The sequence below is a fragment of the Diospyros lotus genome, unplaced genomic scaffold, assembly GCF_014633365.1.
Source record: "Diospyros lotus cultivar Yz01 unplaced genomic scaffold, ASM1463336v1 superscaf1, whole genome shotgun sequence".
In the NCBI taxonomy this organism is placed as follows: domain Eukaryota; kingdom Viridiplantae; phylum Streptophyta; class Magnoliopsida; order Ericales; family Ebenaceae; genus Diospyros; species Diospyros lotus.
This window is the reverse complement of record NW_026267104.1, coordinates 1,177,098-1,321,276: the sequence shown is the minus strand read 5'-3', so window position 1 is coordinate 1,321,276 and position 144,179 is coordinate 1,177,098. Positions and strand designations below refer to the sequence as shown.

Below are 144,179 nucleotides of genomic sequence, written 5' to 3'. Positions count from 1 at the left end.
GGGTCAAACCCAGTTTTCCTCTATCATTGAGCAAAACTATCTCAGTTTTATCAAGTATCCATAGCTACTCAAGATGGGTTGAAATCAAAAGCATTTCAATTTTTATTTATTTTTTATTTCTTATATCTGAGCAAGAGGTGGAGGATGCAAGGATGCGAGTTGCCAAAAAGTCAAGGGCACATGGAGGTTGGTATTTGGAAGTGACAGAAAGTAACCAACAGCTGGAGAAAAACCAATGTGGATAAATCAGATGCATTTGGGATAGTATGACGTTGAAGTAGATCATAATTAGGGGAAAAAAAGACTTGATGGTTACACCCTAAAAATGGGTATGTGGTGGATCAAATAGCATTGCAAGAGATGTGACGAGTTTGTAAAAGTGAGAAGTGGCTGCTGGATCAACATCTCTGATCCTGGTGTAGCAATTTTCCAATTAGCTTTCCTTCAATAGAAGGCAGGGACTCAAAGGTTTTTCTATCACATCTTTGAAATGAGACTATATTTAAAGTGATCACTGATATCTGTGGTGGTTCATCAGGGAAGATGCTTATGAGAAGAACATCAAAGCAGATTCTCTCTTTTGGGAAGCATCCACATATATGCATTGCAGCTATTTTACCTGCAAATAATTTAATAAACTAGAAAAGAAAAGTCTGTCTAGATGCCATCTTCCCTCTATGTTCTGACTTATTTCCTGAAAGTTATGCCAGATGATTGATCTATAACATCAAGGAAACACTATTATCCAATTAAATTTTAGTTCAGCCCTTCCAACTCTTCAAGATGGTATCCATTGCCTACCATAAGCAGTTCCTCTTTTGTAATTTCTCTTCCAGCTATTGGAAAGCATTGTCCTGGAAATAGACCTGCATGGTCAAAATTGATTGTCAATATTTTTGGGAACATAATGAAAAACTATAATTTGCTGTAACCAGTAATAGATAAGGTACAAACAAACTCACAAACCAGACATGGGAAACAATTATGGGGGAAAAAAAAAAAGTAAAGCAACAAAAGTAACCAGCAGTTGCAAGGCTAGCAGCTATAGCTCGAAGACGATCTGGTCTTTCTGGATGTGGATGTGACTTCATTTGAACCTACTCAAACAAAAACAAGAAAGGAAGTATCAGTTTTAATCACCATAAGAGATTGCTCTAGAGAGGATTATAACTAGCATTACCACATATATCAGTTCCATTAGCTGCAATAAATTAATAAATTTGCACCACAAAAGTTAACATGTGGCAGTTAACATCTGTCTGGCATTTCTATAATCACTACAGTAACTGCAAGTTATCTGCATTATTCTTAGGGAATTATGCCCATTGTTCTCGAACACATTTAATTGTAAAAGGCTAAATAAAGACTAATGACAAAAATAAAGCATAGCACGTATGCCCCTAGCTCTGTTAACTTGCTGGCCAATTATAAAAATATGTTATAAATACATATTCAAAACATATAATAGGCGAGAAACCAATAATACACCATAGTATCATGAGCTTTAACTGTATGTTCCACAGTGCTTAAGTATCTTCACCCCACATCCTACCCTGCTCCCCAAATTGATTTTCCATTTTTAGGCTATGCTGGAACTAAAGTCGAGGACCATAAACCAACCAGGATGAAGATGACACCATTTCCATTGCCTTCATATCCAATTGATAGTGAATTATAACAAGACTGGTGGTATAGTAACTCTTCCACATTTTTCAAAGTTTCTGACAATGCTAAAATTGCAATATTAAAATTGTAGTATTCTTAATCTGTGTCAAAGCCATGCTACAATGTCATCATTATATACCAAACTCAAACAAAATATTAAGATTTAGTGCCTTTCTATCAAAAATTTGAAGCTTTGACTATGGACAACATGATTCACACCACAAAAGCGTGAAGGCATCAGAAGCTTCACAGGTCATGCCCACACACACTCAGTGAGAAGGTCAAAAGGTCAATCAAGGTAACTTTCCAATGATTGGAGGGTCATGGGTTCAAGTTTTGGAAATAGACCAGCCTCTTCGCAAAGCAATGGTAAGGTTGCATACAAGATGGCTTTCCCCCAATCCCCACAAAGTGAAGAGCCTCATATACCGGGGATGCCCTTTGTGAAACTCCAACAAAATAGCAAAGCACAACACAAATTGATTTTGGAGCATATCAGGAAAGCAAACTTGCAAGCTTTACGATCATGTATTTTTAACAGTATGTTCCTGAAAGGGTCCAATGCCAAGTAGAGAAGGCTAATCTTAGATCATAATTTCTAAATTATACATTATCCAGCAAAATATTTGCCCATGCCTATTTAGATGCACCTCAAAGCCATTGTAAGTGGAGGGATCCTCCATTCCCCTTGTGTTTGGCGAATATCTTGGGCCTTCTCATTTATGGAGATAGTAGTAAATCTTGTCCAAAGCTTTCAGCTCAGTTATTACATCTTTCCACCTAACTAGAACACATATAGGTAAGACAACACACAACAAATAGGGCAGACTTGATGAGGAAATGACATATTAAGATACATAAATTATGAATATACTATTCTAAGTAAGCACACATGCATAACTTTATTGTGTGAAGCAAATAAATAAATATGGAACTTCTGTTAGTACACATGTTATTCTAAAAAGATGTCAGTATAAATTGATTGCATAAGGCGTGCCAACAGGACTGAAGATGCCTAATCACTGTAATGATGCCCAAACTTGGGACTTTAAAGTGAGCTTCTATGAAGAAAAACAAAGAAATTGAAACTGAAACTGAAATTTGCTGAAAATGATTCTGAGCTCAACTGATTCTGTTAGAGATACAACTAACCTTGACAGCTGTACAAAGACAAGCGGACAAATCCTAACTAACAAACTTAACTAAACTGTAACTATATTTAACAAAACTGCATGTAGAGGACGAATAGAACTACTTCTCTCAACATTCGGTCAAATTAGACTCTGGAACTTGTGCAGATCTGAGAGTCTTTTGTTGAGTGCACAAGAGTATTATTCTTGAATCATCCTTCTTAGAAGTCCACTGTAGTTTATCTTGAACAGCACAATTAGGAGACAATGTTAGGCAAAGCCTATTACATAAAAAGAGAAACCTGTCTCTAGGCAAACCTTTGGTGAGAATATCAGCTATTTGATATTGTGCGGGAATATATTGTCATGACCAGCTTGTTATGTTTATTTCTATTTTTACTTATTTTGTAGAAATAGTTAGTTATTGCTTTTATTATCTGATTATTCTCAGTTATGGAGTGATTTAGGAGGTTACGTAGTAATTAAGGAGCAGTTACTAGCAGTGGAGTAGTGGTAACTGCTCTATAGAATTGTGGGCTGCTTATATATACAGCCATAACCCACATGGCTGAGGATATCAATGTATGACTTATCAAGATTATTGAATTCTCTCTGTTCTCCCTCAACTTCTGTCTATTTCCCTATCTCTCTCTCTATTTTCCTGTCTAATTCTCCATCTCTCTCTATTATTCTCCCTCATTTTGTCTGATCCTTCCCCATTTCTCCCTATTTCTCCTATTCTCTCGGTTCTATCTTCAAGATAATCACAAGTCAAGCTCTGGTTCCTGACATATATCTAATCTCCACCTCACCATTTTCAATTTTCTCTCTAACAAAATGAACATCAATTACAATATGTTTGGAGCATGAGTGAAAGACAGGATTTTCAGCAATACTTTTAACTGCCATATTGTCAGTCTTGCATACTAGCCTTTTTCAACAAATCAACAATATATTTGGACTGAGTAAGATAGAGACCTTTGCCATCCCTATAGGCTTCAAAACCCAAAAAATAATTCACAGAGAACCCAAAGTTTTGAGAGCAAAATGAGTGTCCAAATCATGAATAAAGGACTAAAGAGTCTTAGAATCTTAATAGGTGATAAGAATATCATCAACATACACAACTTGTTGATTATCCCAACGAAAAGTCACAACTAATAAAAGGAGAACATGTATACTAGATGTCTTAACCACTGGATTGAATGTTTCAGCATAGTCTATACCAGAATTTTGATGAAAACCCTTAGCCACTAACCAAGCTTTAAACTTCAAAACTGACCCATCTGGGTTATACTTAACATGAAACACCCACTGATAGCCAACCAAATTCATATCAAGAGAAAAAGGATCAAACTCCCATGTACCATTATGCTGCAAAGCATTCAACTCTTCTTGCATAGCCTTAACCCACCTAGCATCCAAGAGAGCATCACTAACTAAGCTAGGTTCTATAGTACTCACCAGAGCATGAGGTGAAGAGGCCAGAAGTTGCTTAGATTTGGAATGAGTGATCATAGGATAAACAAAAGGAAGAGGATGTTGCTGAGGTTGTGACCTGGATAATGTAGGTAACGAAGGAGAACTTTATGATTGCACAGTAGATATCTAGACTATTGTCCTACTTGAGGATTGGAAGAAGAAAAGGAATGGTGTTTAAATAAGCACAACCTAGTACACAAAGCCTTACAGAAGTTGCTTATATATACACCTCTTATATATATATATATTCACAGTTAGGCCTTTTGGGTAGGTTTTTTCATTAATACATTTGAATAATTGAGCTTGTCATCTGTCTTTGAAACAAGTCGTCCAAACAACAAATAAAAGATAATTGTGGCAAATCCATAATTGTTAAATCGAGATTCGAATTGAGAATCGAAATCTTTATTTTATGAATCGTGAATCGAGAATCGAATCCAATCGTAAGATTCGGTACACATTTTTAATTTCAACTATAAATAATATATATCCATAGAAAATAAATAATGTGCCCATCATGATCAATTCTTTTAAATATAAATAGATAAATAAACTTCTAAATATATTTGCTAAGTTTAAAATTATATCAAAAGGAAAAGGTATATTCATGTTGCCTTTAAATTGAAATTGCACCAAACCAAACCACTTTCAAAATAACAAGTTAGAAAAAAAAAAAAAAGCCTACAACTATAAGATTACTAATAAACTCCATTGTCCATAATTTTCACTAGTTATCAATCATCTTCATCTTCAAGTTCAAGAGCATCATCATCTTCTTTGTTTTCAAAGATAACCAAATCGAACGAATATTTGATTAAAGCGCACATGCAGATGAAGTCGCACAAATTGGACGAATCGTGCTATTCATGTGATTCACGGTCGATTTGTCCGATTCATAGTTGATTCTAAGAGATTTTCGATTCACCTTATAAATTCGACTCAATTTCTATATGAATCGAGTCGAATCGTACGATTCGAATGAATCGTATGATTCTAAGGAATTTTAGATTCACCCTATAAATTCGACTCGATTTCTATATGAATCGAGTTGAATCGTAAATCGTAAGATTCTAACAACAATGGGCAAATCTATGTCCAATGCTAGGAGGGAAAAAAATGAAACTATGAACACCTGAACAATTGCATATTGCAAGATTCTTATAAAGAGTACGCTCAACCTTCTGTCTACATTCAAAAAAGCAGAATAAGAAAATGAAGTGTCACCCAAATCCAAGATATTGGCCATTATTTTTCACCTCACATTATATCCAAATTTTGGCCATCCATGTAAAATATATATAAATATACATATATAATACATTGAAGTGATCCTTTTGACTCTTTTCATAAATAAATTATGTATTTTGGTTAAGCATCTAAGGAGACCATATTTAAATATCAATATCTTTTCTTCATAAGCTTTAAATATCAATATCTTGTGCACCACTGCTAGACCTCTATCCACAACAAATGGCACATATAGACAAGCCCACTCATTGCATAAAACAAAAATGTTTTATCAATTATAAAACAAAGTAACCAAAATACATGTGCACGTGTAAATCACTATACACTAAAAGAAAGTTCAATTCAAAAGAAATTCCAAAAATTACACATGGGAAACAACACATACTTCTGAGTGAAGCAACATTCTCTCGTCAAATCCCACTGCAGTAGAATTTTCTGACACCAAATTTCGTGAGGATGAATCTACAAAATAAGATCAAACATGGTACGATGGCTATGAAAAAATGGTGTCATTTGATTACCATATTCAAAAAGTTAACAGATAATATGTATTCATACATTATTATTTAAAAAAGAGAAATAAAACCACATCTTGTAAAAACAAAAGTATAAGCAAGACTACTTGGTGCTTTAACGTTATGCATTTTATCTATAAAGGCAAAATAAAAAGGTCTCAAATATATAAGGCCAACTTATCCAACCTTATAGAGGTTTTATGATCGTGTACAATTTGGAAAAATTTAAAAGCAGATTCTAATTATTTATTGATGTAATTACGATGAGTATCATCACATAGGAACAAATTTCTTAAAATCATTTTATTTTCAAACCCGTTTAGTAGGCTTTGAGTGCTTCGACAAGAGATTCTCCTAGCCTACAATTCCTTTTTGTTTCAAGATCTCATTTGCCCCATCAAACCATGTATGATGCTTACTCATAAAATTGGTAATGCTAGATTCTTTAACTGTTTTTAGGGAAGTGCTAATTAGCAGAGAGGCATTCTTCAATGTTTAATGAATATAAAATTGCTACAAATGCCTAAAAATTCAACCAAATGATGTGTGTAACCAATCAATTATTGGCAAGAATGATACCCTGCATTTTTTTTTTTTTTCAAAATGTGATCCTTGTCAAAGCTACAAAAATGGGTATTTCAGTAAATTATTATTGCTTTCTAAGTTCTGCAGTTAGAAATTAATGAAAATCCAATTTCATGAGAAATTTTTCCAAGGAAAGGAATGATGAAATATGTTTAACACAATTAAATCAAGCTTAAGCCATTATTTATCAAACAAGAGGAAAAAATAATAATAAGATGCAATGCCAATTTTGTTGCAAACATAAATTACCCTGATTTCATCCATTACATAAACAACTACTCAACGAAACAACATTGGTAGCTTCATTTACAGAAAGGAACCTACACATTAGCCAAGCGAACAAGATTATCCTCTAGATATTTTCCAACAAAAGTTTTTGCACATTAGTCTCAGTGAAGGAGTCGTACGAACAAATAAAACAGCCAACTACAAGCGACTACCTTTACATCTTTCTATTTTTTCAGACTCATCCTCCGTACGGCCCGATTCTTTTAGGAAAGGAGGTGCAAAATATCCGTGCCTAAGTATTCCAGATTCTTTATGTTCTCCACAAATCTGCATACAGGAGATGGCCTCGTATTAACTGTGGACTGTCACATATGTCCATTAACAAACAGAAAATTGAGTTGAGAATTGACAACTCATAAATGAAGATATATTATTCAGCCAAATGAGGAAAGACAAAAAGCAAAGGAAAAATTTGAAATATTAAGAACAGAGCAGGGAGAAGAAGTTAAATGTGACCGTACATCGCAATGGACACAATCGTCTAGGTTAACCATTGTACAATTGACACAAAACCATTTTACAACTGTTGTAGGTTTTTCTAAGGGTTCCCAGTCACTATCATCATCATCATCATCATCATCAAAATCATATTCCTGATTGTACATAGCTTGGAAGGTCATTTCGGTATGCTCTCTAGCTTTTTTCTGCAATAAATATAGAATGCAAAGTTAACAGTGTCAAGTACTAAGGACGCAGCCAGAGCTAGAAGTTTTGAATTAGTATTATGCCAACATACTGGTGCACAATATATTTCTCTGTTCACATTAATATTGTCTGGTGTATCTCTGACAGATCCTGGAAGTCTTTCCTCCCCATGAGTTACACCGTGACAAGTAGTATCACTGGTTCCAGCAGAAGCCATGTTTCCATTTCTACCATCATATCCTTGCCATGGACTTTTCTCTCCTGAATTGTGAAGATTGTATTCAGCGTCTCCATTTGTAAAACGACTCATTGGAACTGTTTCTGAGACCATGATGCATTCAGGGCATGGAGCAATTATCTGCAAGAATCATTCCTCAATTATGACCAGTCATCAGACACAAATATGGGAAGCCTTAAAAACTAAGTCAAAAGACAAAAAGCAAGCACATTGAAAGGGATGAAAAAACAATCTACAAGCATAAAAGAGACAGAAACAAATGAATAGACATCCAGCCAAGCAGTAAACTCAATTCATCCATAACGCAACATGGAAAGATTGTGCACAAACCACCTCAGCCAAAATGAAAGTGAAAAGACTTCTATTGTAGTTTAATCAACTAGAAATTATGATAATATAGAACAGGAATATCAATGAATATATCCTCTCTACATGGACATATAACTGGTTAGATATCACCACATAAGTATCTATTGCAGGTGAATTCTATCAGGAGGTGTTTGATCTATTCTTGGGCGCTAAGGGTTGTGCACCAAAGCATGGCAATTTGGGAGGGAGCAACAGAAAAACATGCACTGTATACGGTCAATATCAGTAGCACAAACCCACTGACAATAGAATATGCATGGGCTAGGAAGAGAGCACAAAAAAACCTTGGACAAGCATACCGAAACAGGGATGCAAACACACGTCCTATACAAGACAGGTAATTTAAAAGAATGAAATATAACATACAGCAAGGCCATCTATAAATCCATGTGTGTCAGAAAATTAAGAGTGCTATCATTTTCCTTAAGTTTGTAACTCTCCATCAAATGCCAGACTAACCAAACCCATATTTTTATGAGTAACTTTGTATGCATAACAACTTGTTAAGGAAAGTACTAAATAAACAAGTGGCAGTTATAAGTAATAAAGGACAAGTCATAGAATTGTGGCAGGCATAGATCTTACGGGTACAAATAAACAATCACCTATATAGTAACAGACAAGTATTCCACAAGTAAACACCCAAGAATGTTATGGTTTCATGTTATTAAATCCCCTTTTGTTGCTAAGAATACGGAACAGGATAAAAAGAATTGGAATCTCAAAATGTGGTAAATCTGGAATATTGCTGCAATATTTCAAGCTTCTGTCCACTCATTTTGCAATTCCAAAATCGACCAGAAGAAAAAAAACATTACACATTATTTTATTTGGGAAAACAGATAAGACCGAAAGAAACCACATAACAAATATTAAGCAAAATGAATGGTTTAATCTCAGAACAAGTTTTGCTCATCTGGGTGTATCAACTGTCAACATATGACGGGGATTCAAAATAGAATTCGAAGTAAATCCTAACCCCAATAAACCGCGATTACATCCCAATAACCTTTCAACTCAGAATCAAATTGTAGGGTTTGGTGAAAGACTCCGTCGAGTGATTAATAGCAAATTCGAACTCCACCAGTACACTCAAGACGCATAACAATCACCTACATCATTCGAATCGACGGTAGAACACCCATACAGACACGCACCCCATAGACAAGCAGAATTTACGAGCTCGAACATTACACAGCATACACATTGTATAAGCCCTAGGAAACAGTGATAATGAAGGAGATGGAAACGGGAATGGGGATCGAAGGACGACGATAACAATGAAGCGTGAATAGAGAATCAAGAATGAAGCGTGACTGGAGAATCAAGAATCTCACCCGATTGGATCGAATGGGGCCGACCTCGAACTAGATTTGGGCGACACTGAGATTGCTGTAATGTATGTGACGTCGATGCGACCAGGAAGCCACCTGGGCAACGGATTGAAAGTAGACGGGTTATTTTCTCCGGTGCCCCTCGATTTCCCCAATATTCACAATTTCACCCAAAGTCTTGGTGTTATTTTCTTTCTTTCACCCTTCTTAATTATGGTTGCGCCCTTTCTTTTTCTCCGTTGTCCCACGTCTTTTTGTGTGGTATCCATATATTATATTTTTTATTATTAATTATAAATATATAATATATTAATACACGAGTCTCATTACAAATATTATGAGTAACCAAATAGTATTTTCATTACCTTAAACCCAGTCCATGATCGTTAATAATTAAAATAATTTATAATATATATTTTTTACAAAAAAAATAATTTAAAATAAATTTAACCTCAAAATTCTCGAATTATCAAATAAAAACAAAAAAAATAAAAAAATTTCAAATTTATGTTTGCTGGTGTAAATAGCCTTCATGCTTGATATTGTAACATAAAATAAGTATAATTTAAATATTACACATAAAAATTAAGGAAAAGATTAAAAACAATATATATAAATTTTATTTCTATCTCTTTTAACTCTAACAAAATTCTTAGAAATAATGCAAATAATCCATCACACGTATTCAAGAGTTTGAAATACTACGAAATTATAAATTCGATTCTATCCCCATACAAAACTATATAATCGTCTATATCTATAGGTTAAGATTGAAACTTTTAACTTATAATAAATTTGTCATTATTTTTAAATAAGATCATGACAAATTATAAATTTTTTAAAAAAATGAGACGGTTTGAATTAAATGTTATCTATAATCGAGGACCTCTCAAGTTTTTTACTTTATGAAGAGAAAAAAAAATTATAACAAAAAAATCATATTGCCATTTTAGGGTAAAAAATTACAACAAAAAAGCCTTTATTTAGAAGCCGGTAAAAAAATTATTTTTGGGGGGATGAATAAAAAAAGAATATGCAAAGGCTGAGGAGAAGGAGGGAAGGCATTTTGCCAATTTAGGGTGATGGTCTCAAGCGAGTCAAAGTCCCGTTCAAACATGGGCCGAAAAAACAGACGAACGTGGGCCCCGCTTTCATTCAAAGACAGGCCCAATGGGCCATCACGCAGCAGGCAATAAGCCAACAGAATTCCTACATCCCCAAAAATACCAAACAGAGCTGCCAGCCGGATTGCCGTCTAGCCTACGCGACCCTGCAAATTTTGTCTTTATTTAGCAAGTACTGATGGACTAAACACCATTTCAAATTCATTAACACGTCCAACTCTCAAGGTCACATAACATTGGTTAAATAAATTTTATGGGCAAAACTCCTAATTTTGTACTTATATTTTAATATTTTTTTGTGTGTAATTATTAAATTTTTATTATTATTTCAATTACATTCTTAAATTAATATTTTTTAGTCAATCTGATCCCTATATTTTTTTGTTAAAAGCTTAAAATTATAAGGAAAAAAAATATAAATTTACCCAAATTCTGTATGACTAATTATTCTTGCTCTTACCATATTTTTAACAAAATCATTGTAATTTATATCACATCGAAAAAATGTCTTCCATTTCATTTTCTTTCCTCAATCTATGATTTTTCCCCACAACCAAATCTTCTTAAATCACATTCCACCAAAGAATTGCTCAAACCTTATCACATCTATCTAACATTCTTGTCTTCGTAGCGCTCGTCTTCCACGTGTTAGATACAATCTCAGGCCCCCATCACCAAAAGTATTGTCTGAGTTCATTGATCTTCGAGAAGAACTTGCTTGGCATCTTCTGCAGAGAGAATTCTGAGCCTAGGAAAGAAAATACTCTGGGATGGAATGCAGAATGAAAAGGGTTATGACCTCTAAGAAATGGCAAAGCACAACCTCAGAAACTTGACATGTAATGTACAACTGATTTGGGAATAGAAACGGCAGAAAAATTCAATCATGCCAGCAGAGAAGCATGACAATACATCTTCTGATGATGTAAACCTTGACTCTCTGCTCTTTGAGGTGCTCTCCCAGGCCTTTGCATGTGAGCCTTCCCTTAGAGCCTTCCATGGAAGCACTGGTCTTTATCCCCCCCATTCTGTTCATTTCTGCTGCCTTTTCTCCCCCCGGAAAGAAGCTGTGTTGCGTGATCAAAGAAAAGTGTGGCAACCTTTTTGGGTTTTGTTTGGGGAGTGCATAGAAATGTGGCAATGATTTTGATGGGATAAGTGAGTATTCTTATAAGGAAAGCAATAGGTCGTGTGGCCCAGGGTGGGCGAAGTGAAGAGCCAGATAGGGCAAATCAAAGGAGATACACAAGTTTCCCTGCCTCACTTTGGGCCCACCACTTGCCCTCCAAATTTTCTGATTGCCTTAGAATAAACAGTTACTAAACATGATATGAGAACCCAAAACAATTTAGAAAAAAAAATATCAAGAATAAATTTTCAAGACTGGAAAATTGCTGATGAACGTTGTAGAAATGTAACTTAAAAGAAAGGAAAATTGAATGAACAAAAAGGAAACTAACCAATTATGTAAGAGTGTAGTCTTACAAGTTTAGTAGTTCGCAGTGACTGCTTCAGGAGAACCACAAAGGAGCCTTGGCTGGATTTTCTTTTCTTTTCTTTTTTCTGCCACAAGCTAGCACATTCACATATGAATTGATGCTTGCTATCAACCACACAAAAAAAATAAATAAATAAATAAATAGAAAAGAGAGAGTCGGTGCCTGACCTAGTCTAATCAGGATCATTTCATACTCGTGATAATAAATTATCTTATCCTTTTTTTTAAGTTGATAAAGAGAATTATCTCATTCTATTATGAGCTGGAGGCCCCATTCTGAGTGCACTTCAATGGACGATTAGAAAAGTCCGAGCTGTGGGGTACAAAGGTGGTCTAGGTACACGTGAAATTCGTAAGACATACATGAGCACTGTCCTTGACATGGAAGACAACCAAACCTAGTCCATGGTTTGCTTCTCAGCCACATTCTTTTATTTGCTAAAGTTACTCATCTCTACTTGTGTTTCCTCTTCACTGCTGCGAGGTAGCTTTCCATCCTTTCACTTGCCTAATTTTTGCCCTACAGAATCAACATATTAGAATACCAAAAAGAAGTGACAACACTACTTTTCCTTATCCGAAATTAACTGGAACCACAGTTCTTGTCTCAAACATAATGCCAAAAGTCCAAGTTAACTATTCCTCTATCCCCTTCTGATACTTCTTGAAAAGTGATTTTGAAACTTCAGGACTCAATCAAAGCTAGGATTATCACAAGTATTGACCAGTCATGATTTTGGTCTCAAATAGCCAAATATGCAAATCCTGTAGATTTTGTGCCTATTATTTCTATGCTAATTGCAAACTAAAGGGACTATATGAGGGACAATAAGAGGAACACACTTTCAGGAATGGAAGGTTCCTTTTCTCACTACGTAAGTCCAAAAATTTTCAATATGGGACATACAATTCTACGTACGCTTGACAGCACAAGAGATGAACTTCCAGATGCACATCACACAGCATACTTAATGATAAAACCAATGTTGGAAGTATTCTAGCTCCTTACTAGCCAATCATCTAGCAAAAACGAGTAGCTGGTCTCATAATAAATTCATGAATTATTCCAAATTTGGTAGGATGACCACATGGGTTGATGAAGGCATGATATAGGAATAAGAGAAGATTAAGAAAGATGAAGATAAAGAGGAGAGGAAAATAAAATTAACCCTACCAACCTACGAATTCAAATTAAAGAGAGAAAGAGAGACATAACTTTCATATTCCTGTAAGTTCCTAAATCAATAAAACTCTTAACTGAAAACCCTTCATCTTCATCATGGCACTTATATAATCTTTCTGCTATTTTATGTTAGATTTAGGGTGTCAAAATCTCACCTTCCATTTGAATAAAGCACCCATAGTTTGCTGATCTGAAATATTCAAAACTCAGCTCAGATCAAATTTTCAGATCCGCTCGTGCACATAGTGGCACGTTCATGCATCAGTTAATTCTTGTTTTTCCCTACAAGAAGCAACCTTAAGGAAATAGTAAACAGAAAAGTTCTTCGAGAATTGTGCTGATCAAATCAAAACAGGAGGAACAAATCCAGTGCAGGGTTCCACATACTCTATCATTGACAAAAGGCCCTATGATAATTGTGCTGAGCTTCTTCGAGAATTGTGCTGAATGTACCTTCAATGTATAACTGGAGAAAGTCTTAGCTGTACCGCCTTTGTAGGTCAAAGTGCACATGATAATCACAAAACTTATACGGTCACTCTGTGATTGGAACACAACTTAGCTCACAATTTGGTACAGAGCCACGTCCTTTTATTTGTTAAATCATAACCTTTTTCATGTCTATGGTCTCTGCATTACTGCTACGGAGCTTTCCAGCCCTTCAATTGTCTAAAATTGTTGCCCCATCAAGTCAATCATACATCTGAATGCAAAAAGAAAAAGAAAACTGATAAGATGGGTTCACTTTTCAGCCAAGTTAACTGGAACCATATATTTCTCTCGCATAATTCAAGAACTTTTCATCCCTTCACTTGTCTAGTTGTCCTCCTGTCAAGTCAGGCATATCTGAACAAAAAAAGAGAGAAGAAAAAGTGTTAAGCTGCCTCCTTTAATTTTATCGCCAATTAATTGGAACCCTTATGTCAAACGTGTATACAAGAAAAATAACTTAAGGTATTTCAACAATTTTCTGATCTTGTATGGACCCATGTTACATTTATGTTAAATTTTCTTATCAGTCACAATTATATATAGCATTGCCTGGTGTAGTGGTAAAAGCTTGAGAAGCAAGCATGAATTTCTATGGTTTCTCAGAAATGAAAAAACTGACTAAAATTTGAAATTACTCTTTAGGTAAAAGTCTAACCATCGAAACTTGGGGGTTTTTAACCACCTCTTATTGTAGAATTGAAATTGTTGAAAGCAGTGTGGTCTTCAACTCATCAATGTCCTTGAGCAATTTCTCATTCTCGATCTTTTTGTTTTCTAACAAAACATGCAAAGCTGTGTTTCACAACAATGCAAGAGATCAAATGATTAGTATAGAATTTTAACACTGATAATTGTTGAATTGAATAGTTGAACGCATTTTGGTCTTTAACTCATTAATGTCCAGCAATTTCTCATTCTCAATCTGTCTGATCTCTAACTGAAGATACAAAGCTGTGACTCACAACAAAAGGCAAGAGATCACAAAATTGTTGAAATATTTCCTGAGAACCACTAAATTGAGCAAATATAGGGCAACATCAATATCTTTCAAAATGTAATTTACAATAATAAAAATAAATGAGCAAACTAGCATGATAGATACAGGGTCATGTCTTATGACGACAACGACGACAATCACAAGCCTTAATCTTGCTGGGTGAGTTGGCGACATGAATTCAAGGCCTCTAGTCATCTCCATTTGTGGCCATATCCTCTGTAAGGTTATCATCACTTTATGCTATGATTGTAGAGCTGGTGCAAGTCACAAACATATGTAAATATGAAGTTGCAGCACCCTACGTGAACAAGATTTTCTTCTGTGCTACCCCCTCCCCCCCTCCAAAAAAAAAAAATAAATAAATAAATAAATAATAAAAATAGTAAATAAATAAATAGAAGAAATGTAACTCTAGATAGTGATAATATCCCTTCCATGCCTAATATGTATGCCATTAAATTTTATCCAAGGAACTTTGCCTACGCAAATCATTCAAGTAGTTTATTTGGATAAGGCCATAGATAGAAATGGTTGGCAAGTTAGAATTCATGTGGCCCGTATAGTGAGATTAAGGCTCTATATTTATCTATTTGAAAGTTCAATACACGAATCTTATGATTTGTGAACATTTAAGCACCCAAAACTAAAAATGCATGAGTAAACATATCAACACAAGTCAAGCTTCAATTAGGTTAGCAAAGATAAACTACATTAACTACAGTAGGGATAGTAATAGGCTAAACTTTGTGACAAATTCCCTAGGGTTTAATATTTGAACAGGAGAAATGGTAGATCTGCACAGTGTTAAACATTAGAAAAGGAAAACTAATTATTTGCAAGATCCACCGTCACTTCTCTTTAACTAACCTTAGTTTAGTGTCAAAATCTTCAAAGACCTTGAAAATTTGAGACTACACTTAATAGACAGAAAATGAAAGAAAATTCTTTTGCTTATCAGTCAAGTCACCCGTGAATTATACAAGTCCAGTAATTTAACAACTAATCTGAGCAACTCTCTGCTCTCGTTGCTCATAAAGTTTTTTTCCATTAGCACTAGCTTTTTGCTTGCTTATGTCAAACAACTTCACTGAGAAACTATTTCAAAGCATAGTCTCTCCAGGATTTTGCCCAAATAGGTGGATAGAATTCACATAGTCTTCATACATTTTAAACTATATCCATATATATTTAAATACAAATAAAAGAAATTGTCAAAGGAAAATTCAAATGTTTCTTTCAACAAAAAGGAAATGGTACAACTAGATGATATAAATTTTATAAATAGAAATTGAGTCCTTGTGAAATGGAACAAGATAAGTGATTAGCACTAGAAAGAGGAGGCAATGGCTTTATGAAAAATTGCATGCAATTGCAGGGAAGGAATTGTCAGACATGTTAATATGAGCAACATGAAATTAGAAAATTAGGTTGTGGTCACTGATTTTTACTCATAAGTCCCCAATTGTATGATAAGCAAATCAACATTACCAGAATTGGAACCATGAAGTTCTTCAAGAATCTCCTCTATGAATGCCAACATTGAGTTCTGCAGCACATTATTTTTCTCATTCAAAAGATGAAGTTCCTTCTCAAGAAACTCCTTTTCTGACAATAAATCCTCAAGTTCATCAGTTCGCGTGTTTTCCATGGTCCTCTGGAAATCTAGGCATGATGTGGTAAAATCATCCCTGTGATGAAACAGTTCCGTAAGTTACACACAGATATCAGCTAAACAATTTACAGAACAAAGTGTTGGTATTACTTCTATGAGAAACATCACAAATTTGAGAAAATATCACACGTTATGGAGATTATATTTGAAACAGATTATTAAATTCCAGTGAAGGGAATAGTATTAGATGTTTTGATGGCTGCTAAATACTTTTCTGTAGATTCTTTGAACAATTTGCTATGACGACTTGCTAATTTGCTAAGTGTATGGATGGGTTAGATGTATGAGCCATAACCATGTGTCTTGCCTAATCTACTGCATTATAAACGTTTGCAGGCAATGAAACAGGTAGGAGAGAATTTCCCATATCAACAATATAGCTCTGCTGACAACATACTGGCATGTGGAAAAAAAAAAAAAGAAGAAGAATTTATTACATCTAAAATTATAAGGGTAAGGTTTTAATAAGACCAGACCAAGTATAGTGGTAGCTTTGAAAATTATTAAAGATGAGAAATCTTATGTTTTAAAGTACAAAGTGCAGAAAATATTTATTATACAGCGGATAAATGAAAGTGAAAATCTAGATCTGAATTTCCAGTTGAACAACTTAATCATGTACAGAAGTGTAATATAAGCCACCAGTCTACCCACAATAAATGTGTCTATATAGAGGGAGACAGAGAAGGATGAGGTGATATCATCTCTGTTTTATCAAGTTAAAATAATAGAGTTTCGTGTGGATTTGCAGCAGTACCTCATGTTGTTCATTCTTTTGATGATCTCGTTGTGTTTCATTTTTAAAAAAGACACCTCCTTCTCCAAGAGCTTCACTGAGGTTCTTGAATGAGCTGCAGAAAATGGGAAAAAAAGAGAATTAGAAGAAGATCAGGGAAAAAGAATAACTGATATTCAAAACCAACCATGGGAAGAATATTCATTGAGATTATTTTACTCGCCATCACAGAACCATCATGGGCATTAAGGTAAGCTTTCATAAGCAGCTCGCTAACATTCTACTTCTAAGTCCAACTTGCAGAGTATTACCAGGGCAGTGGACTGTCATATGATTGCATACCTCAAATAAAATGCAGTCAGCACAATTGCTCTTCAATTGGTAGGATTCAATTTGGTGTAAAAGTGAGCAGGATTTCAATTGCTAATAGGAGTGAGTACACGCGAAATAGCTATAACAACTACAATTGAATTTTTTATCTCGTTTACCACCTAGCAGGGCTAACCAATTCAAATCATTTACTTCATTTGAATATGAACTTTCTAGAAAATTGTACAATGTCTCAAGCTAAAAAGCTTTTAAGTGTAAGAACCAAACGCATCGAAAAAGGTAACAAGAAGAGCCTAAAATCATCAGAGCTGAATTTTCAAACCCTTGATGATACAATGAATTAATGGAAGCATGCTTTTACCAGCCACTGCAATCAATCCGGCGAGCTCAAAGTCCAACTCGTAAACCAACTTCGTCAGCTCTGATTCTCTGGCTTTCAAAGTGGTCTCGGCCTCAGAACACTTGACGATTTCGGATTCTATCTCTCTGGTAACCTGAATACTCGCTTCGATTTCTTCGTTCACCTGCAAAAGACCAAACGAACCCGGAATTGACGGGAATAACATCGCAAAAACCCTAGATTTTGTATAGGCATGGAGGAGGAGATGGAACCTGATCAAGCATGTCCTTCAGAGAAGAAATCTGACAAAGAATCGCTCCTGAATTGTCCATTTTCTCTGCCCCAATTTTCCCGCGCTCTGTTTCGAATCAAGAAAGCAATAAACATGATAAATGAAAGCGTGGAGAATGGAACTGTTTTAATAAATTTCAAAATTAAGGGGGCGAATTGTGAAATAAGTTATTATAATTTGGTCCATACTCAAATTAATTATTATATTTTTAAATTTGATGTTAAATTTGTCATTTTACTTTGAAAATGGTTAAATCAAGTGTTTATAATTTTTCAAATCTATATTTTTGCGCTTGCGACTGTGTAATTTTTTTTTATTAAGTATAAAGTATTAATTATTGAAAAATATTAATATAACATATTAACATCTATCATAATAATTAATGTGATTATGAATTTAAAAATAAGATAATTTATTTGACTATTTTAATTTGGCATCCAGTTTGAAAGGACAACAACTTATGTGAATTTTCATAAAATATAATAATTAATTTAATTCTCAAGTCAAAATATAATAATTTATTTAACACTCCATCTAAAATAATAATAATTAAGATTATACTTACATGAGACGTTAAAGAAAAATTATTAAAAATTTTAAACATAGTACAAGTTATCAAAATAAGTCAAGGGTTAATTTTAAAAATAATCAAATTATTTTTATAAATTTATAATTTTATTTAATAATTTTAATTTTAATAATTATGTTTAAATTAACTTAATTGAATGTAATTTTATTTAATATGTAAAATCAATTTAAATATAACGTGTTTATATTGATTTAACATATCAAATTTTATATAATAATAATATCTATAAAATTTACATATATATACAAAAAATATATAATTTATTATATATTTTTATAAGTTTTATTTATTTATTTATATATATATGTGAGTTTTATAAATTATTATTATTATTATTATTATTATTATTATTATTATATGACACACGATATATTAAATTAATATGAATATATTTATTTTAAATTAATTTTAGATAATGAATAAATACTAAAAATAAGAAACAATTAATAATTATATTTTATCTAAAAACAAGAAATATATTTGGGTGTGTGGTTTGGAATATTTATTTAGTTAATTTATGTTTCAACCATAGCCCATAGGATTGGCGCCACGCAGATCCACAAAAATCCACACCACTCAAAATAAGTAAAATAATAATTTATAGAGCTCATTGTTTGATATTTTATAGGTTTGGCCTAAACCAGAAAAATCAGAGGACCGACGGCTGTTCTTCTCTTCCCTTCAGAGAGAGAGAGCAGCGAGACGAGGGAGCATGGAGACTGCCATCTGCGGTCGAGTCGCTCTTTCTCCAAATCACGTCTTCCAACCCAAGCCAGGTTTCGTCGTTATCTATCTTACAAGCACTCGCGCGCTGCGCACACATGTATCTACGGGATATTTGAATCCTACTTGTTTGATCGAGATTGTGAGTTGTGTTTTGCGCTTGTGTGTTGTGTTGGATTATGGCGTCATGATCGGAATTTGCTTGCTAAACTGGTGTTTTTCGGCAATTCCGGTTTGAATTTGGTAGGTTTAGCTTCTGAACGTGAGATTGGAAGTGTTTTTGGTTATACTGCTAAATGCCAATTCGAAAATAGATTGGGGATAGAGAGTTGAAAATAGAGATTGGTTGCTGCCAGCCTTCACAGCCCCAGTCTATTACCGCGTCTCTCTGTCTCTCTCTCTCTCTGGCGGAGGATAAAAAGGCGCTTTGTACGTTTGGGACAGAATAGTAATGGAACTAAGAATGGAAAATGTTTCTATCTATTTTCCATCCAAGGCCCTATTTTTTTGTCTCCCCTGAATTGGGGGAGAATGAATAGAATGAAAGTGGATGAAAAACCTATTTTTGTGTTTTGACAGCATTAACAACTTTAAAGTGCAAACTGGTTCTAGGACTTCATGAATGACAAACAAAATCCCCTCTGCCAACAAATAGCTTACTGACCAGATTGGCCAATCGAGGACACTCTGGCACAGAGGAAGCTCGAGAACAAAAAAGGCGGGGTCTATAAATAGCAATGGAGAGCTTTTGTTCTAGCTTTTTGAGGGTGAGGAGAGATTAATGGTGACTTTAAAGGAGGGAGTAGATGCACTTACATGGGTTTGTCATGCCTTAGAGACCATGCTTGCTAGATGGCAACTTGACAATTAGTTCTTGGTTGACAACATTGAGCATTGGTCATAGTGCCTACAATGCCTGCTGAGCTGACTGTCAGGTTCCTAGACCTGACCTAGGGTTTCTTTAGGAAGAGATATAGAAAGAGAGAGAAAAGAGAGAACAGAAAGAAAGAGGGAGCAGTGAGAAATTTTGGAGGGAAAGAATTATGTTATTTCACAACATAATAATCTCCATCCTCAAAGTAGTGGCCTATTTATAGGCCTTCTAGCTTTCAGCTGTAACTGTTAACTGAAAGATACAAGTTGCTTTCAGTCAATTACAACTGTTAACTGAAAGATACAAATTGTAACAGCAGCAAACAAGGTACAATACAGTAACTGCAACAAGCTGCAATTACTGTTTTAACCCTAGGACTGTGACAATCCCCTCTACTTAAAAGATTTCTTGTCCCCATGAAATCACAGTAACTGAGCCACTATTCTTCCTTCCCAATATTCCTTCCTTGATAATTTCTGTATCTTCTGCAATGTTCTCCTCTTCTTCTACTATTTCTTCATCCAGTTCGTCCTTTTGCAATAATTGCCTATTGCACTGATGATCTGGACTGTACTTCTCTCCACATCTGAAACACAGTCCTAGCTGCCTTCTTTGCTCCATAGTGAGTGGCTTAACCGGATTTGAAATTGATAAAGCCTTAAGATTCAAATTTCCTCAATACATCCCTGGATTGGCAGTCCTAAGATTTTCTCCGGACTGTTGGCCGATCAAAGGATAGCTTTCAGATTGAACATTATGCTTCCTAAAGATCGCTTCCAATGCCAACTCTTCTAATCTAGTTTTCTCAGCAGCTTGCTTAACAGTTGCAGGCTGCGTCATTTTCACCATTGGCCTCAGCCACTGATAAAACTTGATACAAAGTAAGGTTCAATTAAACTAGGACGTTAATTAAGCAATAAGGACCTTAATTCTTCAAATCATATCTGATATTCCATCACCAATCCTTCCTGTTTCAATTTATTAAACTCCTCAATTACATTGGCCGTAGACCTCTCACCAAACCTATCACATAAATCCCCCACAAATTCAGTCCAGTTTGTCTCAACTCTCATTTTGCTCCATCCTTGATACCAAGCATCAGCCATATCATTGAGATAGGCTGCTGCCAGATTTATTTTCTGGCACTCAGCTACATTGTAGTACTGGCAAAATCGCTCACATCTTCTAATCCACCACCTCGGTTGAACTCTTTCAAAAACTGGTATGTCTAGCCTTGGCATCGGAGTATAATGAGAAGTTTGAGAGGAACCTCTAACCTGAATTGCCTGATCCAATACAGGTAATTCCTCAGCTTCTTGCAAACCAGAAGTCTGAGGAAGGATTCCAGCACCAGCTAAAATTGGATCTGCAGTGGTTCTTGGTGGAAAATTCACTGGTAAACCGGCCAAAGGCATCTTCGAAAACATATTCAAAAATTCGTCCAGCCTTTGGCCAAAATTAGCAAAATCACCCTCAACTCCTTTCTCTAATGTCTATACAATCTCCCTGGTTACAACATTTTCTGCCCTGCCACGACTCACCTCCTCCTGAGTCTGGCGTAAACCTAATTCCAGCTTATCCAATCTCGCTTCTAATTGTTTCATATGAATTCCTTCTGCCATCTCCATTGCTCGCCCTTCGAAATTCAATTCTGAATGCAGCAACCGAGGATTGGCTGCTTTGATACCAAAATGTCAAGTTCCTAGACTTAACCTAGGGTTTCTTTAGGAAGAGATCGAGAAAGAGAGAGTAATCAAGAGAGAGAGAGAGAGAGAAAAGAGAGAATATAAAGAACAGAGAGAGACAGAGAGAGGAAGAAGTGAGAAATTTTAGAGGGAAAGAATTCTGTTATTTCAAAACATAATTCCCATCCTCCAAGTAGTAGCCTATTTATAGGCCTTCTAGCTTTCAGTTGTAACTGTTAACTGAAAGATACAAGTTGCTTTCAGTCAGTTACAACTGTTAACTGAAAGATACAAATTGTAGCAGAAGCAAACAAGGTACACTACATTAACTGCAACAAACTGCCATTACTGTTTTAACCCTAGGACCGTGACAATGACCTTTTGAAGTTGGCTGGGTGGCAACTTTAAGGTTTTCTTGGTTCTGCTCAGTTGCATGAGCAACAAAGATGTGTAGAGTGTGCCAATTTGTTTTCTTCTATCTATCACTGTGGTCTTTTTCTATGATCAATCAAAACAAAGCCTCCTTATAGAGATGATGGGAAGCACCTTGATAAAAATCTTTGTTTCTAGCCAAAGGTTCACTAATCCTTGAGGGTCTTGTGAAATGTCTAGGTCTTGCCTCTAATGTAGGGTTTCAACACATGCATGGCTAAGCATCTTCAGGGAGGGAAGGATAACACTTGGGAGTACGGGCTCTTTATCTGAGGTAGCGTAGCTGAGCCAGCTGCCTATCTGGGGTTGAAAAGTGTGCAGTTGAATGGTCACTTTGCTGTTGTGCCTAGGATGCTCCAAATGCCTTTCTATAAGCAAGTGAAAAGTTCTCTTCCAAGGTTTCATCATAGAGATGGGCATCTTACTTATTGTGTTTGCCTAGTTAAGCTTTCCCTAAAAGAAGAGACTCATTGGAGGGCACCCTAAAAATCTGAGATGTGGAGCCATGTGCAGCCTCAAGCACCAAAATTTGATGAAGGTGGTGCTTCAAGAGTAATAGTCCTAGATTTTCACTGTTCCACCTTCCCTCCTCCAAGCATAAATAGAACTTCTTACCATATGGTTTTCAGGATTGTTCCTACGTCCCCTCTCCATGTGAAATCTCTTGATTAGCAAATATAGGTTCTTGGACACAAAGGTTAAAATTGAATGTTGAATGACCAGACCTACTAGCTTCTTTCTTCAGCTTTTTGTTAAGCCTTGAAGTATACTGTATTTTTTAACGTTTTGTAAAATCTTCATGGAGTTCATTCCTTCTTGTTAATTTGGGGGAACTTCTATTCAGTGTATAATTCAATCCTTGGAAAGGAAGGTTAGGAGAATATTTGGAGTTTACACAGATTTGCTTCATTGCTAGAAAGCTTAAGATCAAACTATTCAATCGTGATCCACAAATTAATGTGTTCTAGTCATACCCATTTGAAAGGGAAATCAAATCAACTAATCAATTAACACAATAATGTGTCTCTATGCTGTGTGATGTCATAAATTAGATAGAGATAGTCTAGGATTGCTTTCTTTCTGATTCTATGTTGTCCACTCTGCTCTCTGCGACTATGCATGTGTTATCTACATGCATGGTTGTACCTGCTACAGTATGTGATTGCTGTATATGAGTTTATTCCATAGAACATATTATGTAAATATTTCCTCGAGGACAGCACCTTTGCATTAGGAGAAAGCTCTGTTCCATGAAAATCACAATTGGAGGAAAATGCACTTCTGACAACTAGCATTCTGGGTCTTCCTGGCAAGGATACCCTGTTGCCCATTTGTATGCCTGAGTCCATCCTACTAGCATCTCATGTCTTCTTTCCTATTGATTTCTTGACTCAAGGAGGTCAACCAAGTTCTTTTTCAGTTTATGATATAGGATGGGCAGAATTTTTTGAAGTTTGTGGTGATTACTTATTTATAAGCTATGGGGAAAGAATATATTTGTTGTCAGTTGTTACATTCCAATAGAATTTATAGGCTGCTTGCATAGATTAGCAATTTTTCTTCTGAACAATAAAACTTTCACCTTTCTCTCTTCATTAATTAATTATATCTGTAGTTAGTGTTGATTTCTTGGACTGATTTTTTTGTGGTGAATTAGCCTTGCTTCTTCAGAATGCATTAAGAGTATCTTCTGATTTTCATTTCCATAATGATATGCACCACAGGGGATAAATATTCTATTCAAAGGCAATGCACCAATCGGAGTGTATTGATGTCAAGATCAACTATGGGATCAGGGAAAGGTGGCGGGTTATTGGAAAAACCAACCATTGAGAAAACAACACCTGGTCGTGAGTCTGAATTTGATTTGAGGTAGTGCATGGCAAAATCTAAAGGCTTACTGTGCGTGTGTGGAATATATGAATGTACAATGTGCCTTCTTGTAGTTGAGAATTTGTCTCTAATTTTTTTTTTCTTGCTTTGTTTATTCTTCTGCTGTCTCTCTTCTTTCATACACACATTTGAATGATCAGGTGAGTCATGAGTGAAAATGAAAAACACTAGCGAAGGCTTTTTATGATTAGATATATCATCTTACCAGGCCTCATGTCAACTCCGGCAATACCAACAAAGATGTTCTTCTAATTAGAGGCATGGGAACTCCTTTTGGATGAATGAATGTTTTTATTCAATCCTTCTTCTGCCTTTCTTGTGCTCTTTACTTTTCAAATTTATATTCAGCTGTTTTTTTTTTTTTGGGGGGTTGGATGGCTGGGTGTGCACTCAACGTGCATTTTTTTGGGGAGGTCGGTGGTTGATTTGCTCAAAGAAAGCAGGATAAGGATGCCCATATCCTGCTTATCATTGGGTTACTAGCTTATGTCAGATTGTCTTATATCCCTGGAGGAAGTTCTGGGTTCAGAACCTGATTGGGCTTACCTTTTGGGGTGTACCATCAACCCTAATGAGTTGGTATATCTTGACACTATAGTTCGCCTTATGAAAATTTTACCATAGAAAATTTGTGTTGCTATTTTATCTTTTGCTTCTAGTTCTAGGAATGTTTTCTTAGTCTATTTATTTAAACCTCGTAACTATATATCAAACCTTAATCTCATGGGGTCAGCTATATGAATTCTGGCTTCCTAGTCATTGAACAATGTTGGTTTGACTTTGTGTCATTTCATTGAAGTTTTTAATTTTTCATGGGAGATGATATGGAGATTCAACTGCCTACTTTTCGTTTTGTTTGGTTTCCAGGAAATCAAGGAAAATGGCCCCTCCTTATCGTGTCTTGCTACACAATGACAACTACAATAAGAGGGAGTATGTTGTCCAAGTACTGATGAAGGTCATACCCGGGATGACTCTTGACAATGCCGTTAATATCATGCAAGAGGCTCATTACAACGGCCTGTCTGTGGTGATTATATGCGCACAAGCAGATGCAGAAGATCATTGCATGCAGCTTAGGGGCAATGGTCTTCTGAGCTCGATAGAGCCTGCAAGTGGAGGCTGTTAGACAATATCTGCATGGCTCTAGTAAGTTCACCCTTTTCAATTTTCAACACCAGTATTGTGTCTCAATGTACATAGGTGGAGGAAATATGGGTGGATTGTATGTCCATGTCTGTGATTAAGATAAAAACATAGATAGGAAAAACATCTATTCTACTAGAACATGGTTCTCTCTATCCCAATAATGTGGCAGTTTTTCCCTTACTTCTCTACCAAGAGGCTGTTTTCACAGCTTAGCCTGTGACCTTACTAGACCTTATTATTACCATTGAAGTTTGCCTCGGTAACAAGCCAAAAAAAAGAAAAAGAAAAAGTCCCTAGTTGTGTTATCCAGCCTTAAATATTGACTCCACCATAACTAAGTTCAAGCATTGGATTTTCATTCAATTCCTATGTTTGAAGGGACTGAGGATACTTTCTTCTTTTTTTTTATTTATTCAAGATAAAATGATGCTTAAAAGATCATCATCTATTTTATTTATGGAGGCAATGTCTTAACCTAATCATGTTAGACATTTCATATTAAGTGTCAGGCAGCTACCCCCAAGTACTACACATTTTGGGGAAGTCCATGCCACACCTCCACTCCACTCCACTCTTTTATTTATTAGTCATGAATAGCAACACCATGTGGTACATATATGTAATGGAGAAGCTAAATGACAAAAATAGAAAATTAAATTTATCTGAAGAACTTAGAGATGGAGCTTTGACATTAATGAACAAAATTATTTCTCTGTGATTAGAAAATTATGAATTTAAATTGTGAAAACATTAGTAGAAGAAGATGAAGACCTTGTTGTTTATTAGTATCCTTGTATGGCATAATCATTCTTCTACTACGGGGGCCCATGGCAATGTGTTTGGTGCCTCTTGACAGTGTGACATAATAATGTTTACCCGCCTCTCTCGTACTTCTTTAAAACAAAACTTAGATGATTATATATTAATTTTTGTTATAATTAAATGATTTCTTTTTTTTTTTATCAAATACTGTTTAACAAATATTGATATAATATAGGTTAATAAAAATTATTTAATATTAAAATTAACATATATCATATAAATTTTTATTAATTAAATGAAACTCAAAAATAAAAGAAGAAATAAAATGCACCAATTAATTTAGAGTTATGCTACTCATAGAGAAAGATCCAGAGAAGGGTTTATCGATTTTTAAATTATTTTTTTCTCATTTTCTTTTTCTGAGGCTCGCCCAACCGCCCAACATCATTTTCACTCACACTCTCTCTCTCCTCTTTGTCCCTCTCTCTTCCTCTTCCACTGTCTCTCATACAGTCATACTCTCTCTTTCTCTCACTTACCCACAGTCTCCAAACTTCACCTATTTTCTCTCTCTCTCTCTCTCTTGCACACACCCTCGGCCTTGAGGGACGAACGTGCCACCGCCATCGTCGTCACTCTCGCCATCGTTGCTTGCACGGTCGTCCCCCACACTCGGCCAACCTTGTCCTTGAGAGAGAATGGCGCCATCGTCGTCTCCCCTGCTGACACCACCCGCCGTCGCCCCCTCCCCCCATTCACATTGCCGTTGTCCCTCCCTCAAATCACCCCCCCAGCCGGCCAAAGAAACGCAACACTGCCAGCCTCCCCATAGTCGTCAGTCATAGAAACCCACCAACCCCTTACCCGTTTCTACAACTCTATTTTGATCAAAGGGATTAAAATTTTCTATTTTTTGTTATTTTGTTATACAACGTTTGCTTGATCCAACATGAAATATTGCTATGTATATTTGTCTTGAAGACTATTTAGAACACACAAGATTAAAGGGGATCGAGCATCGGGCTCATGGGTTTTAAATCACCTTTTTTTTTGTTTGTTTATCCGGACACAAGGCATGAGATAAAGCTAAATCCATGCTAATAAAAGCATCTCGAAATGCCTAGTTGAAGTAGCCAATACATAAGGTGAACTTCGAGCAACTCAATACGCCTGTAAGCTTAAGACAATTAAAAGTAATAAACAGAGCTCGGGTGTTTAAAGTTGAATATAATGAAGAAATTGGAAGATCATGGGCAGGTTGCAAAATTTCAAGACATTTGTATATTTATATTTGGTGTCTATAACAAGAATATAACAAGAATCCAGTAGTAGAGAGATTCAAAAAAATCTTATCTTTCACATAAACAAGTTCTATGCCTAGTTAAGGCATAGAACTTAAAGGTAATAAGTGCCCAAATGCAAATTTCATTCTTTAAATATTGTACCAATTCTGTAATTTCATCCCTCTTATCTTTCTTAAATTTTGAATGCACACAACTAAAACCAAAAAGACACATATATTCAAAAGGTATAAACAGAGACAAATAAAACGAAACGTTCGAAATTTTACAACAATAGTCAAAAAATACACTTGAATGCAAATGCACCCAATACCTAATACTCCCAACTACTAATAAATTTTAGGTTCATCTACCTACATTTCATTGGCAAATCTACAACAGAAAATGAAAAAAAAAATGAGATCGCCCAAATTGACGTGCAAGGCTATAGTTTAATCAAAATATATAGTGGCCAGCAAAGAGTGGATGGCGGATCAAGCAATGGTGGCAGGAGCGACAGCCAATCTAGCGGCAATGGCAAAGGCGGAGGCGACGGTGGAACGAGTGGCGGTGGAGGGAGCGACGGCAGATCGAGCGGTGGCAGCGGGTGCGACTACTAATTTCTGTGCAATCTTGTTGGAGGGGGCGATGGCGGTATAAGCGGCAATGGAGGGCGACGGCAGCATCAGAGTTGTTGGCCGATGACTATGGCGCGGACTGCTGTGGCAGGAGAGAGGTTGAAAGAGAGTGAAAGTGAAGGTGGCAGGCGGGGGTGGGGGGGCGTGGAATTCAGAAAATGATGAAAAAAATAAAATAAAAAACTTTCGATAAATCTTTCTTTAATACTTTCTATACAAGTAGCATTTTTCATTAATTTATAATTCAAAAGAACCCTCTGCTTGGGAAACAAGCAGCCCCTATTTATCCTCCTCGGGATTGTAGAAATATTTGTCCCCAAGTCCCAGTCCCAGTCCCAGTCAAACTCATGGTACGATATATCATATAATATATTTTCTAGTTTCTGTTACGCGCATTATATAGATTCTTTCTCAATTTCAAAGACAATCCAGGGCCAATACTTTTTCACCGTGATTGCCCCCGCACTAGCGAGGGCAGGGCAGCCTGGCTGGGCCCAGCATCAGCAGTCCCACCAATGAAAATGACTCATCTTATCAAATTTATACACATCTCTTAAACCAACAATAGAAAACTTAATATTTTTTTTTTTCAAAATTTATTCTATAATTAAGAGGAAAAAAATCTGTATGTTCGTGATCCCACGAACATACAGATTTTTCTTTTAATTTTATGATATTATTAAGAAATTATGTATCCAAAATTTTATTCATAAGCGATGGATGTATACAAGCGTACATTTTTTAAACAATTGATGTATTTTTATTTTTTAAATAATAATTTAATTAATACATACTTATTGGCTTCATCTGAATTCATTATCTAAATTATCATTGATCTTAACGTACTAACTAACTACTCTCAACCTCGTTGTCCTTTTTGGACCTAACTTGGTTCAAAAGAGTTTTAACAAACTTGATGACAAATGAATTGCATTTGGGTTGGATTATCTAATTCGGTTAAGACTCTTGTTAAAATCAATAAATTAGTTTTCATAGTTTAATAGTTTATTTCAATGTCGATAAATTTATTTTCTAAATTTTACGAAGACTATTTTAGGAAATAGAGCTAATCTCCTTAAAATTATTTAAGATAACTAATCGTAAACATTATTTAAAAAAAAAAATTAATCCTAAAAGAAGAATTTCATCTAAACTAAACATTAAGTCTAAATCACCATCTTAAATTTGTTTACTTTATTGCTCCATGTCTAATGTAGGTATAAAAGTGATTTGATCTACCAATAATATTTGAAAATTTCTTATCATTTGATAAGTCTCTCTCCCTAAATATATTGACTTATGAATCATGACCTTATCTTTCACACTTAAGAATATTTTCTCCGAACTTATTGTCTAAAATTAGAGGGAAAGTATTTTTGTAACGATCAATAATGTTATTTGTACACATTTTTTTATAATATTTATGTATTAATATATTAACAAAATGGAGGATTCACTCGTAGTCACACCTTTTAGGGAATAATACTAAACAATTGAAAGAGAGAGACACTGACATATACGATTGTGTATACAGCCAAAGAGGGAATAAATTAAAGAAATATTATATTACAAGGAATACAAGTAAAAAAAGAGGAAAGATCACATAATATTCTTAAATGTTATATATAAGGATTGTCATTTACTAGAATATATATATATGTATATTGTAGATATTGTACTACTTAAATGATGACAACTAGAGCCTTATATTTTAATATATTTAATAATTATTTTTAGTAATTAATTATTAATAAATTAATAAAATAAATAATGGGTCACCTAAATTTAAAACATCCACTAAATAGGGTTATTATGAAGAAAAAAAAGAAAGCCCTTTTTCGCCTCTCTCCTTTAAATGCCCTCTCAATAAATAAATAAACAGACAGACAGACAGAGAGACAGACAGTGGTTTGCTTAAAAAACTTTAAAGCTGATGTAATCCATATATCTGCCACAGCCACCACCACCACCATAAAACGCGTCCCTCGCATTCACTTCTATCTTCCATCAGACCAAGCACCCCCACTCTCTCTCTCTCAACCATCGGAAATGGCGGAAAACGCCGCCTTCTCCTTCTTGCTTACTCACATTCTCCTCGTTTCCGCCCTCTTTTTCCGGCATAGCTTTGCTGCTTCGCGTAGCGTCGACTGGCCGTTCACCACCACCGTCTTCGATGTCTCCGCTTCCATCCAGGGAACTCGCCAAGTCCTCTCCTTCGACCCACAATCCTTCCAAGAAGTTCCCACCATTACCCAAACTACTACTACTACTACTTCTTCCTTCTCGGTGTCGGTGCATCCCCGTTCAGCTCTGCACAGGCCTACACACAAGGACTACAAGGCCTTGACGCTTTCCCGACTCGCCCGCGACTCGGCCCGACTCAATTTCATCCGGCTGAACATCGAGTTCGCCATCAATGGGTTTAACACTTCTCATCTCCGGCCCGAAAAAACGACCACGGTTTTCCGGCCGGAGGACTTCCAGTCGCCGCTCACCTCTGGCGTCAGGATGGGCAGTGGCGAGTACTTCTCCCGGCTGGGGGTCGGCCGGCCGGCCAAGGATTACTACATGGTCGTCGACACCGGCAGCGACGTCAGCTGGCTCCAGTGCCTCGCCTGCACGGATTGCTACCAACAGTCCGACCCGATATTCGACCCGTCCAAATCCTCCAGCTACCGGTCTCTCCCCTGCGGGTCGCCCGAGTGCCAGGCGCTCCAGGACAAGGCCTGCCGCGCCGGCCAGTGCCTCTACGAGGTGTCCTACGGCGACGGCTCCTTCACTGTCGGCAACTTCGCCACCGAAACCCTGACGTTCGGGAGCTCCGGGTCGGCCAACAACGTCGCGATCGGGTGCGGGCATGACAACGAAGGGCTCTTCGTCGCCTCGGCCGGGTTACTCGGACTCGGCGGCGGCCCGCTCTCGCTGACGTCCCAGCTCAAGGCGACGTCCTTCTCGTACTGCCTCGTCGACCGGGACTCCTCCGCGTCGTCCACTCTGGAGTTCAACGCCGCCCTACCCGGAGGCTCTGTTACCGCCCAGCTGCTCCGGAACCCTCGGGTCCGGACCTACCGCTACGTGGACTTCACCGGAATCAGCGTCGGCGGCCACTCCCTAAACCTCCCCGAATCCCTCTTCGCGGTGGACGAGGCTGGCCACGGCGGCGTGATCGTGGACTCGGGAACCGCAGTGACTCGACTGAACTCACAAGCCTACGACTCGCTGCGCGACGCGTTCCGGTCGATGACTCAGCACCTGCCGCGCTCCGGAGGCATCTCGATCTTCGACACGTGCTACGACCTGTCGGCCTACAGAAAGGTGGCCATCCCGGAGGTGGCGTTCTTATTTCCCGGCGGGAAGAAGCTGGCATTGCCGGCGAAGAACACGATTGTGCCGGTGGACGAGAGTGGGACGGTGTGTTTGGCGTTCGCGGCGACGGATTTTCCGATTTCGATTATCGGAAACGTGCAGCAGCAGGGGACACGTGTCAGCTACGATATGGCCAACTCAGTGATCGGGTTCGCTCCCCATAATTGCTGAAAAAGTGGATGTCTGAAAATCTAAATAATAGGATTTGTGGGTGTGTGTAATTTTACTCTTTTTGCCCTCTTTATAAAATTGTGAAATCAAATGAAGCAATAGCAGCAGCAGGACAGGACAGGACAGATAGGGGGTTTGCGTTGTAATACTTGATATTTATGAGGGGTATAGTTGGAAATGAATGAAAGGTGGGGCCTATCTATTAATAACAAGGAGTCAACCGGGTCATGGTCCTGCCTTTGGGCAGGTTTGAACTCATAAATGGGTGGGTTGAAATTGAATGTGAACCCCCCCACCCCCACTAACGGTACCACCTATTACATTAGCAACTTCTTATCATCAGTATACATTTAGTACTGTCACAAGTAATTGCTTCGGAAATGTAAACTCCACCACAAATATTACTCCTTTTCTTTGCTTGGCTTTTAAAACTTAAATTCCATATAATCTTTTAACAAAAAAAAATAATAATAATAATTTTAACATTATTAATATTTTTCTTCATATAATTTTACATTTAAAGAATAATTTATTATAAATAGAAAATATGGATAACATACGAAATAAAAAATAAAAATAATAATATTTTTTTAAAAAAATAAAAAATGAAAAGGTATGGAAAAATCATGCAAGTAAAAAAATATTAATATAAAGATTATAAAAATAATTATTTAATTAAATATAAATATAAATATAAATTTCATTTTCATTCTAACCAACTAAAGGCTAATTGTTTGGGAAAAGGAGGTGGGGATAGGGATGGAGATGGAGAAGTTAATTATTCATTCTAACCAACAGAGTTCACGTGCATGAATGAAGCCAGTGGCTGTGGGAAAGCAACAGCAAGCAAGTAGGAATCTAGTCTAGTCTAGAGAAGAAAAACAATAATATCATAAGATTTTAAATACAACTAAAAATATACTTTAATGTATATAAATATTTATTTAGAATAACATAATTATTATATTTTATAGTCATATTTTTTTATAAATAAAATACATATATGTATTTATTTCAAAATAATTTTATTTATTAATTTTAAAAATATTAAATAATATAATTTTTTAAATATTAAATCCATAATTTGTTATCATTCATCCATAATTAAAATTTTAAATATTAATTTATATTATAATGTGAATTTCAAATTTACAATTGAGGTTATAGTATTAAATCACAAGTCAATTTCAATTTTATAAAACTCTAAATCCAACTTGTACGTTCGGTGGATTGAGTTCCCATCCTTTCCCAATTCTCATCCACATGTCTTGGATGAATCCAATCCAACCACAGCATCAACATATATATATGACTCCAATCAAGTCATCTTCTTCCTTCTTCATGGCTAGCAGCAGCACCTATATATTGCTCTCCCAAATTATGGCTTTAATATATAAATTATCAATTTTGTTATATTACTCGCATCGAATAACATTAACATATGTTTGATACGGACAAACTAGAAAGGGATATATGGACCCATAGAAAGTGGGACCCACTCCCGGCTATCTCGCGTCGGGCGAGTGCTGTATAAACCAAATTGGTCAATTAGTGCCAACAAAAGGTTAAAAGGTTGTCTTTTAGGCCATCTTCAACCTATCTTCCTATTTCACTCTCTATAATATTATAAATAAATCACTTTCTATTTTTAACTTATCTTGAAGGCCATTTTCAACCTACCTTCCTATTTCACTCTGTAATATTATAAATAAATCATTTTCTATTTTTAACTTATCTAAAAAACTGTGAGTGCTCTAACTCAAACTCTCTATTTTATTTATTTATTTTATAAACTTCAATTTTATTTATTTTATTTTATTTATAATTTTAACACATACACAAAATTAATAATTAAATACACAAATTAATAACTAAATATACAAAATAATTGGATACACACATAAATAAAATTAATAATTAATTAAATACACAAAATAATCAAAGATCCATATATACAAAATCAATAATTAAATACACAAACCAATAAATAAATACACAAAAAAATTTCCTTCCACATAAATTCTCCAAACAATTTCTGATACTCGTTCAAATATATACATACACAAATCGATCTAGTTCTTGTTCAGGTTGGAGAAGACGACCTGCTTCTCGTCACTAAAACTAGATCTGGCCGTCGTTCTGCTCGTCGTCGTTGCTAGTCGTCGCCAGTAACTGCTATTGTTCCTCGCCACTGTAATTGGTAGCCATTGCTACTCCTCATTGCTATCGTCACTGCCATTCATCATTGGTGTATTCTTCAAATTTCAGAGTTACAAGAGAGAGCCGATGGATAAATAGAGTTGAGGAGCAAATTTTTACTCCTCAACTGTAGAGAGTCATTTGAAGCTCCATAAAAATTTGAAGAGAAAATTGCTAAATAGGGAGGTCCGTTGAAAATGATTTTCAACGATTTTCTCTTCAAATTTTGGTTTAGCTAGGATTTGGCCATTGCATTGGAGATGGCCTTATATATATATATATATAATAGTTACGCAGGATATTTCTAGGTTGGAGTAAACATGAGATCCAATTAATAAACTATCATGATTGAGCGTAGTTATTTTTAGTTTTACTTTTATGTTTTAGAACTCATTCATATCCGATGGTCTACAAATATCATCATCCAACCAAACTAATAGAAAGTGCATTTCCTAAGAATTGTCTTTCTTTTCTAACTTTTGTTTGGTCAAGTTTAATAGAATTTTATAAACTTTAGAACTAAAACTTAAATGGTTAAATTTATATTTTTATTTATATACTTTTATTTTTTTTATAACTACTCAAATTTTTCGTTATTTCAATTACATTTTTATATTTATATTTTTAACTCAATATAATCCCTACATTTTAATATTTTTTTTTCACGTAATCACTTAAATTTTTTATTATTTCAATTACACTAGTGTACCTATATTTTCAAATTAATTTAATCTCTATACTTTAATTTTTTTTTTTCATGTGATAATTCAAACTTTTAGTTGTTTCGATTATATTCTTATATTTGTATTTTCGAGTCAATTTGATCTCGGTATTTTGACGTGTAAAAAAAAAAGTTAAATTGATTCATTTAAAAAATACAAGTACAAGAATGTAATTAAAATAACAAAAAAATTAAATTATCACACAAAAAAAAGTCAAAACACAAGAATTAAATTGACTCGAAAATATAAATTTATAAATATAATTAAAATAATTAAAAGTTCTAGTGAATACAAAAAAAAAAAATATAAGAACAAAAATACGATTTAGTCAAAACTTAATCTGATACAACTTGACTTTAATTGGGATGGGCTAATTCAGATTTTCTTAATAAGGTAATCAATATTTTTAACCCAGAATTCTAATGATTATTAATTCAAGTTGAAATTTATATAAAACTCAAAAAGTAACCTAACCCGTGATTGCTTCAATTATTTGAGTGAGTTAAATTCATCTCTCCTTAAACAAAAATTTCATTCCATTACCAACTCTTAGTTGGCAAGAAAAGGAAGATAATTGGTCCATTGACTTAAGATTAAAGTTAGTTAAATAAACTTAGGTTCCTGAGTACAGATCAAATAAAAGTTCTGATATGATTGTCAGCATTAACATTTTGCCAAAAAAGCTAGACAAGATGTTGGAACCAAACGAGTCTCTCAAAAATCCATTTTAAAAGAGAGGTCTCCTCACATCCAAAATCGGGGTGTAACCAAAATAAGGGGTAGAAGAAGACTGAAGGGCAACTGTTGAGGATTCGGAAGCCTTTAGCCATTGTTGTTATGAATTCTGAAGAAATTTTGTAAGAGGCATACCCAAAATGAGTCTTTAATGCTTTAAGTTGATTACATTGATATTGAAAGAGAGAATATGTGGGTGAAAAGAGGATACAGAAGAGAGAAGGTTAAGGTTGCCAAACTGTCTGGCTTCTGGGTATGTATCTTGATGCCTACTTGGTTTCTGATATTCGAGGCAAATAAATGATGTTTCGCCTATAATCCGTTGTGTATCATAGATTACACGAGATGATTTTTCCTTGGTCATGGCCGTTGTCATTTTTGGCCCTTGACTTGGGTCTTTGGGTCTCTTCTTGCACATTAGTGCTACAGTGCCTTACCACTTGAAAAGAAATCTTAAGTGTCAACAATCAAATTACATGAACATCCAATAAATAATTTAATGAAAGGAAAGCAGTTTACTGTTATCAATCATGTCATGATTCATGACGAGTTCATTTTCAAACAGTCACGGAGTCTTATCTACAATTGATTTGTTATATAGTAGAACCGTCGCATTTTTTGATGTTATCTTCGTGGGGAACTACTGTTGTCGCACGTCACGAAATAACAATCGAGTGTTCCGAGCCACTATCATTGTCACTTGCTGATCCCACTGAAGAGAAGCTAACACATGCCTCTAGGCCAATCAGTTATACAATGAAAACGAATCAAATAAGACAACTAGTATTATTTCTTCTTGAACCCTTCTATTATCTCTGTGTCATAGAAGACATTGAGTCTCCCATTGTACCTCTATAATAGTGGCTTCCATCTCTCATCTCTCCTATTTAATGGCTGTTTATTTTGGTTTGGAGGGTCGTTAGAACAGTTGACATGATAGGTAAATCTCTGGTTATAGCAACATCTCCCTCTGGACTTCACCATCCCGGGCAAAGTTAGACCCACAATCATATAATTAGACTTTTCAAAATGAGCATACTTAGAAAACTGTAGGAAGCAGTGTCTTTTGGGGTGGGTCCAAGCTCCTCGTATCTTTTTGTCACCCACAATCTTCAACCCGTGTTATGTATACAGTTCAGTAAAATAAATAAGTACAGCGGCTATTGGTATTGGGCATTGATTCTGAACAATACTATAAACAAGGAATCTAGAAAAAGCACGAAACAAGACAATTCCATCTCTATCTTCATACAGCTCCTTGACAAGGGAAAAATAAAAGGAGGAAGATGACAATCCAATCCATCTAACTGGGTCCTAATATAATTAAGGTCACCCATCGTCATTTTGCAATAATCTCACGGGGCTGGTTTAATGGAGGGCATGTTTGGTAGCTTGGATAATCAGCTAATTAATAGCACCTTCGCTGTCAAAATACCATTTGGCTTGTGTTACATCACTCACTATCTTGTCTCAGCTTCAAAAAACAAATAAATAAAAAGGAGCAAACTTAGATTGCTTTAACATAAGTTATTTCCTTTAATCTGTTGAGTAAGTTACCTGATTTTTCCTAAAATCCTACTCTGAATTTTTCTTACTTTCTTTTCCATTTTTTTTTTAGCTTGGCTTCTCCTCCTCCCAGTGGCCGTCATGCCCTCTCATTATCACTGGGCATTCTCACACCTAATTTAGAATCTATATCATTATATACATATATACATATATGTATATATAAAAAATATATACCACAACAATGGCACTCCCCTCTTCACCTCTATAACTAATAATTCATTAACAATGTTAGCATGCCACATCCACACCCATTTTGCAATATGAATACACACATATATTGCAGATTTAATGTTTTGGATTGCATTTTTATGTTTTAGGCAGTCATCATAGCTAATTTAATTGGTTTGATTTTTTTACTGTTACAAAAACTTAAAAAAGTAAGGAAGGCCAAACTAATTTTTAAAAGGCAAAAGATTTTCTTCCACTTTTTAAAAGATCCATAAAATGTTGGCATAGTATATATATATAGAGAGAGAGACAGAGAGAGACAGAGAGACAGAGACAGAGAGAGAGAGAGTTTATTTCTCTGATATGTTGCTATCACCTAGTTGTTGTACAGTTTTGTGTGTTATCAACCTTTTTTCGTATTAAGTATAGAGTTTTATATGAGCTGAGCTATTAAGCTTTTCATCCAAAGGAAAAGGATTGAGACCCCCTACTTGATTACTCCAGCTTACAAGTTACAACTAATGTGCATAAATGGCTGGGGGGCCTTCTATAGGTTAAACAAATACCTTCTTTCTCCATAGACAAATTATAAAGCAATAACAAAAGAGGGAAGCAAATATAAGGGTCCTCTTATGGTATGTGTTGTGTGGTTTTATTTTTATACTCAATAAGAAAAAATAAGAAAGAACCCATGGCTAAACGACACATTCTATATAATTTTTTCTAAAAACAACATCAACGATTCAAGAAATTACTAATAATAATTAAATGTTGACCAGATCCAATGGAGAGATTCAGCGAGTGCTTTGAAGTTTCAATAGCTTGCGATTACAACAAAAAGTGTTTTTGAGTTTATCTACGAGGGCTTTTGATGCTTAAATCAGACCAGACTAAAGAGAGGAGAACCAGACTAATACTTGCAAAATAGTTATGGGACAAAATATTCAGATGAAAATTAATCGAGAGTTGGCTACATCCTGTCTCTTTATCCTAGTAAAGGTTTGCTTCTGATAGGAGTTTGTACCTCCAAGAGTTCTGTCATTATATGATAAATTTTGGTTCTCCCATCTTATATGGATTGGTCCATACTTCCAGTTATAATTCATTTTTATATTTCCCGAGCAAGTTTGAACCTGGGTTCCCTATTTTAATCACCACCCTTTGGGGATGCTTAAAGAATGTATGCCACATGGAGGCGTCCGACCTACAATTTTTGCCATTCATGTGTAAGTAATACGCCAATGTAATTTTTATCGTATCAATCATATTCCTATAAAGAACTCACATAATCAAACCAATTTGCTTATCAACAAAAATGATACACTAAACTGTACAAGAACACACAAACTTACACACGCATGTTTCAAGATTTAGTTACTCTAAGAAGAGATTCGGTTATTTTCTTCACACAATCCCAATTCATACTAAAATCTAACGAAGAACAGAAGCTATGGATTTGTCAGGTCAGGAGCAGGATGGCATACCGCGACGAGTAATTTCGATTTCTAATTCAAAATCAATGCACAAAAAATGAACTCGAATTGAAAAGCAAAAACATAAATAATAACAAGACAAGAAGAGGGGGCACCGAACATTGCGGCGCGAGGCATTGCCCTTTCTTTGACGGAAGACTGGAAGTCGTCTTGCCGCGATCAATGGAGGTAGGGCTTTGAGAATTATAGGGGTAGGGAAAGCGAGTAGTTTTCTAGAGAGAGAGAGAGACGAAGAAGAAGAAGACGATTGATTGATTATATGGAAATGAAAAGAAATCAAATCCCCAATCATCCACCAAAATTTCCGACAAGAATGGTCTTGCCGCCATAATACATCTAAAAAATACAAAATTCGCCGTTGCCGGGGATCGAACCCGGGTCACCCGCGTGACAGGCGGGAATACTCACCACTATACTACAACGACATTGACACCACAATTCTTAGGAAAAGTTCAATAATTTTAATTTCAATGTGACATGCACATGCATAGGATTTCATCTGTGAAATACTGAAGATTCTATCGTATGATGCGAGCAGCCAAGCCGATAGAGAAGAGGATAATTCGAATTTCTATTTTTTATTTAAAAAGTTATTATTTTTTAAACAAATTTTCTAATTTTTTGTTTTATGTTAGAGAAATTTTTATAAAAATTAAAATTATTTTTTAGAACCTAAAAGACCTGTATAGTTTAAGTTTTGTCTAAAGAAGTCACATTTTACAAAATTACTGATAAAAAAATGATAACATTTTTTAATCATATCTTACTATAATAATTTTTATTTTTAATTAGATAAAAATAATTATTATTGTTATACTCTATTCTCTGGAAAGACGGTGTTCTTCTTCTAGAAAAAGTTCAAATTTGTTGATTTCTCCCCTAAATAGTTGTACAAACTCTCCTCCCAAGTGAACAATAGTTTAAGTTCTTCCTCAGACCCTCCACTCTCTTCTAATATGCAAATCACCTTGATTTTATCTAATTTTCCTACATTATAAATTTAATTATTATATTTTAACAACATTTATCATATAATTCAATCACGAGTCTAAACCTTGACCCTTAATCTCTGACCGAGGTAAAACTTTGACATTTTACCTCCCCCAATCATGTTACTTCTCTTGCACGCTAATTCCCACTTCCACAAGGACTAGAGAGGCCCGCTCCTACTCCTGAGCCTTGGAGCTTATGTCGATGCTAGTTAGTGGTCTCCATAAGCCATAGCAATAGCATAGAAACATCGCAATTCGTTCGGGCTTTAACACCATTTTGTTATAAACTCCCAAAATCTTATATACTCGTGAAGTATTCCATTTCCAACTTATGTAAGATGTCACAAAAATACGTTAAAAATGCACCAACATATATTTGACAAAAAGCAAAGTCCTTTTGGAATTCACCGATTGTGAGGGGGAAAAATCAACATGATACCTCTATAATCTATATATACAACACAAAGAACTTGCATCGATATTTTGATCTGTCTTTCCATCTCTAGTAATCAATCAGGAAGCCAAAACTCAAGAATGATATGAAGGCTCAAAGAGCACCCGGGAGGTTGCTAAGGTTGTTGTCCGCAATGACCGAATCCTGGCCGTTACTGCAGAAGAGACGATTTATCAGTTAGCAGCGACCAGCATCCCTTGCAAGTAGAATCAAAACAAAAAGGGGCAGTTAAGAGAGGGTTACCTGAGATGGCTTAGGGCAGACATCCTGTACAGACATGTGAAGACAAGAATATGCAACCCAATGGTGTAGAAGAAGGCAAAAGTTCGAGCATATCTGCAAAAGAACAAGTTTGTCATTGCCCTTCATGTCCTCTCCATAAAATTATATTCAGAACTATAAAAGCTTACTTGTTGCCAAGAAGAAAACGACCACTGCTAAGAGTAATTTTATCCCTTAAGCCCAACTCCTTGTACCTCTGATCCCTTTCCTGATCAAAAAGTACGAAATTCAGTAAGAACATGGTCTGTGGCATGCAAACATTAGCACATAAAATGAGATTAGCATGCTCGTTTTGGGGAAAGAGTAAATAAGGGAATCAGGTAACTACAAACAGGTTATGTATGATATGTTGACAGCAAACAGATGCGCATATTGCCTACACAAGTGGCAAGAAATACATACAAATAAAACCATCTTAACATAAGATCTGAAAAATTCAGCAACCAAATTCCATGACCAAGAAATACATGCTAGTTTGTCTATCTGTTAGATCTGTCTAATTTCCACTCTGTTGCTTGAATTTTGAGTTCCTGATACATACCATATTTTCAACTTCTTGTTGGTTGTGCAGGTAAGTTGTTTAATGTCTGACATAATTTTTAACTGCACATCTATGGTAATCTTAAGTTGACAATGGGTAATGTTGCAGGACATAGAAAACATTATTATATCTACATACTTGGAAACCTCATCAGACCTTTATTTTGTTTGGAAAGAATGCTTTCTTTAATAAAGATTTCTGATTTCTATTACGTTCATTTTCTATGGACAAACCCTCCTCAAAAGACTCTTAACGGTGTCCCATTGCCAATGTACAACTGACACATGCTTGTGCCTCTCTGAACAATGTTGGAAGTTTCCAAAATAAAAGCTGTAAATTTAGCTAAGTGGCAGAATTTGCAACACATTTGTGCAGAATTACGGAAATATTGGGTCATAAAGTGAGTGCTTTATGATCCAATTGTTTGCTCAATCCAACCACATATCAAAGTCTCTTAACTTCAATGAAATCCACAAATCAGATAAGAAGCTCAGCAAGAAGAAATAGAAAACCTTTTTTGAAAACGCTGCAAAAGGATTTATATCATCCTCGTATATCTTCTTATATTTGGATTCCACATCTGAGCTGAAGCCACTTTCTATGTCTTCTGCAGGCTGAGATCGGGAAAAAGTTTAATCAAGAAGATATTAAAAGCACAAGAGTAAAATAAACTGTAGTTGCTGCACAGAGACCTTCTTTGATCCTCTAGAAACTACTTTTTCAAGATTGTAGTCTTGAACATAACGGATCTTCCCATAAAGTTTGACATTATCAGCCTTTGTTTTTTCCAGTTCCACAGTCAATACTCCTATCTTCTCCTTCAACTGCCTTATTTCCTGGCAAAGGTTAAGAAAGTCAAACAAATGAATCCATACTGTAGCTAAGAAAACATGTGCAATTGCGATACACACACACACACAAGGAATATCAGAGGTACTCTTTTTCCCTCAAAAAGAAACAAAAGCAGTACATGAGATGCGGGAACTGAAATGACAGACCTCCTCTGTCTCTCGCAACCGTGCCCTAAACCGATCACGCTGGTTGCAGATCACCTTAAGCATTGAGCTTTGATCTTGATCTGAGGAAGCTTGTCTATGATCCGCATTCTGATCCATAAAAATTACTTGGTAAATAGGCACATTAACAGTGGAAAAATTAAACATCCATGTATCATCAAATTCAGCCATTATAAATACAACAAGAAGGAAGGATAATAACAGCAATAAACTCAAGTCCTGGTCAACTGAAAATATAATTGATTAATCAAATCATTGATAAAAAAGGGTGACCCAGTGCACAAGGCTCCCTGCTTTGCCAAGATTGGGAAGTATCGTATTTCTACGTAGACTTCCCCTTGCTTTTTTGCAAAGAAATTGTTTCCACAACTCAAACCCCTGACCGTCCGGTCACAGAGGAGCAAGTTTACCATTGATGATAACAGTATTTATTCCTTCTGGAAACGGTTTACATGTTACTGGAACAAATAAAGTTTCTTCAATAGAGCTAGATGTTTCAATCAAGATAAAACCGAGACCAACAGCATCCAGCTAAAGAAAACAACCATCCATATTCTGGGTAATTCTCAGGATAAGCATGGATAAAATTAACTTTGATCTTGATGGTAGAGAAACACGTGTTACAAAATTATTCAACTCAAACTATAGCCTAAGGCAAAATTATGAAAGAGATTTGATGTAGTCAACCCTAATAGTTGGGAAAAAGGAGTCCTCGACTTCATTTTTGTATATGCAAGCATTTTAAAAATCATATCTACAAATTGTAGTTCATCAAATTAGCTCCAGAATGGACTTCTAAGGGCCCATTTGGTAGGCTTTTGTTTTTAGTTTTTGATTTTCATTTTCATTATTTTGGAAAAGAAAACTGGAAATGGCATTTGATTATTTGTTTTCATCTCAAAAGATTTGAGAACTTTTTTTTGAAAAAAAAATGAAAACAACAAAAAGGTATTTCCATGTTTTTCTTTCATTTTCATCTTCTCCTCCCCTCCCCCCTTCACTGCTGGCAACTGTCATAGCCAGAGGAGTTGTCAAACTCCTGGTGACACCTTCTGTGAGTTAAAGGAGCCCAACAACTCTAGTGGCAGTACAGAGGAGAAGCGAAAGAGAGGGGGGTGAATAAAAACCAAAACCCAAAGTTATCAAACATCATGTTAAGGTTTCATTTTAAAATAAAAACAAAAATCAGCACAATAAAAAATGAACACTAATACTGAAAAAAAAAAAACTGAAGACGTTGTCAAATGCCTTATAAACTAAACCATGAAAATACAGGTGTATCTTCATTCCAATCAGCCAACTCTATAAAGTTAGACCCATCCAATTTACAATCTATTATATTTAGTCTTTGGCACCTTTGGATTTGGCTTATAGACAAAAGGATCTATTCCCCAAAGTTAACAAGTAGGACTACTTATTGCCAATTCTAGTATCTTAATTCAGCTTAAACTTAACTGTTGACTATCATTATCATTATCATCATCATCGCTATGATCAGTATCACCATCGTTAACATTCTTATTGTCATCATGATTATTATTTTTTTCCTCCATCATTTTCAAGATCCTAATCAATATAACTATTTTTTCATCTTATTATAAGTATGAACCTAGAATAATCAATCAGCATGATTGCTTGTCCAAAATCTTGAATAAAGAAGATGAGAAATAGTAAAGAAAGAGGGCATACTTCAGAAGGTTCTGTTGCCCCAGACTCTGAAAGATCCCAATCATCAAACAGAGTGCCTCTCCGATCTTTAGAACCATAACCCTGCATGAGAAAAAAAAGTTAGTAACAGACAACAAGGACATATTTGACAATCTAATTTATCACTACAGGAAAAACATATATACCATCAACCTCCCAGACACCCTCCCCACCCCCCACCCCGCCCCCAAAAAAAAACTACCAGAATATGTTTGCACCAAAAGAACTCAGGTCTGGTGCTAAATAAATTATAACCATTCATGACTAAATCAGTGGAAGATTAATTCATTATCTGCTGCCACATTCAGATAACAAGTCCAGTAAACAAAAGGCAATGCTGAGAATCTTAAAAGTCATCGATAAAAACCTTCAGTATATCATCTTCTAGTTTCTGTATCAATTTTTGTTGTTCAGTAACCTTTGCTGTAAGCTCTGCTATCTTGCCTTCAGCTTCTTCCAGCAAAGATGTTTTTTCAGAAAGCTTGACCTGAAAGATGTGCAACATTAATACAACTGCATCAAATTAACAGAAAACCATACAAAGTTCAACCTACATTGACAAGTTCAAAACATTAACATAATGGTCCTATAACTATAAAATCATTATTGCCTAGTGGTTATGCCCTCAGATATAGATGGCAATCCTTAAATCTGTCAGTCTGGAAAACTAGGAAAAGAAAAACTCATCAATGAAGCACGTATCCCATGGATTTCTTACCTTCAACTGTGTTAGTTCATGTTCCATTTTCCGGTTTTTATCAAGAAGAAGAGACTCAAGCTTGCTCATCTCCTCCCCACTAGTGGCTACTTCCCAATCTTCAGCCTCGATTGAATTATAACCAACTGCCTATACAGAAAAAAGTGAGACAGAATAATATAAATCGAGGCATTAGTGCTATCATGCACTAGTAACGGGATGGAAAATAAAGAACAATTTTCTTGGACCCAAAAACCTGTCTACAACCTTCTAATGTTACATCAACTTCTGGTTGAAAGTTGAGATTCAGTAAGACAGACTGGTCTACATTTCATTTTACTTAAGTTTAGTCCACTACCCTAGAAAGTGATTCACCTCAATCAGAAAGACCATTAAAAGATGAATCAGACTTTACAAGAGACCATACAATCATACAACAAACATACTAAGAATTCCAAGGATACTGGGAACTGGAAAGCATCTTTTTCACTGTGCTTCAAACATGTTGCAAACTTTGACCAAGGATTAATGCAATTTAAACATTAAATTTGATGATCCATGACAATCATTTAACATTGGAATATCTATAACCCTCAAAAAGACCATGGTAAAAACAGTTTTACAGTGACTCACAAGGTAGGTTCATAATTTCAATGAGGTAAAAGCACAGTACATGTTGACTGAAACCATGACTTCAGTACATTTTTTGCAAGCAATTTCGTTGATAGCAAAACTAAGTAGATCACAAAGAGCATTTAATATATAAATGTCGAGAAAGGGTCACATTACCTGTAGAATTTTGACCTTTTTCCGCAAATCATCAACTAACTTTGCTGTAGGCCTTGCCTGAAGCTCTTTCCAAATCTCTTCAAGAGCAGCTTCCTGTTGGGTAAAAAGAATTGTAGTGTTACAACTGAGATAATGTCCACCAAATAAAAGACACTCTTATTTAGAAACAGGGTTCACCCAGCCAAAAAAAAAAAGAGGTTTAAGTTCCCCAACAAATTTGCTATCCTATGCAAAAAAGCTTATATATCTATAAGCATATAAAATATCCAACATTCAGTTTAAAAAAATAACAAAAAAGGAAAGAAATAAGAGAAGACACATCTCTTGTTATCCAAACGAATAGGAAAAAGAAGCAAGACTTCCTTCTTTGCCTGATTCAAGTAAACCCATCCAGGGCCTTATTGCCATTCAAGTCAAGAACATTACATCAATTTATGAAATGATTTTTAAGGAAAGAAAAAAATGAAAATATAATTAACCTTATTTGTATAGTTTATTATATTTTTAATATAATATTTTTTATTTAAAAGGATTCTAACATTTTCCATTCATGTAGCACTAAGTATACTGAAGATACTCCTTATGGAGGGTAAATGGTAACAACTAAGATGTTTTAAAAGTGTTAATGATCTATAAAAGATTTGAGGGACTAAGGACTGGAGCAACAGAATAATGTACCTTTTCCTTGAGTGATGCACTCAATTTCTTGATTTCATTTACATGCTGTTCCCGCTCATTCGATAAGGTAGTTTCAAGATTGTGAAGCTCCACATGCAGTTCAGAGATTATCTTCTCCTTTGCACTCAAAGAATTCTCAAGGATGGTGTTTGAATCAAAATTGTCGCTGCAAAAGACAATGAAGATATAGACTAGATAGATAACCAAAAGGGCATGTGCTCCATATGACAAAAACACAAAGATGAATGTTTCAATATAAGAGGAAAATGGCATCAGCATGATGATGAAAACTGATATGCAGCTTAATAAGGAATGATATACCAGACCACAAGAAAATTCTTCCACTAGGAACATTAAAACATCTGACGCAATCATGCAGAGAGAGAGAGAGAGAGAGTATTTCCTGCATCATTCTTCTTAAATATAGAAAAAGCTTAACAACTCAAAGCTAGGTGCTTGCAATAAAATGTGTCAATCCAATGTCTAATACATCGAAACCACCTTTTTCAATTCTTAACAAATTAAAAGACAGAAGTACTCATTGAAGGGTAAAAAGAAAAAGAAATATGCATGGAAGCAAAGATTTCTTTTTTACAAAAAAAAAAAATTGTTTTGACAGGTCTTAAGCCAGCAATAATCCAAAAGCTTATTGTGCAAGAAAAAGGAGCTTAACAATTATATATATCAAGCTTTTCAACAAACACCCATTACATATAGCCCAGTCTAAGAGTTGATGGAAGGGGAAAACAAATGAACCGAACAGCCTACACTATTAGAACAAATATGACACAGAAACGACAAGATAACAAAACTTAAATCCAGAATCTTGTGAAACCAAATATTTCAACTTCACAATTGCAATTAAATCAACCTGGTATGAAGAGTTAGCCAGACTCAACTGGTTCTGGTTCAACATTTTAAGTCCATGTGTCCATGCCTCAAGCAACAAAATCAAGCCTAATATTGATCACAGACCACACTATATTGCAATTCTAGTTCTTTGACAAAATCAAGCCTAATATTGATCACAGACAACACTATATTGCAATTCCAGTTCTTGTGATGAGATCACAATCAAATAGAATCAAAATATGAACAAGAAAAAGAAGAATATTGCTATAGTAATTTTCCTGAAAGATTTGAACAATCAATAACAGGGGGCAAGGTAGAAAAAGAACAAGATCCTTGTTATTTCCATTTCCTGAAAGATTTGAAAGTTTAATAACAGACCAGGAAGGTAGAATTAGAGAAAAGGGAAAGAAAACAACCGTTGTTATTGCTGTTCAGTTCTGGCACATGAATTGGAACTCACCTTTGCTTATTTCCTTTAACATCATTTGCTGATTGTAACTGGGAACGAAGAATTCCCTGCATAGAAGTTCAACAAAGTTTGAGGGTATTGACTATGTTTATGACAACACAATAAGTACAACAGAAAAAAGAAAGAAAGAATCTCGAGGAAAAAAGAGACTCTTGCTTAGGCAAGTCAATTCATGGGAGGTTACAAATGCAAAGTATTCGGCTATAGTAGGAAACTCTGGCTATGTATCAACGTTATGGATAAGACATTAGGATAAGCGCACTTAAAATTCCACCAATGTCAAAACAACACAAATTTCTTAACACCAACAATGTGAAAAATTACTTTAATTACTTAAAAGAAAAATGCAAATCCTTTTTTTTTTTTTTTTTGTGCTTTTGAATCCTTAATTTTTTTTGAATAATTAGTCAATGTAACCAAAGATGCTTCACATGTAGAGCTAGATTATATATTTTTACTGCAAGAACAAGATATAGTTTCTAGCACTATACATACAGGGTATGTTTGGAATGGATTCAGGAATCTGCTTGTGAAGGAATTGAATGACAGAATAATTATACAACTCTGATATACAGCTCTTTCCACCAAGGAAAAAAAAAGGAACTATAACATTTGAATAAGATGAAATCAGTCCATTAGCTCAAAAAATGAGGCTTCATTAATATAGAATTAGTAATTAAAGTTAAATTAGTTGCAGTTACCCGAACTTTCTGTCTTAGTGAATCTAATGCTGTCTTAATCAACCATAAGGTTTTTGCCTCTTTCAGTTTAAATCACCAGCATCTGTGCTGATTAAGAATCCTATTTATCACTGGCTGAAGGCACGGAAAAGTAGTTGAGATAGTAATGAATCCAGATAATAGTACCAAGGCATAGACAATATTTTTCTTTGTCTAAACTGACTTCTTAGCAACCCCTATGATTGCCATGATGGTAAGAGGCCATAGTTTCCTTCTTTAAGGGGTGAGCCCACATGCAGATTTTTGTTGAAAAGTCAAAGATAAAATTGACTAATTGAGCAAACTGAATCAACTTATGCTTTATCAAAAGCTGAGATCGAATCACTTGCATTTTGGCACATCACACAATCAAAATCAAAGGAGTGGACCAATTGCAAATACTAAATTTTCTTCATTATTTTTTATAATTTTTAATATGTGAGTTAATTAAAAATTTTCATTAATGGAGTCAAATTGCAATTAACCTTAAATTTTACCTATATATTATAAAGCAAAAACAAATTTCAGTGGGTTCAACTGACCCCACTGCTTGTACAGTAGCTCTGCACCTGTCTAAGAAATGGCAGATAGGAAAATGAGTAAATCCATGAAGAAATTAATGAAGATAACAACCATTATATTATAGTACAAGATAAAAGAGAGCAAAATAATGTGTTTTGCCAAAAAGTTTAACACAATAAAGTTGCAGGTGTAGGCTATTTTTTATGAATCAAAATAAAGATTTACTAGTGCACCTTCTCCCTCTCAAGACTCAAAAGGCGAGTTTGAGCTCGTTCAACTTCATCCATTAAAAGACTGACCTCCGACTGTTTTCCTGCTCTCTCTTCATCTGAGACATTAAATGTAAGTGAGACGATAGTCTATTACAAGTAATCACAACATTTGCAATATGAGTGGCGCCATAGTTTGTACGTCATGAAGCTGAAGACAATTTGCAAGAAGTTGAAAACATGTTCACATGTGACCTGATTGAGCACGAAGTTCAAATAATTGGTTCTGTGCAAGTTCATGTAATTGTTGCATGGTGGAAACACTTTCTTTTGCTTGCCGTAATTGTTCCTGCAACAGCTGCTCCCTGCATCAACATAGCATAAACCATAAAACATGTCAAAGACAGTAAAAAAGCAAGTAAAAATCAAAATATAATAAGTTGCTAGTGTGCTCTTGCTTAAGCATGCCTGTAAGGGGCAAAGAGAATAACATAAATAAGTATCCTTGATCAAACAATTGGGCCATGGGCAATTAGACCTTTATGCAAATTGGATTGAAACCAATCAAGGTTGATTTGATCCAATCCAATGAGACTATTAGTTAGAGCAGATCAGATGTTTGGATGATCAATACAAATATACTCTAAATCTGAATCTGTCAACAAGAAGCAATCTGATAATCCAATCACTGCCAGCAAGAAATAATAGATACAAAACTCTAACAAACAACCAGAATTTTATCAGATTAAACATAATTTTTCAAAAGTCAGGGCTCTACAACCATTTTCCAATATAACTATTAAGCACCATAACCATATAGGATCTTTTTTTTTTTTTTTCAAATGCATCAATAGATGATTATCATGTGTGCACCATAGAAGTGCAATGTAAATTAGAATCTTTGCAATTGGGCTGGATAATATTCAGTTTCAATCACTACCCAAGTCCATATGATAATGGATCAATCCATTGCCAAGTCTGGATCTTCTGACTGATTAGAACCAACATCCAATTCATTAACAGGAGCCACTGGTAATCACCTAGGGATATAACTTTCCCTGCTGCCAGAGAAGATGATACCTTTCTTTTAAGACCTCCATTGTTTTCTGGTTCTCTTCTGCCAAATTGCGTTGCTTTATCTCCACAATTTCCTTCACCTTTTCCTCCATCTGAACTCATAGCAGAAGATCTATGCATCAGAAGCAATAAGCATAATAAACCGGAAGAATTTGTTTTTCCCTAACTGAGTTCCCACACTAACAGCAGATGTTAGCAAAAACAAACAAATAAATAAAATACTCAGAAGATTTTTATACTTGATCAAATTGGTAGTAGACTGAAAGATGGGTTTTTTTAAGCTCACATCATCCAGCATGGGATAGTTATTAGAGTTAAACCAGAACAGCCAATAGAACTAGTTCAACTGAGAATCAGCACAAATATATACAAATAGCATGAATCAAAACATGTCTACTTCTATAAATTTGTTTGAACCAGTTGACCATGGTTGAACAAATGAACCATTGAACAATTTCCTTAGCCAATTCAATGGCCGGTTTGGTTCTGATAATGATACATAAAAAGAAACCTAGATAAATAGAAATAATAAATCAAAGTACAAGAAAAGACATTTTCTTGGCAGAATGATCTTGCAAAGCACAAAAATGTATAGATACATAAATGTGCGAACTATACATGAGTACCCAAAGTGTATAGTACAATAACAAGAAACATCCTTGGGCATTCAGATCTTGAAACTTTTGACCACCTATTGCACTGAACTTCTTGTACCATCTAAAAACTCTTGACGTTATCGACAAAAGATCAGTGGTTAATTACATTTGTTCCTCAGGAAAGCAATCAAGCTGCTCACCTCCTTGCCACCCATGTCAGAGCTTCCAATTCAGCTGTTATTTCTCACCTTCCTGCAGATGTTTTGGCCGCTTGAAGAGCTGATGCTAATTTTAGTTTTGATGGTGGTTAATTTTGTTTGTATCAACCTTGACCTTGTTCCTTTCTACCATAGCCCCCCCCTCCCCCCTCCCAAAAAAAAAAAAAACTCTTTGGTTTCTTTCAGGCTGTATATACCACATCAAGCCAAAAGGCATGGTGCACATCTCTGACTAGATCTTGGGCAGCCATTGTTTACAGATTGTGAAGCTTAAATGGCATGTTCACATTGCTTTACTCTCACAGGAAGTATATAACATGATTACCCAGTCCACAAAAACAAGCAAACAAAGACCCATCACAAGTTTAGCAGTCCAATACTGTAACCATGTAAAAGAAACATTACCTGTTGTTCTAATTGGCGGGTGCGCTCTTCAAGTCTTCTTATCGTGGCTTGTTGATTTTTCAGATGAGTTGCTTCTGTCCTGAATTCCTCAAGTTCAACCTTCATTTTCCGATTTTCAGACTCTAATTCGGACAATTTCAAATCTTTTTCCTGAATAGAAACAAGAAGATGCAGCAAACTATAGTCACAATGATCTATTATAAGTTGTATTGACAAAAATAAGGAAAAGGGACCTAATGTTGAAGTGTTGAGATAATATATATATGTATGTATATTCACCCAAGACATATATGTGTGCATGTATGTGTGCGTGAATCCAAGACCTCCATCCCAACATCTAAACCAAGCAATTTCAACTTTTATAACTGTAACAAGTTTTTTATATACCAACTTAGTATAACTGACCCGTTTTAAAATGTGATCAAAGTTTTCGTTTTGATATCAAAAAAGAAAATGTTTACAAATATTTATAAATCCCAAGCGAATGGGACTAAAAAGAGGAAGAATGAACACAAGAGAACAGGAGTAGCAGCTGTAGTAATTTAATCGGACTCGAATTTAGATCTCTTTTTATTAAAGATATGCAACTGAAGACCTTGGATCTCTTTTCCTGTCACATATGTGTATTATTTGTACCATTTATTGCATCCACACACCTATGTTGAAAAAAGTCCTTATCCCAAAATTCATCTGCAATATAAGTACTACAAATGACTTTAGCTTCCACCCCATAAAAATTTCAATGAAAACTTGTCCCAAAAATACCATTATAGACAGAAACCAGAGATGCAGCAGTCAAGAACTATCATACTGTTGGACGAGATCAGTTTTCTGTTAGAAGTATAAGTGGAGAAGGACTCTAGAAGAATGATAATACACGCTGGAACTCAAGATTATCTTCAAATTATTTAAATTTATGTTTGTTAGTAGTAGATAATTGTTGTAATCTTTTGTATTTTACGTCTTCTTTATCTCCTAAGTTTTAGGAGATAGTTATCCCTATTTTTAGGAGTAGAGTACCCAATCCTTTCCTACTTTCTAGGAAAGTGATATAGCAATAGTTTGTATATATATATTTCTGCTACTGTCGGATTTAATTTAAGCAAGCTATTGGATTATTTCAAAGTCTTGTTTCATGATATCAGAGCACTGTTCGATCAAGAAGAACGGCAGTGACTTCTCTTGGTTTCATTCATGGCCGACGCCACTCTCAACCCAACCCTAACCGAAGTCTCAACCACTTCATCTCCAAGTGCTTCTCTTCCATCTCCATCTCCCTCGCACCTCACTACAACACCTATTGATAACCATCCCCTACAAATTACTTAACACAAACTTAATGGGAGTAATTTTAGGGAATGGTCTCAATCGGTGATGTTAGTGATAAAAGGCAAAGGAAAATCCAGGTATTTAACCGGATCCATTCCTGCTCCGCCTGCTACAGCAACCAACTATGGCCTTTGGGAGGCTGAAAATTCTACCATCATGGCCTGGTTAATCAACTCCATGGAGCCAAAAATAGGGAGAACATACCTGTTTTACAAAACGGCCAAGGAAGTTTGGGAATCAGTCCAAGAGATGTATTCAAATTTGGAAGATTTCTCTCAATGTTTTGAAGTCCGATCAGCCATCAAGAACACTAAATAAGGTATGAACAGTGTGACCGAGTACTTTAATGTTTTGGTTGGATTATGGCATGAGATGGATATGTTCTATGCAATAACTTGGGAGTCTCCAACAGATAGCACACAATATAATAAGATGATAGAAAGAGAGCAAATTTTTGACTTCCTATATGATCTTAACCCTGATTTGGATGAAGTTCGAGATAGGATTTTGGGTACAAAGCCTCTTCTATCACTCACGGAAGTTTTTTCAAAGGTAAGAAGGGAAGAAAGCAGGAGAAAAGTGATGCTCCAAAACCCATCAGATTCAATCTTACCCCACCAGCATTCAGCTCTTGCCTCTGTTAAACACGGGGATGTTTTTGCAAAGAGTCAAGCAAGGGAGAAGTTATGGTGTGACCATTGCAAGCGGCCCAACCATACTAAGGAAAATTGCTGAAAAATCCATGGCAAACCAGCAAATTGGAAGCCACAGCCAAGGAGAGATAATCCCAAAGCAGCAGCCTATAATGCTGAGGCTCCAACAGAAAATAAGTCCAATCTGAATCTATCAGAAGAGCAAGTTCAAGCCTTGTATAGGCTTCTAAACCAAGGTACAAATCAGTCCGTCCAAACTAATCTTCAGCCCTCTGCTTCTCTAGCACTGCAAGGTAATTTCCAGCCCTACTCCTTGGTTTCTAAAAGGCTTTCTAAGAATATATGGGTGATTGACACAGGAGCATCAGACCATATGACAAATTCAGCATGGTCTTTTACTGATTATACCTTATGTGACTCATCTCTCAATATATTTATGGCTGATGGAACCACTTCACCGGTTTTGGGTATGGGGACTGCATATATTTCTAATCTAAAGCTGAAGTTTGTGTTACATGTTCCTGGACTGCAACATAATTTATTATCAGTGAGCCGGATCACTAAAGATATGAACTGCATTGTAATGTTCCACCCTTCTTATTGTGTTTTTCAAAATTGAGCCTCGGGGAGGATGATTGGCAATGCTAAAATAATGGATGGCCTTTATTGTCTTGTAGTAGATCTTTTTTTTCCTTCTAGTTTTTCTTCTAATAAAGTTGTTTTAAGTGTAAAATCCAATGCCAATGTCCTGTTATGGCATAAACGCTTAGGACATCCTAGCTTTCCTCACCTTAGATCTTTATAACCTGATATGTTTGGTAATAAAGAGCAGTTTCTTTCATGTGAACATCATACTCTTGCTAAGCAACCTAGATCTCATCATCCTACGCAAATGTATAAGCCTTCTACTCCCTTCCAATTAATTCATAGTGATATTTGGGGACCCTCTAAATGCCCTAAGATCACTGGTTCTAGATGGTTTATTACATTTATCGATGATCATTCTAGGGCTTATTGGGCGTACTTGATGAAGGAAAATCCTGAAGCTGGTAACATATTCAAACAATTCCACAAATTAATTTTGAATATGTTCCAAACTTCCATCAAAATAATTCGCACTGATAATGGCCGAGAATATTTTTCAAATGATCTCTCTCATTACTTGGCCGAGCATGGTATTTTTCACCAAAGCTCTTGTCCATATACACCCCAACAAAATGGAGTGGCCAAACGAAAAAATCGACACCTCCTAGAAGTGGCTAGAGCTATGATGATCACTATGAATGTGCCTCATTCTTATTGGGGAGAAGCAATCCTCGCTGCTGCCTACCTAATTAACCGTCTCCCATCCAAAACTTTGCTTCCAAACTCCTCTCAGAATTCTATGTATTATTATCCAACCATCTCTACCATCTTGTCTATTGCTCCTAAGGTTTTTGGCTGCATCGTCTATGTTTACAACAATGCCCCTTCTTGGACCAAGTTGGCCCAAAGCCACTAAGTGCATTTTTGTGGGGATATTCCCCCTCTCAAAAGGGTTACAAATGCTATTGTCCTACCAATCACAAATTTTTGGTTTCCACCGATGTGACATTCTATGAAGATCTTCCCTATTATTCCCTCACAGGCCACCAAAACAGTTCCAATGAGCCCATTTCTCCCTTATTTTCTTTCAATCCAAATCTACCAGTGTGTTCTCAAGGGGGAGAATTCTTAGTGCCTCATGACAACACATTGTTGACTCATGACAACATACTATTTGGTGCTAGAAATTCTAAACCTGACATAAAAAATCTTGCAAATTCTGAGTCCTCTCATCATTTTGAGCAGGAAAAACCTAGTCCTATAGCAGGCAAAAATCCTCCTCTATTTGTCTACTCAAGAAAATCTAAAGGTCATACAGAACTGAAGCAAAACCAGCCATCTCCAGAGACCGATCCTTTAGCAAAAAAGGGTAGCAATGAGGGGATAGCTGCACTAGAAAGTGACAGCAATACTAAAGAAGAATATGGCTTAGATTGGGCTGTTCCAATAGCATTGAGAAAAGGGATAAGATCATGTGTTAAGTACCCAATATCTAATCATCTAACCTATGTGAAATTGGCTCCACAGTTCAGAGGGTATTTGGCCCAGATTGACAGCATTAATATTCCCAAAAATATTCAGGCTGCTATGGAAGATCCTAAGTGGAGAATGGTTGTAATGGAAGAAATGAATGCATTCCATTGCCTCCTAACAAGAAAGTGGTTGGATGTAGGTGGGTATTTACAGTCAAACATAGGGCTGATGGGAGCATTGAGCGATACAAAACTAGGTTGGTTGCACAAGGTTTTACCCAAACCTTTGGAATCGACTATGAGGAGACATTTGCCCCAGTTGCCAAACTAAATTCCATTCGAGTACTATTATCTATTGCTGTGAATTTTGATTGGCCTCTCTTCCAATTCGACATTAAGAATGCTTTTCTTAATGGTGATTTGGAAGAAGAGATTTATATGAGGGTTCCCCCAGGTTTTGAGCAAAAGGTTGGAAGTAGCAGTGTGTGCAAGCTGAAAAAGTCACTCTATGGTTTAAAACTGAAACAAGACTTTGAAATAATCCAATAGCTTGCTTGAATTAAATCCGAGAGTAGCAGAAATATATATACAAACTACTGCTATATCACTTTCCTAGAAAGTAGGAAAGGATTTGGTATTCTACTCCTAAAAAATAAGGATAACTATCTCCTAAAACTTAGGAGATAAAGAGGATGTAAAATACAAAAGATTACAACAATTATCTACTACTAACAAACATAAATTTAAATAATCTGGAGTTCCAGCAGGTATTATCATGCTTCTAGAGTCCTTCTCCACTTATACTTCTAACAGGAAACTTATCTCGTCCAACAAAAACAGTCACCAAGGGCTTGATTTCACAAATTCAGCATGACCCTCAGGCAGCTAGGGTATAACAAGGCCAATCCGAGCATATTTTGTTCATTAAACTCAACAAAAATGGAAAAAGGGCTATATTGATTGTTTATGTTGATGATATTATTATAACAGGTGATGATTTGCAAGAAATTGATAATCTAAAGCAGCAATTGAAGGCTAAGTTTGAAGTTAAAGACCTAGGAACTATGAGATATTTCCTAGGCATGGAGGTAGCTTGAAGCAAAGAAGGTTTGTTCATCTCACAACGGAAGTATACCTTGGATTTGCTGAAAGATACCGGAATGACAGTTTTGCAAACCAGCTGGAACACCCTTGGAAAAGGGCTGGAAACTCGAAGAAAAAGGTGATGATGCTCCCGTGAACAAAGAAAAGTATCAAAGGTTGGTAGGGAGGTTGATTTACTTGTCATTAACTAGGCCAGACATAACCTATTCAGTGAGTGTAATTAGCCAATATATGCATTCACCCACAGAAAGACATATGAGGGCAGTTCAACATGTTCTAAGATACCTAAAGGGAACTCTTGGAAAAGGATTAATGTTCAAGAAAACTGAAAATAGGAACATTGAAGGCTATGTAGATGCAGACTGGGCTAGTTCTAGAGAAGATATTTGTTCAACTTCAGGGTATTGCACTAAGGTATTTGGGAATATTGTTACATGGAGAAGCAAGAAGCAGTCAGTTGTGGCTCACAGTAGAGCAATTGCTCATGGGATATGTGAAGTAATCTAGCTGGAAAGGCTCATGGAGGACTTGAAGATTCCCCTATCTCAACCAACAAAAGTATTTAATGATAGCAAATCAACTATCAGCATTGTTAAAAATCTAGTGCAACATGACCGGATGAAGCATGTGAAGATTGATAGGAATTTTATAAAAAGAGAAATTGAGGAAAATCTTGACCTATATACCATCTAATGATCAAGTGGTTGATATTTTAACAAAGGCAGTTGCAAGACCAGTTTTTGAGGCTCTAATTAGCAAGCTGGGAATAACTTCCATCTATTTTCCAGCTTGAAGGGGAGTGTTGGACGAGATCAGTTTTCTGTTAGAAGTATAAGTGGAGAAGGACTCTAGAAAAATACACGCTGGAACTCAAGATTATCTTCAGATTATTTAAATTTATGTTGTTAGTAGTAGATAATTGTTGTAATCTTTTGTACTTTACATCTTCTTTATCTCCTAAGTTTTAGGAGATAGTTATCCCTATTTTTAGGAGTAGAGTACGCAATCCTTTCCTACTTTCTAGGAAAGTGACATAGCAGTAGTTTGTATATATATATTTCTACTACTCTCGGATTTAATTTAAGCAAGCTATTGAATTATTTCAAAGTCTTGTTTCACATACTATCATACTATCATATGATCAGTGGTACATATGACAAATTCTTCTTTGTTCTTTCATTAATCTAACTCATATAATCAACCAGTCATGTGAATTGAACATAATTTTTAATTGACATTATAAAGTCCAAGATATGCATGTCTGACATTCCACTATCATTCAACCTCATTCATGTGAATGTGAGCACCAAAGAGGGTCAAAATTGATGCTACTTCAAATCTAAATTAAATTGTTCCAGTAAAACAACCTGGAAAAATGAAGCTAAGCTAGTACTTACAGCAATTGAAGCAAGTACAGGATAAGGATCTGGAGCCTCATAAAGCTTCTGGTAAATGTTAAGGAATGCATTTTCTCCGAACTTAGCTCTCTTGGTAAGATTATCAACCTCTTCCTGGTAGCCTTTCAGTAAAGAGTTGAACAAACTTAACTTATCTTCCACAGCAGCCTTCTTGAAATCTGTCAATACATGAATTTAAGAAGAATGCCAAACAAATAAAACCCCAAAAAGATACATATAGCAAACTTATGTTTTCATGTAAAATGGTCTATAAAGTCAAAGGATATACTTTTGCATATACAAGAGAACTGCCAAACAAGACTATCTGGTTGATGTGAGTGTGATATGGTAATGATTCATAATTTATGTCATTGAACATTAAAAAGTGTCTGCAAAGGGAAAAGAAAAGGCATAGCCTATACCTCTAGTACTCTCTGCAAGTTTCCGCCGATTCTTCTGGCTGTTCTCCTGATTTTCAGCAATCCTAAGTCCTTGTTCATCCAACACAGTCCTTTCCTTCTCCAAATCAAACTCTGCAATCAACAGAGAGATAGTATATTTGCTTTTATTGAAGAGGAACAACAGAAAATTGTGCCACCTTAGACTTTCAGTTCACAATTCTGTAATCAAATAACTTTTCCCAGAACAAAAACCAAAATATATCTTGTATTAGTCATCCTTAAGAAGAAGATGATGAAGGAGGAAGAAGAAGAAGAGCAAGCAAATAGAGTCTACCCCTTTTGAGAACATGTTAGCTCATATCCCAACCTTGTTTACGAAGTATGTACTGTAACAAAAAAAGATACAAGTGTGTGGAATAGGTACAAAAAGGGCTGCCCAGCTTACAAGGCCCCCTCCATAACGGAAAAAGTACAATTATGAATGCAGCTCCTCTCACGTATGAATAACTGTCATGAACCTAGGGTTCATGACAATTGGTATCAAAGCATCGTGGGTTCATGACAATAACCTCATAATGAAAACTAGAAAGGGCACTCTAAATGAGAGTCTCCCTCTCTAAGAAGAAAAGTATTGCCACCTCGAAGAGGTTAAGCTCTTCTCATATTTCTCTGCCATGACATCCCAGACTATTTTCTTTGGAATATGAAAATAGCGGTTTTCCCAAATAAATAATCGATAACTAACTTAACTTCCAACCCAAATTGGTAGCCAGGATAATAAACATTCTGGGTCAACATTATAAGAGCGAACACATTCTTCAGCAAATTATTATCAAATCAAAGCAGCCTGTAAACACAAGAGACGACATCTTTTTTGCCATCTAAAACCCACTAAATCAGAGTGAAATGAAAAATGACTCAGACAATTCCCCACCTCAAAATTAGAAATGTCCAAGTGACCAAGAAAAGGATTTATTATACTGTGAAAGTATCTGTTTCTCTTGTAATGACAAGGTTTATGCAATATTTTCTCTTACAGAAATCTAAAATGAGCACCATTGCCAATGCAGGATGGTATGTAGCTTACGAAGTCATTGCAATTTCAGCACTCCTACTGATTTTTAGAGGCCACAACTCTTCTTATAAATCCCTAATACAGTTGAAGCATTCCATACCACATAAGTTCTTCGCTTACAAACTAATGATCTTCAAATATGTAACTTGCCAATGCAGGGTAATATGTAGCTTATGAGTCTCCACTGCTATAATGGCTAAATATAAGCAACCTTACCCTCACATCCATAGAAACTATACTAGAGTTTGAATATCTATGGAGCAACATTAAATAAGCATTTTAATCCAATTAACATAAATCTTGCCTCGCACATTTTAAATATAATAAACTAGCAAAAACTAAACCAATATAACATCCCAAAAATATGCCCATGAACATCCTCGACGACCTCAGCACAAACCTTAGCAGAAAAACAAAAAAACCAATATAATGGCGTCATACGCAAAATCATACTCATTTCAGGAAGCATGTCGTATCCTTTCTCCAAAGCAGTTCCCTTCAACCAACACTCAATTATCAACGGATAGTTAACCAACACTTCAAAGTAAGCAACGCCACAACTACAAACGGCACTTACTATTCCCATCACTTAAATGCGGATTTCAGGAGAACGAGCAACAATTTCAGAATTCCACCACATTGGATCAGGAACCAATACTAAATTTAGAAGCGTTCGACAGCGAAAAACCAACAGACAGTGAGGTACAGTAAGGCGGTGCAAGGAAAGAAACGGAACCAAAGTCGCATTTACCTTTCCAGAAATTGGCGATGACGGAGACAGGCGCAGAAGACGACGAATTCGACTTCTCTCTCTCCGATCCTCCCTGGGAGGCCTCCATTGATGAACCAACACAGATCTGATCAGAAGCTAGGGCTTGATTATTGCGTCTTTCTAATCTCTTTCACTCGCTCTGAATCTATGCGTATATATAATTATATATTTGGTTTTCAATCGAATTCCATATAAATCATTCAATTCACCAAAGTTTAAGAGGCGATCGGAGGATGACGAGACGGATCTCAGAAATGCATTCGACATTATAGTTATACGCTTGCTTGGAAATTAATCTTCCAGGGTTTGTTTGGGAATGAACCAATGTTCCGTCCCAACACAAGTTTTGGTCTGCCCTAACCCGGGTAAGGATTATCGAAAACCCACTCCGGGTTATCTCATTTTGAAATTAGGCTGTAAAATATTTAGACTCAATACATACATATTAAGAAATGTATTCTTTAATCTCGATTAAAATTTCACCATATTTCATCCTTTAACCATTTATTTTGTTTCTTTTAGTCTTTCGATTAATTAAGAGTTAACGATTAAATTAACACTTACATGTAAAATAAAATTTTTATTACATGTCAAATTAATTTTTTAGACTAAGAGATTTCTAAACTATTCAAAAATGTGACTCTTAGTCCCTTAACTAAAATTTTGACATATTCCTTCATTCAACAATTTGTTTTTTTTTCCTTCAGTTTTTAGTTGATTGAAAATTAATGTTGAAAATTAATGAAACCTCAACATATGAGATTAATTTTGATAAATTATTTTTTCCCTCTACCACTGTTTCCATACTCAAATTGTCAATATATTATGTACGATCACAAGTTAGTTTTTTCAAGGAATCAAGCTTTGCACAATTATCAAATTTGTCTTACAATTCCATTAAGGTGGTGTTTGTTAAAATAGGCAAAATAAAGTTGTACTAATATAAGATTGAAATGTTTTTAAGATTGAGATATGAAAATTTTTATTATATTGTTTGATAAATTTTTTAGAATGCATTTGGGAGTATATGAGTCATTTTTTCTTATTTATAAGATTCGAGATAAATTTATCTCGATGAAAAAAAAAAAAATTTATCTAAATAATACTAAATAAGAAATTACGTGACTATTTTTTTAGTGAATTGATAGATAAATTTAATAGATACAAAAAAAAATACTTTTGTTCGAAGTACTTTTCATATCACATATTTTTTTCGACTCATATAATAATTAACAAACACTATCTAAGCAAAAATGAATTTGTCAAAATTAATCTCATATGATAAAGAGGTCTCGTCTTATTTTTATTACTATTAGTTCAGCTATTAACTTTTAATTAATTGAAGGATTAAATGGAATGAAAACAAATAATTGAATGAAGAAATATATCAAATTTTTAGTGAAGGGGTTAAAAGTCACATTTTTTAATAATTCAAAGACTTGTGTATTTAACCTAAAAAAAATAATCTAACATGTAATAAAAAATTTATCTTACTTATTACTATTAATTCTCAATTAACAAAAAGACTAATAGGAATAAAAACGAGGGTTGAATGGTAGAATATGATAAAACTTTAGTTGAAAGACTAAATGTTACATTTTTTAATAATTCAGGAAGCTCATATGTATTAAACAAAAAAATTAAGGTAAATTATCTCAAAAAATTAGAACGTCTCCCCTATTGTAAAAAATATTTTTAATTTTGTTAATTTTAAATTGTTAGGATTTGTGATTCAAAATGTATTAATATTGTCATTTATATTTCTAGATCATGTGCAATTGAATTTCATATGCATTTGCATGTCATTATATATTATGTAAAATGGGCCAATTTTATTGAGTTGTAATATCCAAAATTTTCATGAAATTGCCATGTAATTTAGATGAGTTTAAAATACCGAAAAGTGACTTGATAGTAAAAATAAATGGCCGAATCGACTGGAAGGAGTACTCTTGGACTTAGAATAAGGAAAATGGTACAGCAGTATCGAGTATTCTGAGATAAGATTTATGGCATAGAAAGAAATCAAATTTGATACGATTTTCGGTACAGTTAGGATTCAGATTGAGAAATCGAATGATGGTAAGAGATTCTCGGGAAGTCAACGGGACCCCGAGTAGGGCTATATTAAATATAAAAAACAACTTTTAAGAGGTTTCGAGAAGAAACATAAGGATTTTCGGTCATCATATAATCTTACGTATAATTGGGCCTAAGTGTAATTTATTAATTTTGGCCAAGGAATGTCGAAACAATGGTTTTTCTGGATTTTCAAGGGTGAAATGAAGATTTTGGAACTTAAGGGACTTGATGGAATTATTGGATAATTCAGGGGCTTGAGAATGAGGGCCAAAATGTAAGAGAAAGTTTTAAGGGGGCCAAAGTGCAAAAAACAGAAAATGAAGAAGGAAGCTCAGCCATGGCCACCACTGCCCACTGCCATCACCGGCCAGCCTTCGGGCGATGCCGTTGAGGCCGTTTGGGGGTACGAAAATGGGCCCCACCACGTGGGGGTTTGATTAGGATCGGAAATGGGTCGAGATCGGCCAAGCATTATTGTGATTTGACAGAAAATGGCAAGGCATGGCCGCGATCTCCGAATTTTTTGGGGAATGACAATTCATATCGAATGATCACGATTTGAGGCCATTAAATAGTTGTAAGGATGATAGAGGCGTCGATTTGACCAGGTATGGTTCGATTGGGCTTCAAAAACGAGTATAAATAGAGGTTCGAATGTGGCCGAATGCATAAAAAATTTCACTTCGGATTTCTCACATTTGGGAGCGAATCAGAGGTCTAGGATAAAAGGGCTTTTATTCTCCATGTATTAAGGATCATTTATGGAGAATTTCGTGAAGTTTCATTAAGGTTTGAAGGTGTTTCGAATCTCGCCAGAAAACGCGAACCTTCGCCGGATTCGGACTGTAAATCGACCATTTGGGCTGTTTTCGGTGAGTTTTTTGGCCATGTGAGGGTTCCATTGTGATCGTCTTGAGGAGGGCTTCAAGGTGGTGTCGTTGGATCAACCATTGGAGCAGGTTGTCGGTCGTTGGATCAACCATTGGAGCAGGTCGCCAGTCGTCGTTGCCGGAGAAGATGACCGGAGGTATTTTTGTATATTTTTTAAATGTTGAAAATATAGAAATTTTGAGAAAAAATAGAATTAAAGGAAATAAATTATGGGAAAAAAATCCAGAAATTCAAGAAAAATGAATAGTTGGATTTTTGAAAGGAAAGATAAATGGGAAATAAATATGAGGGATTTTTATAAAATTCTGAGAAAATTCCAGAAGGATAAAGGATTTATTTTATGAGTTTTGGTGATTTTTCATGAAGGATATTTGATAGAAATCTATGAGAAATAAATTTTTTCAAGAAAAAAGTAATTATGGAAATTTGAGAAAATAGGAGAAAAATCTGAAAAATTTCCAGAAAATTCCAAAGGCTTATAAATATTGTTTTATTAATTATTGTGGAGAAAATTTAGAAAAAAATTCTTGAAGAGGTATTTATTTGGAATTATCGAGAGAAAATTAGGAATAAATTAGAGAAAATTTATGAAAAAATTGAGAAAATAGATATTAATTTTCCTTTGAATACATATGATGTATAGGGTATCGTTAAGGCTCGAGGTTGAACAATATTGAGCCTAGCACAAGAATCGAGGTCGGGCACACATTTTGAGGAATCTTGAATTTAGCCTAAAGTTAGTGGTTCTATCAGAAAAACTTGTTTGTGGCATGTGAATGGTTTACTGTAACATCCCGTTCGAGCGATAGGAAGGACCGGAACAATTTACCTTAATGGGCCTACACAAACTTCCCAAGGGGGGTCACTCATCCCTAGATTACCCCAGGTCAAGCACGCTTAACTTGGGAGTTCTTTGCCAACATTCAGCCCAAAAAGTATCCAGCTGGTGTTGTTTCCTTCCTTACACTATCATCGATATATACTAACTTCTTTGGGCTCTTAGGGTATTACATTTACTGTGAGGTTTTCAATCCAATTCTTGTGCATATTCTTGTTACTTTTTATCACTTTTGATTTATCGTGAGCGGTTGGTTTCGTGCGATGGTTCGTCCAAACGATTATTTACACATGCATTGAATTTCATATGATAAATTGCATACATTGAAGTGTTGATTTTATGTTATGCATGTTATGATTTTCGGCATTGACATGTTATGTGTTGTCCATGTGGGACGTGGGTTGTTAATCTGTGGCATAGCTTTTGAGTGACAGCACTCGGGATGTGTGCCGGGGATTAATGCTATGTGACCCACTTGGGATGGGGCTGAGATGGACTTCACCTTACGGTACTCAAGTGGCGAGGTTGAGAATTGACACCACCCCGATTGTTGGCTCAAGTGGCGGGGCTAAGAATGGACACCACCCCAGGTTCCTTTGAGGGATAACATTAATATCGAGGTGTCATTGATTCCGGGGATAGTGCTGATGTGATACTCTTGGGGTTAGGGTTGCATTGGGTTTTGGAATGCTTTTGAGTAGGAGCGTAATGCCTAACAATGGCAATGGGGTGATTCCTGGGTTCATATGTCGAGGTTGTCCCTCTTAAGCCGGATTGTGTTTGCCAATGGGTCGATGTGGTCATGTCGTCTTTAAAGAGATTGCATTTTTCCTAGTTAGGGCTAAATGCTATGTGGAATTCTCTTAGGCTGGGGCATGTTAGGATTTGTCGATTTTATATATGATTTTGCATATCTTCATGAAAATACTTTTGAACTCTCACTTAGATGATTCAGCATCTAATTTGGACTATGTATCTAGAATATTCAAATGTTCCAAGTGAAAGTAGTGGCGTCAAGGGAAATGATGTCGTCGAGATGTAGTTGTTATGTTTAGTTTTCGTAGGTTTTGTCTATGATTACAATGTTCAGAGATTATGTAATATTTTGATATTTTCATGTGAAACATTGATTTGGTTATTTAACTGTAAAAGGAATTTTTGGGTTATATATCATTGAAGTTTTGATCTTGCTTCTGCTGATGTGATTGATAATACCTGTCTTAATCTATTAATTTTTTTAAATATTGATATGCTAAGAAAGTACAATCGGGATTGTTGAGAGATGATTATGATGAGGATATGTATATCGAGAGGCTTATGTTGTGTATATGATGTTGAAATTTTTTTTTTCCCGAAATCTCGAGATAATGCACGTTCTGGGAAGACGGGGCGTTACATGAGTGGTATCAGATCTTATTGTGGGTCGTTTGAAGCCCAAGCCCAGTTATATCATTCATATTATTTCCCATTCATGTCATTTGGCACGCATATATATAAAGTTCCATTTGAGGGAAATCTTGGAGCAAGTTATTCACCATGAGTAAAGGTATTCTTCAATCTTGAAACCTCAATTTCAATTCTCTCCTTATGGTATCAATGTAATGGCGAGAGTTTGAGAGATTGGGATGCTCCAAGACACAATGTACTCGAACGGAAGCGATATGGTAAGAGATAACCCTAATTTATTGTATCGCCCATTTCATTGTGATGTCATTGTATTGTGTGAGAGAATAATGCAAATGTTGTGAGTACTGTGAATGACTTGTGTCTTTGAAGCTCTTGTACTCGATTATTGGTTGATTATTGACAGTGTAAGTGGTTTTTCTTTGATTCTTGTAGATAGCTTATCAGTAAATTGTAATTGATTGTAATCAATTGTAAACTTATTGTATATACTAGTGGATTGACTAGGGCGAAACTCCTACCATGTGTAGGATTCAATTTGGATCTGAACACGTATATATCTTGTTCTTGTATGCATTGTGGATGTTCTTTATCTTTTGTTTTGTATTTGATCTTGATACTTCTCTTGGTTTTGACCGTATGGCTTTGTGATTGGTTTACACGTTTATCAACATAAATTTATTAAATTATTAAATTTTTAATTAAAATAGAAAACTTATTTTTTTTAAAAATGAATATGAATTTTATTACTTAAAATAATTTAATCTCTTTTGCTTTATAAGAAATGAATAAATTTTTTTTAACCAAAACAGAAAAAAATGAATATAAAAAATCGTATACTTTCTCATAACATAAGAGACGGATTGAGCCTAATCATTTAATTTTTATTAATTATGATAGTGTAAAGAGTAATGGCAACGTCCACCTTTTATTTTTCAAAAATTATAAATTTAAACCCTTAAAACAACAAGATTAAGACCATCAATGGTATAAATAATAATTTATTAATTTTAATATATAAGTCTAAGTTCTAGAAAGAATTAAAGAAATAAAGAAAGAAAAGAGAGAAATAAGGATAAAGTGTTAAATATAAAGACATTTTGATAATTTTAAAATATTTAATTGAAGTTAATTAAAAAACAAAAAAAAGTTATAATATAATATTAAATATAAAAAACAGTCATTATATTTTATAAAACATTAAAATTAATTCTTATAATTATCTTAAATGGGAGAAGTAACGCATCATTTATTTTTATTTTGTTTTTAAGATTTAGTCAATGGTGTCATGTTCGGGCGCAGTGCCAGCGCCGCACTACAATCTAGTCAAAGTCAACCCCTCCATTACCTGTCACATTGCACAAAGTCAAAGCAACTTAATATTATTATTATTTTTTTTCAGATCCAACCAACTTAAATTCTCAAAAGAAGCACAAGAAAACCAACTTGTATAGTATGGTCATGTTTATGCCACCACCATGTATCTGCCCATTCAGATTTCCTTTATATATAAACCCATTCATAATGATGCAAACAACCATCTCCCTCTCTCTCTCTCGCTGACAATGGGGCTAGCTTCTCCGCTTTCCTACAGTGGCGAAACAGCGTTTAAGCCGCAGCCAGAAGAGTATCTGTACCAAGAAGACGAGGCCCCGGCTGACGCCATTGATGAAAACTTTGTCTCCCCGGCGCGGCCCTTTCAGCCTTACGGCGACGAGGAGAGTAAAGACCACATGCAGGCGGCGGCGCAATTCCCACAACCAAACTTTGGCAGTCAGTTTGCCTCGTACCCACAACCAACAACCCCCCCCCACCGACACCGTACCCTCCTGAACCCGAGGCGGTGCAATTTCCGCCACCGTCGCGGTCTTCTCATCAGTCGGAGGCGGTGCAGTTCCCTCCGCCGTCATCTTCTTCTCACTCGAGTTTCCATCCGGCTGCCGGGGTGCATTTCTCTCCGCCGCCGCCGCCGCCTCAACCGAGTTATCATCAGTATCCCCCGGGCCCGTATCCCGTGCAATACCCTCGGCCGCCACCTTCTCCGCTCACCTATCAGCAGCCTCCTAGCCCGTACGTGCAATTTCCACCACCGCCAGGCGGCCAAGTGAACTTGGTGGCAGCCGGGATTCCGGCCATCGGCAGTGAGAAGTGGAGCACCGAACTATTCGATTGCATGTCTGATCCAGACAATGGTGATACTGAATTACTGATATCTCTCTCCATTTTTATAGATAAATCCATACATCATGAACTAATAATTATCTAATTAATAAACCACCAATTTAACTAGTAAAGTACTAATTATATGTTGATTTTAATAGCTATTGTTACAAGATACGACATTAAGACAATAGAATTAAAAGTTGACAATGGCAATAATTAACCATGACTTAAGAACTTATTATCTATGTCTCTTGTTATATAATTAAATGCCTAATTAAGTTTGTTTTTTTGGGGTGATATTTCAGCAATTATCACAGCCCTGTGCCCATGCGTGACGTTTGGGCAGATTGCAGAAATTGTCGACAAAGGCCAGACCTGTAAGTCAAACTTAATTACAAAATTTCTTCACAGAGAACGGTTTCAAAAAATAATTAACTTGCTAACACAATCTTGGTACTTAAAAAGTCACCTTAATGATCTGTTTAGTGAATATAAACCTTATATTATTATTATTATTATTAGATAAAGATGCCAAAGGCACAAGGACAGTAGTACTTTTATCTTACATGTGGGTCTTTATTCAACTTCTTCATTAAAATAATATAATTTTTCAAAGTCAACCCATGCATTTAAAATTTATCCTCGGTAACATTTTTGGATGTGATCACAATATTTAAGTTGTAAAAATAAGGGTGAGGTTCATTACATATAAAAATTTAATGTTTTTTCAACAGTACTTGTAAAGCAAGCGAGCTTTCTAATATAATTTAATTAATAGGATTCTTATAAATAAAGGATAAGTACTTCTATTTTCATTAACTTATATAAGATTATACAAAATTATATATATAGTGATTGATGATGATAGAAGATAATACTAATCACCATAGATTACCTCGGGATTTGACTTTTTAAGACTGCTTGTTTTGATTGTTTCTTTCTTTTTGTGTAAAATGTAAACAGCATGCGCGACGAGCGGGATGATATATGGAGCGATTGCCTGCTGCATCGCGATGCCGTGCCTGATCTCCTGCTCCTACCGGACGAAGCTGAGGAGCCAATTCCGGCTGAAGGAGTCGCCGGCGCCGGACTGGCTCACGCACTGCTGCTGCGAATGCTGCGCTCTCTGCCAAGAATACCGGGAGCTTCGCCGCCGGGGCTTCGATCCTTCCATAGGTAGGATAATTAATTGAGCCGCCAAAGCAATAACACTGCTACTCGATCTTCTCTGTGGACAGAAATTTGTGCCCTAATTGGGACGAAACTTACTCGAATTGCAGGGTGGATAGGGAACGTGAGCAAGCAGCAGCAGCAGCAACTCAAAGTTCAGGGCTCCATGTCAATGGTGCCGCCTGGGAATCAAGTCATGATGATGGCTTGAACGTACGACAAATTCATCATCTCTCTTCTGTGATCTCTTCGTTATTGGTTTGCCCTCTCGATCATCATCCATATCTATTCTCATGTTTTCAACTTCATTTCTCGTTGGCAATCGTAAGATAACAATCATTTCATATTTCTGTTATTTCCTTGGTGTTCTCAATGTTAACACCCTAATTAATCATTCTTGCCCATGATGATCATATCATTTTTAAAGTTGTTTTAATTTAGGGATCTTATTTTCTTTTGCCCACGTGATGTATATAATTAATAAATTCTTTATATTAATGGTAAGTTAGAGAGTAAGGGAGGTAATGGGCTAATAAAAAATAATGTAATTCTTTTTGTGAATTTATAATTTAATTTAATTATATACAATTTTATCTAACATGTAAAATTGATTTAAATAGACTTGTTGATTTGATATATATAATATATGTCATATAATAATAATATTTATAAAAATTACATGTATACATAAATAAAAAAATATAACATATAAAAAATAAATAAATTATGTTTAATAAATTATATATTTTTTATTTTTTTAAACTTATCCATTTTTATATAATTTCATAAATATCATTATTATATAACTCTTAATCATGTCAAATCAACATCAACATACTTTCTTTTAAATCAATAGATAAAAGTGCATTGATTAAGTTAATTTAAAACTAATTATCAAAATTAAAAGGATTAGACAAAATTCCAAATTTACAAAAAGAGTTAAAGATTATTTTTATGATTAGCTCTAAGATAATTGAATAAAAGAGGTTATTTTTAAAGGTGGCTTAGGTGACGATTATTAAAAGATATAATGTACAAAATATGTTCGGTTTTTTAAAAAAAAAAATTAAATAACCGAACATAATATAATTATTAGGAGATATTAAAATACAAGAAGTCCCACAGTAGAACATGCTAAAAAATATATTTAATATATTAAAAAGGTAATAGAATAATTAAACATACTTTTTTTAATCAATAATTAATTAAACATACTTACAAATCTATAACACAAAAAGATATTTTAATTAAATTAATTTAATTAAGATTAGCATCCAGAGATTAGAATAAGATTTGATAATAATTTCTGATAGTCTAAAAATGGGATAACAAAATTATCAAAATAATGTCATAATTGAGGCACATTAAGTTTATATTATTAAATTTTCATTTTATACCTAAAGTAAAATGACGGGGGGAAAAATGAATAGCTTTAGATTAAAAAATTGACAGCACCTCCAAGATGAGAGAAGAATTCTTGTTTTCTGCTTCATTTTCTTAGCAACCAAACAAATTGTTGAAATCAAAACAACATAATAACTTGAAATTTTACGATCATTCAAGTTCACAAATCACGATGATAGGCAGCACGCACAACAAAAATGGTTCGGGAAGGCAAAAACTAAAGGGTAAAGAATACAAAAGGGGCAAAACTGCGTTCTGTTACATTATGCTTTAGATACAGAGCATGAGATCTGAAAGAATACAACACTCAAAAATACGAACATACAGAACAAGAGAAGTTTAGATGTTAATGGTGGCATCCCACAACCTGAGCAGCCCGTTCCGGCCACCGCTGCAAATCCTTTTCCGTTCAAGGTCCAAAGCCACACACCGTACCTGAAACCGTGAATAAGCCATTTAAGATGCATCATCCCCACTATGAACAAGTATGCAAATAAAAGCCACAGAGGAGATTATCAAGGTTGGGATGACTCTTTAAGCTGTTATGATAAGAGCGTTCCAGTGCATCAAACTTCCCGCTTTAGGCCAGCCCTCTAAAAAGTGACGATAGTTACCAAGAAATTAGATGTCATTCATGATTATCAGTGAATGCATTCTCCTCTTTAACAACTGTATAGTCGTAAACAAAAGTTCTACCCAGTGAACTCGCAGCCACTATTCTTTTGAGTGTGCACTAGGTAAAACCCTAGTGCATGTAATAGCCTGCAAATCACGCACGCTACAAGTAACCAAACGAAAGTCGACAGACTCATGCACCAGAGAAGTTTTATCTCTGACAGCAAATGTGGAGAACATACCCCACCAAGCTAATGCCAAGGGGTGATGGCAGGATTCATTAATACTCCCCTCATCTACCATCGTGCAAAATGTTAGCCCTTTCTTTAAAATGTCTCACATATGCGTCTATATGTAGGAGTCTACCTATATGCATGTGAGGCAGCTACAAGACTGGCTGACAGAGCTGTAATCAAGTTAACATGGAGAAAATATTCATGACGAAAGAAATACAGAAAATAAAATGAAAACATACTGGAAACAAAATTTCCGCGGACCATCAACTTAGGAGTGAGTGAATAGTAATTATTAAAGTTGAGCTACTTATTGCATAATTTTGAGTAGCAGAAAGAGAAGGCATTAGTACCACTGCAACTGTCTTCTGAGGCGTTCTGTAGAGTTGCCACCCAGCCATTTTTGAACCGGCACTAGACAAACCACCAAATCTCTCTTGAGGACGATGGAAAAGAGACATTGAATTATCAGCTGCTCCAATACCCAACCAGTGCTCCCCAGCATTTATAGATAATATTGAAGCAGCATGAACAGTAACATTCTTCACACATCTTATTCCTCCTGGATAAATGAGAGAGAAGGTTTAGCCCCTCTGCAGAATGCTTCCACTAGAGAGAAGCATTATCATCTTCATGTCAATTTGTTTAAGCGGGTCAGAAAATAATCAGTTAATTATTGACTGAATATGATCAATTTTCTCAGAAATTCAAATCTTACACAATTCATACAAGATGCTTTAAGCATCGTTGGGCAGTCACTAATGCACATTTGTTCTTACTGCAGATTAAAGAAACTACTGAGAGCCTAAATAGGAGAGTATAGCCGCAAGAAATTAGCCAGTGAAATTCTAGAATGTCAACTTCAATACCAACACTTATTAAATATAATGATGAAAACTATATCACGACTCTGCAAAAGTTATAGGCAATTGCTCTTCTTACCTAGCATAATGATTGGACCATAGGTTGAGGGGAAAATTAACCAATTCTTTCTTTTCCTGTTTGTTTTCTCTTCGCGTATGTGTTTTTTCCCTTTTCTTTTGTGTGTGTGTGTGTGTGTGTGTTGGGGGAGGATGCTTCCTTTGGTAGTTTAGAAAGAAAGGAAGACAGACTGAAAGTATGATGTATAATTGCGCACAACAAGATTCAACTTATCTATATAATGTAGCAGTTTAATCACAAGGGTTCTTACCCTCCTCATTTTCCCAGAACCGGACAAAACCATCAGTTGAACCTGAAAAAATGAACCCAGATTTTAGAAAACAATCCTCCTCTTTCATAGGTTGACTTTGGTGAAGAGCCTGAGGTAAAAAATTTAAGTCCCTGATTTGCAAGTCTGAAACAAGAAACGCAAGAGCAGAGATATGATCCCAACCTGTTATTATTCCTTTGTCTGCCATTGAGTACTCAACACATAGAATTGGACCAGCATGGCAACCTAAAATGGCATCACATGTTCCCCGAGAAACAGACCACATTCGTGCTGTCCAATCATCACTCCCAGTAACTAAAGTGTCTCCAACCATTCTAATTGACCTGCATGTTGACAGAAAAACGCATGAATTTCGTGAGGCCATAATCACAAAAAGGAAGGAACCAGACCACTGTAAATGGCAGACAAGTAGTCAAGTGGTTAAGTGAAATTTCACAGCTTCACATATCCAAATTTCCAAGCCTTAGGCATAACGTGAGTTAGATTTGTGCTTCACACATTCCCAACCCCCCCCCCCCCCCCCCCCCCCAAAAAAAAAAAAAAAAAAGAGGAAAAGAAAAACAAACCACCAACCATTTCTAAGGTAACCTAAAGAGATAAATAACACATGCACAGAGAAGGAACCAAAAGATTTCCGCATTTATTAAGCTCACCGAATCCATCTTGTGTGGCCTAAAAGCTTGTGCATCTGTTTGCCAGCACGGATGTCCCAAATGTTTGCAACCCTTCAAATGATAGTATACCAAATGTTAGGCTTTAACTAGTAAGTTCACAATTTATAGCAGCCCACAAAAGAAGACAAGTATCAATTCATCAGTTCAGTTGTATCACTGTAAAACTAAGAATTGGAATCACATACACGTCTCTACCAGCAGCAGCTAGTATTCCAGTGGAATCATCATATTCCATGCAGATAACAGCACTTGTACATCGACCAACAGTGGCGACACAAGTATCAGTTCTTACATCCCACATTTTTAAGGTTCCATCATGAGAAGCAGTAAGAACCCGTTCCCCTGACAGCATTCGTACACAGGTGACCTGAAAAGATAAATGAGAGGAGTTATCCCCCACAGGTCATCTAGCCCAACTACTTTTTCTGATTATTGCCAAGATTTTATACACCTTAAACAACTAAAATATTGGGGACTGCATTTTTTTTAAGGAACAAAATGCAGAGGACTGGACTGAATGTGTGGACTGGTCTTGGGTTGTCCACAAAGGAACAGGATAAGTTAACCCATCTTATAGATAATCATCCTGTATGTAGAACAACATAATCCCAGTGGATAGTGAGTATGCCGCGAAATTCATGCGACTGGATGTTGTAGGAAATCAATATACTCTTATCCAATTCATGAAAGAAATAAAGCCACAGGGAAAAGGATTTACATATTGTGTTTATAGTTCTAGAAAAACTTATGATAAAGTTCCTAGAGAATTTTTACTGAGAGCTTTAGCAAAGAAAGGAATTTAAATTGATTATACAAAAATTTATTAAAGAAGTGATAGAACATGTGGAGGAGACACTGAGACTTTTCTAATTACGATGGGATTACCTCAAGAATCTACATTAAGCCCTTACTTATTTGCATTAGTGATGGATGAAATCAGTAAACATATCCAAGCAGAGTTGCTGTAGCGTATGCTATTCTTAGCTGGCATTTTGTAGGTGGATGAGACAAAAGAAGGAACGAATATTAAGCTCATGATATGCAGGAACACTTAAGACCCTAAAGGTTTTAAGTTAATAGAGAGAAAATTGAATATATGGAATGTAAACTTACTGAAAATACAAGTCTAGATGATGTTATATTAAAACCAGAGGATCAACGAGGAAACGATCAATTTAGATATCTTGGAGCAATCATCCAAAAAGATGGGGAAATAAATAAGTATGTTGTTACCCATAAAAGTAAGGCATGATGGTTAAAATGAAAAATTGCATCCAACATTTTATGTGATAGCAAGACTCCATTAAAACTAAAAACATTTATAAGATAAATATAACACTAACTTTGTTGTATGGTGTAGAATGTTGGGCAATAAAGCACCAAAACGTGCAAAATATGAGAATAACGAAGATGAGGATGCTAAGATGCATGTGTAACCCTATAAGAAAAGACAAAATAAAAAATGAGGTTACTCGTAATAAGGTCCAAGTGGTTGAAATTAGATGTGTAAGACAATTAAAATTGTTCGGTCATGTGAGAAAAGAAGACCAATAGAGGCCCTTGAGAGGAGAGTGAATGGAATGAAATAAATATTTAACTAGAAGTGGAGGAAGTTCAGCCTAATTATAGGAAAAATTTGGCCAAAAGTGAGGGAGCATATTAAGCATATAACTATTAGCATAAAATATGAAGTCATCCCTCTCCAAGTCGCCACTACGTGAAACATTAGGTCATATTTCTTCCTGATTCCCCACCACAATTTAACATGTGATCTTAGATCTTAGCAAAAAAATATGCTCGTTAATAGAAACCTGTGCATCATGGCCCTTCAGTTCTTCTAGAAGCTGAGTTGTTTGTTTATCCCACACTATCACAGACTGATCATCAGAACCTGAAACCACCTTTCCTCGATCAGAACTTATTGCCCGGACAGTTCTGCAAATCAAATAAAAAATATATTTAATGGCACATCAATTGGAAATAGCTGAATACACAGCAATAGAGGAAGTCACAAATATCAGGGGGGGAAAAATAACTTCCATAAGTCAGTTTGATACCCTGTATGTCCTTTTAAAGTTGCCCTGAGTTCAGAACCACGAAGACTAGGATCCCAAATCTTTACCTGTATAATAATAGCAAGAAGTCAAAAATATCATTGCTTTAGACACCATGATATAAAAACAAGGCGGCTTGATCCAGAAAGCTCTTGTAAGAACAGTGTCAGAAATCAACATAATCTAACTGAACGACTAAATGTCTTAAAGACATGGATAAAAAAGTCCTACAAAAACAAAAGGCTCATTGTAGAAAGCTCATGTAAGAACAGTCGGAAGCCAATGTAATAAAACTGAATGAAATTATTATCTTGATAGATATGCATAAAAAAGTCCTCCAGCTGCCATTGCCTATTGATTTTTTTACATCCTCTTGAATAAGATCAAGGCATGTTTTTTAACTTGTTATGATGTCCTACATACAGGAAGCTAACAGTCATGGAAAAACTTGATTTATCTATAAAAGGAAGTTTTGGTCTGAAGAAGGGTGAGACAAAACAACATTAAGAACAGAAGTGAAAGAATTACAAGAAATAGCCATTTATCTGTTAGGAAGCTCAATATCAGCACAAGGTGGCATGTTAGAGCTGTAATTAAATGCCAATCACGACTCATGCACAAAAAACTTAAATGAGAAGCACTAATTGAGCAAACTCACCAAGCAATCAGTGCTTCCACTGATAAAGAAACCTGCATCTTCACGGTCACCCACCAAATCCCACACCTCTCTCCTGGTTACACTATGTAGAGCAGTAACAGCACCAGTATGACCTCTAAGTAGGCGAACATTTGTTTGCATTTTCTTTTGTCCAACAGCAGCTGAATCTTGTTTAGTCCCATTTTCATTTGCCGCTGCAAAACAAAGCAACATGTCAGGTCATATAAGCATGGAACACAGAAAATTGGAATGCAAAAGCATTGAGTATTAGGAAAGATATACACCTAAGCTTCCACTATCCGAACTCCATTTCCGAACACGACTAAAAGAGTTTGCTCTTATTGACGTATCCCTACTAAACATGCTCTGCACCCAGCTCCTTCCAACACCAGAAGCCTCAGCTGGTTGCTGGTTGTCATTATTGGCATCTTGTGGACGCGGAGAGGACAACCCGTAGGGTGACACAGATTGCACCTTCAAGGAATGAATTCCCCAATATCTTATATATATTTGCTGCATATGTGACAGGAATCCCCTGAGTTTTATCTGCAAAGAACCAGAAACAAAGAATATCAGGAAAAAAAAAACTACAAAATAGCTGAGATATTCAGCATAACTAATAGCTATGCACACATCCACTGAATGCAAACCCATCTTAACATGCTCCACCAAATAAATAACAACGGGAAAAGATGAAAGAAAAGAGTGACTAGAGTCGAAGGCCAATTTAACCTGGGAAAAAAAGGAGATTAATTACTTGCAATTTTTTTCCCAACGATGTAAGCATATCTACAGACTCTATTGTCAGGACAAAGACAGGCCCAATGAACCCCATGCATAGGAGTCCAAAACTGTTATATTTGCATTTAGACATACCCTTTCTTGCAAGTTCTCCATTTATGCATTTCCCATAAAACCAATATTCAAGATGCAATGATATCTCACAATTTGTTACTTTTAATGAGAACTACTAATTAAAAATAGCCTTGATAGCTCAAGGGTGGAAATTGTTATTATTTGCATATTAGACTTGCCCTTTCTTGCAAGTTGGATATTCCTCCATTTATGCATTTCACATAAAACCAATATTCAAGATGGAATGATATCTCACAATTAGTTACTTTTAATGAGCAGTACTAATTAAAAATAGCCTTGCTAGCTCAAGGGTGGTAATTGTTAACATGCTCCACATGCTATGAGAATTCAAAATTATGGATGCAAGTGTAAACTGAAGTACAATGAAATAATTAATACCTAGGTAATCAGGTCATTTTACAAATAGCTTGAAAATAGCCTGGACATTGTTAACCTTATAGGTTTAATGTATTAACAGGGGACACAAAGATGCTTACAAGGCAATGTATACAAAGAGCACAAAACAATGTGTGGGATGACTCTTACACTGCTATCTACCCCACACAGGCCACTCAGATCCCACCCAAACATGGATAAATAAATTAAAAAAAGCCACATATAAACACAACTCACAATTTGCTTGTATCCTATGTTGTTCTTCTCTGCAATTGTTTCAATGGTGTACCAAGCATCAGTATCAGGAAGCCCCAATCCAGCCTTAAAAACAATAGTACAAAAGTTCGGAGCAGTAAAAGGAAAGGAAAGCATTAAAAGAAGTAATGAAATAAAATAAAAAGAAAAAGAAATGAAAGAGGAAAAAGAAAGGCAACCAAAAACTAAAATAAAAAACACTACCATGTGAGATGCCACTAATATTAGCTGTGTTGTCACCAATGTTGCATAATTGGCCGACCTGACATAAGAACGAATGTGAATGATCACATGGAAACATGGCAGAATAGTATGCTTTTCACAATTGCAGATTAGTGGTAACTATTTTCCAGCCTTACAAACAACCATACAATGCATGACACTCTCCTGGATATGCAAGATTGTTTACATAGGAAAAGACAGAAGTACGGATTGCAGATGAACCCAAGTAATCAGGATTAAGGTTTGTCGAGTAGACCAAGAACGATAGGGGTAGATATCATGAGAAATCGCATGATTGTCTTCAGCGAAACCAATAAAATGGCTTTGAGAATAGTTGACTGGAAGTAACAGATTGCAGATGAAACCAAGGAGTAAGGTTAATCAAATTGAGTTGAGATCTATACAGGAGTCTGGAAATTAGCTACATTACCAAAAAAAAAAAAAAAGAGCAAACAAATTAATTATCAGTTCAGTGCTGCTTGGAGTCACCAAATTAACCTTCAGTAAGCAACCAAAAGAAATTCTTCAATTGGAGAACCAGTTCCTGGATGAAACTACTACAGAACCATCTGTTAGATATCCAAAGTGTACAAGCACACCTAAACTGACAAAAAGCACCTCATGATTCTCCTTCAGAAAAAAGCCACAGAAACAAGTTGATACTAAACTACAACCAAGCCCTGAAATCATAATAATCCTACACACACATTGCACAGAAGCTATAAATTTGTGAGGCAACAGAAATTCCAAGAATAGAAGGAAATAGATGCATGATTGAAGTAGACATCAGTGCAATCAATAGAAGAAATATAATTTCAAATGATAGGAGTAAAACTGTATGTTGCAGCAAAACCAGACTTGGAGACAAATTCAGTATCATATGAGCGAAAAGCAGGATAGAAGTTTCTTGTTATAGTATCTATGTATATACGATTCTTACTTGTTTGATGAGCTATCGATGAGATAGTCGAAATATCCATCCCAAAACCTGTAATAGGGCCACATTAAAAATAGGTCAAAGCTTGGTAAAACAAATCTCAATATCAGCCCTAGGTCTGTAATAAGATGAGACTGAGAACTGAGAAGAACTTCCAAAAAATGCTAGAAACATGTACACAATGAGACACGTGTAAATGCATTGATATAAACATGTGGAGAGTATTCGGCTAAAGAGTTCATGATTACAAAATAACTAGTAGTAACAGCAACCATAGTGGGAACAACAATAATACATAATTATAATGCTACGCATATAGAGACTAAAAACAATGAAATAGTAGCACCTACCGCAACTCCTCCCAGATGGAAAGAGAGCGAAGATGACGCTGAACATAGTCTGAAACGTTATTGGTATCTTTTTTATACATTTCAGCAGACACTTCAAGCCCATCTCTGACAGTTGCCATGTCATTCCGAGAGGTAGCACGACTTATAGCCGTTTTCAGCTGAGATTGAATATTTGAAACATGAGTATGATAAGGCACACAAATTACAATATACTTAAAAGATGAAAAGAAACTCATTCCAACTTGATATTTACTGGAATGAACAAGAGGGAAACAAAAAGGAGGCCGTCTCACCTTACTGAAACATTTACAACTTTTTTTATTGACTGCAGTTACTTATTGTTATGTGAATAAAATAATCTATGTATTTCACTAAGTGTACAATACAAGAGTATATATATGCACACAAGTATTTAGATTTTAGAATTAATTACATTAATACCCCTTACTTATCTTATTCAACACTCGCCCTCAAGGTGGAGCATATAAATTGAGTATGCCCAGCTTGGTACAAATATAATTCACACGAGAATCTCTAAGCGATTTGGTGAGTAAATCTGCCAATTGATCGTTAGAACCCACATATGTTGTAACTATATCCCCAGAGAGCACATTTTCTTTAACAAAGTGGCAATCAATTTCAATATACTTAGTTCTCTCGTGAAACACAAGATTAGAAGCAATATGCATTCCAGCTTGGTTGTCACAAACCAAATGCATAGACTTAACCTGCGTAACTAACTCCTCAATTAATTGTTTCAACCACACTAACTCACATGTTGTTATGGCCATTGCCCTATTTTCAGCTTTTGCACTAGATTTGGCGACAACTGTTTGCTTCTTACTTTTCCAAGAAACTACATTTCCACCCACAAATACATAGTATCCAGATGTGGATCTCCTGTCACTAGGTGATCCTGTCAAATTAGCATCCGTATATCCCACAATCTGACTGTGCCCATGATTTTAATACAATACACCCCGACCAGCGGCAACCTTAATATACCAAAGAATACGAATCACTGCATCTTAGTAGTTGTCACAAGGTGAATCCAATAATTGATTTACCACACTCATAGCAAATGAAATATCAGGACGAGTGACTGTGAGGTAATTAAGTTTTCCAACTAGTCGACGATAGCAACCAGGATTAGAGAGAGGCTCCCTCTGTCTCGGTAACAACATGATATTTGGATCCATAGGGGTATTTGTGGGCTTACATCCAAGCAATCATGTCTCCTCTAGCATTTCTAAGGCATACTTCATTTGAGAAATATAGATGCCTTGTTTTGACCGAGCTACCTCAATGCCCAAAAAATATTTCGAAGAACCCAGATCCTTAGTCTGAAACTGTTGGTGAAGATGTGCCTTCAATTCAGTGATACCAACATCATCATCCCTGTAAGTACTATATCATCAACATATACCACTAGAAGAATGTGGCAACCAAACTGAAAGTGATAAAACACAGAATGATCAGCTTCACTCCGAGTTAACCAAAACTCAAGAACAACTGAACTGAATCGACCAAACCAAGCTCGAGAAGATTGTTTTAAACTGTATAAAGATTTCCGAAGGCGACACACCAACCCAGACTCCTCTTGAGCAACAAAATCAGGAGGTTGCTCCATACACACCTCTTCCTATAAATTGCCATGAAGGAAGGCATTTTTTATGTCCAATTGATGAAGGGGCCAATGAAACATAGCAGCAAGGGACAAGAAAAGGTGAACAGAGGAGATCTTAGCAACAGGAGAAAATGTATTGCCATAATCAAGACCAAAAACCTGAGTGTAGCCTTAGCAACAAACCAAGCTTTAAGATGATAAATTCGACCCTCAGGGTCGCAGCGACAACAAACAGTAGACTTACCCTTGGAAAGAGATACCAAGTCAGTGTTATTAAAAGCCCAAGGCGCACAAGGGTCTTGGAGCCTGAGACGCAAGGCGAGGCACGAGCCTGGTGGAACTAGGCGCAAGTTAATAAAAAAAAAATATATATATGTTCTAATTGAAGAAAAATGTATAAAATAGGTCCTAACTTCTAATAATATTTTAACAAGCATATTATAAAAAAAATATAAAATTCAACATATGTTAACTATGATATTTCCATGCTGGATCTTTTCTTCTACTAACAGAACTACTATCAAGATTAAGATCAATAATGTTGGATGATATTTTAAATTTTTGATTCCTGTAAGATTCACAACATGTCAGCAGCAATACCACTCTAAAGACCATCTTAAGAAAAACAAAGAAACAAAGAGATAATACTCAAACTCAAACAAATACCAATCATCATGCAAAGTTCTAAACAAACACATAAACACTACAAGTCCACAATCAATAAACACTATAAGTCCACAATCAATAAAATGTTTTCATTTTGAAAACTGTTATTTTTCTAAGTCTGGAAGATTAACGCATTATAAGATGACATAAGAAAATGTTTTCATTTTAAAAAACTATCTCCCGATATTTTGATAGGTAATATTCATTGTTGTTAAAATGATTTTTAAAGAATTTTTCAAGAAATAATAGGTATGTATTTTGGGAGTGGTAAAATTACTAAATCCCGAGTTTGTATTAAAACTAAAATTCTATTTTTTTATTGTTATGGATTTTAATTTTTTAGATATTTTTATTAAATTCAAATGGGGAGTATTTTCTGATTTACATTTATGTATTAAAGTAAATAGAAGGTAAAATATAAATTAAAGATAATGTGGACATTTACTTGAATTAAAGAAATGTAAATATGTTGTAATGTATACATGCTGGAATCGAGAAGAGAGGAGGCTAGAACCAAGAATGGCAGCTGGTTTCGGTGGGCAATGGGCTGCTTGACAGCTAATTTCATGAGGCACGCCTTTAACATCTATGAGCCCAAGGTTGTGCCCGAGGGCCAGGGTGCGCCCAGGCGCACCTAGGCAAATCTTGCCCACCTGGTTTGTTTCTAGGCGCCAGGCTTGCGCCTGGTATCAAGGCGCGCGACTTTAATAACACTGTACCAAGTCCCAAGTTCTGGTGGAATGTAAGGCAGGCATTTCTTCAACCATAGAAGCTCGCCACCCTAGATGAGAAAGAGCTTTGGGAACAGATTTAGGAAGAGAAACAGAAGATAAAGACGAAGCAAAAACAAAATATCCAAGGGACAAAGAATCATAGCTAACAAAATGTGAAATTGGATGGAAAGTGGTGCAATGACGAGTACCTTCACGAAGAGCAATAGGTAAGTCAAGATCAAAAGTTGGAGGCGGCGAACCAGAAGAGGAAGAACTAATTGGCATAGAGGATGAGTCAGGAGACAGCTCCCTCGGACTAGTGACGACAGGCGGTGTTGGTTAGGCTAAAGCGAAGCAAAAACAGAATATCCAGGTTGTGGACGCGGTTGATAGACCTGAAGATCGGGGCGATCAAGGCGAGAGGTAAAGGGTGGTGGAGATGGAGATGATGAAAGGCCAAGAAAAGGAACAGGTAAAGGTAAGCCAACAGACACGGACTCAGAGACCTTAGACGAAGAAAGAAAATAAAGAGATGACTCAAAGAAGGTAACATCTGCTGAAACAAAATATCGAGTTAATTGAGGAAAGTAGCAATGATACCCCTTCTGAAGGCGAGAATAACCCAAAAAGACACATTTGATGGAACGAACGGATAGCTTATCACGACCTGGGGCAAGATGGTGAACAAAGCAACTACTCCCAAAGATACGAGGGGGAAGAGAATATAAGGCAACTCGAGTAAAAAGAACAGAATGAGGAATTTGGTCATTAAGGATAGAAGATAGCATTCGGTTAATTAAGTAACATGCAGTTAAGACAACATCACCCCAATATTGAATCAGAACATACATATAAAGAAGAAGCATGCGGGCTGTCTCAATTAAATGACGATTCTTGCGTTCAGCCACCCCATTTTGTTGTGGGGTTCCAGGAAACGAAGTTTGGTGAAGAATCCCATTGGATGCCATATAAGATTTAAATGGGAGAAACAAATATTCAAAAGCATTATCAATACGAAGAACACGGATAGGCAAATTAAATTGAGTTCTAATTTCAACACAAAATGTAGTGAATACTGAAAATAATTCTGAACGCGTTTTCATTAAATATAGTCATGTAGTGCGAGAGAAATCATCAATAAATGTTACAAAATACCGAAAACCATCTTTCGAACTGACACGATTGGGGGACCCCATACATCTGAATGGACTACTAAAAAATGAGAACTAACACGTTTATTGACTGTACTTGGAAAAGAACTATGACTATGTTTTCCAAGTTGACAAGACTCGCACTTTAAGGAAGAAATACGAGAGAGACTGGGAACCATCTTCTTGAGATTGGGAAGGGATGGGTGCCCCAGCCGACAATGGACTTGTAGTGGGGAAGTAGTCGTCATGCATGCCATCGAGGAAGCAAGGGAAGATAGATAATAGAGGCCATGAAACTCAAGCCCCGTGCCAATTGCCCGTCTAGCCCTCCGATCTTGCACAAGAACAGAATCAGACAAAAAAGTTATAGAGCAATTAAGATTACGAGTGAGTTGACTGACAGAGAGCAAGTTAAAGGAACATTGTGGTAAGTGGAAAACGGATGACAATGGTAAAGTAGGGAGAGGTGATGTTGTGCCAATATCCATGATTGAGGCTTGAGAGCCATCAGCCAATGTAATAGGAGGTAGAGACTGCAGAGTTTGAATATGAGATAAGAGAGAACGATTACCAAACATGTAATTAGTGGCACTGGAGTCGAAAATCTATGCACCAAGAGAAGATGAGGACTTAGTAAAACATGCAGTAGGGTTACTAGTGTCAGCAAGGGACGCGACAGGTGAAGTAGCCTGTTGTGCTGCTTAGAACTGAAGGAACTGAGCATACTCTCCCTCGGAGATAGTCACTGGTGAGGAATCACTGGGTGTGATAAATGCCTGACCCTCTGAAATACCAACAACCATGTTAGCAGTACTAGCTGCTTGAAATGGACGACCATGTAAGCGATAACAGGTCTCTTTAGTGTGACCAAGACAATTACAATAGGAGCACTAGGGCCGAGGATGACCACCACCTCGATGACGACCACAATCAATTCGGGTTGTAACAAGGGCGGAATGATCTCTAGGTACGGCCACGCCACGATCAGCAATAACAAAAGAGGCTCTAAGTAACCTGGCAAATACCTCTGTCAAAGGTGGGAGAGAAGCACTGCCGAGAATTTATGTCTTAACGGATTCGAGCTCCAGTAGAATTCCATGAAGACAGAGGACAATAAGCATGCGATCGCACTGTTGCTTCTTGATATCTATATCAAATGGCATCAACTCATTAAAATCGGTAATAGAAGCTTGGAACTTACCCAAATACGTAGTCATATCCAAATCAGTTTGTCGTAGATTAAACAAAGCACCAATCATATCATAAATACGAGTGATGTCACTCGTATACAGCTCACGAGCTCGAGTCCATAGGGCACTACACTCTTGAAGAGGTCGAAATATCGACATCAAGGTCGACTCAATAATCTGCCACAATAAACTGAGTAACTGTGCATCCACCTTCCGCCAAAGAGGTTGATCTCCCTCAAGAACAGTTGAAATAGTCTTTGATAAATAATCCTCAAGGCCATGCCCAAGAAACCAAATTTCAACTGCAGATGACCAAGCAGAATAATTTTGTTCACTCAACTTCTCCAAGGTAATAACTGGTGTGCTCGAAAAATGGGGAATGGTTATAGGTGTGGACATGGTGGAGCCGCTTGTGGATGAAGATTGTGAAGATTGTGCTGGAGATGAAGACATGATGCGAAAAGAACAACAGATCTAAAGCAGGTCGGGTCGCACAATCGAAGAGAAGGAAGAACACATCCGGAACAACAATGACTGGATCTAAGCGGGAGCGTCTTGATCTGAAGACCGACAGTCAGATCTAGGGTCGGCCAGGAAGAGGATGGTTGGATCTGGATTGGCGAGGCGACGACAACCGAAGATCAGAGAAACCATCGCGAGAGCTGGGGGCGACTGGTCGGAAGAAGAAGAGGCCATGAGATCTGGAAGCGATCTGGGTCGTGTACGGCGAATTTGGGCACGATCTGGGCCATGCGAGCTGGGCGACAGCGGATCTGGGTGACGGCTGTGCAATCTGGGTGACGACAGATTTGGGCAGCACGATTTGGGTGCGTGAGATCTAGCCACGCGATATGAGAGATGGTCATGCGATTGACGGCAGCGACAGTCGGCGGCAACGACAGAATCGGCGTCAGTCGACGGCAGTTGGGTTTAGGGTTGGGCTAAGGTTTGTGGCTCTAATACCATGTTGTGTGAATAAAATAATCTATGCATTTCACTAAGTGTACAATACAAGAGTATAAATATGCATACAAGTATTTAGAGTTAATTACACTAATACCCCTTACTTATCTTATTCAACACTTATAATATAAGAGGAAATAAATTCTTTAGAATCAGAAATATTAATCTTGTCAAAAATTATATTCTTTTCCCTTGTGGAATGAGAAAAACATTGCAATTAAGAAGTTTGAATTCTCGTCTATACAAACAAATAAAATGACTTAAGCTGTTATAAATTTTCATATCAAAGTTTCAAGAAATAGAGACCCTGCTATGAATAACTTCTTAACAATTTCATAAAGAATAGGTATTACCAATTCTTTAACTGCAATAAACTGCTCCTCAGTCAATTGTCCAGGCCACCCCTGCAACAAAGACTGATATGTAAGTATAGTGCGTTCACAGAAACAATCAAAATGATATATGCTTCTTTCATCTACATACTGAATGTATGTGCTCCCTTATGCATTCAACAAAGCCACTGCCACCAATCCCTTCTGCATCAGACTCAATCAAAGCTGCCAAGCCAATATATAATTACAGTTAATTTGCAAATAATTCAAACACACCATTCTTTACCCAATATAACAAATAATTTGCCAAGAAAAGCGATTTCATTGAAGGAAAAGATATCCGTCATGAAGCGTACCAAGGATTGTTCCATATTCAAAGGACGAAAGAGGATCGTCAGTAGCTCCCAGTTTCAATAGGCGCAACCATAGACCCTGTTCAACATAGCCAGTCACAGAATTTGAACTAATGAGATCAAATAAGAATGGAAATAAAACCAAGCTAGACTTCCTAACAGCAAGACAGATAAATACCCACTCAAAACCTTTTTCATTTGGAAAAATAGCATAATCCACACATCATTTCATTTTCATTTTCTTCCTCTCCCCTACCCTACCCCCTACCCTCCCTGCTGCTAGCAATCTTAGTTAGGGTCTCCTAGACCTCTCTGGGAGTTGTTGACACTAGGCCACCGCAACCACCACCTCCATAGGTGATGGAAAGAAGGAAAAGAAAAGGAAAAATAAGAAAAAATCAAAAACAGAACTACAAATGAACCAAAATTATCAAAGATGTTATATTTTCATTTTTTTTAATGAAAATGAAAACCAAAAATGAAAATTAAAAACAAAAAACTAGCAACTCTACCAAACAACCCCTAAATGTTTTGCCATGTCAAATCCCAGATAACTAACAACATTATTCTTCCAAGCTAGACTTCATTTCTTAAAGATATCCTGGACCACAGGACAACCACTCCTTGACAGAAGAATGGGGAGTGACGGGAGGATATGTAAAAGGAGCTGAATTCTAATGAACCAACTTTAAAAGGTATCACAAAAGTGCAAGATTTAAAGTACACAAAATAGCATGTACAGTTCACTAACTAATGGTCAACCTCATAAAAGATCAAACCAACGTTTACCTGCAGCTTCACTTTTATGTCTAAAACCATGCGCTCTCGTTCAGCCTATAAGAATAAATTTCCAAATTATTCATAAGAATAACTATAGGATTCCAAATCACAAACTAATGGATGGTCAAAATAATGATTAGTCCAGAGAACTTACAGCCCTCTCCCTTGGACTTAAACTTTCTGCCTTGGGGTCCTTAACCACGAGCATTGAAGGTGGACTAATTAAAGAAACATTAAATTAATTTCATGGTTCGAAAATTAATCCATGCACAAACATCTAAGAATATCAATACACAACTCTGTGCTAATCATTGAAAGAAATCATAAATACATCACAGGAATATATTTTCCAAGAACCTGAGAGCTCCACTAGCTGCAGCTAGAATCTGCCTCCTCTTTTCCTCCTGCTCTTCTGTTCTAATGTTTGAAGGAAATCTGTCATAATTATATCTGGCACCTGATCCTGTGAAATATATATATCACAATAGTATTCATCCAGTTCATCAAATAGTTTTGTATAATGAGAAAGTTACATTCTCAACTACCAACAATAATGGACCGTATCATTGAGATGTCAAAAGCTTAATGTACCTGATGTTCCAGCATCTGAGTCCGATATAGTTACAATCTCTGGTTCTGTCAAAGGTGAGGGGAGAATTGATAGTGGATTTTGACCTCTCCCAATGGCATCTTGTAATTTGTCAAGCAGATTGTTACCGTTTTCCTCAGACCCCAGACCTCTTTCTAAATAATCCAAGAAACCCTGAGAGTCTAAAAACTGTGAAATCTGTTGGGAGACAAAATAAATACATATATATCAGTGCAAGAGTGGCAAAAAATGCATGCAAGGAGAACAACAGAAATTTCAACATAAATGAGAGTGCATAAAACAACTGTGAGATCACTTTGGAGTCTTCAGTACTTGCATCAATAAAAAATATTTGAGAAATTTATGTTGGGATCTTCAGTACTCACATTTTTATGAGTGCATAAACAACAAATGAGAGTGCATAAGCAGCTCCGCACAACCACAACCCCCACCCCAAGAATAAAAAGAAAAGAGGTGAAGAAAGAAAAAACTATTACAACTTCAACAAGCAAGCAAAAACATATTTTTATGATTTAGCTACCAAAACTGATAAGTTGGATGTCATGACGTAACCATTGGCTCTGGTGGTTGGTTGGTTAACCGAGAACGCTTCTTCAAAAATGCTTGAGAGTTGAACACTTGAGTTGCAGTATTTTCCTGACAATGAATGTCATCGAGTTAATAAAATGTCATTTCTGTATGTAATATTTAAAATTCCATAAAATTGGAAATTAAAGTAAAATTTCGTACTATGAAATTGCGGTAGCCACCTAAAACTGATGCAAAAAACTTGAGAAATATAAACCTGCATAAAATTGATCCACAGGAGAATAAATAGATGCTTCATGTTCTAAAAACATCTTATTCTAAACTAAACAAAAAAAAAAAGGGAAGATACATTTTTCATGGTGAAGTTTCCAAAAGAGGAAATAGATGCTCCCTGATTAGAAGTTTTTAATGACAGAATAGCTGAAGTATTAACCTTTAAAATAGACTGAAATTACTTTTCTTAGAAACAAGTACATGTTGAAACTCCTTTCTGAATATGTAAGTGTCAAAAAGTTGTTTGATGGAAAGTTGATAATGAAGTCCTATTCCAGAAAATAAGGAAGTGCAAGCCTTAGCTACTTAAAATTTAGTATGGATAAAGGCATTTCAGAAGGGGCATATTGAAAAATTACAAGGGAGATATGGATATGAAGAAAAGAAAAAGCAGCATGCATAGGGATCGGGAAAAAGTATGAAATGTGAAGAAAGAATCTCTGACGACACTAGAAGAGTGCAAAAGCCAGCTTTTCATTAACCTTTGCTCCACCTCTATCCTGTCATTTTGAGAAAATCAATCCAAAGGAATTTCATCCAACTGTATGTAAAGAGATTATCATGACAAACAAATCTAGAGTGTGCTATAAGAGTAATAAAAATTGCAAAAGCAATATTCTATTATTACTTACCAAAAGAAAAAATATATATTTATTATGTAAGGGCATGTAATTATTTAAGAATGATGACAATGCAATTCTGAATTCATTAGATTTTGGAAAGTAATGGGTGTTTCACAAAGAAACGTGTCTCCAAGTATCACCTAAGTTGGAGATCATGATCTTCTCCCCAAGGCTTGCTGCTGACTCTCGGGCACTGCTCAGAAGAACCCCCAAAGCTAGCCTTCAATTCATCTATCCCAACAACATTTGGATACAACAGCTTCATTATCTCAGTACGTAAAGAACTTAATTCTGGCTCTGGTATAGGAGGAATTTCCTCTGATGTGGTGATGCGATTATGCTCAAGGTCCACAACAACTACCTACAAAATAACAAGAATGGAATTCATAGTTGGAATTTGAATAAATTTTACCTGACAGGAACAGATTGACAGCAGCTATGCTTATTATAAAGTTATGAAAATAGCAATATGTTTTGGCTATCAGGTTATGTGAAACAGTTTTCAAGTATTAAGAATATTATGAACCAAAGTAAATTCAACATAAAAGTAAGAAACAGATATACAATAGTTTAACTTCCAGCCTCAAAGCATTACTCTGGCAAAATTTGACTCAATGAAATTGAAAGTCAAGACAGATCAAAAAAGGGCAAAGGGCATCCTAGTGCACAAAGCACCCCGCTTTGCAAGAGTTGGGAGAAGGCAAATTTTGTAAGCAGCCTAACCCTTAATTTCCAAAGAGGCTGCTTCTGAAACTCAAACCTATGACTTTCTATTCACAAAGAGCAAACTTATCATTGCTACCAAGGCTGCCCCTCCAGAAAACGATCAAAATATTAAAGAAAAAGAGCACACAAAACACACCCACACACATGCAACAAAGAAAGAGGGTAAAGACCAGAGTCATAAAACTAAGACATTCAAACAAGGAATCTTCCATAAAAATCAATCTTGAGAAGATTCTTCCTATAAAACAAGGGGACTTGATGCTCAAAAAAGCCCATTTGAGAAGAAACCACAATTCTTTCAGAATAATGCTCATTAGAATTGTTATGATGATCAAGGAAAGGGATGGTCCAAAATCTCTTCCTAATATTAGATATAGGCCTGTGAATTTTTTTTTTTCTTTTTTTACTTGTCAAAAAACAAATTCCAAGAAAGACTTAGTGGGAGACTCTTAGGTATGATATGACACATGAGTTATAAGAGAGTCTTATAGAAGAGAAAGCCATAAATAGAAAAAACTGGCAGGCTATAATTCATGTAGCCAACCCCTCATAATGGGATTAAGATTTGGTATCTTATTGTTTCTGTTGTACTTATAAAAAAATATTCAATACTAATAGGCCTGATTAATCCATCTTATTAGTTTTCTTCAGTGACCTTGTTCTCCCATCTTACCATCATGCACACTCAAGATCTAGTATAAGAACTCCTATTGACAGAGATTTGGTCTATTGTATTAAGAATTTAAATCATTGGTTTTGTCATTCTCCAGGCCACCATTATAACACAAGAAAAAATATGTCAACAAGACTGGAAATTAAGAAGAGGAAAGGAGAAAGAGAAGGAAAGAATAAGACTAACAAATTCAAGACAACATATGTAAGAGCCACTTTGAGGCTCCCTGTGAATTGAGGTATGTTGATCATGGGATGAGAACAGAAATTGAACTATATGATATTATATATATATGTATGTATGTATGTATGTATAGATATAAAAATTAATGGGTGTGTGTTATTTCCTTCTCTTTTTTCTTTTTTTTCTCTTTGATTGGCAATATAAAGTGCTCAAATTTCATGGACAAAGATGGTTGGATAGCTAGAATTCATGTAGCCAACTCTATCAAGTGGGATTAAGACTTGTGATTGTTGTTGTTGGGTAATATGAAGTGCCTTAATCAGAGCATATAAGCGAGGGTAAACATGAAGTGGACATGTACAAAGCAAACGTAAAAGCCATCAATAGAATAAACTATCCAAAAATCAACAACAGTGAAAGAGGAATTATAAAACTTCATTATGAGGAATTATAAAACTTCATTATGAGCCCCCCCCCCCCCCCCCCAAAAAAAAAAAAATTGAATGATGTGATATCATTTCCAAGCTATGAGTGCCACCTGTACATCCTCAAAAGTTGAGGATTTTAGCCCCTCCAGACGCACCACACCAAGTGTAGAGAGTACACATGTTTTTATTTTATTGTTGATTATCAGAAGAAGAATAAAGTTTCTTTATTAATTTTTATTCTGAATCTAAAGGATGAGGAATATAAAAGCCAGATAAAGAAGACTTGACAAGATAAATTTTATTGTTCATCCAACCAAAGAATCACAAGAAAAATCCCTCTTTTCATTTAGTTCTCTCCTTTTGCAGCATATTTTTGTAATGTACAGCCAAAAAATAGAACAATTACACAGCCAAGCATTCCAAGCATATGATTCAGCTAAATGGCTATCGGCTAATAGTTCCAGCAAAATAACACAACTTAGAACCATTCTTTGCAGATCCTACCATGTCTCTACTAAAATGTGCAGTGTCAGACAACATAATCTCTGAAGAATTGATAAAATAGGAGACAAAATGGAGTTCCAGAACAACTTCCCTGGAGGCTAAAAAATATTATGAAAAATGGCAAATTTACAGAGATTAATGGTAGATTGGAAGATAGCAAAAAGAGGGATGCTGAAAAGACAGAACAATAACACTTAATGGAAATAAGGAGAGGAAAAGGAGAGAAGAAAATTGAATTGAACTAAATAACTTACACCATCCATGGTCAGACCAAAAGTATCCACGCCTGAATGGAGACCCATCATATATGGTGTAGGAGCATCAATGTAGTCTACTCCACTGAAAAATAGTAATGGAATGTAGACATGCTTTGGCAAAAGAAAAAGAGAAAGATTAGATGATCTCAAAGAATCAAATAATACATCATTACTGGGAATATGTAGCATTAGATGCAATCCAAAGATGCTTAACATCACTTCCCAGCTCTAATTAGCCAATAGATGCTGACATTCTATTACAAACTTCAACAGCATACATTGAATGGAGCAATCCTGTCCTTAACAAGCACAGAAAATAAGGATAGTCATACATGAAAATTCAAATTCTAACCTGCCAACGAAATGGATATATCAAATGACACAGGGCCTCAGATACTAAAGTTAAGAGAGAGTATCTGCAAGAAGCAGTAAAAGATTGATTAACATTGTGAATTAATGAAAATAAATATTTTCTGCAATAACCATCCAGGTTTACTAATGGTAAATGACAAGATCAGAACCCACAAACAAACAAAGTTGAAACTGCAACAGATATAAAGCTTCTAAAGGGAATAATGCATTAATTACTCTGCAAGATTCAAAAGCACTTGTACAAACATGTAATTCACTAGTTAATGACTAAGTGATGGCCAAAGATGGCAAGGGAACACTCTGATAATGATATTTCAAGCTAGAGAAAAAAATCAGGAATACCACAGCAGCTCAAACATCTAATTTCAAGCTAAACCTAGAAATGAAGTTGCATATGGTAAATTATGGCCCATTTCAATGATGGTAAATTAATTCCCAAAAAAAAAAAAAAAACCTTTGGAAGCAAAGACAAGCATCTGGTTCAGATATTATCAATATAAATATCATTTAATGATTTCAACCATGTTGAAGGAAACAGAAATACAAAATAAAGGTTACAGCCTCATCAGAAATCCACCGCTCCCTAGGCACCAAAAAAAAAAGGAATAGGAAAACAGACAGGCACACACCTGCAATATTCATTGTAGGTATATGTACTGTACTGGCATGCCAGATCACTTGCAAGTCAACTAACCAAGCCTCCATAAAAGTCCGTGTATAAAAATCTCCAAATCCCAGTATGTCCATTTGGCATGTAAATATCATTTTGGTGTTAAACAGATAAACACTACAGATTATATAATTAATGAATATGAAAAAAAAAAAAACACTAAGGAGCCTATTAGTCTCTGCAATAAGGGCAAACTCACCCTTGTTGCAAGGGCAACTTCATCCCTCCTACAACCTGCAACAGGGAGGGATCTTGTCCCTCCACGCAACTCGGAGAGATTCAGCACTCTCTACAACCTGCAACAGGGAGGAACAAGGGGGGACACTCTCAGGAAGAGAGAGAATCCCTCCTTGCAACAGGAAGTGATGTATGCAACAGGGAGAGTTGAACTCTCCATAGCTGGAATGAACTTGGTCCCTGTTTTGTGCTTGCAACAGGATCCCTGTAGGGAAGTTTTATGTCCCCCGCACTGGGGTGGTATCCACAGTATGCCAGTACCTCTGTCATCCCAGCTGGTAATTTCAATAGCTATGAAACCAACACAGTTTTGACCTGGATTGCCATGGGTATGGTACGAAATTAATAACTATGCTACAATCCCTCCCTCCGGTTATCAAGCCTCTCTAAACCTCATCTCCCTCTTAGGATTAATTTCAACATTAATCTAACCCTTCGAGCATTGAGTTATCCGTGATGTTCCTCAAATGCCATTCTCTTGAGGTGGGATGTTAGATCTCCATATTCTCTACTTTTAGGGATTGAAACTTGATTGACCTGTGGCACATCCTTGCCTCTGTTTATAAAATGCCCTGCCTAAGTGTCTCACCACATATCCCCTCCACCATGAGAAGGGAAGATCTCCAAATGTGTTATCGTTATGCTAAAGTTCTCAAAAAGCTGATCTCCAACCTCAACAATCTACTTAAAGCAGGGTCTAGGTCTCTACTTGCACCAGACTCACAGGTCTTTGCGGGTTGGAGGCTAGAGGTACAGGTTTCATTGAGACCTTATTCCATCCTTAAGGAGCTTGGTCTTGACCAATTACAAAAGAGTCCAACCATCAACCTTATCACTTCTGCATCCATAGTACTATTATCACAAAAATTCCCATTACACCCATTAATGGAATCAAGCCATAATCAATCACTCACATCCCTTTACTTAGCATTAAAACTTATGAACTCCATTCTAAATAGAGATGCCAATTCATCAGAAACAGAGCAATCACAGCATCAGAGCTTTCGCTCCATTGCCTCTCTCTCCCTTCCCACTTTAAAATTCATGTGTGGTTGACACCCACTTTGATTCCCCACTCACCACTAAAACATCAAAGCAGAACAAGTTCCTGGCAGACAAAGATGTAAAGGAAATAACATTATATATCAACTCTTATCATTTGAAAAGTAATATCACATACTTGTTACCCATCCAACATATTCTTCTTTGAGAAAACAACAGTACCGAATGAAGTTCTCAATCAGACATGTAACAGCATTCAACATAGACACCAAAATAACAATGAACTGATATCTATGTCTGGGGGACAGCACAGGATGCATTCCATTTAGCTATCTCTAAGGTAAAGAGAAGGCAGCAAAGTGCAACTCACAACATTAGGAGGTATGGGAGAGGTAAGATAGGCAGCCTGACCCCCCCAAAAACAGAGTCTATCTATATCTCCAATTCTAACCATGACATCTTAATTGCAATGCAGAAGCCTTATTGCTGTGCCAAGATGAAAGAGTTGCAGGAACAAAGCCAAACCAATTGAAAAGCATGAGTACACATAAGTCTGAGTAACATTTAAAGTCATTGATGCAACTATCTAAAGTTAGAAAGATACTTGTTTGACCGGAGCAGAATCCTCCTTTCAAGTAACACAGCAGTAAAAAGATTAAGGAAATTGTCAACATCCAAGCACTGCACCAGTGGCTGAAATGATATCTGCATCAAAAAAAGAGCTGTTGTTTAATAGGCATAAAAAAACAGGTAGCTAGCCAAAGAAAAATAAAGATATATAGACATATACATCAGCATGTGGGAGCCCATCCTTTGATGGCACTTCAACAGCTAGCAGGCTATTCTCAATAGCAAATAAGACTCGATCTTTTCCAGGAGTTGGAAGAGGCACAGAGGACACCAGGCTTGCTATAACACCCCATAATGGCTTGCTGAAATTGTTGCACAGCTGAGCACATTAAAAGCAATAGAGGAGAATATATGGAATATATGGAAAATTCATTTCCATATTAAACATCTAATTGGGAAAAGGACGAGAAAACTGATGCTCCTTTTCACCAAGCATGTTTAAACTAGACATGGTAAACTATCCACAAAGAATTGGATACAGGGAACCTCTATTCCTATCTTCTCTACAATTTTGTGCATGAATCTGTCATTTTTTCCATATTCAAAACATCATTCACACTAACATGAGCAGATATGCATAGGATACGCTTACTTAACAGGTTCCACATTTCGCTTAACTGAATTGATCAAATTCAAATCACTTAGCAGTTGGGAAAAGAACAAAACTCTCTTCCCCCACTGTACCTCAGTGGATGATAGATTGAGCAAGAAGTTTCAAGGTGCAACTTAACTGTTACCACATCTGCAGAAATTGAATGTCTTATTGACAAACTACTATCACTAGTTTCTAGTGATCTTTTAAAAATTGCATGTTCAGGAATTATTTTTAGAATACCAACTCAACACAAGAATGGTTTGGGTTCACATATCTCTTATTTTGCCTCTATCCTATGGAGAAAAAATGAGTAGTGGCATTTCGTAGCTGATCCTTTATTTTTCATATTTTGACTGGATGGTTGGTTTTGGACCATGCAATACCCATCTCCAGAGGAGGAACTTTGGGATGTCCTTTTTTCCTGGGAGTACTTAGGAAATGCCATTACCTTTACAGATAGCAAGGTTGGTGGTTAAATAAATTCCAAGATCATATGATGGAAGCTATAAACTTCAAGCATTGCAGAATACAACTTCAGTAATTGCTTGTTCTATCAGTCTAAAATAGTTGTGTGCTTCTCAACATTTTCCCCAAGGTTATATGATTCCTCATCCCTCTTTCCTATGGCATTTTCCTTCACATGTTCATGCATTCCTCTCATTCCCTTCTCCCTCATAAAAAAAAAAAGAAAAAAAAATAAAGACAAGGAGCCAAATGGAGAGAAAAGATAATACCATGTTAAAGAACAAAGATTTGTCAGATTCGACCTCAACCCCAGTTTAGAAGCAGGAATATCTGGAATCACAAGAAAGCTGAAAGATCAAGAGAATACATGTCTATCTGGACATGTATCAGTTTGAAAATCTCGCAAAGACCATGGCAAGATTGCTCATCTGTGACTGCAAGGTCAAGGGTTCAAGTTGTGGAAACAATCTCTTTACAAATAGCAAGGGCAAGGCTGTATACAAGATGACCCTCACAAAGCAAAGAGCCTTGTGTACTGGGAACACCCTTACTATGGTACCACCAAGGTTACATTGCAATATCTCATAAAGTTGTATTTTTTTAGCTGGGGAGAGTGTGTTTTGCACAATTTCCTTAACTCAATATGAAATGTTAAATAGGGATAATACAGAAACCTATCTAAAATTTAGTATAATATTCACTTTCCAATGTATCCATTAAACCTACTGTTAACCTTACAGACACCTACTTAAATCATTTTTAACCAAACAGAGACCTACCATGGTGTAGATCTATGGAGGGAAATTCTGCAAAAATAAACAGCACACTTCCAAAAGATAAATGTAGAGAAAAGTGTTGGTAAAGTTGCAAATCCACAAAAAATCATTTGAAGGGTTCTAGGTATCTAAAACTCTCTCTCATAGTTGACTTTTTGATACATGAAACCTCTCAATGTTGACAGTGTCATGCGTTATCTCATACATTATTATTTATAAGTACTATTATTTTTTGTTTTTTTTTTTTGTCTTAAATTTTGTGGATTAAAATTTTAAGCCTTGTGCATTTTTCAGAATATTTCTGTTTCTTTCTTTTTCTTCACATAATTTACACTTATTCTATATATATTAATTCAATAAAATTGCCAACATACATTCCTTTTTTGTTAAGATCCTATGATCCTCAATCCAATTCAAAAGAACCCTCAACCTATCTACATGGGATCCCAATTTTGAAAACCATGATGTTTAGGAAAGAATATGAGAGAATGGACATAAGAGTTGAGAACACATTGTTTCCATTCTATTATTGCCAGAAAATGATTAAAAAAAAAGAACAGAAGCATTGATGGTTTTAGTTGTAAAAAATTCAAACACTGAAGCAAACTTGCCTACTTCCATCAGGTGAGAAGCAAAGGGCAAATAGTTCCTCCAATGCATCCCGGAGGATACCAAAACTAGGAGCACGTGAGACAAGGCAGATACATTTATCAGCAAACGAATTTGCAGGGATGTGATAAGCTTCAGCAATATCCTCGCAGACTGGATCCCGAAAAGAAATGCAACTCACATAAATTTTAGATCCATCACCCTCTGCAGAAATATTCCGAAGAAAAAAAATTAATTATGCAGAATTAAACATATTTATTACATGAATGGTAAAACTAATTTTAAGTAGACAACAATTCATCATGCAAATTGTCAAAACTCAAAAGTAACTAAATAATAATTGAGATTCAACCCTCCTGTTTCCGATGGACGAGCATGATAACAATATATTTACTCCAAAACTAATTAAAAAATTCTACTTTTACAATATCACGCTTTTCATGTCATTGCCAAAAATAAATGCGTATCTGTTGAAAATTTAGCGCCGATGGAAACAAAAAATATATATATTCATATTAATCAAATTTGTCTACCAATACTTGAAAAAGCCCATGCTACCACTTCTATATAAAATGCACAAAATTACATAGAAATTTGTACCAGCAAAAAAATCTATTGCCACATAATTCACTTCAACAGTGAAAATACTACTATATCCATATAAAAAAATGAAATTGAATGATCATTCTATAAACTAATCCATAAAAAGTATAAAAAGATGCTGACAGGATATAAGAGGAAAATAAAGTAATATGTCAAACAAAACTTGTTGCTGGGTTCACCTCTCCCCTTTTATTATTCTATAACCGAATTTTTTAATCGATGGGGACTGAATTATTTGTAACTTATAGTGCTCTATAATCTTTTTCCCCCTCTTGTTCGACCTTTTTTTATTACAATCTCCTACAACTTTTCTTCAATACTTGCAATGATCTAATCTAGTTACTGCTTCCCTGGAGGAACAAAGACATTTTGCTTCCACTATAACCAGCGTTTGCACAATGAGATTTGGACTCCTGAAATCACTGGTGGGTTACAACCATCTACACCTATATTTTCTAACATCTACGGCAAAATATAAGTACTAAAATTATGCAAAACATTGCCAAGTTCCAGCACTAAAACAACAGTAAGTCTAATTGAAGAACAAAGCTCATGTAATCAAAGAACAAGGTAGTACAACCACCAATTTAATCAAATAAAAATTGAGGAGGTTACTCATAGAATCACTGCGAATTGGTTAAAATGGAGAAGTATTTCTAGCATTTTATGTGATTGTAAAATCTTTTTAAATGCTAAAAAGAAAAATTTTATGAGAGGACTATAAGACCGGCTCAATTGTATAGTACAAAATGTTGGATAGTAAAGCGCTAATGCATGCAAAATATGAGCATAACTAGGATGAGGATGTTATGCTGAATGTGCAACTGTAAAAGAAAAGAAAACTTATTAATATTTGATGCACAAGACCATTGATACATATTTTAAGATTGTTTAAATGTGTAGTGTTAGCGACAGCAGTCCTGAGAGTCCTATCAAAGGGAGACTTTTATCTCTATCTTCTCTTAGTATTTATCCATGTATATTATCAGTTTCTTATTTTCTATTTTATTGTTTTTGTAATCTGATCTCTTCCTACAAATTAGGAGACATATTAGGGAGTAGTATTAGAGTAGAAGTCTTTAGGGTCCAAGAGTGTATGTCTATAAGAAAGCTCTTGTATCAATTTTATATATCATAAATGAGATTGATTTCTTCTACATGGTATTAGAGCCTCGTTAATAGGCTGATACAGTAAATCCTAGTGCCTTCATTGCACAACTTCAAGTGCCTTCATTGCACAGTCACTATTCACGTCACCGTCACTGTCACCGTTCACGTAGAAACGCATCTGTCCGACCACCCCCTTCGAGCACCACCACCACTATTAGGTTCGTTGTCATTAGATCAGTTGGCCACCGGAGAACCACCGCCATCGGAGTCCTCACGCACCCCCACGTGCCGTTGTCAATTCGCTTCCGACTCCACGCGCCGGCGCGTGAAGGAGCGTCCGTAGCCCTTTCGCCTCCGGATGCTCCAGATCTAATCGCCAGCGTCTCTCTAGCCCATTCCTAGTGCCAAAATCTTTCGTTGCTGAGTGCTTCTTCCTTCCATTGCGCCTGCCTTCATTGCAGATTTTTTTCTTCCGTTGTTGAGGCTTCCTTCTTCCATCAGTGAGTGATCTCGAAAGCCTTTGACAGTATGACAGAGACATCCCCTCCTTCTTCTAGCATAATTGGAGATCTAAATCCGGTAGACTCTACTCCTATGGCTGCCGAATTGCCAACTCTTCATCAATCCTACCGATTAGATGGTAGGAATTATCTTCAATGGGCTCAACTGGTCAGAACTCTCCTCAAGGGCGAAGCAAAGGAAGTCACTTGACAGCAGATCCACCAAAAGAAGAAGACCCATCCTTCATAGCATGGGATGTGGAAGACTCCAGAATTTTGTCATGGCTGTGGAGTATGATGCAGCTAGACATAAGTAGGAACTATATGTTCCTAAAGATAGCCAAGGAAGTATGGGAAACCGTCCAGCAAACCTTCTCCAAGGTTAGAGATGCATCAGTGATCTTTGAGGTAAAAACAAAGTCAACTCCACTAAACAAGGGCCGCTAACAGTGATCGAATACTACAACCAAATGAGGGGCTTATGGCTGGAACTCGATCAGTATCAAGCAATTAAAATGGTGTGCAAAACAGATGCTGCTGCCCTTCATCAGATTGTGGAGAGAGATCGAATTGTAGAGTTCCTAGCCGGCTTGAATCAAGAGTTTGATCAAGTTCGGGTACAAGTCCTAGGTAAGGACAAACTTCCTAGCCTAAATGAGGTTTTTGCCATCGCTTGAAGTGAGGAGAATAGAAGAAGTGCGATGCTTACTGATTATAGTCCTGAAGGATCAGCCCTCTTTATCAAAAACAAATAGGGAGATGGGATGAGGTTTGGGAGATCAGTCACCCAAACAAGGAATACAAGTCGAGAAGGACAATTGTGTACTCATTGCAAGAAGCCCTGGCATACCAGGGAAACTTGTTTTAAATTACATGGAAAGGAGGCTGTGTTGAAGAAGATTGGAGGATTCAAGAATATGAGATTTCAAAGTTATCTCTCAAGCAAGGATTCGAAAGAAAAGGGTGGAAAAGAAGAGCCAACAGAGGCTGATCTAAAGTTGTTAAATACTGAAGAACTCAGAAAACTAAAAGCCTTCCTAAGAACTTTCCAAGATGGAGCTTCATGCTCCACTGATCAGCAAGGTATATCTCTATCCAATTATTCTTTTTCAACTTCGAAAATTGATAGGGATAACATGTGGATCCTTGATTCGGGAGCCACGGATCACATGACACCTAATCCCAATTTTTTTGAGACCTATGAGCCCCTTACCACTGCCAAACAAATCACCATTGCAAATGGTGTATTAATCCCTATTACCGGAACAGGAACCATTCACATCAGCCCTTCTTTAACCCTTAGTCATGCTCTTTGTGTCCCAAATTTGACTACCAATCTGATTTCTATTCATCAATTAACCAAAGATCTAAACTGCTATGCTGTTTTTTCTTCTCATTTGTGCAAGTTTCAGGCCAAAGACACGGGGAAGATGATTGGTGTGGCTAAAGAGTATAATGGGTTGTACATTTTGCAAGGGGAGAATCCTAACACAAAAAGAAGGCGGCTTAGGATGACATATTCCACTGAAACCTCTACTGATTTCTCCTCAATTTGGCTCCACCATCTTAGATTAGGCCATCCTCCTTTCATTTTATTAAAGAACATGTTCCCTAGTTTGTTTAGAAACCTAGAGCCTAGTGATTTTCAATGTGATGTGTGTGTCATGGAAAAGCACCATCGAGTGCCTTACCCTATCAGCAATAAATTATCTTCTAAACCATTCTTCTTAGTCCATTCGGATGTTTGGGGACCATCTAAAATTTCAAACTGTTCGGGAGCTAGGTGGTTCATCACCTTCATTGATGATTGCACTAGAATGTGTTGGGTGTACCTTTTAAAAGACAAATCTGCCATTGGGTCTACTTTACAACACTTCTGTAAAATGATTCTCACTCAATTTGGCACATCTATTCAACAATTCCGGACTGATAATGCAAATGATTATTTTAACAATCCCTTGCATCTATTTTTTCCAAAAAAAAGGCATTATTCATGAATCATCTTGTGTGGACACCCCCCAACAAAATGGAGTGGCCGAGAGAAGGATGAGACACCTTCTCAATGTCACCCGCACGCTTCTTCACCATCATAAAGTTCCAAAACAGTTTTGGGGGGAGGCTGTGCTAATAGCAACTTATGTGATAAATAGAGTGCCATCTAGGGTCCTAAAACATCAAAGTCCTCTCCAAAAATTAGCCTCCTTCTATCCTGATTTTTCTTTGCATTCTCAACTGCCACTTAAAGTCTTCGGGTGTGTGTTTTGTTCACATTCCTAAAAGCCACGGGGACAAGTTTGACCCAAGGGCTCATAGGTGTGTCTTTCTAGGCTATTCTCCTACTCAAAAGGGCTACAAATGCTACTATCCTACCCTAAGGAAGTTCTATGTGTCTAAGGATGTTACATTCCATGAAAATGAGTCATACTTTGCCCTTCTTCAAACCAGCAGTCAGGGGGAGCCTAATTTCAGCGAAAATCCAGCCTCTGAAACTTTTGTTCCCTTGGTAGAAACCAATCCTTTGGAACTTCATTGCCCATCCATCATGAACCAGCCTCTATTCCCAATGTTTAGCAGTGACCATCAACCAGCCCATGTCATTTCCCAGCCATCTACAATTCGGTACAAGGGTTCTCCATTTGTTTACAAAAGACGACAGCACATCTCTACTCAACAGCCTATCCAATCATCAGTCCCTTGTCCAGCCTTGGAACCTACATCAAGTGAAGATGATGCTCCAGCAGAGGGTAGTCCATGCCCCAAACCTACTGACCTTGATCTTTCTATTGCTCTCCGGAAGGGAATTAGATCTTGTACTCAACATCCCATGTCCAATTATTTATCCTATCATTGCCTATCATCTAGCCACCAAGGATTTCTCTCTTCATTGGATGCTATTGTTATCCCAACATCAATAGCAGACGCTCTAAAGAACCCTAAGTGGAAAGAAGCTATGCTCGAGGAGACGAGGACACTTAACAAAAATCATAATTGGGATCTCGTGGCCAAACCCAAAGGTGTTAAGCTGGTTGGCTGCCGGTGGATATTTAATGTGAAATTCAAAGTTGATGGTCCTCTTGACCGATACAAGGCAAGGTTAGTTGCCAAGGGCTACACCCAATCCTATGGCATTGATTACCTTGAAACTTTTGCCCCGGTCGCAAGGATGACTTCTGTTCGGGTTCTTATTTCATTGACAGCAATACATGGGTGGCAACTCCAGCAATTTGATGTGAAAAATGCATTCTTGCATGGGGATTTAGAGGAGGAGATATATATGGAACTACCTCCTGGTTTTCACCAGGAAGGGGGAGGAAAAGTATGTAGACTTAAAAAGGCTCTCTATGGGCTAAAGCAATCTCCACGTGCTTGGTTCAGCCAGTTTTCTATAGCTATGCTATCTATGGGATATCATCAAAGCAGGGGGGATCATACTCTCTTTATCAAGCATCATGGTGATCTGATAACAGCTTTACTTGTCTATGTGGATGATATTGTTGTTACTGGTAATGATACTGCTGAACAGGTAATCTTAAAACAAAACTTGGCTAAAAAATTTGAAATTAAAGAACTTGGAGTGCTGAAATATTTCTTGGGCATTGAGGTTGCATACTCAAAAGATAGCATATTCTTGTCACAAAGAAAGTATATTATGGACTTACTTATAGAAACAGGGCTTCTAGGAGGAAAAGGATCTAGCATACCCAATGGATCCGAACCTAAAGTTGCAAGCAAATACCAAAGATGAGGTGATAGATAAAGGGAGGTTTCAACGTTTGGTGGGTAGGCTGATTTATCTTTCACATACTAGACCTGATATAGCTTTTGCAGTGAGCCTTGTAAGTCAATTTATGCATAATCCCTCCTCGGAACATATGCAAGCAGTAAGAAGGATTTTGAATTATCTTAAAGCTACACCAGGAAAAGGAATCCTATTTACCCCAGGGGATGTTTTAAAGATTCAAGGATATGTGGATGCTGACTATGGGGGGTCTCTAGTTGATAGGAGATCCACGACTGGATATTGTGTGTTCCTAGGGGGTAATCTGGTATCTTGGAGAAGCAAGAAGCAAGGAGTTGTAGCAAGATCACGTGTAGAAGCTGAGTTTCGAGCTATGGCTCCAGTATGCGAACTTCTATGGTTGCAGATAGTACTAGAAGATCTAAAAATTCTAGTACAGAGACCCATTGAGTTGCTATGTGATAACCAGTCAGCGATCAGTATACCTCATAATCCGGTCCAACATGACCGAATAAAACATATTGAGATTGATCGTCATTTCCTCAAAGAAAAGCTTGATTCAGGTCTCCTCAATATCTCATATGTGCCATCAAGGTGTCAAGTGGCTGACATTCTAACAAAAGGATTGCCTACCGCACAGTTTGAAGACCTAGTATCCAAACTAGAGATGAGTGATATACATTCCCCAGCTTGAGAGGGAGTGTTGGAGATAGCAGTCCTGAGAGTCCTATCAAATGGAGACTTTTATCTCTATCTTCTCTTAGTATTTATCCATGTATATTATCAGTTTCTTATTTTCTATTTTATTGTTTTTGTAATCTGATCTCTTCCTACAAATTAGGAGACATATTAGGGAGTAGTATTAGAGTAGAAGTCTTTAGGGTCCAAGAGTGTATGTCTATAAGAAAGCTCTTGTATCAATTTTACATATCATGAATGAGATTGATTTCTTCTACATGTGGAAAGAAAACTGATAAGTGCACATGTGAAGAGAGTGGATGGAATGGAAGAAGTCTATAGTAAAAGTGATGTATGACAGAGAAATAGAAATAGGAACTAGGAACTAGTATTGTTTCATTCATTTCATTTGTTTATTTCCTATTTTGTTTTGTTTCCTAACTTGTTTTGTTAGTTCTTTAGTTATTAGGTTCCAAATCCTAATTAGGTTGGGATTAAATCTATTGGAATCCTATTTAGAGTAGAATCATGTTTATTAGATGCCTATTACTAGGTTGTAATTGAAGGGTGACTTTGATTATTGATTTTATTATTGAGAAACTGAGTAGAGTTTTTCGTTTATTTTTGTGTTCTTCTTTCGGGTTTTGCATCAATAGGTATCAAAACTATATTTCTTTTAATCGTTCTGTGTTAAAAAGAATTAGAGAAAGATCAGATTAAACTTTATGAAAATTTTGCAGGCATAAAATAGGATATAATGAACTTATAGAAGATATGGTTATGAATAGAGATAATTAGCAAGCTAGATTCTAAGTAGCCAACCCCACCTAATGAAATTAAGGCCTGGACTATTGTTATTGTTGTCCTAGAAGTAGTGAAATTCCAGCAGTAAAACAAACAACATAGGTGATCTGAAGCAGGGAGTCCAATAAAAGTACCAAGCCCTTGTAATCAGAGAACATAGCTGCATACCTAATTTACAAGCACTAAAACAAACAATAAAGTTACTTGAATAGGCAAGCCTTCATGAGCAAGGAATAAAGCTGAATGCATGTAGGCTAGAAAAAATAACCTAAATTATTAGGATATTATCCCAAAAAGATATTAGAAAAATTAAAACTGTAAGAAACAACACTAATCTGTAATTGGATTCATGGTGAGGCTTACTTAAGGGATAAAGATACCTATCACAAGGCTACAATTTGTGCCAAGGAAAGAGGATAACATCATCGGTCAAATTCAATCATACCAAAGCCAGAGAACTTTTGTTTTTCAACCAAGAGGCTCTCAATGCTAGAACCAAAAACAAAAATAATTAGAATTAAGTAATGCAAGATATTTGTACAGGATTTGCATACCAACCAGTCAAAACAATAGGATAACTTCGAGGAAAGGTTGAGAAGTCAGTAGGATTGAAGCCCGAAGTGTATAACTCCACACCAGCTGGCAGAACACACTGCAACGTAATGACCACATTATGTTGCACGAGAATAATTGGTAGAAAGGACATAAACAAGCTCAATGAAGCAGAGAAATAAAGTAACAGCTTATGCCCACAAAAAGGAATCTCAATTAAGAGGGTCAAAAAATAAATAACAATATAGTAAATGGTAACAAATTCTAAATTGTTGTGCATCATGATCTGATGCAAATGGAAGTATGCACTAATTATGAATTTTTTATAACAGAAAATCAAAGGTACTTGCAGAGTAAAAACCTTCGGATTTAATTTAGAAAACCTTGTGTCCACCCCCCCCCCCCCCCAAGCTTCATATAACTGTTTTACATGAAAATAAAATGAGGTGGCCTTTGATGTGGAAATTCGGATGCATATGCATTTTGACCTTCCTTAGAGAAGCATAACCGTCCTTTATTTCCATTAAAATAGAGTTGAATGGTGTGCCAAGCTAGAAGGGGTCTAGTTGGGACCTTGCAATCCAATCAACCTATTGACAGGTTCAGGTAACTGGCATGGGGCACAATAGCTTTATACCACCAAAAAAAAAAAAAGAAAGTGCCTACCTAGACAGTAGTGTTGTTTTTTGTGCCTTTATATGCCATACCCGAAGCCTATTCTCAAGTCTTTCTAGGGTTTAGTGTATGACACTCAGATTGCCTAAAAATGGGACGAAAGAGAGTGTCCCAAGCTTTTTAGATGAAGCAGTTCAAAATGTCTGGCAGATTATGCAAGTTCTCTTCTTCCCCCTTGTGCTTCTTCTGAACCCTCTTCCCCCTCATTTTCTTGTAAACAAACTTTAAGCAACGGAGAAACAATAGATAATTAGAAAGAAATTTGAATTTCATAAACACAAAAGCAGCAGCCCGCGGTACACGCTTCTGCCTGCCAATACGTCCATTTCATGCATCGGATTCTAGTGGAAGCGGGACTCAGTGAGCGTTAGGGCATACACATAAACACCAATTCCTTTAAGCATCCCCAAATGCCAACAACCATCTGATACCAACAACCCATTCAATCGTGATTACTCCCCTAACCCACTATACAAGCAAAACAATCAAACAAGAATTGTCCATCCTACAAAACATAGAAAAAAGCAGAGGAAACAATGCACTGGATCCAAATCAAGTTGGCTTACAGTGGGAAGTTGGGGAGGCGGAGGAGGGTAGAGAGAGTGATTGAGTGGAGGGTACTGATCAAGAAGAGACGGCAAGTACATCACCCCGCTGCCGTGGAAGCCTTTGTTTCCATCCAGCGTTCGGATCTCGGGGCCCAACCCGCACACGACAAAGTACTCGAAGATCCGACTCATTCTGGATCCTCTCTGCCTCCCTCACAACCCTAGAACAGTTAGCTTCTTGAATTGTCAGATTTCTACCTCGGAACTTGGAATTTTACCGGTCTCCATCTCTGCTCAAACTGATAGTGACTCGCGAATTGATCGACATCTTTGGTGTTTCACCTTCGCTTCCCAGAAAATCTGAGTTTGAACTTGAAAACTCGTTGAAAATGCAGATGTCGAGATGCTATTTGGTTAAGGGAACATATGAAACCCTGGTGCGGATCCGAAATATCATTGGGATCACATTCAATTCAATCGAAATCAATTAATTGCAATTAAGATATATATTACATTAAATTTATTTATAAAATGCTCAATCTTAAATCAGGACTCCGATCACTATTTTAATTCTATTGTTTCCCTTTCATTTTTTTTTTCTTTAATTCGATCACGGCCAGACTTGACTAAAGAATTTTAGAAAGTGGTAAAAGAAATAATAATATAGTTGACTAAAGAAGTTTAAGAAAGTGGTAAAAGAAATAATATATTAGTTTATTCATTTTATAGACCTTGAGCATTACAAGCCTTTTTCTTATATAAGTATAAAAAAAATATTATAAGTAAATAAGATAAACCAAATTTATTATTAATAACGACACATGGACACTAACAACTTAATATAGACAATTAAACTACCTTTCAGTGCATACAAAAATAACAAATTTATTTGGCAAAAGTGGATAGTATTATTTTATATTATTTAAAGTAACATTTATTAACCAAAATACGGATAAAAAAAAAAGATATGGAAAGCATTTTGTACTTTTTAACTTTTTTAATGTGTTTGTTAAATTTATCTTACAATTCTTAAAAAAATTCTTACATGATTCCTTATCGGACTTTTTACAAATAAATTTATCTGGCCCTCTTTAAATAAATTTATCTAAAACTTTACAAATAAATATAAATCACCCATTGTAATATCCTCAAATTTTGGAAATAATAATAAAAGAATAAACTAAATTAATTTAAATTAAATTAATTAATTTGTTCAATTTGTGTGGCGGTGCGCATGTGTTGGAGAACAAGCATAAAAAAAAAAAATTGATGTTTTCCTCTCACATTAAGAGTTGTGGCTGTGAAGTAGAGGAGAGAAAGAGAGAGTGAGAGTTGGAGAAGGAGAGCTCGCGAGGGAGCTGGGGGCTGAGAGATCGAGATTGAGAGAGAGGGAGAGAGAGAAAGAGCTCGAGAGGAAGAGAGGTTGGCCGAGTGAAGCTCGGCCATGGTAGCCGAGCTCCGCAGTTGAGCAAGGGAGGTAGCGACACAAGGAAGGCCATGGCCGACGCGGAAGCAGCTCGCTTCGGAGGCAGCCATCGATGGCGGCCTTGTAGCGACGTGGAGCGGCGATTTGCGGTGGCGTGAGGCAGCAACCAGAGCTTCGACGACGGCTATGGCGGTTGCAGCGGGCGCGGTGGAGGAAGCCAGGCCTGGTGGCGACTCTCGGCCAGCGGTTGCGGAGCATCAGGGGTGGCCGGAGGCAAGGAGCTAGCCGCAACAGTAGCTGACGAGCTTGAGCCAGGCAGCGATGACCGGCCGCTGGTGCTGGTGCGTGCGCAGGGGAGAGCCGCGATGAAGAAGAAGAAGAAAAGGATAAGGAGAGAAGAAAATAAAAAAGAAATAAAATAAAAGAAAAGAAAAAGAAGGAAATACGGGGAAAATGGGGCGATTTCGGGATGGTTTTGGCACAAAAAGTGACCAGGTACGTGGGTAAAATTTATTAGAAGTGTTCTATGTTTAAGAATTTTATTCGGCTAAATTAATTATATTACATGGTAGATTTATTTAATTAAAGCTGCAATTTTATTTATTGCTAGCAAACGTTTTAATTCGCAGCAGAAATGCAAGAAAGACAAGGAATGGCCGTGTAAAGGCAAGCTCCTAACCCTCTCATTCTGTTCTTTAATTCTCGTGAAAGACCCCGTGATTTCTCATATTTTATCACCTCTTTTACTTTAATTCAGCGCCTAGCCTTATTTATTGAATTATTATTCATTTGTTTTAATTTAAATTAAATCCGAGACTTTTAGAATTATATTCGTTATGAGCCTATGGGGGTTTGTACCACCCTCACTCATTTTAGAAATGATGCTGAATCAGTTTGGGGACTAGATTCCTAGACGTGCAGATTTATTTATGGTTCGATTAGAGCTAACGAGCAGTAGAGCAGGGGTCGGTTGTTAGTGACGTTGGGGTAGACTATTGTACGGCCTTGAAGTGGACCGTCGGGTGGACACTCCTAGTCACTAGCCATTGACCGGTGCGAGGAACTGCTGACTAGCTCTACCAGTATGTGATTTACTGCACATTTAGATTCATTATATTACTGTTCATGATTTGATTTGCACATGGGTACGAGTTGCATGTTGGGACATTCATTTATTGAGTATGCTTGGACACAGACATTCTAGTATGGTCAGGTTGCATCTGGCACGGGCATATGCATCGCGTATAGTTTACTATGTGGGCGGAGCATCGCCTGATGCCTGGATGTGGGCGCCAGTATATCACGTTGATACTCACTACGCCATTGTATTTTTATGTGCATTGCATGACTACTAGTAGTTATTAGTTCTCGGACGGGAGTACCGTTCCGAGTGAGTCTATGGCTCGGGTGTCGGGAGTACCGACATGGACGGGTGACGGGAGTACCAACCCGGGACAGCGCGCGCAGGTTTGTTGGAAATACATGTTGCCTCTCAGGGCAACGACAGATTGGTATGGGACTTGATTGCCGTGTGTCTTGTGTGGGCCCCAATGACCGGTATGTGTTTTTGTTATGTTATGCTATTGTGTTGTAGCGTCTCATGGCTTGTGTGTACCTGAAGGTTTATATTGGGGAGAGTGTTCTGGATATGCTCAGCCTTCGCCATTTCTTTTCTTACGCTTGTTGAGTCTCTCGACTCACCTTGCTTTCCATCATTCCAGGTAGTGGCAGCGTGGGTCAAGGCAAGGGAGTCAGCTTCTAGCGGTAGAGTCAGTATGGTGTACAGGCAGTCCCGTCAATCCCTGTCAACTCTGATGGTTGAGTAGGATTTACTTTATTATTTTTACTATGCCAGGTCTTTTTTCGAGTCTTGTGTATGTCAGCATAGGAGTCTGTGTTTATTTATTTATCATGTGACCGCTATGTTAGCGGGGTACCCGTAGTGCATGCATGTGTTTAGTTTCGCTTCTGCTGTTCTTATTTTCGTGTATACATGCCAGGGTAGTTTTTGTCTCGTGTTTAATTCTTTCTCCTCCCATATGCGCTTCCATTCTGATAGTCTGGGTGGTTGGGATATCCGAGCAAGGGTGCTTACACCCATACTCCCTTTGTATAAAAATCTCACCCATTTATTTTCTCACATATTTACTATTCATCTTCCCCTTCACGATTACAATTCATCATCTTTATCACAGTTACTATTCATTTTTTTCATTGCTACCTATCATCTGCCCTATCGTCCATCTGGCCACCGATCTTCCCCGCCTTTTATTTTTTTTTTCATCATCGATCTTCCTCGGCACCAAACCGTCCAACTACCAATTTTCTTCGCATTTCATCTTCTTTCGTCTCAACCATGAATTCAACCATATTTTGTCATTCCCATGCATATTCATATATAAATCAACCTTTTTTTATTGATTAGCTTGCTCTGGAGATGAATCTTCCATATCTCCCCCTTCTATCTTCTAGATCTCCCATTCCCCTTTGATCTTATTTTTTAAAATATTTTATTTAATTTTATATTTTATTATCAAATATAAAAATATATTTTGACAACTTTTAATTATTTAAGTAAAAATATTATAATTTCACCAATAATTATTTTTATTTTTTGAGTATTTTTAAAATATATTTTTAAACATAAATTTAAAAAATAAAACACTATTTTTAATTTTTAATTTCATTTTTTGACAATTCACATTAATCATAAATTTGTTATTTATGTTAACACACAATTTTGAATGAATTTGATAATAAGGATATTTTGGTAAAAAATTCTTATCTCGATACTTATCATATGTATTTAATAAACATATAAAAAAAATACATTTCTCAATGAATTTAAAAAAAAATTAACAACAATCTAATAAGAGTCTTGGATTACTTCCCAAATTTATCTTGACAAATCCATATATTAGTTCAAAAAATATTCAAACATTATATTGATATTTTATTAATCAATATAATTATCTGTATAAGTGAAAACTTGGTTGGAGTTAAGATAATCTATTGAGCTTGATGGAGTTATTAATAATAATTAATCAGGCATTACTCCTTAGGACATCATCACTTAGCTGAGGTCATATACGAGGAGGAATAACCCCATTGATAATAGATATATGCCCCTGAAATTCTCTAATTTTCCGTTAGTATGATTCCCAATCAATATAAATTTTGAATAGGAATCGAAATTGATCAAAGTGGTTGGATTATTGAAAGATAAATAAATTCGCATTTAGGGCTGCCTTTTTATTTTATTATGCTTTCATTGAACACAATCTATTATTACTATATTTAATGCTTATTCATTGAGGTGTAATTTCACAACGGTAATATCCCACTGCGGTCAAGTGCGCAGGCGATAAGTTGGAGTTGCGAGCAAGTGCTCGGCCTTGGAAACCGACAAGCCGAACCTCTCACTCATGTCCAAGTCAGTTGGAAAAATCCCGTTTGGAAGCTCCCAATCAAAGTAATGAGCCAGCTGGGCTACCACCAGCCTAATGTTCGTTAGCCCCAAGTGTATTTCGGGACAGATCCGACGACCCGATCCGAATGGCAACAGCTCAAAATGGTGCCCTAGGAGGTTCACCTCGCGATCCACAAATCTCTCCGGCAAGAACTCCTCTGCGTTCTCCGACCACGCCTCCGGATCTCGCCCCAGTGCCCAACAGTTCACGATAATTCGTGATTTCTTCGGAATGAAATAGCGATCCTCGCCGAGAACGAAGTTGATGTCCTTCATGGATTCTCTAGGAACCAGCAACGGAGCAACTGGATGGAGCCTGAGACTTTCCTTGATCACCATTTCTAGGTATTCTAGATTTGCCAGGTCCATCTCTTCCACCACTCGATCTCGCCCTACGACACGATCTAGTTCTTCCTGGAGCTTCTTCATCGCTCTCGGATGTCTCAGGAGCTCCGACATGATCCAGGAAATTGCAGTGGAGGAGGTGTCGAAAGATCCGACAATCATGTCCAGGGCAATCGCTTTGGCGTTCGTTCGATCGATGGAAAATGAGCACTCGCCAGTTTTGGTCGAGGATTTTTTGGCTAGCGAGAGCAGTACATCGATCAAATTTCTGTGTTGCCTTTGGTTTGCAGTAGCATCTTGCTCATGCCCATCCATGATCCTCTCCAAGATCTTGTCACCGACCTTGCTGGCTTTCTTCAAGCGTCGAGTCAACCCCTGGGGAACCGAAGGGCGAGAGGATTCCATTATTCATAATTCCTAGTATTTTATTAAAATATTTTTATTTATATTATTTCGGATTCTTAAATCAATACTTCTGGAATGGATTACCTGAAGATCGAGCGGCGAAAGCAGCGGCACAAAGTCTGCGACGTTGAAAGCTCCGACCAAGGCGATAACCTCCCGAATAAAGCCCTTCAAATCAAACCTCTCGTCACCCTTCCGCCCAAACACCATCATGCAAGTCATGTCCTCCACCAGCTCCTCCACCTTCCGGTTCACATCCACCGCCTCCCCCGCTGCAGCCGCCTTCAGCGACCGCACCATCGCCCCCACCTCCTCCCTCCTCATCCCAGCATACGACTCCACCTTCGCAACGTTCAGTAGCTCCGACGTGCACAGCTTCCTGACGCTGCGCCAATACGGCCCATATTCCGTGAACGCCATGCCCTTGGTGCCGTAGGACAGGTACTCGGCGGCCTGGGTCTTGGGCCTGCTGGCAAAAACGTCGTCGTGGGTCCGGAGGAAGAGCTCGGCAGCCGGCGGGGAGGAGACGACAACGACGGGGACCGAGCCCAGTTTGATGGACATGATGGGGCCGTATTTCCGGGCCAGAGCTTGGAGGCTGCGGTGGGGGAGCCTGCCCAGTTTGTGGAGGTTTCCGATGATGGGTAAAGCCGGGGGACCCGGTGGTGATCGGCGGTGGGTTTTCCGGCGAGAGATGGCCCGGATTTGGAGGAAACACCAGAAGGCTTCGAGGAGGAGAAACGGAATGGTGAAGTCGGCGGGAGACATGGTGGGGAGCTCGTTCGGATTCAGCTTCCGTCATGAGTCATGACAGTGTATATATATATGTGTGTGTGTGATAAAGCATTGGTCATCGTACTGATAGAGCTTCCTCAATAAGGCTGCCAAAGATACCCCACCCACCATTAATGATGTATATAATTTCTTGCCTACCTGAAGGCAGGACTGGCCTTCTTGTCTGGTTCGGGAAGTTGGACGCGATCACGGCTCATTATGAGGGTGTTCGGCTTTCCACCCATTTTGAAAGGATTTTTTAAGTTGTTTAGGGTCGGGCCGTTTTCTTTTCGTTTTAAATTTTTAGTTTTAAGTTTTAAATTTATTTTTTATTTTTTATTTTAATAATTCATTTTATAAAACTAAAAAAGAATGCGATTTATTACTTTAAAAAATTATTTCTCAAAATAAAAATTTTGAAAATATGTTCCAAAATTTTGAGAATAATTTTTTTATAATATTTTATTTAATATATTTAATTATTTAGTAAATTAGTACTATTTAATATTAATATATTATTAAGAAATATGTACATTTTAAACTTGGTGAATCTGTAACATTTTTTTTCCATTATAAGAATAAAATACAAATAAATAAATAAATTGACTTGGCAAAAAAATAAGAAGCATAAAAATAAAAATTAAAAACGTGAACTAATTATTACATAATGTGATTGTAAATGATAAGATTGCATCAAAGAGTTTAATAACAAGTGAGATATAATTACAAATTTCAATACAGATATTAGAAATAAACATAGTTCAAAAATTAAAATAATAAAATAAGATTATAGATTCATGTACAAGTCCTTCGATACTTGTTCTATATTTGAGTAGTAATTTGATCATTAACTTGTTCCATTTGAGTTGTTTGACTAGCATCAAAATGCATGGCTTCCTGATCTTGACTTGACTTTGTCATATCATCAAATATTATAGGGTAAATTATATGAAACTTTTTACAGTTAGGATCATGTGCAACTTATCCCCCTATACTTTTGATTGCATCAAAAAAACCCCTTGCACTTTCAAAATGTTGCAATCAGTTATAATTTGTTGTTATTTTACATAATTTTATACAATAATCTACATACAAAATACATAATTATATATATATAATTTCAATATATCAAAAAATATAAAATTTTGCATTAATCAACCAATAAATTGCATAAAATTATGTAAAACAATAACAAATTATGATTGATTGCAACATTTTGAAAGTGTTGGGGTTTTTTTTGATACAATCGAAAGTACAGGGGGTAAGTTGTACATGACCTTAAGTGTAGGGGGTTTCATATAATTGATCCAATATTATATTCTCTCATGAATATTCAATGAATAACCTATTTAAAAAGTTCTCATAGCGAATAAAGTTCTATATTGTGCAACATGTAGTAGAGATTTGTCATTACCTACTAAGGCAGTATTTGTTAACCAAGATATGAGGTGAAAAAGCTCAAATATGAGAAATATTTTAGATATTTGTTCTTTCCAACACGTTTGTTAAACTCATCTAATTTTTTCCCGAAAAACTCTCAAGTGACTTTTTATCTTACTTTTTACAAATAATCCTAAATTATTTATATATCTATTGTAGGATAATTAATGTCATTTAATATATTTTAAAATTTTAAATTTATTAAGTCTTATTTTTACAATAAGATTGGTTTTAAAAGAACTTATTTATTTAAATCTTATAATTAATGTTATTTAATATATTTTTAAATTACTATATATTTTGACAATTTTTAAAATTTAAATGAAATTATTTCTTTCATCCATTTTTAAAATTTAAATTTCTCTCTCTATATATATTTTATTATCTAATACAAATTCATTTTATCAATTTTTTAAATTATTTTCTTTAATTTTATATTCTTTATCTATTATGAAAGCATGTTTTGATAATTTTTAATTATCTATATGGAATTATTGTAATTCTACCAATAATTATTTCTACTTGCTGAATCTTTTTATAATCTATTTTTGAACATGAATTTAGAAAATAAAACAATATTTTTAATTTTTATTTTTGACAATTCACATTAATCATAAAGCACTATTTTAATCATAAATTTATTGTTGTTATTAATATACAATTTTGAATGAATTTGATAATATGAATATTTTGGTAAAAAAAACCTTTATTTTAGTGCTTATCATCTATATCTATATATATATATATATTATAATAAAACAGCAACCAAATTTTTTTCCGGCCCATTTTCAGTTTCTATTTTGATATTTTATTATGTTTTGTTTATTTTTTTCTTACTCGAAATAGAATTTTTATAGATCATTAATTAAGTCTACATTTATGAAAAACGTATAGTTCTTGGAACATGTACATAATTTTTTTTAGCTGAAAAGTGATTGGAGAATGTGTAAACATGATATATGAAGAGACAATATCTAATCCATATTATTAATTCTTAAATATTATATAAAATTTTAATTAAAATAAATTACAAAAAAATGAGATTTTTTTAAATAGGGAGTGTAAGCACCCCCGCCTGGATATCCCAACCGCCCGGTCTATCCGAACGAAAGCGCTTACATAGAGGAAAGAGAAATAAACACAAGACAAAAATATCCTGGCATGCATACATACGAAAAATACAACAGCGGAAACAAAACAATATACATGCACGCCCATAAGTATCCTACTGGAACAGTAGTCAAGGAGTATATAAAAATATACAGACACCTGTGCCAACAAATAAAAGATACAAGGAACAACCGGGCACAGTAAAAAATGAGAGTCAGAACTCCTAACAAAATCTTAGAGAAGACAGGGGTAGCTAACTGTACACCCTACCGACACGGCCGACTGCTAGATGGCGCGGTCCTCGCCCTCGACTTTTGCTTTACCCTTACCTGGAACGATGGAAAGCAAGGTGAGTCGCAAGACTCAGCAAGTTTATATGAAAAGGAAGGCTGTAAATGAAATAGAATAGGGGATCACTCCAAATATAAACCCACATGTACATACAAGCCATATGACGTAACAACACAACAGTGCCACATAATAAAAACACGTACCGGTTCTTGGGGCCCACATAAAACACTTGGCACCCAAGTCCCATACCAACCTGCCGTTGCCCTAAAAGGCAACATAGATCTCCGATAAACCTGTGTGCACTATCCCGGGTCGGTACTCTCATCACCCGTGTCTATGTCGGTACTCCCGACACCCGAGCCGCAGGCTCCTTCAGAACGGTACTCCCATCCGAGAACTATGTCGGTATTCCCGACACCCGAGCCATAGGCTCCCTTGGAACGGTACTCCCGTCCGAGAACTAAATACTAGCTACCAGTAACCATACAATGCATATAAAATGCAATGGCGTAATGAGCATCAACGTGATACAAGACGCCCATACATCCAAGCATCAGGCCATGCTCTGCCCATATAGTAAATCACACGCGATACATATGCCCATGCTGGATGCAGCATAACCAAACTAGAATGTCCGTGACCAAGCATAACCAAATCATGATAAACCCAACATGCAGCCCGTACCCATGTGCATACCAAACCATGCAACAAGAATAAAACATAACCAAGCATGCTATAATCACATAACAGTAGAGCTAGTCAGCAGTGCTTGGCACCGGTTAGCGGTCAGTGACCAGGAAAGATCAGCCGATGGCCTAAGATAGACCATACAACAATCACACCGTCACCAAACAGCTAATCCTTGCCCCCACTGTCCAACCGCTCTAGCCTATAAACAACCAAAAGCTATAATAATACCCAAACAGCTAAGAACCTAGCCCCGGGTGAGTACAACATCATTCCCACAGGCTTGGGGGTGGTACAAACCCCCGTAGGCAACCAACGAATAAAACCCTCGAGACCGGTTTAATAAATTAAATTTTAAAACAAATCGTTTAAAATTCCATAATTTATTAACAGCCGAAACCAACGAAGGGAGGTAAAATAAATTGGCATTGAAAGAATTGACAATAAGGGTATAAAGAACTTGCCTTTCCGAAGATAGCCTTGGGCTTGTTTTGACCAAATGCGGTCAAAATTATACAAACTGCAATATCCCAATTATTCGCCAAAATTAATAAAATTGGATCCTAAACAAAATTTCAACCGTAGAGAATATTAATTACTAGCTTGTTTACATACCTGGATAATTAAATCGTTGATTAAACTTGATTTAATCCTAATTTGAAGCCCAAAATCTCTCAATTTCACGTCACATGCTCGTTGCCATTTTCTGTAATTTTTTGTTGCTGATTCTACAAGAAAAAAACCCCGATTTAGGCTTTAATTTCGGCCAAAATGAGCAAGGGGGCGCCATGTGGCAGCGCTGGAGTGGCCGCTGGGGGAGGCCACCGCCTCAATCAAAACGACATCGTTTCAACGTCCAAGGCTAATTAAAATCAGCCAAATTCCCTTAGCCTCGTGTGCTTGCCCGCGGATTCGATCCCGCGTCCGCAGCTTGGTCGCCCTAGCACGCGACCGCTCGCGCCCACACTCGCCTTCAACCTATGTATGAGATATGTTATATTTAAGGTGATTTTTGGCCTTTTCGTAACTCGCGCCAGCACCCCCAAACTTCCATTAATTACACTCTCACCCCCTATAATAATTACAGTAACGCCCACAACTTCTAAAAATCACACAACTTGATTTATTTTAATTTTTTTTCTAATTCCAAAAATTCCTAAAATAATTAATCAATTACCTTAATTTGTTATTTCCTTAAAATCACCCAATTTAATTTTATTTAATCACAGCAAATTATTTTGATATTTCTTTTAAATCAAATTACCCCAAAATTAAATTAATTGTCATTTACGGGGCATTACAAATCCTCCCCCCTCTTAAAAGAATTTCGCCCTCGAAATTCATACCTGGCTAAGCAAATAATTGAGGATGAAGTCGCCTCATGTCCTCCTCTAGCTCCCAAGTAGCCTCCTCAAGGGTATGCCGCTGCCACTGGACCTTCACATAGGGAATCGTACGGTTACGGAACACTTTCTCTTTTTGATCCACAATGCTTGCAGGTAACTCGGTGTATGACGCGTCCTCTTGCACCACGAGCGGATGATAATCAATAACATGCCCGGGATCTTCCACGTACTTGCGAAGCATAGAAACATGAAAGACATCATGTACGTGGGCTAACTGAGGGGGTAAAGCTAACCGGTAAGCCGACGGTCCAACTCGTTCAAATATTTCAAACGGTCCCACATAGTGAGGACTCAACTTGCCAGATACTCCAAAGCGTCGAACACCCCTCATCGGCATGACTCGAAGGAAAACATGATCACCCACATCAAACTCCAAATCCCGACGTCGTTTATCTGCGTAACTCTTCTGACGGTCCTGAGCTGCCTTCATCCTAGCCCGAATCAACTGGATCTTCTTTGACGTCTGCTCTACCAACTCCGGTCCAAGCAATGCTCGCTCCCCAATCTCGGTCCAGCAAAGCGGTGATCTACATGATCGCCCGTACAACGCTTCAAATGGTGCCAGCCCAATACTGGCCTAAAAGCTATTATTGTAGGCAAACTCCACTAGCGACAAATGATCATCCCAGCTCCCATAGAAATCCAGTACACAGGCATGGAGCATGTCCTCCAAAGTTCGTATGGTCCGCTCCGACTGCCCGTCAGTCTGAGGGTGGAAAGCTGTATTGAAAGTCAACTGGGTCTCCATAGCACTCTGTAACGCCTCCCAAAATCGTGAGATAAACCGAGGATCCCTGTCTGACACAATGCTGGCTGGTACTCCGTGCAGTCTCACCACCTCATCAATGTATAACTTGGCCAGTCGATGAATAGGATAGGTCTTCTTGACAGGTAGGAAGTGCGCTAATTTAGTCAACCGATCGATAATCACTCATATAATTTAGTCAACCGATCAATAATCACCCATGTATAGATAATCAATTTTGAAATTTTGATTATTATAATTTATATAATTAATTAATTATTTAAATTATCTTTATTTTATATATGTCAGTTATTTAATTCAAATTTATTTTTTTAAATAAGTCGTTTAAATTATTTTGACAAAATTAATATTTTGTATAGATTATTTATATTTATCATATGTTCTCATATTTTTTTTAAAAAATTTATTATATTTATATTTTTATTATCAACAGGAGAAATATGTAAAGTCATATATGGATAATTAATTTTAAAAATTTGATTATTATCATTTATATAATTAATTAATTATTTAAATTATCTTTATTTTCTATATATATAGTTTAATTAATTTAAATTTATTTTTTATAATTTTAAATAAAAAATATTTTGTATAGGCTATTTATATTTATCATATGTTTTCATATTTCTTTTGAAAAATTTATTATGTTTTATATTTTTATTATTGGTAGGAGGAATATGTGAAGTCACATATGAATAATTAATTTTAAAATTTTGATTATTATCTTTTATATAATTAATTGATTATTTAAATTATCTTTATTTTTTATATATATAGTTTAAATTATTTTAAATGTATTTTTTTATAATTTTAAATGTTATAATTTTATATACAATTTAAATATTATAATTTTATTTTTAACTTTTTTTTTTGTTGTTTTCTTAAAAATTTGACTCATGTATAGATAATCAATATGTAAAGTCATGTCAATGTGAACAGATTTTGTGTAGCAGCTTAATTTTTTAGAAGTCGTCTTAACATTAAGGCTACGTTCTCTTTACTTTTCAATTTTTAGTTTTTTGTTTTGATAGTCTGTTTTTAAAAAATTAAAAACTCGTTCTCTTTGTCATTTTAAAAAATTATTTCTCAAAATCGAAAATTAAAAAATGCGTTCTATTTAAAATTTTGAAAATAATTTTTTAATAATATTTTATTCAATAAATTTGACTATTCAGTAAATTATAAATATTTAATATTAATATATTATTAAAAAATATATATACATTTTAAAGTTAATGAATTTTGTAATATTTTTTCTCATTATAATAATAAAATATAAATAAATAAATGTGTTTTGAGTTTAGAGTTTATTTTGGATGAACTCAAAACAACTTTTTGTTGTTTTAAGTTTTCTTTACATTTTTTTTTCAAAAATGCATTTTTAAAAACAGTAAAAAGAACGTATTTTCATTATTTTAGAAAATTGAAAATAAAAAATGACTTGAAAACAACAAAGAAAACACAGCCTAAGTTTTTTAGTTAATAGTTATTTTTAATTTTTTTTGTTACTTTCTAAAAATTGACTTATCTTGAATGTGGTAATTAATTATCAGGAAGAAGATGTGAAATCATGTATAGATAATCAATTTTAAAATTTTGATTATATATAATTTATATAATTAATTGATTATTTAAATTATTTTTATTATATATATAATTTAATTAATTTAAAATTATTTTTTTATAATTTTATATATAACTTAAATGTATAATTTTATTTGTTAACTTTTTTTTGTTGATTTTTTAAAAATTTGACATATTTTGAATGTGATAATTGATTGTCAGGAGGAATATCTGAAGTCATGTATGGATAATCAATTTTGAAATTTTGATTATTATCATTAATATAATTAATAATTAATTAATTATTTAAATTATCTTTATTTTATATATAGTTTAATTAATTTAAATTTATTTTTTATAATTTTAAATGTTATATAATTTTATATATAACTAAATGTTATAATTTTATTTTTTAACATTATTTTTTTTGTTGTTTTCTTAAAAATGTGACCTATCTTGAATGTGATAATTGATTAACAGAAGGAATATGTGAAGTCATATATGGATAATCAACATTGAAAATTTGATTATATATTATCATTTATATAATTAATTGATTATTTAAATTATCTTTATTTTATATATAACTTAATTAATTTAAATTTATTTTTTATAATTTTAAATGTTATAATTTTATATATAACTTAAATGTTATAATTTTATTTTTTAACTTTATTTGCAAACATAGTGAAGTTTTTAGTGTGATGAAATTGGTAATTAACCCTAATTTGATCTCTAAGTGCACGTGTATGTTAGAAGCAAATCAGGTTAGTATAGTGTTTAAAGTTTTAAAGTTTGCAATGTGTTAAGAATGATTATGTACTAAAACATGTTCTAACGTGTTATGCTCACATTTCTCAATAGAAAGAGTTTAATCTTTATTGAAAGATTGAAAAGATCGAAATTGAGGAGAAAAATGTGTTTCGTCAATTTTTAGAATTTAATATCTATATTTGTAAAATAAGTTTGGGGGTTTCTAATATGTATGATGTAAGTACTAATTAATGACATTATATTATAGATTTCTTCATCTAATGATGAGGTTACTACGTCGCTGAAGTTGGGTCGTGAATTATAGATACATTGGAAAACTATAAAGGGTGTTTTGCCAAAAGAGCTCTTTTTGGCGATTTGTTGACTAATGCAACTAAGAAGATTCGATCGATGGTCAAGAAGGAAGATAATTAAAAAAAGTTTATCTGATTGGTTTCGGATTACAATATTTTTTTTATTTTTTATTATGACCTATTCCTCAAAAACTTTTGAGATTGTTTTGTTAATTGCTACTGAATTTTATTTGTTGGCTTTTGTTATAATTTCTTAGGTTTAATTTTATTTGTTGGCTTTTGTTATAATTTCTTATGTAAGGTAAACTTGGTTTGCTGATTTTTTATTTCTAAATATTTTGGTTGTTGCTGGATTTATATTTAGGCAATTTGTTTGATCTACATGTTTTTTGTTTTCTTTTATTATTTATTTATTTTTTTACTGATTCATACTTATGTATTTGATCATTTTTTATGTTCTTTCACTTATATTTATTTGTATATTTTTTTTAGTCCACTAATTTATAGTGGGTGTTTAACGTTTCGAAATACATTCTTACTTGCATTCTTTTTTTTTTCACTGCACAAATTATTTTTTTCAGCATATTACACAAGAATTTATCATAATTGACCTATAGTTTAATAACATACACAATATTGAAATCATAACGAATAAGAAACATTTTCAATCAAATAATTAATAAAACGGATCAAGAAATCATCATTTATACTAAGTAATCAACTACCTTGCAACTGGGAGTTCAGAATAAGACATGCCACATTTTTAGTGTTTCGTGCATCAAAGTGAAAATAGTGTATTAGAAATGGTAGACGTTAACCTCATTTTAACAAATCACGAATACTATAGATGTTGGATACAATCTTTTGTTAAAGACACACATATGCGTTAGTAGAAAGACTATAATAAAAGTATAAAAAAGGTCAGAAAATAAAAAAAGGTCAGACAAAAAAAGGCATACATATTCCGGAATAATTGAATAACTAATTTTGTTGTATGTTTGTTCATTTCTCACGATTGCAATATGATTATTTTGTTTATTTTCTACTTCTTTATTATGATGTTCATTTGTTATAACTACTGAATTATGTAACTTCCACTTTAACGATTTTTTTTTTCTTGCGATATCCGTGCATCGCACGGGTGATGCACTAGTATGCATTTAACAAACATATGAAAAAAAAATACAATTCTCAATGAATTTTAAAAAAATTTAACAAACAGTTTGATATAAGTTTTGAAATGCTTCCCAACTTTATATTAATCATTCTATATTTTGGTCCATAAAATATTCAAATCTTATATTGATATTTCTTTATCTTTTTCATTTTAACAAATGTTACCTAAGTGAATAATTGGTAATTAATTTAAAAATGAAAAATCTTGCCTTTAATAGTCTAATGCAACGTTCAATTATGTTCTGACACGAGGAATGTTTATAGTTAAAGAGCTCTTTCTTTCCACGCGATCTTCCTTGTCCAACATAATCACGCAGATTGTAGCACCCCGTTTTTTCGGGCGTGTTATAAATTGAGACAATTTCGGGACAATAAAATTTTTCTTTTCAAACTTAATTCTAAATCACATCATACCTCGAATCCATCCCAGAATTCACAATTATTTTTCTCGAAAGAGAATCATTATACACATCAAATGTGGAAACAAAGATCGAAACCTGATATCTTAACATTAATCATAAATAAATTATTACATCTTCAACATTCCTCAAAATGTTCAGAATTTAAAGTAGCAGAACTTAAATACATGGGCTACATAACATAAATTTCATTCTTCACGCACTCTGCTAAGTGCCTTATCATGTCTCATTTATCCTTGTATCTGCTACAATCTCCACCTGGAATGTTTGAATATTCCAGGGACAAAGCCCAAGTTAGATGATGAATCATCTAAGTAAGGGTACATAATGCTATGTCATGTGTGTATGCAATGTCTTACCTCTTAGGTGTCAACTGCACCCTCATGCTACCTACCATTTTAGCGGCCACCTCTATCGAAGCAGGGGTGTATGGGTGCACCCTTAGTAAGGCAGCGACGCTAGTTCGTACTCCCTACGGCCTCATATGCATGTGATCAATGACATCAATGTGTATTTATGTATTTCATAGTCATGTCATGTATGCAGTCTACGTGATGGATACATATCAAGGCATGTCAATATGATGAAAACATTTTCAAGGAACATAAACCACTTACAAACGAAACATTTCCATAAACTAACTTTAATTGGGGAGTACCACTTACCTTCTCAAGCTTATTAGGCTATCTCGATATCCGTGTCTTGCCTCGATTTGCATGCCAACCTCAAAATTTGCACAAGTCACTTCAACTTAAGCCTCAAAGCATCCTATTCACCATAATTATTTAAATAAACATTAAAACTTATTTTTTCATAATTTCTGGCATTTTCTTTAATTTTCTCTCTATTTCTTCCTATTTTTCCTCAATAATTCCAAATTAAATGTAACGACCCGTCAAGGGGTCTAGACGTTTTTGGGTATTTTATTTTGGGTTCAAAAATTTTTGCTTTAATTAATTAAGGGTTGAAAATATTCTTCCTTGTTTATTGGAATAAAGAGTAAGTGGAAATAAGAATTTTGTAGCCTATTTAATTGGGATCCATCAATGTGGGAAAAGTCCAAATAAATTGGGCCATTGTGATGTGTTCAAAATTTTTAATTATATTATGAATTGGCTTGGATTATGATAATTCATTTGGATTAATGAGTTGGGCCATGGAATGGCCCAAGGTATGGGCCGAGCCCAATTGGGGAATGAGATTTGAAATTTTTGAAAGAAAGTCATAATAAAATAAATTAGCCATCAAATGTCAATAGTGCCCTTGGTCTTCCATTTGACCATTGTAAAGGTGAAGGGCAATCAGGTCATTTGGACAAAGTTGCAGGTGCAGACTCCGCATTGCCCTCTTCATGTTTCATTTGCAGTGGAGACCTTTTCTCTTGTGCGTACTCTCCTTTCCTATCTAAGACTTCTTCTCCTTATCTTTCATTTTCCCTCCTGGTTGCTGGTATTTTCGTCTGGGTTGATAGCAGCTTCAGGAATGGAGGATTTTTCTGCATAGCAAAGTTATCAGGCAAGTTCTTCTTGCACTCCCCTTTGATTTTCAGTGCAAGTTCCTTCACATATCTCCTTCTGCCAATATGATTAATGCGTACATGTTGGCTTGCTGTGTCCATTTTAGCTCATTTAGCTCACTGTGTTCATTTTATCTCATTTGTGTTCAACCTTTTGCTTTTGTATCTCTCTGTGGGTCTTCTTGCGATCTCAAAATGGGGTTTGTTTTCACCCCAAGCTTTCTTCGTGAATGGCATTTTATGTAGGTAGGTGAGGATGAGAACCTCTGTTCGTTCTGCATCCAAAGAAGCAGTGTTCAATGTATATATATATATATATATTTGTGTATCACCCCCTGAATGAGCTTGCTGATCCAAATGCTTCTTATATGTATATGTGCTGTGTTTGAATGTAAAATGCTCTGTCCATTCAAATGATTTCATTAAGGTATTTGGAGCAAACAGCAAAAGCCTCAACTGAAAATATATATAAACTGTTTGCCTATATATATGAGACCCATTTGTAACTACTTATATTCAATATGCGTAACGAGCTGATACCCCCCAGAGATTTGAAAAGCTTATTAAAGCATGCCCTGCCTAGCTAATCCACAATATATTATGCTTAAACAGTCATTCGAATGCCCCTGTTTTGTTCTGTTCTGTTCAGCAAACCCAGTTATATATATATACACGTTCAGCTTCATTAATGTTCTAGCGAGCTCGTTCCAGCTCTTTGCCGCGAGCTCACACCCATAAGCTCCCTGGCTGCTTAATCGCGAGCTCATCTGTCAAGCTCTTGGCCGCGAGCTCTTGCCGCGCGCCTGACCTCAAGCTCTTCCAGCGAGCTTTTGCTCAACCCCTTGACCGCGAGCTCGTTCACCTCATGACCCCGAGCTCGTTCGCTTGTCCTTCCCGCGAGGTCTCTTGAGCTCTCTCCGTAAGCTTCGACCTGAAGACCGAGCTGTTCCCGAGCTCGTCCCATATGCCTTTGAATGAGAGCTATCAGCTCTCACCCTGTTTATTTACCTTTCCTTAACTTTAATACATAAATGTTTGCATTTTCCTTAATTTATATTTTACTTTCCTTTACTTTAATACATAAATATAAATAAGAAAGTACCCCCATTTGGATTCAATAAAAATATCAAAAAAATCAAAATCCATAAAAATAAAAAGTTAGAATTTTGATTTTAGTACAAATCCATGAATTTGCAATTTTACCGCCATCGAAATACATAGTTTCCGTTTCTTGAAAAATTCATTAAAAATCATTCTTACAACAATAAATGCTAGTAATCAAATTATCGGGAGTTAGTTTTTCAAGATGAAGACATTTTCAAAAAAAAGTTCTATTTGGTCCATTACCTTAGAAAAATTTCAGGATTATGTTTGGTCAGCAATTTCACGTGGTGTGGTCATTTGATTGCATGGGGTCGAATAATGAATTTGAGCTATGAGCATGAATGCAAGTAAATGCATACTATCATTGGTTAAATGAAATCACAACAATCATATGATGGGAATAATAGTTATTAAATTTATAATACTCCTCAACTGGTGAATCGAGATTTAATATTAAATAGCATCTCTCAAAGAAGTATTCTTGTGTTGTAAATTACATTAAGCATTTTTGTGTCATAAATTACATCTTGAATGTGGTAAACATTATGAAGTAAGATATGTTGAATTTATTTGATGATGGGGGAAATACCTGGTATGGGTAAGTGATGTTAACAGCATGAATATTGCAGAATCAGGAATTTAAATACATGTGGTTGGCAAATGCATACATGATGCATACATGTACAGGTTTCATATATATATGTTTTGCGCACCTATTATTTTGCGCGGAGGGAGAAAGGGTACCCTAGAGCACTTGGCACGGGACGAGGTGGCCATAGCCCGGCAGGTTGGCTCCATATTTATTTGTGAGGTTCTATAAAACTTATGCACTTTTGCATGCATTGATTTATGGCTTGAGAGCCGGGTAAATTGATATTGATAATGAAATTATGCACTTTTGCATGTATTGAATTATGGCTTGAGAGCCGTGGAAATTGATATTGATAATGAAATGATGCACTCTTGCATGTATTGATTGATGGCTTACGAGCTTGTGAGAATTAATAATGATATTGAAATTTTATGCACATTTGCATAGGGATACATGGTGAGATGATATATTGGGTTGAATTGATAATTCATGAATTATGAATCTTGTATATATTGTGGAGTCCTTGATTACTCTTCTTGGTGTCATCGTGTTCTTGAATCATATATATTGTTCCTTGTTTCTCGAACTTGCTGAGCCTTGTGGCTCACTTGATCTTCTTTGCCATTCCAGGTAAAGGAAAGACGGTTATTGGGGGCGAGTCCAATAGGACTGCAACCCAGGGATAGTGGTGTACGGAGACGCGTCATAGCTTTAAAGATCCTAGTTAGTGATTTGGTGAGGTTTGTAATAGTGAAAATTTATTATGTTATGGCATTTGAGCCTCATATTATTTTGTATGGCCATCGAGCCTAGAGTTATGAGATATTGGGAATGTAATTAAATCTTATTAAATTTCCGCTGCTAGAAATGAAATGAGTTGAGTTCAGTTTTGTTCTATATTATCCATGTAAGGACCTTCTTTCGAGTATTCGGAAGCGGGCCTTACATTAAATATTCCTAAAATATTTTCTCAAATATTTCACTACAAAAATTCATAAAATAATATTCTTGAATTTATGAAATTTTTTAGAAAATTTTACTCACCTTAATTTAGCATCTCTGGCTTCCTCGATATGCGTGCCTAATCTCAAAACGCGTGCCCGAACTATTTTCTCACCCAAAATCTCTGAAATATCATCGAAACATAATTTTCTATTTTCTAGAATTTTTCTCTATTTTTTTTCTATTTTTCCCCATTTCCTTTATTTTCTTCCTTTTTCTTTCTTCTTCTCCTTTCTTCTTCTTCCCTGCTTCTTCTTTCTGCAACTCACGAACAGCAAGCTTTCTTCTTTCTTTCTTTTTTTTCCTTTCTTTTCTTTTCTTTTCTTTTTCTTCTTTCCCTTTTCTTTTCTTTCTCCTTCTTCTTCTTCTCTTCCACTACAACGCACCAGCACCTGCGCACGGTCTGCCTATCCCTCCCGTCAACCACCGCGGCTTGCCCACGCCACCGCGCGTCGCCTCCGGCCTCTCCTGCACGCATCCAACCTCCCTGCTTGCTGATCGCAGCTTCTGCGTGCTACCGTCATGCCGCCAAACTGCTGCAAGCTTGCGGCCATGGATGCCGCTAGCTGTTGTGGCCCATTCCGGCCACTTTCGGCTACCATCGAGGCTGCGACGGTCACCTTTGCTGCTTCCTCGCGCCTCTTCGAACCCTCTTTCATCTCCCTTACCTCTTGGCCGAAGTTCTCATGGGCTCCCTCTGCTTCTTTCCCCATCTGCTTCTTCTCTCTCTATTTATAGGCATTTCATAGCTTGGGCGTCAAGTTCTTCTCTACTTTGGCCGTACCTCTTCCCCATACCTCTTACCATAGCTCTCTGCAACTTGGCCACCAAGTTTTACAGAAACTTGCCCACCACGCGCACACAGCCACGCATACATATACATATATATAATTATATATTATACTTTAAATTAACTAAATTTACATATTAAATCCTAATTTTCGTCCTTATTTTACACCTGTACAATTCCCTAATTGCAATTAGACCTTAAACCTCAAATTAATTTACATTTTAATATCAAAAATCTATAATTAATAATTTAAATTTTACTCGATATAGACGATTTCACCTCAATGTCCTCACCGAGCTATCGTTTCCTCCTGAAACCACTGAAGGGTTGTTCATTATGTAAAATCGGAGCCTCCCTAGGGTTCCATTGATTTTTTGGGAGTCTCCTACAACGATTCGGTTTTACAGCCTAAATGATAGTTGTATTTTAACTGTACCGAAAACTGTTTCCAATCCGATTTCTTTCGATACCATAAATCTTATCTCAATACGCTTGTCGAGACCATATAATTTTTCTTAGACAATTTCACTCCGAGACACTCTCTGTAGTCAATTCGATACTTATAACTACTATCAAATTAATTTTTCGATATTCTAAACCTATTAAAATTACATGGCAACCTTATACGAACATGAGGTATTACACAGATGATATCTTTGACCTTGATAAGGGATAAGAAATCTAGGTATATTTTGATAGCCATAATAAACAAGATAAAATTGATCAACATACATATATACATACATATTATATATATATATATATATATTAGAATGTTGGAGTAACATAATACATATGTATATATACCCAGTTGACAAATTATATAGCCCTAGCAACATATCTTCAGTATGCATGTAGTGTGTTAACCAAATAATGTCTGACTTCCTATTTCAAAAAATAATAAAGAATATGTAAATTTTTATCTAATAACAATAAAATTTTTATCCAATGATGAAAGTTGCACCAACCAAACAAAATTTGTAATTACTATGCATATATATATATATATATATCAACTAGCCACATTCGTCGCCACTAGCATTCATTGGCTACCACCTTCAACTGAAGATTTCCATGATCAAAGCCTACCATTAGAAATGCAAAGTCAAGGGGGTTAACATACCAAAAAATAAACAAGATCTAACAGCTGAATCTTTATATATCTGATTTTTAATTTTTGGCCAAAATTGAAAAATGCACTGTCAATCACCACTGGCCATCATGGTCAGTTGTTTCCAGATATCAGAGACAACCACTCAACACCCTTATCCCCATTGACCAACATACCCAAAAACTAACAAAATTCAACGACTGAATATCCATAGATCTAAGCTTAAACCTCTAGCTAAAATCAATGATTTCAAGACCAGACTAAAAGACTTATGTAGTTTGGGGCCACTATCATAGTGAAGATATGATTAGATCCAAGATCAGATGGTTAGATCTTACAAAATCAAGGATTTACAGAGGTGTTCTTGAAAGAGAATCCTTTAGTTGTTGCCATGGATTGTGTGAGAGAATAGAACGCTTGGGTCGGAGAAGGTGTTTTTTGTGTTTTCAATTTTTGAGACTTGTTTTGGCTAAACACACTTAAAACAACTTTTTGTTATTTTTAGTTTTCTTTGTAATTTTTTTCTTGTTTTTGAAAATGCGTTTTTAAAAATATAAAAGTAAATATGTTTTCAGTATTTTCAAAAACTAAAAACTCAAAATAGCCTGAAAACAACAAAGAGAACGAGCCCTAACTTTTAAGTTGTGTAAAGTTTAAAAGTTGGGTAGCGTGAAGCTGATAACGTATTTGGATAAATGTGTTTTAAGTTGTCAGTTATGTGTTTGGTTTTAAAGAGATGATAAACTATCAAAACTTGATAAAAAGACGAAAATAGATATCTTGTTAAATAATATAAATAAAATTTTAAAAATATTATTTTTTAATAAAATGTTAAATATATTCATTTAAAATACATTAATATATATGTTATATATGTATATATATAGTGACGATGGTGGCGAGAGGAGGTGGCGATGGAGGCAACGAAAGAGAAAATAGAGGCACTAGCGATGGGTTGGAGGCGAAGAATAAATGAAGATGGAGGCTGACGGAAGACGAAGATGGGTTTGATGAATGACAGACGGATGGAGATAGAGGCTGACGTGCGACGGAGATGGGTTTGGTTGGAAGCGACAGCCGAAGATGGAGGTTGAGGGCGACCACAAACGATAGGTCTAACGACAACGATGACATAAAAAGAAGAGGGATAAAGAAGGGTAGAAGTTGGAAATATGTGTTTTATTTTAGGTCAAATTAGTAATTTATTTGGTTAATGCAAAAAGCTCATACAAACTTATTTTGTAAAAGATGGAGGAATAGCTTTTTGAAAACACTACTAAAATAGTTTGTAAATTTGGCAATATTTAGGCTGCGTTCTTTTTACTTTTCAATTTTTAGTTTTAAATTTTGAATTCGTTTTCAGTTTTCAGTTTTGGTAGTCTTCTTTTAGAAAATTAAAAATGCATTTTGTAAGCATCCCCGCCCGGATATCCCAACCACCCGGACTACCCGAACGGGAGCGCTTACGGAAAGAGAAAGAATGAAACACAAGACATAAACTACCCTGGCATGCATACACAAGAATTAAAACAACGGAAGTGGAGCTATATACATCTATGCACTACGGGAACACTGCTAGCACAGCGGTCACAAGATAAATAAATGAATACAAACTCTTGTGCCGATATACACGAGACTTGAGGAATGACCTGGCATAGTAAAAATAATAGAGTAAATCATACTCAACCATCAGAGTTGACAGGGACTGACGGGACTGCTTGTACACCATACCGACTTTACCGCTAGAAGCTGACTCCCTTGCCCTTAACCCACGCTGCCACTACTTAGAATGATGGAAAGCAATGTGAGTCGAGAGACTCAACAAGTATACAAAAAGGAAGGTTGAAAGCTGAGCATATTAAATAAATTCTCCCTAGAACAAACCTAAGGTACACACAAGCCATGAAACACTACAACACAATAGTATAACTGTAATACCCCGAGAGCCCAGAGAAGTTAGTATATATCGAGGATAGTGTAAGAAAGGAAACAACACCAGCTGGATACCTTTTGGGCTAAATGTTGGCAAAGAACTCCCAAGTTAAGCGTGCTTAACCTGGGGTAATCCAGGGATGGGTGACCCCCCTAGGAAGTTCGTGTAGGCCCATCAGGGTAAGTTGTTCCGGTCCTTCCTATCGCTCGATCGGGATGTTACAAGTGGTATCAGAGTCGACCCTTGGCGAAGGCAGTCCGATGAGGGCGGGGAGTGGCGCCGGGGCTTGAGGGCCTGTACAAGGAGCGGCTTCTAGGATGGCAGCCCCCAAGGGGAGAAGGTCTGGGACCGGTTGTAAGGTCGCATGACGAGGACGTCATGTGCTCAAGGGGGAGAGAATGTAATACCCCGAGAGCCCAGAGAAGTTAGTATATATCGAGGATAGTGTAAGAAAGGAAACAACACCAGCTGGATACCTTTTGGGCTAAATGTTGGCAAAGAACTCCCAAGTTAAGCGTGCTTAATCTGGGGTAATCTAGGGATGGGTGACCCCCCTGGGAAGTTCATGTAGGCCCATCAGGGTAAGTTGTTCCAGTCCTTCCTATCGCTCGATCGGGATGTTACAATAACATAATGAAAGCATATACCGGTCTTTGGGGCCCACACAAGACACACGACACCCAAGTCCCATGCCAATCTACCGCTGCCTTGAAAGACAATAAATACCTCCATCAAACCTGTGCGCGTTGTCCTGGGTCGGTGTTCCCAACACCCGAGCTGTAGAATAGCTGAGCCGTAGGCTCATTCGGAACGATCATCTCGTCCGAGATTAGAAAACTATCGGTAACCATGCAATGCACATAAAAATGCAATAGTGTAGTGAGCATTAACGTGATACACTAGCACCCATACATCCATGCATTAGCCCATGCTCCGCCCACATAGTAAACCACACGCGATGCACATGCCCGTGCCAGATGTAATCTAACCAAGCTAGTATGTCTGTGACCAAGCATACTCAATAAATGAATACTCCAACGTGCATCCCGTATCCATGTACATATCAAATCATGAACGGTAATACAACATATCAAATCATGTAATAAATCACATACTGGCAGAGCTAATTAGTAGTGTCCGGCACCAGTCAACGGTCAGTGATTAGGAGTGTCCGCCCGATGGTTCACATCAGGGCCGTACGATAGACTACTCCAACGTCACCAAACAACCGACCACTGCCCCATTGCTCGATAGCCCTAGCCGAATCATAAATAAACTCGAGAAATTCATAAATAAACCCGCACATCTAGGAACCTAGTCCCCAAGTTAGGTTCGGCATCATTCCGAAAGGACTGGGGGTGGTACAAACCCCCGTAGGTTTTCAACAATTAAATTTCTAGAAGTCTCGGATTTAATTTAAATTAAAAAAAATGAATAATAACTCAATAAATAATGCTAGGCGCCGAATTAGAGTAAGGGAGGGGATAAAATATGAGAAACCATGGAGCCTCTCATGGGAATTAAAGAACATGAGGAGAGGGTTAGGAGCTTGCCTTTACACGGCCGTTCCTTGCTTTTCTTATACTCCCGCTGCGAAGTAAAATGTTTCCTAACAATAAATAAAATCGTAGCTTCCATTAAGTAAATCTAATTGTGTAATATAAATAATTTAGCCATATAAAATTCTCAAACATATACTGCTTCTAATAATTTTTTACCCACGTAGGCACACCGCAAATAAAACCCCAACGACTCTCATATTAATTAAATCACTCTAATAAAATCCTCTTTTTGTATAATTAATAGTGAAACCGAAACGAATTGAGGGAAGACGAGGGGTTCACAAAATGGAAAGAGATCGCAAGGGTAGAGGGAGCTTGCCTCTATTTAGCTATTTAAAGCGTTTTTATGTTTAAATGCCACCAAATTAATACATGTTGTAAAATAGAATAAACTCCCCAAATTAATAAAATTGGACCCAAAATAAAACTCCAACCGTACATAATGATTATTACATATTTCTTTACTTACCTGGCTAATTAAATCGCGATTAAACCAAGTTTAATATTGATTTTTCCCTCAAATTCCTCCATTTTCTCCTTTGTTGCGTGCTGCTTATTCTCCTATTTTTTTCTCTATTTTTGCTGCTTCGAAGACGCCTAATTTGGGCTTAAAAATGACAAAAAATGAGTGGCCAGAAGGTGGCCACGTGGCAACCGCTGGGACCAGCACTGGGGGAGGCCACTGCCTCACCGAAACGACGCCGTTTTGGGTGCCAAAGGCTGAAAATCAGCCCAAAATTCCCTCGCGCACACGCACAAGCCGCGGGTCAATCCCGCGGCCGCCTCTCTCGCATACAAGCACGCGATCGCTTGAGCTACCGCTTCCCTTAATATTAATATGCATTGCATTAAATTTAAAGTGACTTCTCAACCCTTTGCGAGATTTGCACCAGCACCCATAACTTTTGAAAAACTCACTTGCATCTCCACATTCACTTTCCCTCTTAATACACTTATACCCCAAATTTTCAAAAAATTCACTAAATTAATTTATTTTCCTATTTCCATAAATACTCCGAAATTACTAATAATTACTATTAACACCAATTAAATTAATGTCTCTTTTTTTTTTATCTACAAATATTTATTACTCACACTAATTACAATAATTAATGATGATTAACCACTCCCAAATAATTTAATTAATTACCCTTAATTTCCTATTTCCTCAAAACATCATAAATTATTATTTTTCCTTAATCTCCAAATACCCAATAATGACCTCAATATTCATATTAATAATGATTATTTATTTTCAATTTTTGGGATGTTACACGTTCTCTTTGTCATTTTGAAAAACTATTTTTCAAAACAGAAAATTAAAAATGTGTTCTCTTTGAAATTTTGAAAATAGATTTTTAATAATATTTTATTCAATAAATTTGATTATTCAGTAAATTAAAAAATTTAATGCTAATATATTATTAAAAATATATATACATTTTAATTTCAATGAATTTTATAATATTTTTTTCATTACAATAATAAAATATAAATAAATAAATGTGTTTTGAATTTAGAGTTTGTTTTGGATGAAAACACTCATAATAACTTTTTTTTGTTTTGAGTTTTCTTTATAATTTTTTTTTTGTTTTCAAAATGTATTTTTAAAAACAACAAAAAGAACGTGTTTTCATTATTTTAGAAAATTGAAAACTAAAAATGACTTGAACACAGCAAAAAGAACGCAGCCTTAAATTCTTAGATTTTAATAAACGCATAACAAAAAAAGTTAGATAGCTTATAAGCTAAATGAATAACTTATAAGTGGTCAAACTGGTAGACAAACACCTTTTATAAGTCTTCTCTCTCTTTCACTTTCGTGGAGTACCCTATAAAAATAAGAGAAAAGAAATATAAATGTAAGAGGTAAGTGTGAGATATAACATGGTATAAAAAAAAAAAAAATGCACTATATTTTAAAAATAGGGTGTGTTAATACTTTGAGGTAAGAAAGTATTGAGTTAATTTGGTCATATTAATTAAGTTTTGCTGATTAACAAAAAGAGAATTTTTAATATACAAATTAAAAATATATTAATTGTAATACCAAATTATTTTTTATTAATTTATAAAATATTTTTTTCATAACTTATGTATTACTAAAAATATTATTTCTTGTTAAAACTATTTTTAAATATCCCCCAAATAGGCCAGATTTGCCTTGTAAATCTAGGAGAGCGTTGAATCTGGGAGAGGGGCTACAGCTCGTGTCTGCCCCCTAAATTCGCCCCTGCTTCCATTGCATATCTGAAGCACCAAAAAGCTTTCAAACGCTCTCAAGCAAAGCATCCAAGCAATTTGAGGCTCTCGAAGTATTATTGCACATCCACCGAAGAGCCACAATGCAAGAAAAAAAAATTTCTTCAAGTCTTCTACGACAAATCTAAACTTCTCCATTTGAGGTTACGAATTTATTTATTTATTTAAATATTATTGCCTTGTATAATTTGTTCTTAATTACTTATTTGTGTCCAATTGTGAATAAATTATTTGTAACATTTAAATTATCATTATGGATTGTATAGGTTTTCTAGAATTATTAAAATTTAGGTGAATTTAGTTTTCAAGGTAAGTTAGGAAGAAAACTTTAGTGTAGTGGCTGCCTAGAACTCGTTGTAATTTAAGTGTGCATCTAGTTTCCAATGTGAGTTAGTGTGGAAATCTTGGTGAAATTATTTTAATGGAACCCCAAGAGTGGTTAGACATTGGGAGAGTGGACGAGATGCGTGTGAAAATACCGAACCATTATAAATTGTGTTGTGACTCATTATATTTATTTTTGTTATATATTGTGATTTATATTTATTATTAATCTCAAATATAATTTATTATATTTTTCAATAAAATCATTAATAAAAAATATTTATTAAAATTGAAAAAAAATTTAATCACTTAATTCACCCCCTCTTGAGTGGCCATACCTTAAGAGACCAACAGAAATGATTTGTTTGATATGATGTTTTTATTGCAACAAGTTTATTGAAAATTAGTTTTTGGATTGAAAATCCCAACTTATGTTTTGAATTTTTTATGACACTATAAAGGGAGTTTTTTATTTCTTAAGGAGTTAAAAACTCATCTATAAAAGTTTAAACTTATTTTGCGAAAATATTATAAAGCTAAATTTAAACTTTTATCTTAATCATATCAAACTAACTCTTAGAATTGCTCTTGGCCATGAGTATATTTATATCCCTAAATTTTTGCGTGTTTTTTTTTCTTTCTTTTATAAAATGCTAAATTTTTCATGTTTTCAAATATGCTCCTAAACCTTTACGTTTTTTCTTGTATAACCCCAAACTTTTTATAGCTCTAAATGTGCCATCTAAGTATGTAAAATTACTCATTTAAATACTTGACCACTAAGTGATATGTATACGCGTTGATATGACAATTCTTCGATGGCATCTCATCGGCTCTTTCTCTATCTTCGGAATCTCCTCCATCTGCATCCCCTGCAAAACATACTACCCTCAAATTGGCCCATTTTCGATCCCCAAATAGGGTAGGGTGATCATCAACTCGGGCATGCTAGTAACCCATTCAACCTAACTGACCTACATAGCCCAACCGGAGATGTAAAAGATGCTGAAGAAAAAAGAGACGCAGTTGGAGAGAATGATGGAGTTAAGGGGATGCCAAAAACCTGCCACGTCAGTGCGTATATATATTATTTGTTGGTTAAGTATTTAAATGAGTGATTTCACATAATTCACGAGCGCATTTAAAGCTAAGAAAAATTCAAGGCCATAAATATGCTTTTGGTCTAAGTTTAGAAGTACAGTTGGAATCACAAAAAGTTTAGACTGCGTTCTCTTTACTTTTCAATTTTGAGTTTTGAATTCATTTTCAATTTTTTGTTTTGATAATATGTTTTCAAAAAATTGAAAATGCGATCTTTTTATCATTTTGAAAAACCATTTCTCAAAATAGAAAACTAAAAAACACGTTCTTTTTGAAAATTTGAAAATAATTTAAAAATAATATTTTATTAAATAAATTTAATTATTCAAAAAAATAAAACTATTTAAATTTAAATAAATAAATAAATTGACTTGAAAAAAATAGCAAGTGGGATCATAATGTGATTATAAATAGGAAGCATTAAAATAAAAATTAAAGATGTGAAGTGGTATTACATAATGTAATTATAAATTATAAGATTGTATCAAACAATTCAATAACAAGTGGGATTCGATTACAAGTTTTAATACAAATACAAAAAATAAACATAGTTCAAAAATAAAAATAATAAAATAAAATTACGGACTCATGTATGAGTCATTTGATACTCATTCCACATTTGTGTAGTAATTTGATCCCTGACTTGTCACATTTGAGCTATTTGACTAGTATCAAAATATATGGTTTCCTGATCTTAACTTGACTACACCATATCATCAAATACCATATTATCTATTGAATATTCAGTGAATAACCTATCTAAAAAGTCTTCCTAACGAATAAAGTTATGTATTGTGCAACATACAATAGAGATTTGTCTTTGCTTACTAAGTGGATAATTAGTTTTTAATTTCAAAATAAGAAATCTTGCCTTCAACACTCCAATACAATGTTCAATTATGTTCCAACACGAAGAATGTTTATATTTGAACAACTCTTCCTTTCCACGTGGTCCTCCTCGTCCAAGATAATCACGTAGATGATATCTTCAACCTCGATAAGGGACAAGAAATCCATGCATGTTTGGATGGTCAGAATCAACAAGATAAAATTGATCTGCAAAAAACTATGATTTAAGATTGTAATACTATAAAAATATTTAATACATCATTTGAAGTATTAGAATATATCTCCCCGTGGCATTGAAAAATTGTTCGAGGGTCTTGTAATTGTGTCAATGAATACTCGCAAATCATTAGCAGTACCTTCCGATCCAGCATGCACAAATATAAATTTCATATCAAAATCACATACCAACATCACATTTTGTGTTACATTGGTCTTTCTTCCACGAAAAGATGTTTATCGTAATACAGGTACCCAAGCTGCAACATGCGTTCCATCTATTACACCTATACAATCCTTAAACAAAGGATATTTGCGCAAGAGACGCTCATGAGGTCCATTTTGATTTGTAGGGGAGATTATCTCTGTGCCAAATGAACAAACAACCCGTAAAACACGCTTAAACCATTTGTGGATTGTGTTGTTGGAATGTTGAAATCTATCGTCAATAATACTATATCTTGTAGTGTGCCCTATAATCATCAGAAACATAGCAACATCCTCATCGACACTAACTTTTTTCCCATCTGTCAATTGCCCTCTATGTTTCAAAGTATCACAAAAATTCATGAACACATGTTTCTGCATCCGAAAATTACTATGACACACGTCTAGATGTCCATTTAAAATTTCAAGCAGTACATTTTTCCAGTAAGCAATGATGTTCTACAAGGTGTCCTGTCTATAAATACTCGTTTATTAGCAACAAAATAACTAAGCATCAGTGTATCACCAATAGACGCATCCAAATCATCTTCTATAAATAAAAAATCGTCATCACTCAAATCTTCATCAGTCGAATTTTGAACCCAACTTGATTCAATAGACATCCCTCTACACAAATATAATTTTAATCAACATAATTATCTAAATCAATTATCATTTAATATACTACTCAAACAACATTATTTATGAAAACTCCAATAGATAGAGACTTTAACCAATACTTTAATTTCTTCCATACCTTCTCCTTAGATTACCTGCCTTCTTTTGTTCTTTCTGTTCTGTCCACTTTCATAGATGCCATATTTGGTTATGTTCTTACAAGGAAAACAAAAAATCCAATAGCAACACAGAATCCAAAACAAAAGACCAGCAACATAGAAAACAATCAGCAAGAAAAAAAATAACAAAAATTTTGGATAGGTAATGAGTAAAATGTTTACTGAAATCCTTATAACCCTAACTAGGTTTCACATAAAAATTTCAAGAACATTACAAATAGATTACTATTCTCCAAATACACCGAGCAATAACAAGCAATCTATCTTACGAATCTTTCCGACAGAATCAAGTAATATATACTTATAACAGAAAGTAAAACACACTCCTATCAGCAATGAATCTTGCAATAAGGAAGTGATAACAACAAGAAATCAACAGGAATAGTGAACAAATGAGAGAAATAATCCAATTCAGAACTGATAGGGTATATAATCAGAAAACCCATCAAAAATTGGTTCAAGAATCGCAATCAAATGATGAAAAAATCACCGAAATAGACAATGCAACAAAGCCACGTATCAAGAATAGAATTAACAGTGTATACAGACAGATGTCCAAGACTATTCAAGAATCAGATCAATGCCCAACAGCAAGCCAAATAACAAGGTTCAACCAATATATCGTCAAACAGATTAGAAAGGAAAATTTAGGGCAAGGGGGGAAAAAGGATACGTCGCGCTTACTTACCAAATTGGAATCAGTCGCGATTGATGATCTTCCCCCAACATCATGGCCTTCAATTCTTCTGATCGGCTTCGATCCCGGCTCCTTTGATCTCGAAGCCAACTCCAGCTCTAATACCACTTGTTAATTTTACCTATGAAAACAATCACACAGCCACACGACCAAGACATAGAGAAGTACCAAGATCCACAAATAACTGAACTAAAGGAAAGAAAACGAAGAACATAACGCATATACATGTTCGAATCAAAGATCCTACTCACGGAAGATTCTCTGCCTTTAGTCAATCCACTATAAAGATAATAAGCAGATTTACAACCAATTACAAAGATTACACATCAATCTACAAGAACCAAAGAAGACCACTTACAGTATCGCACACAAGAAGAAAACTGAGTACAAAGCTCAATGCCCCTAGCCATTCCCAGCACTCACAACATTTTTCTTCATTCTCTCTCACACACCACACATGGAATTTCATAGAGAAGATTGATACAAAAACAAGGGTTTCTTCCTTACCAGATTGTGGCCTCCTTTTCTTGCGGTTCTCTGTTTCTTGGATCTGCGTGTTCTTCTTGCCCGATTAGGGCTTCTCAATTTGTGTGTTGCACTTTGATTTTCCCCAAATGCCAGCCTTTATATACATGGGCCAAAGGATATGAATGAGAATAACAAGAAAGGTAGCAAGACACGAGCTTGGGCTTGCTGGGCTTTAAATAAGCAAGCCTAATCCAAATCATTTTGAATCACAAATATTAACACCCATATTACACAACATTGAAAAAGGCAATCATAAAATACACACATAAAATCCACTACGTAGCAATCTAATTCTCCATATGTTCATTGATGATTTTGGCCGAACACAATAGCTCCAAACTCATCAACAGATTCAAGTTCTCTATATGGCCACTGATTGCTGCTAGCGTCGACGGGGTTTGAATCATCCATGAAGAATGATTCATTTTCACCATATGGAATATGTCCAAAACTGGGTTTTGGGAGAACCCAATTTGGAACACCTTGTGGGATTGGACACGAGCTAGCAAATAAAAATTCCTGCAATAACGGGATCTGAACTTATAGATAGATAACCTGTTGTTGGAGGGCAAACATGTGGGAAACACAACCATATATGGGGTCGTGAGGCCAGGCTTGGGCTTCATACCACAGTGTAAATGCAACCTAATAACTGTCATTTTTTGGAAGTTGGGCCAAGAACTTTGAAGAGTTATTGACACTGAACACCTCGTGGATGGCTGCAAAATGATCAAATCCTTGATCATGGCAAAAGTAAGGGGCAAAGATGCACCATTGGATATATTTTTTCCTCAAGAAATTGCAGGCACCACACGGTGAACCGGATCAAGGCATGGTTTTTTTTCTTTGCTTTGGAGGTTTTTTTTTTTTTTTAGGGACTGGACAAAGGATGGTGAGATTCATGATATAAAAAGAAAAATAAATAAAAATAAAATAATAATAATAAAATAAAATAAAGATGCAAATGATTTGGGGTTCACCGGGAAATCGACTGAGGGAGATATCGGGGATGTAAATCGGCAGAGAGAGGGCGAAAATGAAGGAGATGTCAACGTGGATCCGATCAGAAGTACGACGAAGAGACAAGATGATGGAGAGGCGACGAAGATGAAGGAGATGCCGATATGGATTCGATCGGCAGTACGACGAAGAGACAAGACGACGGAGATGAAGGAGATTGAGGGAGAGGGGCACAGATGAAGGAGATTGAGGAGTGGAGAAAGAAACAAGACGACAAAGAGGGATTTTATTTATTTTTTTATAATAACAATAATAATAATAATAATAATAATAATAATAATAATAATAATAATAATTATTATTATTATTATTATTATTCTTTTTTAAAAATTATTTCTCCTTTACTGGACCAATGAGATCCATATTTTTTTCCTCTCCAATTACTCGCAGATGAATAAGGATACAAAAAGGATGGATTGCTAAGTTCTTTTGATAAAGCCTATCCTTAGGGCCCCTTTGATAGCTAACTCACTCTAGTCATAGCATAAATTTCATCTTTCGATTTCTTTTTACGTCTGGTAATGATACAATCTCTTATTATGTTGGAGAAGAAATGATGTCATACCAACATACCATATGTTGAGGCATCCAATGCCATGCCCAAAAGGGAATCCTAAACAAAATTTAGAAGAATTAAAACAGAATTCATTAAATTTTATTATAGTACATAATGGTACTAAAATTATACATATGATAGAATTATTTTGTTAATATCTAAATAAAATAATAATTACATCATTATAATAATAGTAATAATAATTTGAATATAATTAAAAGTGAGTACAAATAATATTGGATGATCAGATATTATGTATAAATTTATAAATATTTGTTTTGTCATTGATATAAATTTATAAATCTTTAACAACTTTCTAAGATATTTGTGTTGTATAAAAATATTATTTATTTTATTTTATTTTTTGATTGTCCAATATTATTTATTGACTTATATTTAATTAAGTTAGAATTTTGAAAAATAAAAAATATTGCATTGGTAGTCTACTTATGGAAAAGAGAAGTAGTGTTAAATTAAATAATAATAGTGTTAAATTAAATTTATAAATTAAATACTTAGGTTTACAATTAAATTTGAATTTATAAAGTAAAAAAATTATTTTTTACCAAATACCCCAAGCCCTCCAATGGGCGCCCACCGACCCATCCCCTTTCTCTCTCTTCTCGCCCCTGCCCCCCTGCTCTGCAGACTGAAAACTGAAAACCTCTGTCCCTTTCTCGCCTCTGCCCCTCTGGCTTGCTCGCTCGCTCGCCCTCGCTCGCTTGATCCGCGGCTCGCCCTCGCTCGCCCGCACTGTCCTGCGTTCATGATGTATATAAGATCTTAATTAGCTGAATGCACCACCGGCCTTCTTTGTCTGATTGGGCAAGTTCGACGCCGTCAAATCTCATCATAAGTCCCCGTGTAAAATAAGGAAAATGCTACACCGACTCATCTTACAGATAGAGATTCCTCACTGTCCTGCGTTCATGATGTATATAATATCTTAGCTGAATGAACCACCGGCCTTCTTGGGATGATTGGGGAAGTTACATGCTATCACATCTCATTAATTTAGGGGTGGATCCTCATCGACGGCAAGAACGGAGGACAAGTGTAGAGTAGATGAGGGAGGCAGTAGATATTTTATTGTCGGTGAGAGGGGTGGGGTTGTGGGTAGAGAGGTTGACATGAATAGTGATGACGTGAATCATGTGATAATTTATGTACAAGTATTTATTTAAAAAAAAATGAAAGAATATTTAATAAATTTTATTTTGTATATTTTTTTAAAATTGCAGATAGAGAATGTAAGATCAATTCTATTATACTAGAGTATAATCATGGATTGAGTCTACAAAAATCACGATTTTACTTATGTAATAGGGAAATTAGTATTGATGCTCGAAGAAAATTTGAATTGAATGATTGAGTTGGAATTGGTGTGGCAAAGAATTATCAGTCTTTTGTAGTGAAAATTGGGGGTCATGATAATGTGTCATTTTTGAAAAGAGATTGTAGAAATTACATTGATAAGAAAAGAAAATTACGACTTGGTACTAGAGATGCTGAAGTAATCCATAATTATTCGGTTCGGATGCAAGCAAAGAATTCAAACTTCTTTTATATGATGGATGCAGATGACAAATCTCAAATTAGGAATTTATTTTGGGTTGATGCAAGGAGTAGGGCAACTTATGAGCATCATCAAATTTTTCATAAGTATGACATGCGCTTTGCACCTTTTATGTGTGTAAACCACTATGGGCACTCAATTTTATTTGGATGCGAGTCACTATCAAATGAGGATGTTACTACATTTATTTGGTTGTTTCGTACTTGGCAAGCATGCATGTTTGGAAATACATCAAGTGTCATAATTATAGATCAAGATAAAGCAATGTAAAATGCAATCGAGGTTGTGTTTCCTAATTCTTGGCATTGTTGGTGTCTATGGCATATAATGAAAAAGTTGCCACAGAAGCTAAGGGGCTATAGATTGTATGAAAAAATTAAAAATATGTTGCATAATGTAGTTTATGAATCTTTGGAGAAATAATATTTTGAACAAAAGTGGGAGTAGTTCATTAATGAGTTAAATCTTTATGAAAATAAGTGGTTAGGTAGTTTGTACAAAAAGAGACATCGTAGGATTCCTATATTTATAAAGGATACATTTTGGGCTTGTATGTCAATCATACAAATGAATGCATTTTTTGATGACTATGTAAACTCAAATACAACATTGAAGTAATTTGTGAAGTAGTACGGTAATACTATAATAAGCAAGGTTGAAAAGGGAAACTCTTATGATACAAAATACCATTTCGTGTGAAAATATAATTTCAAATATAAAATATCATTTATGGTGACCATCTAGCCAATCTAACTTCCGAGAGGTGATATTGGTAGTCCATCTCATACTGCTCCATCTTAAACTTAATTAGGAAGTTTGATTGGTAATTTAATCATTCAAATTAAGATGTATGATTAATAAAAACATAAAACTTTTTAGCAATGATACTAATTTTCAAAAAATAAATATGACCCATGAGTTGAAAAAAATAATTATATTTACTAATTATAAATATATAGAGATGATGATTTTATAGTTGAATTCATCCACTCATCTCATCAACTAGTATTGTAGATTTTTACATATAAATTTGATGCGAATTACTAAAGTCGTGACTCATATGATTTATGTGTAAGTAAAAAAAATAGTGACAATTAATATTAAATATTAATTTAAAACATAGTTTAGACAAAAGTTAAAATTGATAAAGTGGTAATATTAAATATTTTATAATTGTAAGGTCAAAAAATTAAATCTCCATAATTAAGTTTTATTGTTATTGTTGAGCCAACTTGCTCATATTAATTAAGTTTTGATGATTAACAAAAATATTTTTATGATATAAATATATTTCTTTTTTATATAAAAAATAAATTTATTTTGAATTAAAAGTGGGTACAAAGAATAAATTTATTTTGAATTAAATGTAGATTGTCTTTAAACATGTTTCCTACTTTTGATCATTTATGTCTCAAAAGTTTATGTTTGAATTTTTGTTTATTGATAAATATTTTTATTACTTATGTAAAAAGTATATTTATTTTGAATTAAAGGATAATTATTTTTAGACATATTTTTTCTTTCTCATATAAAAAGTAAATTTATTTTGAATTAAAGAAAAATAGTTTTAAACATATTTTCTCTTACTCATACAAAAAGTAAATTTATTTTGAATTAAAAGAAATTGCTTTTAGACATGTTTTTTATTGTTTTAATTATTTATGTCTCAAAAGCTTATATTTAAATTTTCAAATCTTGATTTCTTATGCATGAAGTAAATTTATTTTGAATTAAAGATGAGACATGTTTTCTTATTGTTTGATAAAATCTAAATATTTTTTGAATTTCAAATTTCATATTAATCATTTTTTTAGCAGCTAAAATGCTTATAAATACCCTCCAAACTCATTTTTTGAGTATTCATTGCACATATTGCACATTCAAAGCTCCTAAAAGCTCTCAAGCTAATTTCTAAACATTCCAAAACTCTCAAAGATTCATTGTTTATCTACCGAAGAGTCACAAGACAAGAGAAGAAAAGTTCTTCAAGTCTTCTACGATAAATCCGAACTTCTCTATTTGAGGTTACAAATTTATTTATTTATTTAAATATTATTGCCTTGTATAATTTATTCTTAATTGCTTATTTGTGTCAAAATATGAACAAATTATTTGTAAACATTTAAATTATTATTGAGAATTGTATAGGTTTCCTAGATTCGTTAAAATCTAGGTGAATCTAGTTTCCAAGGGCTAGGGAGAAAACCTGGTGTAGTGGTTGCCTATAACTTATTGTAATCTAGGTGTGTATCTAGTTTTAAATGTGAGTTAGTGTGAAAATTTTGATGATTTTGATTTAATAGAACTCCAAGGGTGGTTAGACCTTGGGAGAGTGGACTATGTGTGTATAAAGACACCAAATCACTATAAATTGTCTTGTGTCTCATTGTATTTATTTTTGTTATATCTTGTGACTTATATTTATTATTAATCTCAAATATAATTTATTATATTTATCAAATATATATTTTTCAATAAAATCATTAATCAAGAATATTTATTAAAATTAAAAAAAATTAGAATAATGCTACTTTGCCCGAATTAGTTGACGTACGAGATGACTAAAGGTATTAAAAAATAAAACTATCATCACCTTGAAATTTCTGCTCCAAATAAAAGTCGGGTGGACTTCATCATCGATGAAGCCCGCCCGAATTGAACGGACGGACTTCAACTATGTTGAAGTCCACCTGCCCAGCAGCGGGCGGGCTGCTGGGTGGATTTCATCCGCCCGTATAGCAGCAGGCGGACTTCATTCAAATTGAAGTCCGCTGCTGCGGACTTCAATTTGATATATTTTATATTATAATTTTAATTTTAATTTAAGTTAATTTTTATATTATAATTTTAATTATTTTTTATTTAATTTTTATTTTAATTTTAATAACAGTGTGCTTGGCAGACTTTATCT

The 144,179-nt window shown here is 35.6% G+C and overlaps 9 protein-coding genes and 1 non-coding gene across 16 annotated transcripts in view; 3 read left to right on the top strand and 7 right to left on the bottom strand.

Moving 5' to 3' along the window:
* LOC127793229 (histone deacetylase 15) overlaps positions 1-9,654 on the bottom strand; it is a 29,533-nt gene extending 19,879 nt beyond the window's left edge. The window contains exons 1-7 of one of the 4 annotated variants that reach the window (XM_052324038.1): positions 9,503-9,654; positions 7,650-7,916; positions 7,375-7,557; positions 7,066-7,180; positions 5,911-5,987; positions 1,022-1,097; positions 802-866 (exon numbers count right to left, since the gene is read on the bottom strand). In XM_052324038.1, the coding sequence (XP_052179998.1) occupies positions 802-866; positions 1,022-1,097; positions 5,911-5,987; positions 7,066-7,180; positions 7,375-7,557; positions 7,650-7,889 (756 nt within the window). In that variant the 5' untranslated portion in view covers positions 7,890-7,916; positions 9,503-9,654. Of the gene's footprint in view, positions 1-801; positions 867-1,021; positions 1,098-2,315; positions 2,405-5,910; positions 5,988-7,065; positions 7,181-7,374; positions 7,558-7,649; positions 7,917-9,144; positions 9,275-9,322; positions 9,478-9,502 lie in introns of those variants that run through there. The other 3 variants (XM_052324040.1, XM_052324039.1, XM_052324041.1) reach the window with 3 other exon arrangements.
* Positions 9,655-11,503: 1,849 nt separating this feature from the next.
* Positions 11,504-11,659, bottom strand: LOC127792839 (small polypeptide DEVIL 4-like). Its single transcript, XM_052323454.1, has one exon. The coding sequence runs from the start codon at positions 11,657-11,659 to the stop codon at positions 11,504-11,506; it is 156 nt and encodes a 51-aa protein (XP_052179414.1).
* A 2,345-nt stretch (positions 11,660-14,004) lies between these two features.
* On the bottom strand, positions 14,005-18,257 carry LOC127792838 (uncharacterized). 3 transcript variants are annotated; one of them, XM_052323451.1, is made up of 6 exons: positions 18,144-18,257; positions 17,893-18,055; positions 17,223-17,316; positions 16,282-16,481; positions 14,479-14,588; positions 14,012-14,150 (listed from the first exon to the last, which is right to left on the bottom strand). In XM_052323451.1, exons 1-5 carry the CDS (start codon positions 18,201-18,203, stop codon positions 14,482-14,484), a joined length of 624 nt encoding a protein of 207 aa, XP_052179411.1. In that variant the 5' UTR covers positions 18,204-18,257; the 3' UTR covers positions 14,012-14,150; positions 14,479-14,481. The 3 variants fall into 3 exon arrangements, with proteins under 3 accessions (XP_052179412.1, XP_052179411.1, XP_052179410.1); XM_052323450.1 differs by having other exon boundaries at positions 14,032-14,150; positions 14,452-14,588; XM_052323452.1 differs by lacking the exon at positions 14,479-14,588 and having other exon boundaries at positions 14,005-14,150.
* Positions 18,258-19,382: 1,125 nt separating this feature from the next.
* LOC127793218 (ATP-dependent Clp protease adapter protein CLPS1, chloroplastic-like) lies at positions 19,383-25,949 on the top strand. The gene is made up of 3 exons (XM_052324022.1): positions 19,383-19,528; positions 24,191-24,338; positions 25,227-25,949. Exons 1-3 carry the CDS (start codon positions 19,465-19,467, stop codon positions 25,486-25,488), a joined length of 474 nt encoding a protein of 157 aa, XP_052179982.1. The 5' UTR covers positions 19,383-19,464; the 3' UTR covers positions 25,489-25,949.
* A 4,153-nt stretch (positions 25,950-30,102) lies between these two features.
* LOC127793188 (protein ASPARTIC PROTEASE IN GUARD CELL 1) lies at positions 30,103-31,937 on the top strand. Its single transcript, XM_052323983.1, has one exon. It carries the CDS (start codon positions 30,238-30,240, stop codon positions 31,723-31,725), a length of 1,488 nt encoding a protein of 495 aa, XP_052179943.1. The 5' UTR covers positions 30,103-30,237; the 3' UTR covers positions 31,726-31,937.
* Positions 31,938-38,964: 7,027 nt separating this feature from the next.
* TRNAD-GUC (transfer RNA aspartic acid (anticodon GUC)) lies at positions 38,965-39,036 on the bottom strand. The gene has a single exon. It is a non-coding gene; the product is annotated as a tRNA-Asp (tRNA).
* An 836-nt stretch (positions 39,037-39,872) lies between these two features.
* LOC127793112 (protein CASP) lies at positions 39,873-59,868 on the bottom strand. Its single transcript, XM_052323894.1, has 19 exons — positions 59,602-59,868; positions 57,797-57,907; positions 57,375-57,553; positions 50,835-50,984; positions 49,619-49,707; positions 48,794-48,903; positions 48,563-48,657; positions 47,080-47,135; positions 45,768-45,933; positions 45,090-45,182; positions 44,322-44,450; positions 43,971-44,090; positions 43,586-43,666; positions 41,879-41,986; positions 41,573-41,716; positions 41,393-41,494; positions 40,468-40,547; positions 40,301-40,393; positions 39,873-40,211 (listed from the first exon to the last, which is right to left on the bottom strand). The coding sequence occupies exons 1-19, from the start codon at positions 59,687-59,689 to the stop codon at positions 40,151-40,153; spliced, it is 2,055 nt and encodes a 684-aa protein (XP_052179854.1). The 5' UTR covers positions 59,690-59,868; the 3' UTR covers positions 39,873-40,150.
* Positions 59,869-66,402: 6,534 nt separating this feature from the next.
* On the top strand, positions 66,403-68,596 carry LOC127793123 (protein PLANT CADMIUM RESISTANCE 4-like). Its single transcript, XM_052323907.1, has 5 exons — positions 66,403-66,623; positions 66,764-67,029; positions 67,306-67,377; positions 67,964-68,176; positions 68,281-68,596. The coding sequence occupies exons 1-5, from the start codon at positions 66,403-66,405 to the stop codon at positions 68,379-68,381; spliced, it is 873 nt and encodes a 290-aa protein (XP_052179867.1). The 3' UTR covers positions 68,382-68,596.
* A 1,176-nt stretch (positions 68,597-69,772) lies between these two features.
* LOC127792923 (DENN domain and WD repeat-containing protein SCD1) lies at positions 69,773-105,654 on the bottom strand. Of its 2 annotated transcripts, none has more exons than XM_052323585.1 (31): positions 105,200-105,654; positions 103,965-104,058; positions 95,971-96,176; positions 93,688-93,825; positions 93,502-93,602; positions 90,969-91,032; positions 90,614-90,727; positions 87,986-88,206; positions 87,151-87,205; positions 86,974-87,057; positions 86,403-86,598; positions 86,169-86,274; positions 85,966-86,029; positions 85,821-85,865; positions 85,035-85,110; positions 84,830-84,903; positions 84,700-84,750; positions 78,037-78,194; positions 77,690-77,737; positions 76,732-76,789; positions 76,510-76,593; positions 75,306-75,567; positions 75,022-75,215; positions 74,367-74,431; positions 74,121-74,244; positions 72,495-72,676; positions 72,289-72,360; positions 71,798-71,958; positions 71,615-71,656; positions 70,776-70,984; positions 69,773-70,009 (listed from the first exon to the last, which is right to left on the bottom strand). In XM_052323585.1, exons 1-31 carry the CDS (start codon positions 105,371-105,373, stop codon positions 69,914-69,916), a joined length of 3,618 nt encoding a protein of 1,205 aa, XP_052179545.1. In that variant the 5' UTR covers positions 105,374-105,654; the 3' UTR covers positions 69,773-69,913. The 2 variants fall into 2 exon arrangements, with proteins under 2 accessions (XP_052179545.1, XP_052179546.1); XM_052323586.1 differs by having other exon boundaries at positions 105,440-105,654.
* A 4,302-nt stretch (positions 105,655-109,956) lies between these two features.
* Positions 109,957-111,594, bottom strand: LOC127793122 (cytochrome P450 CYP736A12-like). The gene is made up of 2 exons (XM_052323906.1): positions 110,911-111,594; positions 109,957-110,796 (listed from the first exon to the last, which is right to left on the bottom strand). The coding sequence occupies exons 1-2, from the start codon at positions 111,592-111,594 to the stop codon at positions 109,957-109,959; spliced, it is 1,524 nt and encodes a 507-aa protein (XP_052179866.1).
* Between the last annotated feature and the right edge of the window lie 32,585 nt (positions 111,595-144,179).

Excerpts from the sequence above, each read along its gene's own strand:
- LOC127793218 (XM_052324022.1), top strand. The coding sequence starts at position 19,465 with ATGGAGACTGCCATCTGCGGTCGAGTCGCTCTTTCTCCAAATCACGTC. Across the intron at positions 19,529-24,190 it reads CGTCTTCCAACCCAAGCCAG|GGGATAAATATTCTATTCAA; the intron begins GTTTCGTCGTTA and ends TATGCACCACAG. Across the intron at positions 24,339-25,226 it reads GAGTCTGAATTTGATTTGAG|GAAATCAAGGAAAATGGCCC; the intron begins GTAGTGCATGGC and ends TTTGGTTTCCAG.
- LOC127793188 (XM_052323983.1), top strand. The coding sequence starts at position 30,238 with ATGGCGGAAAACGCCGCCTTCTCCTTCTTGCTTACTCACATTCTCCTC.
- LOC127792923 (XM_052323585.1), bottom strand. The coding sequence starts at position 105,373 with ATGAGTCGGATCTTCGAGTACTTTGTCGTGTGCGGGTTGGGCCCCGAG. Across the intron at positions 85,866-85,965 it reads TAAGTCCAAGGGAGAGGGCT|GCTGAACGAGAGCGCATGGT; the intron begins GTAAGTTCTCTG and ends TTATTCTTATAG. Across the intron at positions 70,985-71,614 it reads GTTCTGGGAAAATGAGGAGG|GAGGAATAAGATGTGTGAAG; the intron begins GTAAGAACCCTT and ends TCATTTATCCAG.
- LOC127792839 (XM_052323454.1), bottom strand. The coding sequence starts at position 11,659 with ATGAACAGAATGGGGGGGATAAAGACCAGTGCTTCCATGGAAGGCTCT.
- LOC127793112 (XM_052323894.1), bottom strand. The coding sequence starts at position 59,689 with ATGGAGGCCTCCCAGGGAGGATCGGAGAGAGAGAAGTCGAATTCGTCG. Across the intron at positions 40,394-40,467 it reads CGTTTTCTTCTTGGCAACAA|ATATGCTCGAACTTTTGCCT; the intron begins GTAAGCTTTTAT and ends GTTCTTTTGCAG. Across the intron at positions 40,212-40,300 it reads TCTGCCCTAAGCCATCTCAG|TAACGGCCAGGATTCGGTCA; the intron begins GTAACCCTCTCT and ends TCTCTTCTGCAG.
- LOC127792838 (XM_052323451.1), bottom strand. The coding sequence starts at position 18,203 with ATGGACAATTCAGGAGCGATTCTTTGTCAGATTTCTTCTCTGAAGGAC. Across the intron at positions 18,056-18,143 it reads TGAAGGACATGCTTGATCAG|GTGAACGAAGAAATCGAAGC; the intron begins GTTCCATCTCCT and ends GGTCTTTTGCAG. Across the intron at positions 16,482-17,222 it reads AAAAGAATGAACAACATGAG|GGATGATTTTACCACATCAT; the intron begins GTACTGCTGCAA and ends GTTTCATCACAG.
- LOC127793122 (XM_052323906.1), bottom strand. The coding sequence starts at position 111,594 with ATGTCTCCCGCCGACTTCACCATTCCGTTTCTCCTCCTCGAAGCCTTC. Across the intron at positions 110,797-110,910 it reads TTTCGCCGCTCGATCTTCAG|GGGTTGACTCGACGCTTGAA; the intron begins GTAATCCATTCC and ends TCGGTTCCCCAG.
- LOC127793123 (XM_052323907.1), top strand. The coding sequence starts at position 66,403 with ATGGGGCTAGCTTCTCCGCTTTCCTACAGTGGCGAAACAGCGTTTAAG. Across the intron at positions 66,624-66,763 it reads TTTGGCAGTCAGTTTGCCTC|TTTCCATCCGGCTGCCGGGG; the intron begins GTACCCACAACC and ends TTCTCACTCGAG. Across the intron at positions 68,177-68,280 it reads GGGCTTCGATCCTTCCATAG|GGTGGATAGGGAACGTGAGC; the intron begins GTAGGATAATTA and ends CTCGAATTGCAG.